This window comes from Sarcophilus harrisii, chromosome 1 (assembly GCF_902635505.1).
Source record: "Sarcophilus harrisii chromosome 1, mSarHar1.11, whole genome shotgun sequence".
NCBI lineage: Eukaryota > Metazoa > Chordata > Mammalia > Dasyuromorphia > Dasyuridae > Sarcophilus > Sarcophilus harrisii.
The window spans coordinates 404,539,576-404,683,754 of record NC_045426.1 but is presented as its reverse complement, the minus strand read 5'-3'; the positions used below and the strand labels follow the sequence as shown (position 1 = coordinate 404,683,754).

Here is a 144,179-nt window from a genome sequence, read left to right as displayed (position 1 = left end):
GACTTGTTCTAGGAAAAATTGTGAAGTAAAATTTACCTATTATTTCTCCTTACATTGCTTCTTTCTGTCCTGTGAAATGCCTTCTGTTTTCCCTTCCTTTCATGGCCCAAAAACATGCTTTAATGAATTGTTACAAGCTTATATATTAATTAACACTAAGTATATAACTCATACATTAAGGTTATAAAATTATAGAATAGTGTTTACTTGTTAGCCATGTTAGGGATAAGAGGAGGATAAAGGAATGAATACTCTTCAGGGCAGTTGGGACAACAGTAATGGTTGACAAGAGGATGACAGAACTTCTTGATGTATATTTTTCCTCTGTCAAAGAGAAGAATCTTTGGTGTAGAAAGGATAAAATAAGGACTTTGGAGAGAATTGAAAAGCAAATAAGGAACTAGAAACTGCCTTTTATAAGTTCAAGTTGCCTGGCCCAGAGGCACTATATCCCACATTATTAGGAGGGGGAAAAGAAACAGACAAACAAAAAAAATTTTTTGAGAGTCTTTAGGACAGGTGAACCATTTAGGTAAGCTGCAGTCAGTGCTCTTTGAAAGAGAAATGTGGCAACATAGAGAAGGTCAATTGTTCAAAAAAGTTAAAAGAATAAAAGTTAGCAAGCTATAAGCCAATGAACTTGATTTCTATTCCTGGCAAAATGCTAGGTCATACTATTAAAGAGATGATTAGTGAATATCCAGAAAAGAATCACAAGGAGCCAACAAGACTTCATCAAAAACAGGTGATGTCTGACTAGCCACATCAATCCTTCCCACTTCCCCATTTTTTATAGTTACAAGATTAGTTTCTTTTCTCTTTTATAGTTACAAGATCAGGAATTTTATGTATATGTTTCTAAATTTCAACAAACCACTTAATGTCTCTCATTCTGTACTTGAGGACAATATGAAAAGACCTGAGTTGCCCTTTAAAAAATCAGGAAAAGTTTCCCCAATGCGACGCTTTTCCCATTCACTAAGAATCTTTCAAGATCATAGAAACTGGTTCAGCAATCACATTTGTTAAGGTCTTTCATTAAAGACAGGAAGTTGAACTGTTGGGACAAGGAAAGCAGCAGCTCCTGCCAATAATTCTTTTTGAGGGCCCTCCCTTCTCTCCCACCATCATGCTGATTGCCTTTAGCAGATTAAAGCACAAAGAAACAGGGGTTCTTGGCTGGCCCTAAGTGTTGGTCCCTTGTTTTGTTGCTTGTAAAACCGGGCTTTCCTGGAGGAGGAAAGATCCAGATGTTATGTTTTTTGTTTGTTTGTTTAGGTTGTTTATTTGGGTTGTTTTTTTTTTTTTTTTTTCAGTAAAGTAGCTTTGTAAATCAATTAATCTGAAAAACAGCAGCAGTGATAATACATTTTTGTAGCACATTAAGTTTAGCAGATCACTTTACATCTATAATTTCATTTGATCTCAAAACTGTGAAGGAAGAGCTATCTTTTCTAGCAGTTTTCTTTGTCTTTTTCAATTTGTATTCTTCATGTTATGATGTCATAGAAAACTTGTATATATACTGTGCTAAAAAATCTCATGGTTTTAGGAAGAGAATACCAAAAGATTAGGCAGTGATGAATATGTGTCACAGACAGTGTTTTCCTTGATGTCATTTTTTAAGACATTCTTATTTTTTTGAATCTGCATTTCAAAGGTCAAGTGATCATGATCAATTAGGTATCATGGGAGCTTAACATTCAAAATGAAATAGTTCATGTAGGCAATGTTTCTTGAACTAACTGAGGATAGTTCAACATTCTTTGTTATCTACTTACCTATCTTAGACTTTGATTTCCTACTTAACATTTTCAGCCAATCATTTTTAGTCTTAAAATCATTCTCCTCAGTAAAGAAAGAGGGAAATAAAAGTAAGCAATTCAGCTTTTTCTCTATATTTCAAGATTATTTTCTCCTTCATTCTAGCAAGAGCACTATATCTTCTCTGATCTTATTGTTTCCCTTCTATGCAATGGAAAGGAGTGGTAGCAATGTCTAAAAAGAGAAGCCATTTTATTGCCTTTAATACTTAAGATTTATCTCATTCTGAACTTTAGGTGACCTAGCTGATTTGATTTGATTCTTAAGGGACATTTCTACTCTTACATTCATTTTTCAGTTACTTGTACTTTATTCCAACTCTTTTATATTTTCTTTTAAGATAAAACATGTTGCTCAGTGAACTTACATAGTTGTGTCATTAGAAATCTTTTTGTCCTCATTGAAATTTATATAAATGGTATTTCCTGAGCTTTATTCTCTAGGCCCTCCTTTCCTTTTTAGAGCAACTTTTTTTTTTTCAGAAAGAAAAGAAATCTTTATATCAAAATTATATTATGTCTGTATCCCAGATTTGTGACTTTAATTGGAAAATTATCATCCCAAAGTATGGTCTGATGGTGTTTAGCACACACCTACCATGATCTTGCTTCTCTTATTCCTTCCTTTGATCCTTACCCAAATTTCTCCACCATGCTTTCCTCCTCACATTCATGGATTTCCATGGGGCTTAATATCTTATTGATTTATAATAATAATGCTTTCCCTTCCTTTCTGATGTATAAAAAAGGTACACTTTCCCACTGAAATATTTCAGTCATGAGTTGCATTCCAGCAAATCTCAATGGTGTCATTGAGGTTGAAGTCAACACCTTAAGTTAAACTTTGTTTATTATCTACATTCTATGCACTGGTGTATATATATCTGAAGCTCTGAATTATGTTTCTGTTCTACTTGCATTGTTGTCTCCTGTGAATTATAAAGTACTTCCACTCTTCTTTCTGTATCAAATCTGGTCCTCTCAAAAATATCTGGTTTAGCAGCTATATCTTTGGGTCTCAGTCCTCTTATTTCTAAAACAAAAGGGTTGGCCTTGATCAGTGGTTCCCAATAATTTTGTTATTCTTGCTCAACAATGACCACAAAATATTCTGTGAATACCTAAGGTAACTTAATATATTACTCATAATATTCTTTTAGAATGTATTCACTAAGTGCTTACAAGTATAACTTTTGCTCAAGAAATCCAAATTAAAATGTATATAATTATAAAATGTTATTCTATGTAGAGCTATAAAAATACAAATATAAAATTATTGTACTCAGATTATAAAATAACTATCAATATATTATGTATGACATTCTGTAAGCATAAAAAGAGTAATCCAGCAAAATTTAAATATTACTACTATCTACAAGATATCATATTTATTTTGTATTGTAAATTTTGTTTAGTATGAATAATGTTAATTGTTTTAACTAGGGAGATGTTTATTAGAGTAATAAATAACTTAATTTCAATATTAAAGTCTTTTAATTTGGAAAGGTTTGAAATATTTGGCTCAATACCAGATTGTCTTAAATCTAGTTCTATATCAAGTTTATTTCTGTACTGATTTAAAATGAATATAAAGTGAAAATACACTTGCTCAAATATATTATAGAAAATGGCAGAATTTAGCCATTTCTCTTTCTGCAAAATGAAAAATCTTTTTTTTAAAAAAATTAGCCACCTAAGCAATTGATGAAAATGAATAGGTAATTATGCTTAAAGTTCACTTGTATATATTGTTATATTTGTATATCTGTGCATATATATATACATATATATATATATATATATATATATATATATACATAAGCTAACCTTAGTAAGAAAAAAAAATCTCTTCAAATGTGGCTTTCCTCTCTTCTTTTATTGCTACATTCTTGTAATTGTCACTGATGTTGCCATCTAGTTCATTTAAAAATGTACCAGATGGAAGAATAGTAACAGAAACTGAGAATAAGTTTGAATCAGAAAACAACCTTAATATTGCAATAAGAGATGATATAAAATTTGTTTCTACAGAACACTTGTAATGATGTATGATCATTTGAAAATGGCTTGTCCATATTCTAGAATCATGATTTTCAACCAGCCTTACATTTGCACAACAAAAATATTAACATTGATAACAGCTTGATCATATGATTACACTCTTGATTAGGGAAAATTGAGGAGTAACAGAAGGCCATGAGGAAGATACTCTGCTGTGCTGCAGAGAACACTAAAGAGAATATGTGTATGTATTGGAAATGCATTGAGAATTAGTTTGTGCTCACTGAAATGTTGAACTCTTGTGGTGATTTGAAGACAATATGATGACAGATTAAGAAACTGCAAGAATATTTTGTGCTTAGTCATAAGTGGTCAATGTTTAATGAAATCATTCACTGTGGATAATCCTTCACAAATATTAAAATCAAATGATTCTGCATAAATTCATTAGGGTTTTAAATAACTCCAGAAAAAAATAATTCCTCAAACATATAAATGCTTTATTGCTGTGAGGGAAGTTGTTTTTAATATTATTAGGCAATTATTTACTATTTAAAATTTTTTTAGCATGATTTCTTTAGGCCATTATTGGAAACCACTAAATGGGCATCACTTACCTGAATTATCTCCAAGTTCTTTTCCAAGTCTAGAACATATTATCCTGAAATTTGTGGACTTTTCTCCATTTTCCTTCACTATTTAGAATTTTGCTTCAACTAGCATTTACCCATTTTGGCCTTGATTCTAGATTATCTTTTAAAGATTTTTGGGAAAATTTGATAAATCAACATCAGCTAGAGTTTTAGTTAGCAGAACATTTTTTAAAGATGTCCAGGCTTCTCAAATCGTTAGAAATCAATCAATGAATTTATCAATAAATACTAAACACTACTTCCCAGGTACTGTGCCAAATGCTGGTGATATAGGAGGAAAAGATATTCCCTGCCCTCAAAAAGCTTACAAGCTCATTACATAGAAAAATAAAAATCATTTTGCTATGTTTTCTCTATATAGAAACAAATAAGGAAAGTTTGAATGGTAGAAATAGTATTTAAGCCAAGTTTTAGAAAAAATGGATAAAATTTCATCAGACTGAGACATATAGAAGGACATTCCATGTAGAGAGCACCGTGTGATCAAAGTTAGCTACCTAGGAAGGAGAATTCAGGACAAGTTTGAGGTCTGGTGAATTGCTGTGGAAGTAGATGGATAGTACAGTAAATTTAGTGCTGGGCCTGAAATAAGTAGGACCTGAGTTCAATTTTCTCCCCTTAGACATTTATTACCTGTCTGACCCTGGGCAATTCTCTTATCTCCACCTGCCTCACCTATAAAACTAAGGAAAATTAGTTTCTTCAATTATAAAATAAAAAAAAATAATCCCCATATTACAGAGTTATTGTGAGAATCAAATGAGATATTTGCTTAGCATTTAGTACAGTGACTGGGCACAGAATAATTGCTATATGTATATACTTTTCCTTTTCTCCACTTCTCTCCCATACTCTTGACTCCCAATATGGCTTATATGTAGAAGAATTATAAGAGATTAGGCTGGAAATGTAGAGTGGTACAAAATTGAAAGCTTTTGAGTCCTATGCTCAAGAGATTAAGCATCATTCTGCAGAACATAGAGAGCCATTGATAGATCTTGAGCAAGATAGCAACATTATTAGAACTTTGATTTAGAGAATTCACTTAGGCCATGAATGGTAGGAATATTCAACAAGCAATAAGATTTTTAAAAATCATCTCTTAAGTTTTTAAACTCTTTGAAGGAAGGGATTATGTTGTATTCATCTTTATATCTTCCATGGGCCTTGAATATAATTGTCCTAGATATAGGAGACCAGGAAATCTGTTAGAAAGCTATTGCCATAACCTAGATAAAATGTAATGAACACTTGAACTAGGAAAGGAGCAGCATAAATTGAAAAAGAAAAAGATTTAAGAAATATAAAATCATCAGCTTTTGACAATTGATTAAATATGGGATACAAAGGAGAGAGCCTGATAACTTCCCCACATGATATGGCAATTAATTAGGCAGATTTCATCTCAATAAGCCTAACTTCTTGGAAATAACATGGTAGTCACCCAAACATAGATAGCAAACTGATTCTTCTAAAATTAACTCTATATGATTGAAAAGCATAATTATAATTATATTTTCCACAGTAGAACCACAAATTGAAAGACTGCCTAGCTCATGTAGAAAAAAGGATGATGCACTCTATTTCAGTCTGCAGCTTTTGATGTGAATCTGGACATAATTAACATTTAGGGTAATTGTATATAAAAGAAAAGCATCATGGATTTGTAGCAAAGTACCTGCAGAATTCATAGTTCTGTATAATGATCCCATCCTGCTTGAAAGCACTGTCAGCACTGCTCTCTGGATTTTCTCAATCTCAGCCTCTATCTCCTTTGAAATGAACTTCCCCAAAATGGACATAGCATTCCAGATGATGCTGAAATTATTGTTCGGGAAAATATAGTTTTCATCTGGTACGTTCTATTTGGTATATTGTTTAAAATACTAATAAGATTCCTATTTATTATTGAGATTACTGATGCACACCCCACAGCTGTTGACATTGTTCTATACATAATAACTTTTACAGCAAGTACTCTTCTTTGAAAGACTTCAGAATTCTGTGCTTCCCCATATTATATTGGAAAATAACAGCAGTTTGAGTAGATCTGAAATATCTTACATAGATTAAACTATAACCTTAATGGAGTTCTAATATCCTAAACTTCTCAGAATCTGTCCAAAATTTCTTAAACTCCTCATTAATGTTAACAATAACCAAAAATGTTTGTTTACAATTAATCATACATTTAACAACTTTAAAAAAGAGTCTGCTATAGATTTAAGGCACATCACCATTTACTTGGTTTTATGCTTGAATGTCAGCTGTTCAGCTTAATAGCATTAATTTGCTGATGAGCTTGAGGAGGTTTTACTTTTACTTGGAATTCCCCATTTTGGAACAATAACAATAGCTCTTGATACTTCTTGATATTCCCTAGATACTCCCTTTCTCTGGTGCCACTGATTTCATCTGGTTTTCCTTCTGTCTGCTCTTTTTCAGTTTTATTTTCTGGATGATCTTATGTTCTTTACTGTGCATATTTTCCCCAAATCCTTTTCTTTCTTCTCTCTACTTTGTCTTATTGATCTCACAATAACCAACTAAACTGCCATCTCTGCTAAGATGACAGCTGAATATAGCCACACTCTCCTCCTAGAGCGAGGACTTCACCTAATTTGTTGGGAATAGAATGTAGGATTGCATATGCAAATAGGAAGTATCACTCTGGTTTGATGTTAGGGGGTGTGTTTAGTGGGTTTGCTGGTGAGAAGTTGTCTGGGTGTCCGAGTAAGTCTGGTGAGAATAGGGCTAGAAGGAGTACGAGGAGTAGTAGTATTACCAAACCAAACTAAAGTACTAAAAGCCACCATATTACCCACCCAGTTCTCAGGGTACTCCTCAGTAGCCATAGCGGCAGTATAACCAAACACTACTAATATTCCTCCCAAATAGATCAAAAATACAATTAACCCCAAAAATGTACTATTGAAACTCACAAAAATAGCACAGCCCAAATCCCCACTAACCACAAGACTTAAACCCCCATATACAAGAGAAGGCTTAGAAGCAAAAGCAACAAACCCAAAAATTAATAACAAAGACAATATAAAAACAAGCATCATTTCCATATTAGTTTTAGTATGGACTCTAACCATAGCCTATGGCATGAAAAACCATTGTTGTAATTCAACTACAAAAACTAATGACCAATCTACGTAAAACCCACCCCCTTTTAAAAATTATTAACCACTCCTTCATCAACCTCCCTGCACCATCTAACATCTCTGCCTGATGGAACTGGGTCTCTATTAGGAGTATGCCTAATCATCCAAATCCTTACAGGCCTTTTCCTAGCAATACACTACACTTCAGACACCCTCACTGCTTTCTCCTCCATAGCCCACATCTGCCGTGATGTTAACCACGGCTGACTTCTCTGTAACCTTCACGCTAACGGGGCTTCAATATTTTTCACATGTCTCCTTCTACATGTAGGCCAAGGAATCTACTACGGTTCCTACCTTTACAAAGAAACATGAAACATTGGCGTAATCATACTTCTCACTGTCATAGCAACAGCATTTGTAGGCTGCGTACTTCCCTGAGGTCAAAATCTCCAACTCTACATTGTTAATTGTCTACTGGGACAGATAACTCCACCTTGATATTCTGTAGCGGCTCAAACTCAACAAGTTTAAGACTGAACACATGTGGTCTTCCCTCCTAATTTTTCTCTCCTCCAAATTTTCCTATATCTTTTGAAGATATGGCTATTTTCCCTGTGATTTAAGTTCATACCTTTGAAATCATCTTTAACTTTTCCTCTCCATCAATAGCCAATCATATTCAATTAATTTCAAGTCTTATCAATCTTACCTCGATAGCATATTTTATATTATCTCCTTCACTTTACTCACAATACCACTACTTTAGTTCAAGTCCATACCTTCTCATTGGTTTTCAAGACTCCATATTATCACCTCATCTTTTATAAAGCTATGAAAAGAATTTATTCTGTAAGTCTGATGAGGTCAGTCTCTTGCTCAGATATATTCAGTAGTTCCCCATTTCCTCTAGGAAAAAAAAATCCAATTCCTTAGATTGTAATTTAAAGGCTATGCACAATTTCTTCCTAATCTACCTTTTCAGCTTATCACATAATTATTACTCTATATTTCAAGAAAACTTGATATACCCTGAACTTCACATGTTATCTTCTATCTTTTTTTATTGATATAAACTATTTCCTTTGAGTTTGTATTCAATCAGAGGAACCAATAGATATCGACATAAATTCTAAATATAAATACAAGCTAGTATTTGCTAGTATTTTGGGGGATGGAGGCTGAGAGATTGAGGTGGAAAGATACTAGGAGAATCCAAAAAGCTTCATATGAAAGATAATTTTTGAATTAACCAGATGAAAATTTGGGATTCTAAGAGTCAGAGATAAGTAGGGAGTTCATCCAAGGCATGGGTGAGAGAACTTGTGTAGAGAAGGAAGGAAGAAAAGGAAGATGAAAACTTGTATGTTAAAAACATCAAAAATAAATGGTCAAAAGATATAAATAGATAATTTTCAGACAAGGAAATTAAAGCTATTTCTAGTCATATGAATAAAAATGTTCTAAATCACTATTGATCAAAGAAATGTAAATTAAGACAGCTCTGAGGTACCACATCACTCTTTTCAGATTGGCTAAGATGACAAGAAAAGATGATAACTGTTGGAGGGGATGTGGGAAAACTGGGACACTAATACATTGTTGGTGCAATTGTAAAGAACAATTTGAAACTATGCCCAAAGTGCAATTGAACTGTACATACCCTTTGATACAGCAGTGTCCCTATTGAATCTGTATCCCACAGAGATTATAAAAAGGAAAACAGACTCACACGTGCACAAATGTTTATGGTAGCAAGGAACTGGTAATTGAGTGCATTCCCATCAATTAGAGAATGGCTGAATAAGTTATGGTATATGAATGTAATGGAATATTATTATTCTATAAGAAATGACAGGCAGATTGATTTCAGAAAAATGTGGAAAGACTTACATGAACTCATGCTAAGTGAAGTGAGTAGAACCAAGAAAGCATTGTACACAGCAACAACAAAATTATGTGATGATCAATTGTGATTGACTTGATTCTTTTCAATAATATGATATTTCGAGGCAATTCCAATAGACTTGTGATGGAAAGAATTATCTGCATTCACAGAGAGAACTATGGAGACTGAAGGTGAATGAAAGCATAGTATTTTCACCTTTTTTGCTGGTGGTGGTGGTTATTAGCTTTTTAAAAATTCTTTCTTATAGTTTTTCCCCATTTGATCTGATTTTTCTTATGCAACATGTTGAATATAGAAATATGTTTAGAAGAATTGAACACATTTAGTCTATTTGAATTGCTTGCTATTTAGAGGAGAGGGAAGGAGAAAGGGAAGAAAAAAATTTGAATACAATGTTTTGCAAAGGTGAATATTGAAAACTGTCTTTGTATGTATTTGGAAAAATAAAAAGCTATTACACACATATACATCTATATCTATATCTCAGCTATTTCAACTAAGCATAGGGTTTGCTTTGTTTATCTTTAAAACATTGTTCTATTCCCCACAAATTTATATTGGAAATGTGCAAAAACCTGGGAGGGTTTTGACTAAGTTCAAACAAGATGAATGGGCTGTTGTACCCATTAAATTAAACAATGATTCATAATATCTAAATTTTTGTGAATAAATATTATATTAAAAATCTTGTTCTAAATTGTACATCAAATATTTATATGTAATTTAGACTAATGCCAGATGAGATTTATACTTTGCTATTTTAATAAAGATTCAAATACCAAACAGAAAGAAGAAACAAAACAAAGAGGGAAGGAAGAAATGAAGGAGTAGGGAGAAATGTAGGGTATGAGGAAATGAGTGAGGAATGGATGAGTGAATAAAAAAGAAGGAAAACAGTTTGAAATCATTTTGTAAAAATAAGAATGAAAGAAAGTAGGTTATAGAGATAATTCCAAGAATCAGAAATGTGATCAAACTCTCTTGAAAATATTAGCAATTAATAGTCTCTAAACGAATAATTACTGATCAAAGTGGTTAAAATAGTCCAGGACCAAGAAGTATAGCCCAGATTCTGCAATACAACCTCTCCACAAAGATCTAGAAAAGGCATTAGATTGGGATCCTGATTGTGAAAACTGGAGAGAAAAAAATTATGAGTCATTTTCCCATTCCAGATAGACATAGGAAGTGAAGAGGTATTTGAAAGGTGGGAACAAGGTCTGTCTAGGGGTGGACTGTGTAAAATATTCAAATATCAAATAAATGAAAGAGTAAGACTATGCATCAGGAAAGGAAAAGAACTTAACCTTCTGTATAATCTAAAGCAAGGGTCCTCAAACTACGGCCCATGGGCTAGATGCCGCCTGCTGAGGATGTTTATGCGGCCTGCTGGGTTATGGCATAATCAGACCGGAAGTGACGTTTGACCTAAACTCATGTTAGCAATGCACACTTCTGGCACTGGGCTGAGGCAGTGGAGACAGAGTGTGAGGTGATACCGAGGTGAGGTGAGTTCCAGGCTGGGATGTGTGTGTGGGAAAGGGAGAGAGATGCAGAAGACAGAGAACTGATGGCCCATGGCTTTGTACAGTAATGGCAGCCACCACAACAGACAGACGCAGGGGATGTACAATGCATGCTGTGCATGTCATGGCCACTGCAGGGAGAATTCAGTGAAGGTTGGAAACGGAAACATGAAGAGCGGGAGAGAGAATGTGGGAAACAGAGGCATCACAGCACATAGGTAGCGCTGTGTGTGTGTGTGTGTGTGTGTGTACATATATATATTGGTATTTTACTAATAGCAATTTGGAATCCCTAGGAAATAATGATGTCAAGAAAAAGAAAAATTGACTTGGAGTGTAGGATATTCAAAGAACAGTGGACTTAGGATTACTTTTTCATGCAGTACAAGGAAAGAGCTGTATGTCTGATATGCCAAAATATGGTGTCTGTGTTCAAAGAATATAATTTGCGTGGACACTATGAAACTCAACAAAATGATAAATATGATTGTTTGGTTGGAAAAGTAAGAAAAGATAAAATATTAAAACTGAAAAATACATTGACAACTCAGCAAAATAGTTTTGTGAAGCAGAAGCAGCTAAATATTTCATCACTGTGAGCAAGTTTTCAAGTTACCAAGCTAATAGCACACACTGGCAGACCATTCGTGGAGGGAGAATTTGTTAAAGAATGACTTCTTTCTGTTGCCAAAGATATGTGTCCAGAGAAGGCCGATTTATTTAGTACAGTGAGTCTTTCAGGACCTACAATTACATGGAGGATTGAAGAAATGGGAGACAATCTGCATCTGCATTTGCAAAACTCCATAAAAAAAATTTCATATTTTTCCTTGGCACTCAAGGAAAGCAATGATGTTTATGATTCTGCACAACTTCTAATTTTTATTTGTGGGACGAATGATTATTTTGAAGTCATAGAAGAGCTTGCTGCACTGCAAAGCATCAAAGGAACAACTATAGGAGAAGCCATCTATGAAAAGGTTTGCCAAACTATGAATGGTTTGGAGCTGGACTGGGCTAAACTAGCCAGTGTGACAACTGATGGTGTTCCTAGCATGGTGGGGTCTAAGAAAGGAGTAATTGCTCACATTAACCAAGAGATGAACAAACATAACCATTCTCATCCAATAGCCATAAACTGCCTCAGCCACCAACAAGCGCTGTGTAGTAAATCACTGAAGTGGGACTCTATTATGAAAATTGTGGTATCTTGTGTTAACTTCATTAGAGATAAGGCACTAAATCACAATTTCAGGAATTTCTGTCTGAGCTAAATGTTGAGTATGAAGATGTTCTATATTACATAGAAGTCCATTGGCTGAGTTGAAGGAGAGTTTTGAAACGTTTCTATGACTTACTTCCATAGATTACAACTTTTCTGCTTTCAAAAACCAAAGAAGTACCAGAGCTCAATGATGCAGAATGGAAATGGCACCTTATCTTTCTGACAAATGTAACAGAGCTACTCAACAATTTCAATATGCAACTTCAAGGAAAGGGGAAGCTCATCTGTGATGTGCAATCACATGTCAAAGCATTTGAAGTAAAATTAGGCCTCCTCATCAAACAAGTAAAGGAGGAAAACTTCTGCCATCTCCCCACAACTCAAAATCTGTTAGTGGAAAAACCACTGATTGCATTCCCAAACAAAACATGTGTGGATTCACTGGAAAAATTACAAAAGGAGTTCCAATTTAGATTTAAAGAGCTTCATCTCCATGAACAGAACATACAGATTTTCTGTAACCCATTTTCTATTGACATTGAAAATATGGATACAATTTACCAAATGGAACTGGCTGAACTGTGGAATTGTGCCTTTCTGAAAGACACATTCAAGTCAAGCAGCCTTCATAATTTCTATGCATCTCTACCCTCTGAGATATATCCTCATCTCAGGAGCCATGCACTGAAAATGGCAACCATCTTTGGCAGCACTTATGTCTGTGAACAGACTTTTTCTAGAATGAAAAATTTGAAATCTCCAGATCAAGACTAATGGATGCACACTTGCATCACTTGTTACGACTAGCAGTGACAAATATGGAACCAGACATTGATCATGTCATTAGCCAAAAGCAGGCCCATAGTTCCTATTGAAATACTGGTAAGTTTGTTTATTTAACTTTACTTCATTTTAAATATTGTATTTGTTCCCGTTTTGTTTCTTCACTTCAAAATAAGATATATGCAGCGTGCATAGGAATTTGTTCATAGTTTTTGTTTTTACTATAGTCTGGCCCTCCAAAAGTCTGAAGAGCAGTGAACTGGCCCCCTATTTAAAAAGTTTGAGGACCCCTGATCTAAAGCATATGTTGATGGGCAGCTCTGTTATTCACTACCTAGTTCTAAATTCACAGATTCAGTAAAGACAGAATAAAGGACCTCTCTAAGGCTGAGCAAGAACCTAGTTCAAATGCAAGCAGGAATTATGTGGCTCTGCTTGAAACAGGAGAGGGTCTCAATTCCATATGTAATCCCCATCTGCGTAGAATAACCAGGACAGAAATTCTGAACCAAAGTGTATATTCTGAATCTACAGAGCTTTCCAACTAGCTGAAAGTTGCTAAATTCTGCAACAGTCAATTAAACATCTAATGATGGACAAGTCCACAAACAAGTCTGTGTTTAAACTCAAATCTGAGTTTAGCTCAGACCTAAATTCAGGTCAGGAATTTGTAAAGGTCAGATCAAGAGTGCAGTGATCATATTTTGCCATATTTCAGACAGTCACCTTTGGAGTACTTAAAACTTATAGCTTAGTTATAGCCTGAGCTGTTTTTGAGATCTTTGAAAAATATAATGCTCAATAACGCTAAGAAAGGAGCAGAGAGAAGAGGGAAAAACAAAAACAAAGCAAAGCAAAACAAAACAAAACAAACAAACAAACAAACAAAAAACTACTCAGGCATTTCTCCTATAAATGAACAGAGCTCGACCAAAACAAAAGTATAATGTCAGGAAGGAAGAAACAAAAAGATGGAATTCTTCCTATCATAAAGAGCTATTGTGGAGAAAAAGATGCCCTGGATACATGTCCAGAAGAAGAAAATGACTCCCAAATATTTTACACGCCAAGTCTCAGAGAAAAACACAACTTAAAAATAAATTTCAATCAGACTTCTGAAATCAATTAAGCAAGAGTTTTAAAAATTAGTCTAAATATAAATTAAGAGCACTAATAGAAAAAAATGGGAAAATGAGAGCTATGGAAGAAATATATGAAAGAAGAACTAAATTTTGGAACTAGAAGAACAAAATCTTACTGAGAAAAGAAATTGTAAAAATTAGATTTGACCAAACAGAAGCTTAATTACTACATGAAATATAAAAAAAAAAGAGAGAAAAGACAAGACAAAAGGACCTTTTCTTCCATTGGCTGAGGAGTTCTAATTTACTCAGAGCCTCAAAACAAAGAACACTAGTCAATAATACACTTTTTACTATATTAGGTACTTAAATCCTAATGAAAAAGTGTGTGTAGGAGAACAGAAGGGAAATGTTTATTTGTCTAAGATAATTGAACACCTGCAGCTTTTAGCTATATCTCAACTAGTTACTTCAAAGTCTTGAGTCACAATTAAGGTATAGGTCCAGGACACATACTTAGGAGAGGTCTTCACTCAGTTTATCCAATTCAAATTAGTTTCAGAATATTCTTAGAAGACTTCTATGAAATAATGCAGAGTAAAAGATATTGAAAAAATAAAACAAACTATTTTGAAAGACTTAAACTCTGACCAACACAATACACAATCACTATTCTAGAGAACTAATGATTAAACATACTAGTCACCTCCAGATGGATACAGATAGATGGACATGATGTCAGTATGGGAATTTGTTTTGTTTGACTATCCATGTTTATAACAAAGGGTTTGTTTTTCTTGTTTTGTTAGTAAACATGGGGAAAGGCAGAAGGGAGAAAATGTGGCCCTGAAAATAAAATTTTAAAAATGAACACTTACATGGTAAACATCAGCCTTTACATCATTAAATGGTGGTAGCAAAACATAAAGCACAACTCACATATATTCCAATAAAATATATTGAAGGATATGAGTTATTGCAGAGATGAACTATAATTCCCAGTTCTCAAAGAGCTTACATGTTTATGAGGGAGACAGTTTTGCATACATAAGAGAAAGAGAGGAAGGAAGGAAGGAAGGAAGGAAGGAAGGAAGGAAGGAAGGAAGGAAGGAAGGAAGGAAGGAAGGAATAATGTAAAGGAAGAAAGAAAAGGAAAAAGAGTTGAAGAAAGGAATAGAGTGTGGTGTTCTTTTTCTTTAAAATCTAATGGTTCTCTCAGGGAGCAGGTTTCTTGGGAGAGGTTTTCTGGAGGCAGCCTTAGTTTCAATTAAAAGTAATAATCACCCAAATGCAGCCAGGTGCTAAAAGTACAAATCTTTAATTGTGTCCTTCAATATAGCCCGGTTAGTTTTCTTAGAGGCCTATCTTTCTGCTTGGTTCTAAGAGCTCTTGCAGCTTTGTCCTTTGCTTCTGCCTCTGCTTTCTTTCTTCAGCCTCCAGCCAGCACCAAGGTGGAAGATGGAATGCATCTCTTGTCTCCTTGCCTGGGGCTGGAAAGCTTTTTGGAGAGCCTTTCAGATCAGTCTTGGTCTCAGTGGGGGAAGTGCAGGAGGCCAGCCACCACGGTGAAAGTTGGAATGAATCTGACTCCACTTCTGAGAGTGGGCTTCTCACTGAACTAACTGGCTCACTGAAGCTCTATTTATGCTCCTTCTCCGAGAGTGGGATTGTGGGATCCGAGAGTGGGATTATGGGTTTCCTCCCAGAGTGCTCTCTGGCCCTAAGAGCTTCTTGCTTATATGAGCTCTCTAAAGGTGTGAACACAAGCATTGTTTCTATCAGTTCTACTTAGTACCTTGTTTCAAGTTCTGGCCCATAACAACTCCTCTTAGGATCAGATCAATCATACTGAACCATGCTAAATTAGATAATTATTGTCTCTATGAACTCTAATGACAACACTTTGTAACGATTCCAACAATATAGGGAGGGAAAGAAGGGGGGTTGGGAGGGGTGGAATGACAAACAACCAAAACATCCTTCCCTCTGTATCTTTAATTTTCTTCCCTTAGAGTTTCATTTAGAAACTGGTTGAGGAAGGAAAATGTGAATGTCTGCCACCAACATCTATGATAATTCTGCTTCTATTACATGAAATAAGAGGAGGAAGATCCATGGCATCCCTCTTTTCCTCTCCTCATGCCTTTTCTCCTTTCCTTCAAGAGATTCTCAAAAACTTCAGCTGTTAAGGAGAAGGAGGATGAAAAACTTTACTCTTCCACTCTGATAGCTCCTTAACTTCTTTTCCAAAGTTAGGAAGAAATAAAGTGAGTACAGGGCAGTAACTTAGGTCCTTTTGCAGGGAGCTTGAGTAAGCTTTCTCTAAGAAAAGTTACATAATTACAAACATACATATTCAGTAGATATAAAATGAACCACAGATAGTTTGAGAAAGGAAAAAAATGGCAGGATCAGGGGAAGAGGGACAATAGGAATGTAGATGAGAGGATGTGTGGAAGAGATTCTGTGACTATAGAAATAAAATTGGCAATTCAGTCACATCAATGCCATAATGAGTTGTTAAAGTAGAATATACACATTTCAATATGATATATGATATAATGAGAAAGTGTTAGAGTAGGTGTAAAAATAAAGTGTTAAAGAAGTTTAGAAAAGAGAGACCTTCCCAGAGGACTAAAAAGCTTCACGGAAGAAGTAACATTTGATTAGGGATTTGAAGAATGTCAAAGATTTCAACACCCAGGTTTGAATTTGGGAAGAATAGAGTGGAAAAGTCATTCTAAATAGAGGTAAGAGTAAAAGGAAGTGTTGCTTTTGCCAGGAACAAGTTTGTAAAAAGGGAAGTAATGGAAATGAAATGAGGAAAATGAGATTTAGTTAGACAATGGAGGGTCTCAAAGGCAAAGTGTATGGACTTTATTCAGAGACAAGGGAAATTTACTGAGGATTTTAGAGCAAGAGAATGATGTGATTAGGTTGTGATTTAGGAAGATTAATCTGGCAGTGAAATAGATTGGTTTGGAGGAAGGAGGATCTGGTAGAAGGATTTTGTGTGAAGGTTATTTTGATCTTATAACATAAAAGAATCAATGAATGGGATCTTAGAAATCATTCAGTTTAATTATCTCATTTTGCAAATGAGGAAACTAAGACCCAGAAAGATGGATGTCTTGTGCAATATCACACAAGTAGTGAATGAATGCTGATTCATTTCATCTTTTCCCTTTCCTTTCATAATTTTATATCAAACTGTATCTTTTGGAGATACCTGGACTCTTAGATCCGTTTTAGTTAACTGTCCTTTCTTTGTCCTCTTTACCGCTGATCCTTTTCTACTCCCAGAAATACATTTAGCTTCACCACGAGTAGATTTTAGTTTGAGCTAGTGCAATAATGCTGTGTGGGAGAAAAGTAGGAACTCTAGGAAAGCATGAGATGCAAGGAGAGAAAAAATCCCAGCTCACACTGATTTCCAAATAAAGCCCTCACATTTATTCGTTACATAGACACATAGTGAGCAAGTAATCTGGGCAACAGACCAAGAAGAAAATGTTATAAAAATAGACAAGCCTAAAAACAGTCAAACAAATAGCCATCAATGCAGTAAGAGTCATTTCAGTGGAAACCCTTGTCTTTTAATGCTTTTCCCATCCATACCACTGAGCCTCTGAATTTATAACTTCCTATAAAAATCCAACTAAAGTAATGTAAATGAAGAGAGTTTCCTGACTACTATAAACTCATCCTGCTTCTACAGGAATGTAGAAAAAGTACCTACTGTTTCCAACTCAAGATTCAAACAGTCTAGTATTCTGTCTCTGCTTGTAACAAGGGACCTGTTCCAGAGAGACAATGTCTTCTTAAATAACATATAAGGCATCAGCTATTCACAAATCTAACCCTATATTGGAACCTGTTGTATCTTTATTGTGTGCCACTTCTTGGGGCTAATAAGTTTCTTAAGTTTAATGCCCAGTGTAAAAAGGAATATAGGAAACCATCCAGATTTTTATATGAAATATTTAGTTTCAAATAGTTTCTGTGCACCATGACTTGAGTTTGGCTGCCTATAGTTCCCTCTTAGGAAGTGCTGCAACTCCATTTATATTTCTCAAAGGCTGTTCCAGTTACCACTGCCCACAGGTATTTTTGAGTTTGGGGCATAGGCTTAGTAAAATATATCAGCTTCTAATTCAGATCTTCTCCCTGAGTCAGCATGATGCCTCACAGAAAGAGAATTCAATTTGCAGTCATGGGGTTTGACTTCACATCCTAGATTCTTTCATTACTAAGTATGAGATCTTAGCTGAGGCACTAAGTTAGATTGAGCCTCAGTTTCCCCATATGCAAAATGATAGATTTGAACTTGATTATCTCTTAGGGATAGTTGTAGATTCTTACTTAATTAGAAGATTAAAAAAAAAAAGAGTTTTGGAGACATGTAGTCAGCTATCTGAAGCATTTTATATTGCTAATAAATACTCCATAGGTTAAGTATTTGGCAGTATTACTCACCAGGTAGAACTTCTGCACCTAAACTTCTCTGATTCACCATGAGAACTAAGCTTTTGCCGTATTCAACACAGGAAGGAGCTCTGGCAAAGTCCCAACTCTAGTGAGCTTAGTTTCTCTAGAAACCAAGTTATGGTTTCTAGAAACATGGAGATGTCTTTCCTACAGTTCTTCCTTTTAAACAGAATGTCTATGTTTATGTGGCATGGTCAGTTCAGATCTATCTGGTCAGGATAATTCTTAAGAACCATTCTACTATTGTGCCACAATTCCCTTTTATTGTCCTGACTCAGTTTCCCTAATTATCCTGACTCAGTTTCCCTAATTGTCCTGATTCAGTTTCCTTAAATTGCCCTGCCTTGGTTTCCCTGAATTTTTATGCCTCAATTCCTAATTGTTCTGTTCAATTCTGCAATACCACTTCTCCCTCCTAATCATCATAATCCAGATAATGAGAAAGACCTTCTATCTTAGACTTTCCTTACTTATCAGAATGCCCAGTGCTTCCCTCCATTCTCTCATTGTTCTTGATCCCAACTTATTGGAATGTCCAGTGCCTCCCCCCACCCTATCAGAACCCGATCCTTTCTGTTCTCAGTGCTCTGACTCCTCTCCTGCCTTGGTCTACCCCCTGGTAACTTAAAGCCATGTGCATATATGTGTCATCGAGAACTCACAGTGGCTACTGAATTCTTGGAGAAGATAAGTCTCATTCAGCCCTAGGACCAAATCATGGAACCATTTGGTCCCAGCACAATCTCTCCCTTTCAAATAAAATATTAAAAACTCGCTAATCTCTATCTTGCCTCAGTTTTTCTGGCATTACACTACTACAAAAATCTGGCTTTTCTCCCTGGATCTACAATACCTCTATGCATTCTTATCATGTGAACATGACAAAATAAGCTTCAAATACATTCAAGAATGCATGTTACATAATGTGTATATATATATAAGTATGGAATCCACAAAATGAAGAATAATATATCTAATTAAGAAGTTATTATGCTGGTTACATGCCTATAACTTCTCACAAATTTAACCAGTCTACTGAGACAGCTATAATTCAGGAATTCTAGAAGACATTCTAAAATGCTTTAGGCAGCTTCTTAAATGGAAGATCTTTTAGTCCCTGTGCTGTCTTCCTTTTCTGAGTTGGTAGGAGGAAGGATGAATTATTCTATCAATTTTCATGGTGTTCACAATCAAGTTTGTGGGTTGTTTTTTGTTTTTTTACTATATTAATGGTCATTCATCATACAATGAATTCAATTATTAAAGTGTTGATTTAAATCATGGCTAATGTTACTAGGTTTACTATGTTATGTATCAGTGATATCAAAGAACCAAGCAATGCTATGCTTCTAGGAGATAGGAAAAAATAATTTCCTTTATGAGTTCCTTAACTTTCCAAACATGTACGATACTATGCTCTTATGAGTAATAAACACTGTTGTTTTCCAGAGGTCCTCTTTTTTACCCTTGAGTTTAGGTCTGGATTTTCAGTCTGGTAGTCAAGTAACTTTTTGCCTTTTCAGGACTTGCACCAAAGTGCTCTAAACAAAGTAGTTTTGTCTCTTGATGGGATCCTCAACTTGGTTACCAGAAGGATAAGCAACTAGTAGTGATAGCAAATTGTTAAAGCAATATGTCACTGCTGTGATGCCAAATGCATCCCAGTTCCAGAGAGAGGGAAGGATGCCCTTGGATGGCCATCTGGAGGCAGCTGGAGATTCTTCTAGGGACAAGCAAAGCAGCAAATATCTGTGGCTGTGTCATGTTTCATTTATTCTTTTGAGTAAGTTCAGGGCCTGTCAGCATTTTTTTTTTATAATAGGCCTTTCTCCTCGGTGGTTTTAAAATCCAGATCAGACTATTCTTTCAGAGCTGATGCTTGGCAGATCTGAGATCTCCTCCCAAGAACAAATTTGAATGCCCTGGATTTTCTCTGTTTTTGGCCACAACCATAATTTATTTAAATACAGGCTTTTGTATTTTGTATATTTCAATTGTCCCAATCTGTGGGATTCTAGTCCTTGTGTGTTCTTGCTCTGTTTTCAGTTTTTGCATGAATGTGTGTTTTGCAATTGGATTTATCATTCCTTAAAAATTGGACTCTGCCTCTGCTGGGAATCAGTACATTATACTTTTCACTAAATACTTTAAGTTTATAAACAAAAAAAGGGTGGGGTACAATAAGGACTTTGGGGACATATAATATTTGTTTATGATTATATTTTTTAGTCCCAAGGATAGGGACTGGGTCTTAGATTTCACTAGGATAGGGAACTCCCAATTTTGAGGAAAGTCCTTCTACCTTCAATTTACTATTGTTGAGAATTGCCTGGAGCAATGGGTGGATTGCCCAGGATTACAACAGAAAATATATCAGATGAACAATATGAATCTAGGATTTCTTGGTTGCAAGGCTAGCTGGTCTTTGGAGAGATGTCTAAGTTTTACACTGGTCTCTATCACATTTTAAAAAAGATTTACTCAAAATAGTTTTCCCTCTTGTTACTGGGATCAGTTTCATTAAAGATGACTGAAACAAAGATATTTAGGTGCTCTCTTAAAATATGATTATGTTTCATAGACTTTTTGAGAAGAAATGACTTCACAAACCATCTAGTGTTTTATACTCCAAGAATGAATTCCTCTGATATCAGCAATATATAATATTCATTTTCTACTTGAAGATTTTTAGTGACAGAAAGTGAAATGCCATAAGAGGCGCCTATGTTTAGATACTCTAAATGCTCAGAAGTATTTCTTATAATGAACTGAAATATGCATTTTTGTGAGTTCCCAATTTTGGGCCAAACAGATCAAGTCTAAGCCTTCTTTCATATTGGTGTCCTTTAAATATTGAAAAAGAGTGATCATATCTCTCAATCTTCCTCTAGTCTTCCTTTCTTCAGAGTAAACCCAAATACTTTGGGTACCATGATTGCTTCACTCTGGATAAAGTCTAGCTGGGTGATGGTCCTTCTAAATGGGGAAAATAATAAATGCAAATAATAAATCAGATGTGATCTTGACCAAGTCAGGGACTTTCTGGGGCTGGGAAGGGGAAAGAAAAATGATACTATTGGGATTGAGGTAGGGATTCCTAGTTCAACAGATGAGACTCAAGATGCAAGGTACATGTGAAGAATTCTTTGCCAAAAGAGTTGTGGGCAAAGAAGAGGTTATGGACAAATGAAGAAATAAAAGACACCAAGAGGAGTAAATATGAAATTAATTCAGGAGAGGAATAGAAACCATCTTATAATTGTAATGCAGAGAAACTGAGGCAGGATAGAGATTAGAGAACAATTTAATATTTTATTTTAAAAGGAGAGATTTACTGGGACCAAATGGATCCATGATTTGGTCCTGGGGCTGAATGAGAAGAATCCAGCAGGGAATGTCGGATACAAGATTCTTTTATAGGGTAACAAGAATGATGACATAATGAGGGAGGCACCTAATATGGGAATGACCTAATGGAGGGAGGCACCTAGGATGAGTATGACATAATTAATGGAGGCAGGCATGTAGGATGAAAGAGGTACCTGAGAGGCTCCTGATATTCTAGTGATGTTTAAGATATGAGACCTTTATTCCATCAAACATTAAGAGGGAATGATTATAACCTGAGGCAGAGAAACTGAATAGGACAATTAGGGAAACTGGGTCATGACATTAAAAGGGAATTGTGGCACAATATAGTTGGTTAAGGAAAGGGGTTTTATAATTAACAGTGGAAAAGACAAGTTCCCAATAAAACTCATAGTTAATTTGGAGAAAGGGAATCCAGAAGAGTTTAGCAGACTAACACCCAAAGAGATTAGCAAAGGAACCACCATTGACTGTTGGAATAATTCAAAGGGATTTAGCATCCTAAAAGAGCTATAACAAGGAGGAAGACACCATGAGGCATAGGAGAAGGGGTGAAAAGAAAGACACTATGAGTAGGAAAACCCCTTCATGAGCTAAAAATGTATTTTAGCAAAAATATGGTATACCATAGGCAGATATTAAGGGGAAATTTAACTTCCAGGGTTTGACATCATAATTTGGCTTTCTGATTGAATAAAATAAGATGAGATTTTCAAAACCTTCCACTGAGGGTTAGTATTATAAATGGAAACTTCACTTGAATAAAAAGTCTACTTAAGAACAAAAGGTTTAATTAAGGCTGAGTTGATCTAATATGTGCCCTTCCCTGCTTGTCTCAGGGAGTAATATAATCTTATCAGTGCTTCAAACCTTCTCTAGTAATGACCCTCTAGTTACCTAGGACTTCATCAATACAGCTCTCCTTTTTTTTTTTTTAAATGAAGAAATATCTGTGTATTATAGGGGGAGGTTTAGGACAATAAATAGCTTTGAGGCTAGTATTATAACCTGATGTCTTGGAAGTTACAAGTACAGTATTGTGCTAGGAGGAGTCAGGATATTTGGATTTTAGGTTTCTATTTTTTGTTGTTTTTCAGTCACATCTGAGTCTTCATGATCCCCTTTGGAGTTTTTTTGACAAAGATCCTAGAGTAGTTTATCATTTCCTTCTTCAGGTAATTTGAAAGATGAGAAAACTGAGGCAAACAGCTTAAAGGATTTATAGAGAGTAACACCATTAGTAGAAAGATGATTCTTTTGGGTTCCAGGTCCAGAATTCTATCCACTTGGTTATCTAGTTGATGTAGTATGATTTTGTGGTCCCCTAACTTTGAAGGGCTTCTGTTCTAACAATAAACCAATAGTCCTGAATCTTCTAGCTTTGGAAGCTGTCTCAAGAAACCCCCACCTCCAATGTCTGACCACTCTTTAGTCAAATAGCTTCTGGCCTCAGGAAACTCCCACAAATCAAATTCCTGGGACAATAGTGAATAATACCACTCCTCAATTCATTGCTGACCGCTAATCTTGTCAGTAATAATCTGGTCAGTGAGAACCACTACTCCCTAGCCTTTTCCTTGAGCCAGAGAATTAGCATATCTATGGTAGAAGCTGGATAAAAGTCACTTCTTGCTTTTGTTTCTCTGGTGAAATTCCCTTAGAATTCCAGCCGGTTTTTTGTAATGGCATTATATATTGCAATAAAAGTTTGTCCCTTGACTAGGAGATGGGTTCAAGCCTGGAACTTCTTTTGAGACACCTCACAACACTGGTCTGGAACCCCAAACTTTTTTGGGACCACAGGTTTGTATTTTACTGAATACAAAGTAATAAGGGTTCATAAAAACAATTGGCATTTGAAACTTGTCTTTAGAAAAGAGGCAATGAACTGAAAATGAACTTGCCCTTGAGGATGGAATAATGATAATAATAATAGTGATAAAATACCATTTGTGTAGCACTTCTTCTGTGTCAAGCACTGTGCTGAGCATTTTACAATTATAATAAATTATTTACCATTTATTTATATTCACAGTTATCTAATTTGAATGAAAATAGAAGCTGTTAATTGGGGTAGGGCCCCAGGGCCAAATACCTTGCTTAAGCACTTAGTAGCTGTTCTTAGTAGCTCACAATCTTTTGGTACCTCCAACTCTTTTGGTTTTATGTCTAAGTTTTTCTCCTTGATGTATTTTTAGTATTACTTCTGGAAAAAATGTTGGCTAGAATTGTAATGCCAGAGAAACTGAGGCAAAATAGAGATTAGAGAGATATTAATATTTTATTTGAAAGGGAGAAATTTACTGGGACCAAATAGATCCATGGTTTGGTCCCAGGGCTGAATGAGACTATTGTCTCCAAGAATCCAGCAACAAATATCATATATAAAGATTCTTTTATAGAGTATCAAGAACAATGATGTAATGGAGGCACTTGATATTTTAATTATGCCTAAGATATAAGATCTTTATCTTATCAAACATTCTGATGATTAAGAAGGAAGGGTGGTATAGGATTTAGCATTACAATTAGGAACTGAGGCAGAACAATTTAGGGAAACTGGGTCAGGAGAATTAGGGAAACTGAATCAGGACAATAAAAGGGAACTGTGGCACAACATTCCACACTTTCTCGCTTCTGAATATGCAAATCATTGAATTACCTTCCTCTAGATACCTGGAAGGTTTTAGCACTATAATTTTGACCAACCCTATGTAAAGTAAATAAATACCAAAATAAATACCAAATAAAAACCATAATAAAGCTAGAAAAATGCAAGGACAAGTCTCCCCTTGATAATCCCAGAGTTAATCAACAGTACAAAGGCTCCCTGTTGCAATCATGTCAGGTCCTCTGCAGTTCCAGGGTATCTCAGCCACAGTATCCAGTTTGAGATAGACAGTTCACTGTGAGTTAGGTGGTCTGCAGTCATTTGTGCATTTGGCTCAGCCTCTGCTTATAGAGCAGAAGGGTTCAAAGGCTCAAGGCCTATTCAGAGGGGCAACCCTAACCCTAACCACCTCAAGGTGCAAGGTGGAGACCCGAAGGTGTCTAATCTTTACTCCCATTCTCAGTTTCTAATATCTCACTGGGGAGCCTCCAAAATGTAAGGCTAGAGAACCTGAAGCAAGGTAGAGATTAGAGAGTTTTAATATTTTATTTGAAAGGAGGAATTTATTGGGACCAAATGGATCCATGGTTTGTTCCCAGGGCTAAATGAGACTATCATCTCCAAGAATTCAGCAGAAAAAGAATCTTTGAATACAAAGATTCTTTTATAGGGAATCAAGAACGATGACATAATGGGGGGAGGGCACCTGGGATGGGGAATAACATAATGGGAGGAGGAACCTGATATTCTAATTATGTCTAAGATATAAGATCTTTATCCTATCATGCATTCTGATAATTAAGAGGGAAGGGTGGTGGTGTAGGATTTAGGGTTCCAATTAGGAACTGAGGCAGAACAATTTAGGGAAACTGGGTCAGGAGAATTAGGGAAACTGAATCAGGACAATAAAAGGAAACTGTGGCACAATAGAATGATCATCAGAAAAAGATTGTCAGCCGTAAGTATCACAAATCTGGGGAGACTGAAATATCCTAAGAAGATAACATTCCTGTTGATTGGGCTTCTCAGTTGGGCATTTGGTCAACTTCACATCCCTCAGCAGGGAAACATTGGGGAATGTCTCCTTTTTGGGGCCAATAATTGATTTCCTCACTTTGGGTAGTATCTCCGGATTCTTTTTGCTAATTCTCTAAAGCATGAGAAGATCTGTCTTCCAGAGAAAGATTTAGACCCTTCTCTGAAAGATTCTAATACTTGTAGATAACTGCAACAATTATACTATCAATAACTTATATTTAAATAACACCTTATGATTTTTCAAAGCTCTTTTAGGATGGTAATCCTGTGAAGGAGGAAGAATTTTACATATTTTACATATTTTACAATTTTACATATAATGGGAAAAGGCCTTTTGATGTGGTGGCAGAAATGCCAGCTTTGGATACTCCTTTTCCTTTTCCTTTTAATGACTTTAGTTCCTTTAAGTCATTTATTTGAGCCTTAAGTTGACATTCATATCTTTTTATTAGGTTTATTTATAAATTGGGTAACAGGATAATGGGAATTCTAAAGGCGAATGGAAAGAAGTTATAAGAGTTTACCATCAGTCTCAAAATAGTGCAGCAAGAACTATTGACTATGGGTCTTCATTCTGATTCAGGACACTATGAATGGAATTTAGTCACCCTAATTCAGTAATAAAGGACCAGGCAAGAATGCTTAAGTCTGGAGTTTTGATAAGAATGATAGTGAGACTATTGGCTTGACAATAGAGCTAGAAAGCTATGATTGACTGACTAGTTTCAAGGCATGTTGGTAGTCTACTAAAAAAAGCTATGATACTTTTTGAAAGAAGTGGCAGCTGAATGAGCAGTAGAAAATAGATGGAAGCAGTGGCAATGAAGTAAAGACTGAATGAGGGAACCCCTCAGGTTCCAAAAGAGAAGAAACTGGGGCAGTTCCTAGTTTGGGGGTTCTTAATCTTTTTGTGTGTCATGGACCCTTTTTGTCATCTAAGTTAGCCTATGGACTTCTTCTTTGAAGAATTTTTTTAAATGAATAAAATAAATGGGTTCACAAATAGAACCAATTACATTGTTATTCCCCTCCTTTGTGCTCATTTCTGCTCCTTTTTAACCTCTTGACACTTCTACTTCTGTAGTAGATCCTTCTTTTGTTCTAGAGTTTTTATTTGTCTCTTGGATATTTTCTTATATCCTTTAGAAAAATAGTTACTCCTCCCCCAACAAGTATTTGAGAGTAGAAATGCATTCCTCCCATATTTTTACATTTTCTTCTGTCAGGCATACCAGTTTGTACTCAGCACACACACACGAAACTGGATTCCCCATGTGAAAAACATAACGATGTTAAAATCTCTAAAAACTTCCTTACAATTTCCAATCTAATATGATTTTGAGAGTCCACATTGTAGGCATCTCATATTCAACAGCAAGAATCTTTTTTTCTGAGTTCTTACTTATTTGCACTCCTCTGAAATGATTGCCTTCTTCTTTGTTTATTGTTAATTGCTTACTTATATTAAGACCCTAACTAAAATGTAAGCTCATCGGGGTTAGGGACTATGTATTGCTGTCTATTGCAGATCCTAGCACAAATCTTTGCACAAAATGGGCATTCCAGGCAGTAGGTCAATCTCAGTTCTTTCTTGAAGGGGGAGGAATGGGATGGGAAGACTGGAATGATTGAGGAAGGCATAAGTATAAATACTGAGCACCAGAAGAATTTTACTGACCCCTGTGTATAATTTTCTATTTAACTCATGATTGCTGCATGCAAAAATGGCAGAGGTCTGGTGCATTTATAGGGGAGAAGGCTCCCTTTGTCATCCTGAGTATACAACAGTGTGAACTCCAGTTCTTGGGTACTACTCAAATCGATCTGAAATCTTGGCAAGCCTGCCCAGCTCTTAGATAGATGACATATGTGGCATGGCCTGCCCTGGATCAGAATAATGAGACTTGGAAAGTTATGTCACATATATTCTCATTACATGCTTTACTTAGCACATTGCATGACATGAAGTAGGCACTTTACAAATTTTTATTGATTGATTAATACAAAATTCCCTATGAGTTTGAGATGCTCCTCTATTCTTTAAAATTAAGCAAATCATTATAATGACATCATAATGACATATAAATATTTGTTGAATTTGTAATCAATGTGAGGGACATTCACTATGGAAAATTAAAAGTATTTAAATTATGCAATGCCCTCATCCTTTGGCTATGACATTTAAAATACATGAAGAAAAAATAAATTTACATTTAGCTTTTCTCTCCTAATAATAACTTGTTTGTATAGAGTGCTATAAAGTTTTCAAAATGCTTTTCTCATAGCAAATCTATATTCTAAGTTTATTTGAAAGATCTATAGGAATAGTTTAAAAGGGAGAATTGATTGGATTCTCCAATCTCATTATTTTCTCTGTTAGCATCAATTGTCCTTTCAGTGATTAATTTTATGCTTCCAGGAAAGAAAGAAAAAGGCCACACACAGAACTTGTTCTAATAAGATTTGAAGAATAGTCTTTGTAGTCTGCTAAGGTCTCAGAAGAACTAAAGTAAGGGTCACAATAATGTGGTTTCTCAGTTTTGGGTTTTGAATTGAGTCTTTTATCAGTTATCAGAAGCCTGTGATCTTTTATTAGCTCATTGGGAGGTAAGTGGCATTTTCCTTAGGACTCATAGGTGTTTTACTACTAAGAGAAGTCACCAGATTCCTTTTAAAGTGTTTTTTTTTTTTTTAAAAGGATCATCTCTGATGTTTTTCAGTGATATTTCTGTATTCTAGTTTCTACAGATTCTAAGTGTAATGCTGGAGAAACTGAGGCAAGACAGAGATTAGAGAGTTTTTAATATTTTATTTGGATTTCTGAGAGGGAGAGTTTTCTGGGACCAAATAGACTCAAAGAATCCAGCAGCCAGTGTGAGGTTCCGATGAAATATATATGGCTCTAAGCTTGAGTAGATAGTCAAAGGCCGAGGGTGGGGAGGGGAAAAGAGAAGGATGGAGTCCAAACTTTGCTGAGTGGGAATTTCCAAGAAGGGGAACATTGATCCGGTTCTGACAGGCTGGGGTAAGGACCATAAATACTTATTAATTGGAAGTAAAGGAGGTGTCCAGCTAGACAGAAAGTCTAGAGAAATAGAGGTAGAGGATATCAATTAGTTATCTGAGATAGGACATCTGGAGTCTTATCTTTTGGAATATCAGATCTCCACAGACCTAATTATTTCAATCCAAATGGTCATGAAAGTGGGGGTTGCAAACAAGGGGATTGAGGCAGAACAATTCAAGGAACTGAGGCAGAACAATTCAGGGAAACTGAGACAGGACAATAAGGAAAACTAAGGCTGGACAATCAGGGAAACTGAGGCACAACATAAGGTAGTGATGTAATGCCAGAGAAACTAAAACAAGACAGAGATTAGATATTTAATATTTTAATAGTGGAAAATTTGGACTAGCAGCCAAACAGGACCCATGTCCGGCCCCCAGCTGGCTGAATTGGACTCTTGTCTCAAAGCATCCAGCACTCAGCAAGTAATTCCAGAGACTTTTATAGGGCTCCAGCTATCAGGGAAACAAAGGCAAGGGTGGGACAGAGCACTGGGTGAGTGGAAATTCCAGGAAGGATCATAACTTTTTTTTTTTTATAATAGCTTTTTATTTACAAGATATATACATGGGTAATTTTTCAGCATTGACAATTGCAAGACATTTTGTTCCAACTTTTCTCCTCCTTCCCCCATCCTTTCCCCCAGACGGCAAGTTAATATATTGAAGTATAAGTTAATAAATACAATATATGTATACATGTCCAAACAGTTATTTTGCTGTACAAAAAGAATTGGACTTTGAAATAGTGTACAATTAGCCTGTGAAGGAAATCAAAAGTGCAGACAGACAAAAATAGAGGGATTGGGAATTCTATGTAGTGGTTCATAGTCATCTCCCAGAGTTCTTTCACTGGATGTAGCTGGTTCAGTTCATTACTGCTCAATTGGAACTGATTTGGTTCATCTCAGGACCATAACTTTTTAATTCTGACAGGTTGGGGGTCAAGAAGATGGTTGAGTAGGAGACAGGAGTTCAAGGTAGAGATAATCAGGCATTTGAGGTAAACCAATGTGAGAGTGACCAGAGCTTCGAGGCCCCAATTCTCTCAGTCAATGGGACAATGAAGGGGGGTGGGGTGGTCATCAGGGAAACTGAGGCAGAACAATTCAGGGAAACTGAGATATTACAATTCAGGGAGACTGAGGGAGGGAAACTGAGGTATTACAGTGACTGACTAAATCAATTGATCATCCTTCTTATTTCTTTAGGATATAGAAATCTCTTATTTGTGGGAATCAGAATACAAAACAAAACCAAAAACCAAATACAATTAAATTTTAAAAGCCCACTCCATTTGGATGAGAAGAGTATTATCTATGAAATTGTAATTTTGGAGACAAGGAGGTCATTGTAGAAATTTAGGAATATAAAATAAAATAGTATAAAATAATATGTTATATAGGTAGGCAGGAAAACAAACTTTTAGTTGCAGTTGAATTCCTAAAAGATCATATTATGGAAGTTTCTTCCTCTCTAAACAGAGCAGAGATTTTTAACTGGGAGACTGAGAAATTGCATTTGTGTGTGTGTGAATGTGTTGAAGTGAGGGTAGATTTGTGTCCTAAATTTGTAATCTTGTGTATTTTATTTTACCTAAAAATATTCTGAGAAAAGGGCCATAGGCTTCACCAGACTGCCAAAAGAGATCTAGAGCACCAAAAAGATTAAAGAATTATGCAATAGATTCTTTAAAGAATATGCTACTTTTCCTATCAGGTGACCTAGCAATAAACTCTGTCCTTAATAAACATAGGGCAGCATTTGAAGTTTATCTAAATCCTAACAAATGCATTTTCATATACATATGAAAAGGATATTGCAACTATAAATTAGGTATGATGTAAAAGCACTAGGACAGGTATTATCTTGCTGGCCATGATATACACCCCAGAGTTAAGAATTGTAAATATTTGAATTTCTATTTTACTAATGCTAATACTGAGACTTAGAGACTCAAAATAATTTGCCTAAAATAAAATCTAGTAAGAGCTTGCATTTGATTCAAAGCTCTCTGAGATTAAATTTGGAATAAGGAGGTATGGTTTCAAAACCTGGTTCTGCCATTTATATGATCTTGGACAAATCATTTAGCTACTTTGTGCCTCAGTTTTCTTATCAGTAAAATGAGGGGATTAGACTGTATAGTTTCTGAAATCCCTTCCAAAATCAGATCCATGCTTCCACAGTTCTGTGAACTTCAGACCTAGAACTCTTTCCATTTTCACATCAGTTTTCTATGATATTATTATTAATGCTTAAAATAATTTTTATATCACCTACATTTTCTCTGTATCCTTTCCTCTTTCTCCCCTCTTCCAGACATCTCTATGACAAATATTATTTTTAAAAAGAGGAAGAAGAGAAAAAAAAAAGAATTAATACCTGAAAAAACCCTAACATCTATATCTATATGTATGACTATAAAGATAATATATCTATATTTTAAGGTGATATTATGACTGAAAATACACATACACACAAACATACATACACAAAGAGACAGAGTTCTAGAAATTTATGGTATTTATCATTGTGATGGAGGAGATCCCACCTAAAGTTCAAATTGAAGAGAAAATTGGGTTGATTCTCAACAATATACTTATTGGTGGATGTGTCCAAGAGTTTCACAAGATGGGCTGATATGGATCAGATGTTATCTGTATTACTCAGTAGAAACTTCTAAATCTATGAAATCGTAAACATTTTTCAAGGTTCAAGTATAAACAATTTTATATACATTTTCTTATTTGGTTTTCAAAATAACTATCTTGTAGAAACTATTTTGGGGCCCAATTTTATAGATAAGGAAACCAAAAATAAGAGGTGTGTTAGTTGATGTAACTACTGAATTGGTGGAGATGGCCACAAACCTTCTGATTCAATATTTTTTTTCTCCACTTATTCATGTACTGTTTGGGATTAATTGGAATGAAAATTATAATGTACAATGTATACAAAGTCAGTTTTTACTAAATTCAACACTTGAATAAATATGTATCTGCTTTCTGAAGAAAGCCTTTGTAACGAAAAGGGTTGTAACCACAAGGTTGACCAATGCATTGTATAATTGGAGGAGAATTTGACTACATGGATACAGAAACAGAAGTGGGAGAGAGAAAGAAATAGGGACAGAAGCAGAGGCAGAGACAGAGAGAGAGAGACAGAAAGACAAAGAGAGAGAGAAATAGGTGATAAAGCACCTGACTTAAGTGTCTGAAAGATCTGCTTTTAGGAGTTCTCACATAGTGTGAAAGACCAAATATATTGTATTATTTTTTGCCTCTATGCCTCTTGGATCCTACTCAGAAAACATGAAAACTACATAAATAACATCACCCAGCATGTTCTCATGAATTCCTCTTGTGAAAAAAACATTCACAAAATTCAAGAAACAGATAGTTTTTATAATTCAAAGAAAAAAAATAGAACTCATTTGGAAGTCCTTAAAATATTGATATTGGCCAATAAGAAAATGTTCCTCAAATTCGTATAATTTGAGTCACTTATAGACATGTATTAGGAAGGGCTCACAGCAGTCAAAGTTTCTATAAAGAATTATAGTTTGTCAATTTTATTGCACCAACTGTAGCTCTCTGGATTTCTTGGATTGCAGTCATTTATGCTGATCATCATTTCTTTTATCTCTCCTCAGCTTTTTGGAGATGGAGTCACTGTCCCCCTTTCATTAGGCTTTGGTTGTCTGGAGTGTCCAAGTTCTTTATTAGTATAGGAAGGATGGTTTTTAGAAATTTTTGTTGGGACAAGAGATATAGCATCTCTCTGCTGCAGTTCAAATGCAGTGGCTAGCCAAGGAAGGTTCATGGCTTTTAGTCAGTTTATTTTTATGTTTAACCTGGGTTGATAATAAGAATATTAAGCTTGAATTTCTTTTTCTCCAGGCCCCTAGAGTATATGTTTCCTATTTATGTAAATGTTTTTCATCAATCTAGAAACTTGATGTTTACTCTCATACTTCTTCATTATCCTTAATTTCTTATAAGTCTTTTTAGGACCAAATGGTTAAGAATATCAAAATCATATTAGGCTGTTTCCATGATATTATGATTAGGGAAATGGGTAAGGAAATTCAAGCACAGGTATTACCTTATATCAGGAAAAAAAGCAATTTTAATCCCCTCATCCATTTATCTATCCATCAACTCTTCTATATTATTATTCATAATGTATGTTTATTTATTAATCATTACATAATACATATATAACATGTTAATGTATATAAAATGTAAAATTTATTATATTATATGATTTCTTTATATATATGTAATTTATACATATTTATATCAAGAATAGCAATGCCATTAAAAAACACCAGAACTGATGTTATATCTCTATGCATTGATCCCTTTGAATAGACCAGTTTGTTCCCCTTTCTCTCAATTATCTTGTTTTCTGGTATTATAATTTCCATATACTTCCAAATCTCTCAATAATTTACTTTATTTTTTTTCATTCTAGCATCTTGACTTTTTTCATTATTCATTTTATTTCACCAGTTCTTGAATTCATGACAGTTCTCATGCTTTGAACCTCCTCACCCTTCCCACATTGACTCCAAGAAGGCCCTGGAAAAAAAGGGGGAACAAAATTTCTGCACATTATTCTAAGGGAATGTAGTACATTAAGACCACTGTAGAGTGGTTTCTTCAACAAAGTGCAAGCGCATTCTGAGATGAAAATTGTTTTGTTTCTTTGTCACTATTAGAATATTTAAAAATGCTAATGAATTCACTCAAAATTGTCTTGAGTATTTTTTTTTTCTGCCAAAACTTCTGGGAGGATGAGGCAAGAAGAGAAATTAGTTCTTATTCTACTATATTCCAGTAGTATAATGAAAGAAACTAAGAAGCAAATAATAGAAGTGATGAAATGCCAAAATGTTCCATTTTGTGAAAACAAGCCCTTGCTTTGTTATTCTTTTTGAAGTTATGTAAAAATTTACCTGTCTAAACTGAAGGGGAATGCTTGGTGATGGCTAGCTGAAGATTGGCCACATTCACAGGAGCTTCTAAAAAGCAAAACTTAGGTATCCTGAAGACAGTCTCAATAACAGTACTCACAATTTCTGCTCCTTTATTTTATGGATATCATATGGATGCTAGGACTCCTTAAATTGGAGAGACATGGGGCTAGTTTTACTATGCTGTTTTTACTAAGCCAAAATTCATAGCAAAACTTGCTTCACTACACAGAACAAATTGAAGTCAAGCAACAACAAAGCTTATAGTGAAGGAGTGATTTTTTCCCATACATCAGAAATATCTTGAAAATGAATTTCTTATAAGTAAATCACTCATAACTAATTCTATACTTCAATTTTTTATCTTTGCTAGAGTTTGAAAGGATCAATCAATCCAGAAAAGTTTATTGCAAATGCGTTTTGTAATCAAGGAGTTGGAAGAAGATAAAAAATAAAAGGTGGGACCTGCCCCTCAAGAAGATATTGACTCCAAATATAGTGTCATATCTTATGATTCTTCTGAATTATGAGAAACCTTTTTTTTTTCCCTACCAGAAAGCTGCTAGGGCTTAGTTTCCTATGGTTTGTGATAGTTCAATGATTATACCACTTTCCCTGCCCCTTAATATGAGATTTTTAATATAATTGTGCTGCTAGGAGAGAGCATCAACTTTGTCTTTCTCCCTTATTATACATCCTTAAATCATTCCAAAATTCAGCTTTCAGATATTATTTCATTATTAACTATATCAAGAAAAAATTCACAGAATTAGTGACTATTTATAGGGCCAGGAATATTTAAACTTTCTGGATCCCAGTCTTCTTATTGATAAAACATAAATGGCTTCTGAGATCCCTTCCAATTTCATTTCTATTAAAACATGCATTTTCCAATTGACTCTGATTCTACTTAGCATCTAAGTAGCATCTAATAAAATCATAAGCCAAGCTTTTGAGGCCTTCTGCAAATTGACTCCTACCTATCTTTCTAATTGTTTACTTTTTCTCTCCCTCATGCCACTCTTTGTTCCAGTTAACCTGACCCACTATTGGGAAGGGGTAATGAAAAGAATACTGGGTAAATATTGGCTATAGATAGCAATACAACCTTATTTAAAAAAAAAACAAAAAAACTTGACCTACTGTTTCCTGTATGTTATATCTTCTAGTTCTAATCTTTAAAAATGTTCCATTTTTACATTATAAATATTTGCAGATTGTTCTCATGAGGGATCCCATCTAGCAAAGTAAAGCAATCAAGTAAAGGTAATAATACAGCAAGCTTATCAGAAAATGCATGGAAGTATACTTAATATTTATAGCCCTTTCCCATCTATTTTAAATTATTTTTAAAAAATAAAAAGCTACTAAATTTTTTCCCATCTCCCAACCAATTGCAAACTATAGAAAAGAAAAAATGAATTATTCATAAGAAATTTGTAGTCATTGGCTATATAACATACATAAGTATGATGTACACATACACATATATGTATATATAGGTACACATATATGTATTATATAATGTAAATGTGTATGTATGAGATCATATTTGTAAAGTACTTTATAAATCTTTAAGTACTATAAATCTAAGTATAATGTGGTTTCTGTGGCTCATTTTGTACTCCAAATTTATCACCTCTTTGTCAGGATAGTATGCATCATTGATCTATGGTATCAAGGATAGTTATTATATTATATTATATTATATTAATCAGATTTCTTCTAGCTTTCAAAGTTCTTTCTCTTTGTTATGCTCAATAAATTGTTTTTCCATTTCTTTTTTTTTCACTTAGTAGTATTTTATTTCTTACAATTACATGTAAAGTTTCTTTTCAATATTCACTATTGTAAGATTTCAGGTTCCAAATATTTTTTTTCTCTGTCTCTCTTACTTCTCCCCTACCCAATCCAGCAAGCAATATAATACAGATTATAGATATAATTATTTTCATATTAGTAATATTGTGAAAAAATAAAGGGAAAAACCACAAGAAAGAAAAAAAAAACAAAATAAAAAGAAGAAAATACTTTGTTTCTCATTCAGTTTAAAAAATTTTTTCTCTGAATGTGGGTGGCATTTTCCATTCCAAGCCTAGTGAATTATCTTAGATCACTGTATTGCTGAGAAGATCTAAGTCTGTCAAAGCTGATCATCACACAATCTTACTGTTACTGTGTATAATATTCTCCTGATATTCTTCTTATTCTTACTTCATTCAGCATCAGTTCATGTTAAGTCTTTCTAGGCTTTTCTAGGCTATAATCAGCATCTTTATCATTTTTTAAAAAATAACAAAAAATTTTCCATTATATTCATATACCATTAGTTATTCAGCCATTCTCTAATTTCCAGCCAATACATTCAGATTTCTATTCCTTGTTATCACAAAAAGAGTCACTACAAACATTTTTGCACATGTGGATACTTTGCTCTCTTTTATGATCTTTTTGGGATATAGATCCAGAAGTGACTGCTGGATCAAAGGGGATACATAATTTTATAGTTCTTTGGGAATAATTCCAAATGGCTCTCCAGAATGGTTGGATCATTTCACAACGCTATCAATAATGTATTAGTATCCTAATTTTCCTGCAAACCCTCTGACATTTGTGGTTATCTTTTCTTGTTTATCAGCCAATTTGAGAGGCATCAAGTGGTATTTCTCTAATCAGTAGAGTAATTTTTCATATGATCAGACATGGCTTTAATTTTTTTTATCTTAAAATCTTTTGACCATGATTCAGTTCTCTGTATATTTTTGAAATGAGGCCTTTATCAGAAATATTGATTATAAAAATTGTTTTCTAGTTTTCTGCTTTTCTTCTAATTTTGGCTATGTTGTTCTGCTTGTGCAAAACCTTTTTCATTTAATGTAATCAAAATTATCAATTTTTCATTTTGTAGTTTTTGTTTGATCATAAATTAGTCCTTTCTCCAAAGCTCTAACAAATAAACTATCCCCTGCTCTTCTAATTTGCTTAGAGTATTAGCTTTTACATTTTAATAATTTCAAACTAATCTTGGTATAGGGTATGAGATGTTGATCTATGCCTAGTTTCTGCTATACTACTTTCCAGTTTTTCCAAAAAAAATTGTCAAATAGTGAGTTCTTATCCTAGAAGCTGGAGCCTATGGGTATATCAAACAATAGGTTACTATACTCGTTGTTATTATGTTTTGCATAAGCAGCCTATTTGACTGATTCTATTTCTTGGGCAATCCCAGATGTTTTTAATGATTGCTGCTTTATAATACAATTTGAGTCTGGTACAACTAGGCTATCTTTCTTTGCATTTTTTTTTCATTAATTCCCTTGATATTCTTGACCTTTTGTTCTTCTAGATTAGTTTTGTTATTATTTTTTGTAGCTCTATAAATTAATTTTTTGGTACTTTGATTAGCATGGCACTGAATAATAGACAAATTAGATAGAATTGTCGTTTTTATTAAATTAGTTCAGCCTCGCCATGACCAGTTGATTTTTTGCAATTATTTAGATTTGACTTTATTTGTGCAAAAAGTGTTATGCAATCATGTTCATTTAGTTCCAGTCTTTGTTTGGGGAGGTAGACTCCCAAATATTTTATGTTATATACAATAGTTTTAAATGGAATTTCTCTTTGTATCTCTTGCTGCTAAACTTTGTGGATTTATTTTGTATCCTGAAACTTTGCTAAAGTTGTTGTTTCTAGGAAATTTTTAGTTGAAATTCTGGGATTTTCTAAGAATACCATCATAGCATCTGCAAAGAGTGATGATTTTGTTTCCCCATTGCCTACTCTAATTCCTTTAATTTCTTTTTCTTCTCATTGCTAAATCTAGCATTTCTAGTACAACACTGAATAATAATAGTGATAGTGGATAAACTTGTTTCATCCCTGATCTTATTGGGAATGCTTCTAATTTATCTCCATTACATGATGCTTGTTGATGATTTTAGATAGATGCTACTAATCATTTTGAAGAAAACTTCATTTATTCCTATGATCTCTGGTGTTGTTAATAGGAATGGGTGTTGGATTTTGTTAAAATTTTTTTTCTGCATCTATTGAGATAATTGCATGATTTCTATTAGTTTATGCTAGTAGTTTTCCTTATATTGAATCATCCCTGCATTTCTGGTATAAATCCTACTTGGTCATGGTGTATTATCCTGGGGATAAATTGCTGTGATCTCTTTGATAATATTTTATTTAAAATTTTCATTCATTTCATTTCATTCATTTAAAATATTCATTAGGGAAATTGGTCTATAATATTTTTTCTCTGTTTTGAGCCCCCTGCCTGGTTTAGGTATCAACACCATATCTGTGTCATAAAAGGAATTTGGTAGGACTCCTTTTTTCCCTATTTTTCCAAATAATATGCATAGTATTGGAATTAATTCTTCTTTAAATGTCTGGTAGAATTCACTTGTAAATCCATGTAGCCATGGAGACTTTTTCTTAAGGATTGATTAAAAGGTTGTTAATTTCTTTTTTTTTTAATGGGACTATTTAAGTAATTTATTTCTTCCTCTTTTAATCTAGACAATTTATATTATTGTAAGTATTCATCCATTTCACTTAGATTTTCAGATTTATTGGCATGCAGTTGGACAAAATATCTCCTAACTATTGCTCTCATTTCCTCTTCATTGGTGGAAAGTTGACCCTTTTCATTTTTGATACTAGCAATTTGATTTTCTTTTTTTTTTTTCCTAATCAAATTAACTAAGGGTTTATCTATTTCATTGGTTCTGTGTAGGATGTGTGCTAGATCCCCTTCCCCAAATTAACTAATCAGAGACATCTTTAGGTACAAAGAGAAAACATTTATTTAGTCCCTGTAGGGAGAGGCCCAGCACACCTGGAAAGCATCTCAGATCAAATTTTTTGTTCAGCTCTGGTCTTTTAATAAAAAATAATTGAAGATCCATTGAAAATTCAGCTTTCCCCCTAGATAATTCTTAGTTTTTCTGGATAGTTGATTCGCTATAGTCCAAGCCCCTTTGCCCTCTGGACTCTCATATTTCAGGCCCTTTGATTCTTTAAAGTGGAAGCTGCTAGGTCCTGGGTAATCCTGATTGTGGCACCTTGATATTTGAATTGTTTCTTTCTGGTTGCTTGTAATATTTTCTCCTTGATTTGATAATTCTGAAATTTAGCTACAATATTTCTTGGAGATTTCATTTTGGAGTCTTTTTCAGGAAATGATCAATGGATTCTTTCAATAGTTATTTTACCCTCTGGTTCTAGGACATCAAGGGAGTTTACTTCATGATTTATTGAAAAATATTGTCTAGACTCTTTTTTTCATTGGTGTTTTTAGGTAGTCCAGTAATTCTTAGGTTGTCTCTCCTGAATCTGTTTTCCAGGTCAGTTTTTTCTGATGAGGTATTTTGCATTTTCTTCTAATGTTTCATTTTTGGGGGGTTTTGTTTGACTGATTCTTGATGTCTCATTGGGTCATTCATTTCCATTAGCTATATTCTAATTTTTAGTGAATTATTTTCTTCAGACTTTTTACCTCCTTTTTAATTTGGTCAATTAAACTTAAGTGAATTATTTTGTTTATTGGATTTTTTTCCCCATTTTTTAGGGAGTTGTTCTCTTTTTTTCATTTCACCAATTTTTTTTTTCAAGGAGTTGTTTTCTTTTTCCATTTTATCAAATGTATTTTTAAGGAGTTGTTTTCTTCATATGATTTCTGTTGTTTTTTTTTTTTTTTTTTTTCCAAACTCTCATTTCCTTTCCCAATTTTCCTTCTAACTTTCTTTTAAGGTCCTTTTTTGAATTCTTTCAAGAGATCCTTTTGAGTTGGAGACCAATTCATATCACCCTTTGAGGCCTTAACCTGGAGCATTTTACCTTTTTTTGCCTTAAGCATTTGAGGTCTATTCTTCCCTGTCTCTATAACAGTGATCTATGGTTAGATCTCTTTTTGCATTTTTGTTCATTTTTAAAGATTGAAGTCTGTCCCTAAGGTAAAGGGGAGATTGTTCCAAGCTTCCTTCAAGCAGGCCGGGTTTTATGCTGCTCTGTGCTAGAAGCCAGTGCTGCTTTTTTCCATTCTGTGCTGGGTGGGTGTGGCCAAGTTTCATGTTATTCTGGGATTCAAGTGCTCCCTGTTTGCCTTCTGTCGTTGAGTTTGATGTCTCATAGCTAATCTGCTGATCCATTGGCTTCTGGACCAGGAAAGAATAACCAGTGTTATATTTTGGCTAAGAGCCACCCACTAGATTCCCCCAGGATTCGAGTATACTTCCCTGTGATGTGTCTGCTCTGGGCCATATTCCCCCCTGCCAGATTGAGACAGATCTTTCCTGAAGTTCTTCCAAAATATCTTCTGCTGTAAATTTGTTGCACTCCAAATATTTGTGGGTTCTGTCACTCCAAAACCCATTCAGAGGCTTGATCTGGTGTTGTTTCTGAGTGAAGCCAGGAAGAACTCAGATACAAACCTAACTACTCTCCACCATTTTGGCTCTGTCTTGTGATTGACTTTTAAACTTGGTTTTTCTCTATAGTTACTTTGTATTTGTTTATTCCCACAGATTAAAAAAAAATAGCTTCCTTAGAAAAACAGTCTCCTAGAGGGAGGGTCTGTAGTTTTAATCCTATATCTTTAGATTCTAGTAAATGTATTGTACATAACAGGCACTTAATACTTGTTGAATTTAATTTTTAAAAATGCTTTCAAATGGTTTTTTAAAAATCTTAATTTTTTTAAAGAATTCTGAATGCTTCAAATAATAAATATATTATTTGAAGTAGCAGACAATTCCTTCATATCTTTATAATGGCAAGATAATAGCAATCTTTGCAACAATATAGAGGGAAACCTTGATATAATCCTACAATGCACTATAATGCATTGAGCTCAGTGTCCTTTTTATGGGACAGCGGTATAGGAGAATTTGCTTTATAGAGAAAGAAGTGTTCTTTCTTTCTTTCTTTTTAGAAAAAAGTACTCCTGTAATTAAGACCCTGTTAAAAATGTCTCTGACATATCCAACTTACATGGATTTCTACTGTTTAAAAATAATATTAAACTTAGGGTCAATGGATCATACCATAGACCATCTGGATAAGAAGGAGTAGCTGCAGATGAGAAGTTCAGGACACTGACCATAAACCTAGAAGAGGGGCACAATATGATATGATAGCGATGGAGCATGATAATTTTGCAGACATTTGCTAAAGTCCTTTCTCTGCCTAAGACAGAGTGGTTATACTTTTTTAAAACTTGCCTGAATGATAATTTCATCCTTCAAAAAGGAAGGAAAGTAATGGAGGGAAATTCCTTTCTGAATCTGGATTTAATTCTCAAAAACAAGAAGGAACTAGCTGCTGGGGTGAAAATCATGAGAACCATGTGGGGAAAAGTGACCACTCCATCTTAGACTTTATGAAAGATGAGAAAAAAAAAAAACCAGAATATGCCATGCATTCTGTTTTGAAACAACAAGTTTTAATGTATTCACAAATAAATATAAGTACAATATGGACTAAGATTCTATAGGAAACATCCACCCAGAATGGGATGGCAAAGATTTAAGAATAAAAATCTGAAAACAAAAAGAAAAATAATTCTGATAAGGAAGAGAGTAATGTGAATGTTCTGAGAAATTGTCAATTAAATTTGGGTTTAAAAAATACATGTTTAGTAGGTAGAACCAGGGGCAGATGATGAATGTGAACACAAAATCTGGTAAGATTGTCAAGAATGTTCAAAGTCAGAAAAAGCTGAGATGGCAAGAAAAAATATGACTACAAAAAAGAATGAACTATGTTAGAGAGAGGGTGAGGCAATAGAGAGCTGACTTCAGCAAGAAAAATCTGCATTGAAATTCCACCTCTGACATCTACTAGCTTTGTGGCCATTAGCAAGTCCTTTAACATCTCAGTATTCTAGACAAGTGGTATCCAAAATGGATTGTGGGGCAGGAAATAACTTAATCTGCAATAACCCCAGAGGGATGGGAAATGTGGGACCAGTTGTGGGCTTATTTCCAACACAACCACACCAATTCCTTCAACACTTTCCCATCTATTCAGTGATTTTAGTGTGGTGGGGTCTAATTCAACCTGACTCAGGCACCCATAATAGCTTCACAGGTTTATTATACACACTACTTCTTCCCTCTTCTAAGCTTCCCCATACTCTGATTTCCATATCACCACAGCATCAAGCTCTGAGCCCCTTGGGAATATCTGACAAATTTCTTTTACCTCACCTATATTTATGTGTGTGTGTATATGTACACACACACACACAAACACACATATATATATATATGTATGTATGTATGTGTATATATACAAATACATATAAAACACATATGATTCTCATTATTAAATTGGAAATAATAGATCAGCCTGAGCAGGCATGGATGGCTTACATTTACATTATCTTTTTTAAAAGTCTATCACATTTATATACTTTCATATTTCCTTAGAGGGAGGATACCAACTCTCCTGCTTGTCTTAATATTCATGCTCAATCTCCTTCCTAAGATCTTCCATCTTCCTTCTGCACATTAACTGTGAATATTCTTCAAGATTTTGTCATAATTCTATTTCTCTTAAACTTCCATCTTTTGGTCATATTACATACTTCTATGAGTTCAAGTGTCATTACTATGCAAATGATTTACAAATTTATAATACAGCCCTTATATGATCCCTACAATCCTGCATTACCCACTGCTTACATTACCCATTTCCTTCTGGATGCCCTATAGAAATCTAAACCCTAATATGTATAAAACATACATGATTATATATTTCTTAGAACTCATTTTTCTTCTAAAAGTTTCATATTTTTGTTGAAGACAACAGCATTTTTCCAATTATTTAGTTGGTACATAGCCATCATCTTTATCTCTTTACAGAATCATATATCTAGAAATGAAAGGGACCTTAGAGACCAATTAGTTTTATCATTTCCTTTTACAGTTTAGGAAATTGAAGCCCCCAAAGCTTAAAGGACTTGTTCAAGTTTAGAGAAAAGTGATAGAAACATAATTTGAACTCAAATTTTTGTTGAAGACAACAGCATTTTTCAGACTTCAAATCTGATGTCCTTTTCCACAATATCACTGCCTTCCTTTCCTCTACTTTAATCCAGGTCAAACCAGTTGCCAAATCTTTTATATCCTGCCTCCACAATGTCTTGTATGTATCTCCTCTATTTCAACCTGGGCACCATTCTAGTTGAGGACCTTACCTTCTCTCACATTCATTAATACAATAATTTTTTAATGTAATTCCCTGCTGCTATTTTTCTCTCTTCTCCAGACTATTTCCCTTGTAGCTATCAAATGTATATTCTTAAAATACAGTTCTGAGAATCTCATTCAAAAGTGATATATAACATACATATTATTATAATGTAACATATAATTATGTTACATGCAATGATAATACATGCATATTACAATATATTATGTGCATATTTTATTATGTGTATGATATGTTACATATACTATATATACTTACATTGCTACATATTATACATATAATGTTATATATGTATGTATATATTATATATACTTAATTTATTATTATATATAATATATTCTTATAATATGATATTACATATTAGATTATATTAAAATATAAAGATATTGTTATATCTTTAACCCCAAAGAAGGGGTTAAAGAAAAAGATGAAATTTAAGAAAAGCTGGCTTTTTTAAATGGAGAGATAAGGACAGGGGAAAGATAAAAGGAATGCATTTTTCTCCAATTATCTCATCTGTAAAATGCAGTATTTGGACAAAGGTCTGTTTCAGTTTTAGAGCTATCATACTATATAAGTGAAACTACATTTAGAGAAGAACATGCATTTGGGGAAATAATTAGGTTACCCTGCTTGAAGCATAGCAAAAGATGAGTATAATTGGATGGCAAAGACAATCTGGTGGATAGTATAAAGCTGTGGAGCCACTTTAAGCGTCTAAGCCTTGGAAATATCTACTAATATGTATTTTTGCTTGAGGGAAATCATTCTTTTTTTTTTTTTTTTAATGGACTAGCCATAGTGGATAGAAGGAAGAATCTAGAAAGAAGAGAAATAATAAGACTCATGTTACTCCAAGTGTAAGGTAACTATTCTCTGACTATTGAAATAGAGAAGATAAGGTATAGTAGAAATAACACAGTGAAAAGGCAATAGATTTGATGATGAATTTCATATAAGGGCCAAAAATTTTCTTGTTTTCAAATTGAACTACTAGGGGAGACTCCAAAAGAGGCAGAAACCCCAACATGGACTTTGTTGTACACCAATGACCACATAACAATACTGAAACAACAATACTAACCCCAATAGTACTTTGAGGAAAGAGAATACAGCAAAACAGAGTATTGCTCCTTTCCTGTGTTTCCTTGTGTTCGGTAAGAAGACACCCAAGTGACTATAGAATGAAAAAAATTGTGGATAGGATACATAGTATATTGAATAGTTTTGATGCTTTGAAGGCTCTTTCTGTGATTGATGCAGAGTGGATATTATCATCATTGAGGTAGAACATTACAAAATAATTACAAAGTTTTTATTTCTCTATCTTGAAGGTGATCCCTAGAAATAATCTCATCCAGTAATATCAAACACAAATAGGAATAAGACCATGAATCCATAATAAAGTTCCCTTTGATTAACATTTTGACTTGGTTTTAAAATGAAATGTTATATATGTTTTATTTTATTAAATATTTCCCAGTTCCATTTTATCTGGTTCAGGATAGACTTAGGAGTATTATAGGCAATATTTTGACAATTCCAACCTGGCCCAGGTCTCTCATTTGGCAGATGAAGAAACTGGAGCCTTAGGGAGAAATGATGTGATCAATGTCACATAGCTACTTAGTAGAAAAACAAAGATGAAACTTTAAGTTTGCTGATGCTTTCCCAGCCCTATATTATTTTTTCACCAATACAAACCATTATGTAAGAGCTGAAGGATATTTCACTGTTTAATATTAAACAAACAAATATAGAGTTTCTGAATCAGCAGAACAACATCTGAATTATTCATAAAAATAAATATATATTTTAAAAAATTTCTCAACAATGAAGACTGATACAGAGCCATATACAACTCTATGTGTTTCTATAATATTCTCTTAAAGAGACTGGCAAATTCCAAACGTCCAGTTCCATTTTCACAGCACATGGGGCTTATTAGAGGCAATGCATTTCCCCTGGCATACAGACAAACCATATTTAAATACAAACATGGAATGTTTTCCATAATGTATTCAGAGTGGGGTTGGCCCATTGGTTTAGAATGACATCAGTCATTCCTAGACCAAGAAAAAGGACGTTAAGAATCACTGCATGCCAGAAGGAGAAAAAAAGAGTAGGCTTTGTGAAATCTGAGGAACTCATCCACTGTGGCTACAGCTGGAGTCGAATCTAAGCATTTCGGCATGAACATGGTTTTAATAGACACAGACAAAGACCTAGGAAATGTGTCCTTCATTTGAATAAAGGATTATAGGATCTTGGGATCATTGAATTTGGGCTGGAAGGGAACCCTTCCTTTTACAGATGAGAAATCAGAAGTCCAGAGAGGCTGCTTAGAGTATCATATCTATTAAATATCTGAGACAAAATTTGAACCATAGCCTTCTGGACTACATCTAGTGCTTTATCCATTATGCCACACTAATCTGTATCATTTAATTTTTATCATTTAGTCCAATATTATGATTTTATACTATTCAAGATACAATTACCAGGTTTCCTTATGCAGAAGCAAACAGTTAAAACTAATATGATGTTTACTATTTTCAGATACATGATTCTTACCACATTAAAATATCTTTTGTTCAAAAGAGATTTTTTTTTAAAATATGGTACTGTGAATTTTTTGGTAGGGGAAAGGCAGGTGATTTCATCAGTGTGAGATGTCCTCTTTCTTGATGCAGATTATTTACTTGTCTTACAATTTATAGACTGCTCTCCATGTCAAATGGTATATCCAGGGATATGTAGCTGATATACATGAGAACAGCACTTGAACCCAATTCTTCTAAATTCTAAGGCCATTCTTTTATCCACTAGTCCATGCTATCTCTCTGCCTGAGGCAATTGTTATACATGGTTTCCTTGGCTTTCACATATGTGCTGGAAACCATAATTGTTCTTGGGCCAACAACTTTCCCATGACTGTACTTTTGCTGTGTATTATTTATGACTTATACTTCTATTTTCTAGCTGAGTTTTATTTACTAGAAAGACACAATCTTACCAGTCGGATGTTTTTCAATCTTTTAGGAAGAAAAACTTGAATTCTATGACCAAAATATTTATCAGGCTATCATACATAATAACACTAGCTGTTATACATAATAACAATAGCACTAAGAAAAATCAGTCAATGAAACAAATAGATTCCTTCTAACTGTCTGATACTAAGAGATGGTATTTCATAGATTCAGGGAGGGGAAAAAAAGGAGAAATTGATGGAAAGGATGGATGGAGGCAGAACTAGGTTAATTTTTTTTTTACCTAGTAAATTTTCCTAATATTGTCCTTTCAGTGGAAATTGAAAGATTACTATTTTTTTCTTGTTATGAACAAATAGCATGGAAGTAGAACAAATTAATCAAACCCTATAAAATGATCTCTATTCATGCTCTGAAAGCTCATGTGCTCACACTCTTTTTCTTAATGTTTAGAAACAAAACAATGTCAGTCCTTGTAAAATGATGCTTTAGTTTGTACACACTGAAGGTAGGAATGTATTGCTTTTCCTTGTAACTATTATAATTTAGTGAAAAATAGAATCTAACATTCATTCACCACCACCACTCCCCATAGTAAATTAAAAGGCACAGAGAGATAAATCATGCTGGTGTTTTTGTTTTGTTTCAAAAAGATTTATGGACTGGTGAAATTCAGTTCAGTCTAGTGATACCACCCACAGTAGCTTTTCTTGTCTTGTAATCTTAGATGTTTGAGAAATGTCATGACTAATAATTAGAAATAGTGAAGAAATACACAGAGTGCAGATTACTCATGTTGATAAAAATGAATTGAAATGTCTATATAAATCCATGCACAAAAATTATATACTGAGGACAATGCTAAGCAATCTTTTTTTGGGGGGGAACTTTTGATTTAATCGGTATGGAGTTCTTGAATACTCCTGATGAAGAACTATTCTACACATGTAATCATGTATATTGCATACAAGATAGTCTCAGAGAATTGACTGGGACACTGAAAGCTAAAATGTCTTTCCAGGGTCACACAGCCAATAAATATGAGAAATAAGGCCCCAAATCTGGTATTTTTGACTCTTAAATGAGTTTCCTTCTTCTAAACAGCATCTTTCAAATTATAATTCTCTCTTTTTTTTAAATAATTTTTTTTTCCTAAGGCAACTGGGTTAAGTGACTTGCCAGGGTCACACAGCTAAGAAGTATTAAGTGTCTGATGCCAGATTTGAATTCAGATCCTCCTGGCTCAAGGACTGGTGCTCTATCCACTGCACCACCTAACTTCCTCTATAATTCTCTTTTAAAACTTCAGTTGGATTGTAACTTCCATCAAGTGTGGTTTAAACACTGCATTTCAATTTGTGCCATCACTAGGGCATTAGCATTTTGATAAGAAGAGCTCTAATCAATTAGGACACATGGAATCTGGGTCATTTCTTGGCCTTTACTGTAACATTTTTTGTTATTAGTAAATCATTTTTTTATAACATAAAAGATTTCTTTGCTACTTCAAAAGCTTGATTTTTATTTAATTAATTTATTTTTAACACACATTGCTTTATGAATCATGTTGGGAGAGAAAAATCAAAAAGGAAAAACAACAGGAGAGGAAAAAAAAAACAGAAAAAAAGAATAAACATAGTTTGTAATGATTTACATTCAGTCTCCATAATTCATTTTCTGGATGGCATTTTCTATTCAAATTCTATTGGGATTGCTTTGGATCACTGAACTACTGAACCACTAAGAATCAAGTCTTTCATAGTTGATCATCCCACATTCTTGCTGGTTTTGTCTACAATATATTTCTGGTTCTGCTTGTTCACTCAGCATCAGTTCATGTAAACCTTTCCAGATCTTTCTAAAATTATCTTGTTCATTATTTTTATAGAACAATAATATTCTATTATTTTCATATACTACATTTTGTTCAGCCATTCCCCAAATGATGGACATCTACTCATTTTCCATTTCTTTACTACCACTAAAAGAGCAGCTACAAACATTTTCACATATGTGGATCCTTTTCCCCTCCTTTATGATTTCTTGGGATGCAGATCCAATATTGACATTACTGGGTCAAAGGGTATGCACAGCTTTATAGCCTTTGGGCATAGTTCCAAATTGTTTTCCACAATGGTTGGATCATTTCACAACTCCACCAACAATGCATTAGTATCCCAGTTTTCCCACATCCCTTCCAACATTGTTATCTTTTCCTCAACTTAGCCAATCTGAGAGGTACCTCAGAATTGTTTTTCATTTCTCTGATCAATAGTGATTTAAAGCAATTTTTTTTCATATGATTGTAGATGGCTTTTATTTTATCATCTGCAAATTGTCTGTTCATATCCTTTGACCATTTCTTAATTGGGGAATGACTTATGTTCTTATAAATTTGACATAGTTCTTTATATAATTTAGGAAAGAGACCTTTGTTTTGTCTTAATCCATGAAATTATTATAGGTGAGCACACATAACTCTGGGGTATGCTTCTACTTGCAGTGCCTATCCCAGACATATTTATCTAAATGTTGCTATAAATGCACATGACCAAATTCTAAAATTTCATTATAAAATTAGTTTTAATCCCAATTAGCTAGCATTCTCAATAATTCTGAGTACTGAGTCTGTTGTGTATTAGAAATGTGCCTCAGATACAAAAGTGTGCTGGTAAATGTTTAACAAATGGGCTGAGCTCACACATGTAAAAATGCTTATGGCAGCAGCCCTTTTTGTAGTGGCAAGGAACTGGAAAATAAGTGGATGCCCATTAGTTGGAGAATGGCTGAATAAGTTATGTTATAAGGATGTTACAGAATATTGTTATTCTGTAAGAAACAATCAGAAGGATGATTTTAGAAATGCCTGGAGAGACTTACATGAACTGATGCCATGAAGTGGGTAGAACCAAGAGGACAATGAATACAGCAATTACAAGATTATGTGATGATCAACTGTGAAGAACTTGACTCTTTTCATCAATGAGGTGATTCAGGCCAATTTTAATAGATTTGTGATGGAGAGAGCCATTTACAAACAGATGAATTGGATCATAGCATAGTATTTTCACTTTTGTTGTTGTTTGCTTGCTGGTTGTTTTTTTTCTCATTTTTTCCATTTTGATCTAATTTTTCTTGTGTAGCATGATAAATATAGAAATATACTTAGAAGAATTGCACATGTTTTCCTATTTTGGATCATTTGCTGCCTAGGGGAGGGGAGAAATAAGGAAGAAGGGAAAAAATTTGGAACACAAGGTTTTGTAAAGGTGAATGTTGAAAACTATCTTTGCATGTATTTTGAAAAAATAAAAAAAAAGATATTAGTATAAAAAACACAACAGGGCTTTGAGTAAAAAAAAAACATAAACTAACATACTTTTAAGTTTAATCTATCTCTGATTTTATTATGTTTTCCATAATTCTTAAGTTTCAGACAATCAACTAAACAACAGATCAAGACCTAATTGCAACATTTACTGATTCACAAAGTATAAATGCTCACGTTGAAAACAATTGGCACTTTTAGTTAGAGACAGTTCCAGTAAAAATCCTCCATGTATATCCTGTGCTTATCAGGAGTCTGAAGCAGAAGTTCCTGACCTTAGTTGTATGTAGCTTATCAAGTAGGAAAAGCTTGGTAAGGGGATATGGGGGATGTTTGTTAAATATCCATTGAAGATAAGAATTGTTTTTAATAGATGCTTGTTGATTATGTGTACATATGCAGTTAATATTAAAATTTGTTTTTTATATCAAGTAGACTTTAATGGGAAACTAAGAGTTACAAAGACTGAAAAAAAAAAAGAGAACTCCTAATCTAGAGCCTGTCACTTCTAAGTATCTGTTACAAATTTAGGTTTGTTTCTTACTTGTAAAACTTAACATGCAAAAAAAAAAAATATGAACAATTAATTGTACTTCAATGTTCTTTCAGGCAGTTTTAGAATCAGTGAGTGAATCAGTCTGCAAATATTTATTAGGTGCTTAATATATGCCTTTCACTGTACTAAAGGCAGGATATATAAAAAGAATCTAAAATAGCCACCATGCTCATGGAATAAATGTATATTCTAATGAGGGTAACAATATGTAAATACCTGGTTATATACAATATATATCCAGAATAAATGGAGTAGTCCCAGAAAGAGGCTAGAGTGACTGAAAAAGACTTTCTTCAAAAGGTGTGGTTTGATCTCAAATCTGAAGGATACCAAGAAAAAGACAAGTAAAAAACAAACAAAACACATAGCGAAATATGTCTATAGCCAAAATAATATAAACACTGGAAGAATTAAGTTTGGCAAAGAGTTAATTTTTGCTGACTCAGTAAGTTTTTCATTATAGGTAATGCCAAAGATACTTTAAGATGTCTGACTGAGCCTATAAGGCCCTGGGTATCTGTCTCAGACTTTTAAACATCCACTAGGCAGGTTGAATAGAGTACCAAGCCTAAAGTCAGAAGACTCATCTTCCTAAGTTTACCTGGAGTGACCCTGGACAAGTCACATAACCCTGTTTACCTTAGTTCCTCATCAGTAAAATGAGCTGGAGAAGAAAACCGTAATTCATTTCTAATATCTTTGCCAAGAAAACCCTAAATGGGGTTGCAAAGAGTCAGAAATGACTGAAATGATGGACAGCAAATATCTACTAGAAATGTGTATGTATGTTTGTCTTTTATTATATGTGTGTATAATTACATATAACTATATATGTATAACTACATAGTTAAATTGATCTGATAATATATAACTATATTAAAAATTATATATTATATATAGCTATATGTAACTGCATATATAATTGTTATAATTATATATTCAATTATATGTAACTATAGTCATATGTAATTTTATATACCAGTTTTATATATATATAGCTATATATATACCTATATCTATATTGCACACATACATAATATATGTGTGTATGTATATATGTATGTATCCATATATATACATACATACACATGTATCTTCCCATGAACTTGGAAGTTTTGTCCCCATTGAGGGAATGTTGAATTCTTCTAAATATATTAATATATAAATTGTTTTAGAATTACAGAAATTTCAAAAAGGAAAAGTGTACTATGACCTGGGATCATTCCCCACTTCACAAAGGCTTAATAAATGTATCCAAAAGATGGAGATGAATATGCCACAGTGACCTGGAAATTGACCTGATTTAAGCTTTACTGAAAAATGTATTTTTTAAATAATGAAATCTAAACTTGGGGAGCAGCTAGATGGTGCAGTGGATAGAGCACCAGCCCTGATAACTTAAGTTCAAATCTGGTCTCAGACATTAACATTGCCTAGCTGTGTGACCCTGGACAACTCACTTAACACCAATTGCCTCAGCAAAAAATAATAATAATAATAATAATAATGAAATCTTAACTTGGAAAAATGGACTCTTTATACATGGCATATTTAATATTCAACGTGCTATGATTTCATGATGAAGAATTAGGAATATGTGTCAAAATCTTGTGAACTCAGTGCTAAGTCATGTAAAAGCAAATAATGGCAGCAGATATATTGCATTTTAAAGTTTTTTAATGTGAAAACATTTTTTAAAGTTTATTGTATATCAATATATTTAATTATTTTATTTTGTCCCAGCTAATATTCACATGACTATAGGATCAAAAGATCATAGATTAAAAGGATGTCAGGGATTTAGTCCCCTAATTTTGCAGAAGATGAAATGTGTGGCCTACAATGGTTGACTAACTTGCTCAGAGTCACACAGCTTTAGGGCTTAATATTCAAATTGTTTGATTCCTAATCCTCTGTTCTCTCAGCTCCAATTTGCCTCATGCTCTGTCTCTTTCCTTTGTTGTCCTCCTTTTCTTATTTTTCAACATGATATCTCTTTTATATAGTATTCCTTAAGTCCCCTGCTTCAAAGTCTGTAACATTGCAGGAATTTAAGAAATGTTTGTTGACTGACTGACTGATTGATTTTTGTCAAAGATGAGAGCAAAGTAATCTAGTAAAAGTCAGAATTCCTAATGCATGACTTAATGTGACTATTTCCCAAATACTGTATTTATATTTTGCTACTTGTAAAAAATGCATAGTTTTATACACAGGAAGAATTCTAGAGGTAGAATTTTATTTTATTTTATTTTATTATTTTTAATAGCTTTTTATTGGCAGAACTCATGCCAAGGTAATTTTTTACAACATTATCCCTTGCACTCACTTCTGTTCCGATTTTTCCCCTCCCTCCTTCCACCCTCTCCCCCAGATGGCAAGCAGTCCTATACATGTTAAATAGGTTAGAGTAGATCTTGGATACAATATATGTGTGCAGAACCGAACAGTTTAGAGGTAGAATTTTAAACAGCATAGTAAGTCAGTGAAAGATATTTTTGGATATTTCTACGGCGCTTCACTCACACTATATAGGAGGCCAATATTGACTATTTGGACTCCAAGAAATGTGAAAAAAAGAATTAAGAGCCCAGCTGTGGTCCATTGAAGGTCACAAACTACTTTTCAAATGTTTGGGGTTCAATAAAATCCCAGATGTGTTTGCCTTGAGCAATTTTATTTCATTTTTAAGCCCATGAGTATTTTAAAGGAAATTTGATCCATATGTTTTTGATTCATTTACACTTCAATCATTAAAAAATGCTTTTTTCATAGTTAACCGATATCCAAAAAGGCTTTTATGAGCTTTTAAAGTCCTTTCTCCTTTAAAAAAACCGCAAAGAAAAAAGAAAAGAAAAAGCTAAAGGAAAGATAAAATCTAATATCAAAAATAGTCTGCCAAGAATAAATAAACTCAACACATCCAATAAGTCAATTCTTGTTGTTTTAAAGCTCCAAAGTGCCATCTCTGTTTTGCATCCAAAAAAATATTCAAAACAAATCTCTATCCCAAATTAGCTACATATAGGAAAATGACAAGTAACACAAAATGCAAAAAAGATAGCCAATATTTATCTATAGAATATGTTCACAAACAACTACACCAGGTATTAAAGTAAAGTCCATTGCTTGTTCCTCTGATTTGACTGGCAACTTGTAAAAATCAAGAAGCATTCATACACTACAGTAAAGGTTTCAAAAATGAGACTAGCATGTGAAGTGTACATTTCATCAAGAATAAACATACACTTCCTTCCCCTGATGTTATCACAAAAATCTTCTCTTGTGCCCTGCCCTGCCATTAATTCCCTCAAGCAAATCAGAATTACATGGGAGTTTAGTGATGGTAGTGTTGTTCAGTTATTCAGTTTTGTCAAATCCTTCATGACACCATTGACCATAATGTCCATGGAATTATCTTGGCAAAGTTACTGGAGTTATTTGCCAAAAATTTCTTCCTCCAGTGCATTAGGGCAAACAAGATGAAGTTACTTGCCCAGGTCATATAGAGTCTGAGATAGGATTTAAATTTAGGTCTTCCTGACCTGAGGCCAGAGCTCCTTCCACTGAGCCATCTAGCTACCCAAGTTTAATGAATGACTTAACTACACATTTTATATTATATATTTTGTTTTGGGTTTTGAAAAACAGATTTATGAACTTAGCCTTTATGATACATTAAATAATCTTTTTTCTCATCAGATCTTATTTTATATGTATATATTATTTATATTTTATGTTATATTTATATATATCAAACATAATATTTAAAATTTCAGGATTTATTTTTTTTCAAATAATGATTCCAACAAATTCATTTTTATTAAAAAAAAAAAATAAATGCACAGTGGGAGAATCCTAAGTCTTCCCCAAAACTCACAAGTCAGAGTCAGAGGACTCAAAAATATGAATCGCAGCTACAGCATGGCCTGGGTGTGTGGCTATAAGTATATCATTATCCTTCCTCATTTAGTTTTAACTTCTTCATCTATAAATGGGAATATGACCTGCTCTGTACAGAATGAAAGAGCAAATTATATAAAAGATATGAAAATAATTTGAAAAGTATCAAGGGAAAAACAAATACAAGACAGCATTATTACTTATAATATTAATAACTTATAAAGATTACATGAGAAAAAAGAATTTTCCAAAATACTCTTGGCCAGGCTTGAAACATTTCATCTTAATGCAATTAGCATTTGTCATTCAACATAATAAAGTTCAAGATATCTGTATTCTGCACACTGTTTCTTTCATCAACAATTTCCAGTTTGTGAAATTCAGATGAATTTTTCAGATATTTTCCCAAACTGTGTTTCCTCTCTTCCTCCATGGTCTTTTCTAATCCAAGAATCTATGTTTAGATTTGAAAACTCCAGAGAAGTCACCAAATGATGCCTGTGAAATGCCTGTATCCAAAGGACCCTGAAAATGACCGTTTTCTCAAAAATATTGATCAACCTGCCCCTTCTCTAGGATGTAAAAGTAATATTATCTGATTTCCTGAGCAAAATTCTTATTTGTCCTGAGCAAATGGCTATTTCTATTATATCACTGAAGTATGAAAGTAACCATGGCCATTATTTGGTCACCCAGAAAAGTTTCATTGCTCATAAAATGCAGCAGGTTTCCTTGGTATTCTATAGCCTGAGCATTCATATGATATTTTCTCCTCTTTGATTTTTTTCCACATGCCAATTTTCCTGTCCAATCTCCCTTATTGAGACATAGCCAAACATCATCCAACACTCCCTCCCCCAGCATATACAGATGGGCCTTTAATAAATGCTTTTAATGATCCACTAGATAATGCTACGCTGGCTGAGAGCCTCTGAACTGGCTGGCTGCAATTTTCCTGTCTCTGACACAGTCTAAAGATGCTTCACTTGCTTCTCTGACTCTCCAAACTTCTGCAAAGGTTTCATATCTCTATTCTCCAGGGGTTAGAGGAAGCCTTCCAAACTGGATATATGTAGGCAGAAGTGATATCCCTCCTCTACTGGTTTGTAGAAGCCCCTAAGCATGAAATGCACTGACGTTCTCAGTTTATAAGCATCCCCAGTTGTCTTCTATTTCCTTTTGTTTCTTCCCCCACCCCCACCTATGTATTCTCCCTTCCTTTATCTCCTTTATATTATCATCTTTCTGCAGTTCGGATTTCATTTATGATCCAGTTGGATATGTTCTTTAACTTCTCAAGGGAGACACTCATTTTGGACTACTTTGGTTTCTCCGTCATGTTAGTGTCTCCCACATCTGCTCCATTTCTTTTTTGTTTTGTCTTCCCCTGTTAGAGTGTAATCTCCTTGAGGGAAGAGAAGCTAAATAGAGCTTTCATAAAGATGTGTATTTGGTAGCTTAAAATTTTAAAAATCAGAAATCTTTCTAACTATAGTAGTGTGCCTTGGGCTAGAAGCCCAAGGCTTTTTTTTTTTTTAATGTCCTGGTTCTTCCACTTACCTGTGGGACTGTGACTCTGCTATCCAGTTATTACAATTTTAATAGTATTTTTGCCTTTTCCAATTATGCAAAGAAAAATTTTAACATAAATTAAAAAAATGAATTCCAAATTTTCTCCCTCCCTCACTTCTTAACTCCCTCCCCCCTATTCCTGAAAAAAGCTGTCATAGTTGACCTTTGCACAATGTGTTTGTTACTGTATACAATGATCTCCTGCTTCTGCTCACTTCACTCTGTATCAGTTCATATAAACCTTTCCAGATTTCTGTGAATTTCACTTGCTTATCATTTTTTATAGGACAATAGCATTCCATTACATTCAGATACCTCAACTTACTCAGATATTTCCTAATTGATGAGCATCCCTTCAATTTCCTATTCTTTGCTGTCATGAAACGAGCTGCAATAAATATTTTTGCACATTTCTTTTTTGTATGATAAAATTGTTGAGATTCCTTTTCCATATGTAAAATGGGAATAATAATACTTGATTTACCTACTTCAAAGGTTGTTGGGGAAGAAAATTAGAAAAATATAATATTATTATCTGCCTCATAGAGTTGTTATAAAGATCAGTTGAACTAATGTATATATGAGATTTTTTAAACTAAACCACTGTAGCATGATCAGCTATTATAATTAAAGAGAGTAAGCTCCATAAAGTCAGAAACAGCACATAGTAATTTTTTAAAATCATGGTTAATGAATGGAGTTTGCTCTATATAATTTGAATCCTTCATCTTAAGTTGAGGAGACTGAGATCTATTTTTTTTTTATTTAATACCTTTTATTTACAAGTTATATGTATGGGTAACTTTACAACATTAACAATTGCCAAACCTCTTGTTCCAATTTTTTACCTCTTACCCCCCACCCCCTCCCCCAGATGGCAGGATGACCAGTAGATGTTAAATATATTAAAATATAAATTAGATACACAATAAGTATACATGACCAAAACGTTATTTTGATGTACAAAAAGAATCAGACTCTGAAATATTGTACAATTAGCTTGTGAAGGAAATCAGAAATGCAGGTGGGCATAAATATAGGGATTGGGAATTCAATGTAATGGTTTTTAGTCATCTCCCAGAGTTCTTTCTCTGGGTGTAGCTGGTTCAGTTCATTACTGCTCCATTGGAAATGATTTGGTTGATCTCATTGCTGAGGATGGCCAGGTCCATCAGAACTGGTCATCATAAAGTATTGTTGTTGAAGTATATAATGATCTCCTGGTCCTGCTCATTTCACTCAGCATCAGTTCGTGTAAGTCTCTCCAGGTCTTTCTGAAATCATCCTGTTGGGAAGACTGAGATCTATATAAATAAATGGACTTATCCAAGGTGACAAAGCCTCCTAAGTGGCAGAAGTGGGACTGTTACATGGGTCTCCAAACTTTCAGTCAAGTTCTTTTTCCAGTATATGCTGGAGAAGAACTCTTTTATGTAATTTGACAATAATGTCAAATTCAAATAAAATGGACCATTAAGACCTACATAAGGATTCTGACAAGGAGAACATTGATTTGGAAAACCACATATTATCTACATTCTATTGTATTTTTATTTATTTAGCCAACCAGTTCAAATTATGCTTGAATCTGGTTTTGGCTGTCTTCAGAATGTTGGTCCATGGGCTACATGTTTGAAACTTCTGGTTTTCAGGATTTTGGGGGGGATTTGGGATTTGACTAAATAGTCTAGTTTAACAATTCTGGCTTTTAAGTAAAGTTGCTGAGGAATTTAAAATAGAAAAATTGATCTGGTCTTTTTTCTATATGGAATTAATGGGCATATAAAAGTAGCCTCATTTAGATATTTAAGTTATTGCTCATTTTCTTTCTTTTGCATTTAAGATTTATTTGCATGCAAACTTGAAGATGAGAAACCTTATCAAGAAAAGCAACTTCTTTACATGTTGGAAATCCTTGTCATTCCCTTACTTAAGAGATAGGTGTCAATCAAAGGAATTACAGTCCCCCTTCATTAGTAATCCTGGAGGCATTGTCTAAATTTTAAGCAATCTGTTTTGTATAAATTTCCATCATCCCTGCTGCTGACTCAGGAGTTCTTTCTCCATTTACACTGATTTCTGCCTGCCTGCTGATCCTTTGCTGACATGTGGCCTAAATTAAATCTTCCTTTGAATATATGATTGAAATCACCTTTTCTGTCCAGCAGCTTGTCAAGGTTCAGCCACCAAAGAGAACCACCTGCTGGAAGCATAAAGAGATTACATGAGATAAAGAGATTTTTTGAAAACACCCAGTTCTATCCTGAACCAACCTTCCATTCTCTTTCAGTGCTGGGGATGAGTCCACTTAGTGACCCCTTGAGGTAAAGGATGTGGGTAGTTATTCATTTTTTTTTCCTTAGCCATATTTGAGAGGGACAACCTGTATTCATTTTGTAATCTATTCATGAGAAGGAAGGACCAGAGGAGAATATTACCAGCACACTTAAGTGAAGATGAATTATTGAAAGCTTGATTGAAAAATTCCAATAGAGTTGTGATGGAAAATGCCATCCACATTCAGAGAGAGAACTATGGAGATTGAATCTTTAAAAATGAATGGGTCAAAGAATAAATCATAGGAAAAAATCAATATTTTCAACAAAGATAAAGACAACAATGAGATATCACATCAAAATTTCAGTCCCAGCAGGAATTTGGGGAAATGAATAAATAAATAAAAATGATAGAAACCATTTGTTAATTTGACTTAAAAAAGAAAGAAGAAAACTAAAGTACCAAAAATGAAAAAGTTACTTGCACCATCAATAAAAAGACATTAAAGCAATTATTACTATTTTACTCCATTATATATCAATAAAACCAAAATCAAAACAAAAATTAATCAGTATTTATAAAAATATAAACTGCTCAGCTGGACACAAGAAATAGAACAAATTACTCTATCTTGGAATAAGAAATGAACAAGTCATAAATGAGCTCTCAAGGGGGGAAAAAACAGGACCAGATTGATTTACAAATAAATTCTATTAAATTTAAAGAATAATTAATCCCAATGCTTTGTAAGCTGTTTTATTTTTTAAATACATAAAGGACTTCTAACAAATCTCTTCTTTGACCAACATGGTTTTGATTCCTAAACTAGAAAGATCAAAAACAAAAAAAGCAAATTAGAGACCAATTTCCCTAATAAATCTTCATACAAAATTTTAAGTAATAAGTTAGCAAGAAGAGTACAATGTATCATAGATCCTACAATATAGTCAAGTGGAATTTATACCAGGAATACAAGATGGGTTCAATATTAAGAAAACTATGCATAATTAACCAAAGAAATAGAAACCATACAATCATATTAGTAGATGCAGAAAAAGCTTTTGACAAAATACAGTACCTTTTCCTTTTTTTAATTGAAAGCATAGGGTGATTTTTCTTAAAATGATAGATTGCATCTACCTAAAATAAAAAGCAAGCATTATCTGTCACAGGAAAAACTAGAAGCTTTCCCAATAAGACTATGGATGTCAATAACCACAATTTTTATTTAATATTTACCAGAAATGCTACCAATAACAATAAGACAAGGAAAAGAAATTGAAAGAATAAGAATAAACAATGAAGAAACAAAACTATCACTCTTTGGATATGATAATATATTTTGAGAATGCAAGAGAATTAACTAAAAAAAACTAATCAAAATAATTAATTTTACAAAGTTGTAGGATAAAAAATAAATCCATACAAATCATTAGTATTTTTATGTGCTACCAACAAAATCCAACAGGTAGAGTTGAAAAGAGAAATTCCAGTAAAAATAACTGCAAATAGTATAAAATATTTGGCAATCTACTTGCCAACACACACAAACACAAACATACAGACAAACACACAAAAATCATCTCAACACAATTTCATACAAAGACAGATCTAAAGAATTGGGAAAATATCAATTGCTTATGGCTTAAGCCAAGCCAATATAATAATATATAATAAAAATAACAGTGCCCCACTAAATTAATTTACTTATTAATGTCATACTGGAAAAAACTGCAAAATATTTGTTTAACAAAGAAAGAAAGAATAACAACAAAATTCATCTGGAAGAATAAATAGTCAAGAATATAAAGGAATAAATGAGTAATGGGGAAAGTAAAGGAAGTTATTCTAGCAGTACTAACTCCCAAATTATGGTTAAATAAATAAATAAATAATCATCAAAACATTCTAGTAATGGATAAGAGAGTGGTTGACTAGTAAAAACAGTTTAGGTACAAAATATAAAGAATCAAATAACCACAATAACTTAGTGGTTTGATATGCTCAAAGATTCCAAATGTTGGGGCAAGAACTCATTATTTTACAAAAGCTGCTGGGAAAATTGGAAAGCAGGCTGGCAAAAACTAGGCATGAAACTATTTCATAGTGTATACCAAATTAAGATCAAAATGGGCACATGATTTAGACTTACAAAGTGACATTATAAGTAAATTAATGGAGTATGAAAAAAAATTATCTGTCAAATCCATGGATAAGGGAATATTTTATAATCTAAGAAGAGAGAGGCTATTGGGATTGGGAGATTACATAGGTAATTGGATTATATGCAATTAACATTTGACCCAAATAAAATCAATGTAGACGAAATTAAAAGGAAAACAAGAAATTTTATATATATATATATAAAATGGGTTCTCAAACTTTTTAAATAGGGGGCCAGTTCACTGTCTCTCAGACTGTTGGAGGGCCAGACTATAGTAAAAACAAAAACTTTGTTTTGTGGGCCTTTAAATAAAGAAACTTCATAGCTCTGGGTGAGGGGATAATTGTCCTCAGCTGCCTCATCTGGCCCACAGGCCGCAGTCCCCTGAAGTATGTATGTATATAATAGCATTTTTCTCTAATAGAAGTGTCATTTCTCAACTATATGGAGAATTCACAAATTTTACAAAAACAAGATCCATTTCCTAATTGATAAATGATCAAAGGGTATGAACAGTTTTCAGAAGAAGAACTCAAAACTATTAATAGTCACATGAGAAACTTCTTTAGAGAAGATGAAGAAAAGACAGCAAAGTAAAGCAGGGACTCATCCAAGTTCTCCTCTAACATCCCCTACTCCAAATACCTTTAAATAATGATTTTAAACAAATTTTAGAACATCAGAACCCATAAGAAAATGAAATGGAGCAATTTTCCAGCTGACGACAACTCTGTCAAGCATTCAAGAAAATCATAAGAAAGGCAATCAAAAAAGGGAAATCATAAGGGATTTACTAAGATTAATCTGTTTTTATTCCTATATGGGAAGATGATACTTGAAACTCATAAGAAATTTCTTATTCTTAGGGTAGTTAGGAGGAGTTAGACAGAGGGCACAGGTTTAAATTGAATATAAAGGAATAGTATCTAAAAAAAATTAAGGGGTGAGAAAGGAAGAGACTTGGAGAAAGGGAAAGAGACAGAATGGCATAAATTATCTCTGATAAAAAGAGACAAGAAAAAGCTTTTACAGTGGAGGGAAAGAGGAAGGAAGGAAGGAGAGTGAGTGAACCTTATTCTCATCATAACTGGCTGAAAGAGGAAATAGCATGCACACTCAGTTGGGTATAGAAATCTATTTTACCTTATCAAATAGTAAGAGGGAAGGGTATAAAGAATTGATATAGAAAAGGTAGATGAAGAATGGAGTGGTAAGAAACAAAACACTTTTGAGGAGGGACAAGATGAAAGGAAAAACATCAGAATATACAAGAATATACAGTTAGCAGTAGTAATTGTGAAAAGAATTTTGAAGAACATTTCTCTGATGAAGGCCTCATTTCTCAAATGCATAGGGAACTAAGCCAAATTTATAAAAAATAAAACCCATTCACCAATTGATAAAAGATGAAAAGATAGAAATTATTCCCAGAGGTCTATAAAATCATTCATATTCTTTAATCTAACAGTATCACTACAAGGTATATATCCCAAAATATATCTTTTAAAAAATAAAACAAAAATATTTATATCAGTTCTTTTCTCAGCACAAAGAGCTGGAAACTGAGGGGATGACCATCAATTGGGGGATGGCTGGATAAATTATAGTATATGATCGTGATGGAGTAACAGTTGTTCTTTAAGAAATGATAATACTCTCAGAAAAACCTGAAAAGTCTTTCATGAGCTCATACAAAATGAAATACACTATGTTCATAGTGACAGCAATGTTTTGGAATAATCAGGTGTAAATTATTTATATTATTATGTTATTATTATGTTAAATGACTTATATTAATATGTTATTCTCAGCAATACAATGATCCAAACTAGTCTGGAAGACTTTTGGTGGAAAATTCTATCCATACCCAGAAAAAGGACTGATTGTGTTTGAATAGATATTGAAGAATACTATTTTTTTTACTTTAATTTTTAGGGTTTTTTTTTGGGGGGGTGAGGAGAGGGGATGCAATAATTCCTTTGAGATGACCATTGACATAATTAAGTAAACTTGCTATGTTTTCTTTTGCAACATAACTTTTATGGAAATGTTTTGCATAACTTCACATGTGCCTTTTCTGTAGAGTGAGGTAAGAAAGGAGGAATTTTAAAAATAAATGTAAAAATTGTTTTACATGCAACTAGAGAAAATAAAATATTATAAATTTAAAAAATTAAATAGCTAATAATCAGAGGAACAATTCTGAGATACCACTTCACACATAAGATAGAAAAGGAAAATGACAAATATTTAAGGGGCTGTGAGAAAATAGGAACTATTGTACTATTGATATGGAGTTCTGAAATGGTTTGACTCTTCTGGAGAACAATTTGGAACTAGCCCAATGGGCAGTAATACTGGGCATTTCACTCAGCAAAGCAGCTACTAGGTCAGTAACCCAGAGTTTAAAGAAAAGGGAAAATTATACATACATATGTGTGTGTGTGTGTGTGTGTGTGTGTATTTATAGCAGATTTTTCTATTGGCAGAAAACTGGAATTTGAGGGGATGCACGTCAATTAAAGAATGCTTGCACATGCTGTGTTATATGATTATGAAGCGATACCATCATACTGTAAGAAATGACAAAGAGGATTGTTTCAAAATGATCTAGGAAAACTTTCATGAACTCATGCTAAGTAAATGAGCAGAACCAGGAGAACATTGCACACATTAACAGCAATATTGTAACAACAATTTCTAAAAATTCATGATGAAAAAGACTATCCATATCCAGAGACAAAACTAATGATGAAGCATACTTTTTTACTTTATTTTCTTCCTTTTTGTTTTGGCAACATGGAAATGTTTTATGTAACTTCACATATGTAATGGGTTTCATACTGTTTGCTTTCTCAGTGGGTGGGGGAGGGCAAGAACTTGGAACTGAAAACAAAGATTATGAATGATTTTTAAAAATTAAACTATTTTTATATGCTAAAGAGTTTGTAACTATCTTTCATCTATAGTTGTTACCCTGAATGCTCATTGATATGAATTTATTTTATTCCATTATGGGATAAAATATATAGCAGGTTTACTGACTTATGTCAATAGTTACTACTAAGAAATTGTTGCTCTTCTCCTTATTACCCTGCAGTAATAGAAGGTATGGGTTGAGAAATCACCATTTGTAGGTCATTGCACATATTTGAAATCATAAAAAATTAAAGGCTATGACTCATAAATGCAGGTTTAAATAGTTGCAAAATAAAAATGTACAAAAATGTATGCCATATTCCTGTGCTCCAGATTCTATTGCCTTGGGGCACTGGGCTTCTGATTTGTGAGTCATTTCTACTTTGAACCAGACACCCACCTTGCTCTTTTTCTGGCACTCTTCCACCATGTGAAGTCATATGTAATGAATGCTTAGCCCCATTCCTGCTTTCTACCTCTAGCTCTAGGAAAAATAATCAAATCAATATTATGAAAAAATAATCAATCAAATGTGCTGTCTTTCTCTATTAGAATGTAATCTCCTCAAGGGCAGAGAATGTCCTTTCCTATTTAGATCTCTAGCACTTTGTGCAGTATTTGAGACATACTTCATAAAATTAAAAAATATTATTCAAAATACATAAAATTAAAGATGTCAAATTTAAATACATTTTCAAAAGCTGCTTTTATAAGTTTGCAGAAGTGACCCTCTAAAATTTTTAACATAAATACTGCAAAATTCTATGTAAATCAGAAATTTCATGGATTGACTAACAACAATTTCCCCTATTCCTTGAGAACTTAACCAAAACTCTTTTGGAACCAAAACTTTATCTGAGACTAAATTAACTGTCTGGAAAAGAATATTTACTAATTAAAACTTGAGAGTGTTTTTAACGGCATCTTTTTATAAAATGCCAAATATTCATAAGATATAAGTAAATGAAAATAATATCTTTCAAAATAGAGCCATGATAAGAAATCAAAATTATCTGAAAAGAGGAACAGATCATATCATCCTTATTCTCTTGCATGGTATTCAACTTGAACCAAGTTCTGAGTGAGTCTAGAAAATAAAATCTTAATTCTTCTATTGAATTACAAGTAGTATTTATTTTATCTTCCAATAAAATAGTCCATAGAACATTGAATGTAAAATAACTGCAGAAGAAAGGTTTGATTCAAATATTTCTATTTGAACTACATTGAATAGTAAGCAAATAATAAAGGTGGTTGCAACAATAATGATGGCATTGATGATATCTACAGAACTGTTACCCATACTTGTTCTGACATAATGTTGATCCATAATATATACAAATTTAAGAACAGTATTTTTGAGAAATGTTACCAAGCATACCTACTCATAATCTCCAAGCTATCTTGAATTTTTAAAAAATCATCAGATAGAGATCAAGCTGAAGAAATACTAAATCATGTGATAAAATGATGGAAATATATATCATCTGGACTATTATGAGTGCTATCTAAATTGTGCCAAATAGGTTTTCAGTGAGCTGAGACAGATCCCAACATTTTTTACTTTATTTTCATAAAAGACATTATTTTATTTACTAATGCAATAGTCTACAGATAATTAAATGTTGAAAAAAAAGAGAGATAAATTATCCTGACACCACTTCTATATGAACTGCCTAAAAATATGAGAATGAGATTAATAATCAAAGTGGCTACAATGTTAATACTACATGGTTTTTTAACCTTGTGTTTTATGATTCAAAAACAAAATCCAGTTCAAAGAATCCTTCTGTTTCTGGGAGAGAATTAAGTGATTTCTAAAGTGTCTTCAAATAAAAAAAAATCATTTTTATGAAGTAGGAAGGCATGCCTGAAGGATACCATTATATCTGTCTCAGAAAAAAAAAGTCAATAGTTAAGTAACTTTGCTTAGAAAAATTCAGGAACAATGTTAGGCATTAAATTAAGAATTCTGCATTGCTACAACTCATAGAAAATTAAAATGATGGATCTCAGATTGTGTCTACATAGAACTAAAATAGAAATATTGTTCACTTTTATGGATGGACTAAGCAGCCTTTGACAATACAGCTAAGAGTCATGTAGTCTAAAGGTTATCTGTGTGTGTCACAAGAAGCTAAATCCTATGAGTAAAAGAAAAAACGAGATCATCTTGAATCTAGGTATCATTGAAATGTGATAGTTTGGTTTTGTTTTAAATTTTTCCCTGAGGGTATATAGGTTCATAAAAGAAAGGATTCCAAAAGTTCAGCACTTTCTTTTTTTTAATTGATGAGCAAATTATAGCTTAGAAAGGGACATGATTTGACTAAAGTCATACAAGTAATAGCCGAGTCAGGATTTGAACTTTATCACCATGATTCTAAATCATTTATTTCTCTTTTCTTTTCTCTTCTTTTCTCCTTTTTTCTTCTCTTTTCTTTCTTATTTTTATTCTCTTTTCTCCCTTTTCCTCTTTTTTCTCTCCTCTTTACTTTTCTTTTCTTTTCTTCTTCTCTCCTCTTCTCTTTTCTTTCCTTTTTTGTTGGACTTATTTAGAGCAAAGAAGACACAGTTGCATAGTGAATATGAGGCTGTGAGTAAAACAAAACAAAAATTTTTCATCACAATATTTTTGCTGCCCTTTTTGTAGTGGCTAGAAACTGGAAACTGAATGGATGTCCATCAGTTGGAGAATGGCTGAATAAATTGTGGTATATGAATATTATGGAATATTACTGTTCTGTAAGAAATGACCAACAGGATGATTTCAGAAAGGCCTGGAGAGACTTACATGAACTGATGCTGAGTGAAATGAGCAGGACCAGGAGATCATTATATACTTCAACAACAATACTATATGATGGCCAGTTCTGATGGACTTGGCCATCCTCAGCAACGAGATCAACCAAATCATTTCCAATGGAGCAGTAATGAACTGAACCAGCTATGCCCAGAGAAAGAACTCTGGGAGATGACTAAAAACCATTACATTGAATTCCCAATCCCTATATTTATGCCCACATGCATTTTTGATTCCCTTCACAAGCTAATTGTACAATATTTCAGAGTCTGATTCTTTTTGTACAGCAAAATAACGTTTTGGTCATGTATACTTATTGTGTATCTAATTTATATTTTAATGTACTTAACATCTACTGGTCATCCTGCCATCTGGGGGAGGGGTTGGGAGGTAAGAGGTGAAAAATTGGAACAAGAGGTTTGGCAATTGTTAATGCTGTAAAGTTACCCATGCATATATCCTGTAAATAAAAGGCTATTAAATAAAAACAAACAAACAAACAAAAACAATATTTTTGCTGCCTAGGAGTCTAAGTCTAATTGCTCATCCTCTCTAGGCTAATGACTTCAATTTTCTTGAATTTAAAAAGTGCTTCTAGACTTTTTAATTTTAAACTTAAAGCCTAGGCTTGTGCTGTCAGAAATTTCTAGCAAGGGTACCATCCATCTCTGGACAGATGAACTGAATCACAAGTGATATAAATACCCTAGGGATTCAGATTCTAGACTTCAAAATTCCTTCTCACTACTCTTATTTCTAGAAATCTGAGGAGAGATCAAGGAAATTCTGAAATCTTTATTCTATATAGTAAATTTTTATTTTATATAGTAAAAAAATTATTTTTTATTAAAAATAGAAATTGTTATTCTATATAGTAAACATTTATATTTATATTATTCATAGGTCAATGAAGACATTAATTCATAATACTACTAGAAATTTATAATGATCTGTCCAAAATTTTACTTTCCTTAATCATCTCTTCTCATCTTATTTATAAGAACTACAGAAATATTTCTTAAATTTCATTTGAAATTACATTTGATACCCTTGCTTTAGGTTTTTTAATCCTCTATAGCAATGTTTTACAAACATTTTTCTCAGATGATGTTGTATAACCTCATATTCTCTTACTTATCTTTGACCCATTTTCAATACTTTGTCCAAGCTGGTTGTTCATCCTTTGTTTTCAAAGAATACTATGACATCACAGTATAAGGTTTTTACTTGTGAGTGGATTGAATTTAAGTGAAGCAGACTTGAATAAAGTTGTCAATCATTGAATCCCAGTAGCTTTACAAAAGTCAATACAATTACAATGATCTTGGATGCAGTAGATGTCTTTGATGTCTTTGATATCTGACCATATTCCTCAGCACCTGCTTCAGCCATCTTCATTACTACCAGAATACATTGTTCTCATCTATCTATTCTGATGTGGGTAATTATTCATATGTATGGAGTAAATAGCTCCCAACTCACTGATAGGTTTGAGTATTACCCTCAATCTGGTTTAGCTTGTATAATAAGATATGGCTGATGCACATGCTATACCTTCTTGCATATACAGATGAGAATTGATTAAAAGATAAATACAAAAGTTGGATGAGCAGCCCTGAAAAGAATTCTGTAAGCTCTCACATCAGAGGTGCTAGTCCTCCCTAAACATCCTATGCACCCTTTTGTCTCAACTATCCTAAATATAAAAACTTTATACTTTGGACTATAAACTAAGTCAGAGATTGCTTCCAAAGATGGCAAAAAAATATGAAGACTAATTATGTGGTGTACATATGGCAGTTGTGCCAAGAGAGTTTCTTGATGCTACCACCAAGAACTGCTATTAGCAATAAGGAGCACATAGTTATTATTGTAACAATTGTTTTCTCCAAGGATTTTAGTGGCTTGTAGAAGTTTGTCTACTTTCCTTTTTCTAGGATGAAAGTCAGCCTTCTTTCAAAATTTCTTTCAAAATCTTCAAAAAGATTTTTTGAAGAGGGGCTTGAACTAAGGATAAGATTCATGTTTGCTTTGAGACTATGGCCTTTTAGTTCACATATACAATCTAGGGAACTGCATATGGCTAAGTAAAGGAGGACAGATACAAATAAATAGGTTAAATTCTGTTCCCCTAAACATAACCAACATCATACTAGAAATATCATTACACTGCACAGCTGAAAACATGTTAATCCTGTATCTGAAAGTTCCAGAATTTAAGCATCTTTTGAAAGAAGTTATAAGTTCTAAAGGGCAAAATCCTGTAATTTTTGTGGATGCTTTGATATTGCAAAAGATTTTCTGGTTCTATGTTTTACGTGCTTCCATTAAGATCACACTGATAATTTAGAACTGTTCATCTGCAGAAATAGCCCTAGTCCTAGAAATAGCTCCTATTCCTAATTACACTTTAAAGTGTTAAGGAAGGGGGTGGAGCCAAGATGGTGGAGAAGACACATGCCATCATTCTAAGCTTCCTTTCTACTCTCATTACTAATTACCAAATTCAGCCTCAGAAATAATATTTGACTGGCGAAATCCATGAATATTGGGAATACAACAGATTACCAGCCAAAGATAATCTGGAAGATCGCCAGAAAAGATTTGTCCTGAGCAGTGGGAGCAGGCCAGTGCAGCAGGGAAGCAGAACCAGATGCTAGCACACTGAGCAGACCAGGGCAAGGGCAGTCTCCACAGTGGAAGAATTTGCAGGGAAGACTCTACCACATGTTGGATGCTCTGCTTTAGTTGCAAAGCAGTAGTCAATAGAGAAGTTACACAAGCCAAAGTTAGAGTGTACTCCAAAAAACTCCAGACTCTAACAGGATCCAGCTATACCCACCCAGCACAGCTGTGCAGCCCCATTCTGAAGCACAGGGCTTTTGCCCAGGGCAGTCACACTTCTGATCAGCAGGGGCACTTTTGCCTGGGGCAGTCACACTTCTGATTACTGGGGATGGGGGTGGGGAGGTGGGGGCCTGCCCAGGGCAGCCACAAATCTGCAAAGCAGAAGGGCTCTGCCCGGGGCAATAGAACTTCTGCAGTGCTGCTGTGCTTCCCAGGGAAGAAACACTTCCAGTGCAAGGCTCTTCCCAGGGCAGCCACTCATCCACACAGCAGGGTTCTTCCCAGGGCAGTAGTACTTCCACAATGCAGCCACTCTTTCCAGGGCAGTGACACTTCCAGTATGGGCTCTTCCCAGAGAATTTCTGCCTCTTGGCAGCTCTTAGAGGCCTGTTTGCAGGACAGCTACTGTCCATATATCTATCCCTGCTCTGCAGAGGAAGCTGGTAACCTCCTTGCCCTGAAGGCAGACCCTAAGGCTTTTTAAAAATGAGTAAAAAACCCAAACATATGCTAACCATCAATAACTTCTATACAGGAAAAGAGCAGGTTTTCAACCCTGAGGAGACTAACAGCAGACAGTCTCCAGACAAAATGACAAAGTGGGATGTAACCTGGACTCCATCACACAAGGCTCTTTTAGAAGAAATTATAAAACATCTTACAAGAGAGCTAGAAGAAAAACGGGGAAAGGAAAGAGAACCTCTGTGAGAGAATATGGAACAGGGATATAATTCACTTAAAGAAAAATTTGATAAAAATGGAAACAACTTTGAGAAATGCAAACTGGAAAAGGTAAAGAACTCCCAGGGAGTGCAGGGAAACAGAATTTGTGAATTGGAAAAGATAAAGAACTCCCAGGAAAGTAGGATTTGTGAATTGGAAAAAGAAAATAACTCACTAAAAAAATTAGTGAAATGGAAAAAAATTCCATAGAGCAAAGCAATTCATTTAAAAACACAATTGGACATTGGACATATACAAAAAGAAGTAAAAAAAGCTAATGAAGAAAATAACTCATTAAAAATCAGAACTGAACAAATAGAAAGGAATGATTCATTGAGACATCAAGAATCAGTCAAGCAAAACCCAAAGAATGAAAAAATAGAAAAAATGTTAAATATCTACTTGGAAAAACAACAGACCTGGAAAACAGAACTAGGAGAGATAATCTGAGGATTATTGGACTTCCCGAAAATTATGATGGAAAAAAGACATTCGACACTATTTTACAGGAAATCATCAAAGAGAACTGCCCAGAGGTAATAGAATCAAAAGGTAAAATAGGAATTAAAAGAATTCATCAAACACAGCCATATATGTAATAGTGGTATAGCATCTAACTTCCTAAAGGAGAAATTAAGAGAGTTGCAAAACTATAATAGACAGCAACACTATAATAGTGGGAGATCTCAACCTTGCATTCTCAGAATTAGATAAATCAAACCACAAAACAAATAAGAAAGAAGGAAAGAGGTAAATAGAATATTAGAAAAGTTAGATATCATAGATCTTTGGAGAAAACTGAATGGAAACAGAAAGGAGTATACTTTCTTCTCAGCAGTTCATGGAACCTATACAAAAACTGACCATATATTAGGACATAAAGACCTCAAAATTAAATGCAGAAATAGTAAATGAATTCTTTTCAGATCATGATGCAATAAAAACCACATTCAACAAAAAGCTAGGGGTAAACAGACCAAAAAGTAATTGGAAACTAAATAATCATATCCTAAAGAATGAATGGACAAAATAGCAAATCATAGACACAAGAATTTCACCCAAGAGAAAGACAGCAATAGGACAACATACCAAAATATGAGGGATGCAGCCAAAGTGGTAATAAGCGGACATTTTGTATTTCTAGAGGTTTATTTGAATAAAATAAAGAGAAGATTAATGAATTGGGTTTGCAACTTAAAAAGCTAGAAAAAGACCAAATTAAAACCCTCCAATTAAATACTAAACTTGAAATTCTAAATTAAAAGAAGAAATTGATAAAATTGAAAGTTAAAATACTATTGAATTAATAAATAAAACTAAGACTTGGTTTTATGAAAAAACCAACAAAATACATAATCCTTTGGTAAATCTGATTAGAAAAAGGAAAGAGAAAAATCAAATTGTTAGTCTTAAAAATGAAAAGGGAGAACTTTCCACCAATGAAGAAGAAATTAAAGCAATAATTGGGAGTTACTTTGTCCAAATTTATGACAATGAATTTGATAACCTAAGTGAAATGGATGACTACCTTCAAAAATATAAGCTTCCCAGAATAACAGAGGAGGAAGTAAATTGCTTAAACAGTCCCATTTTAGAAAAAGAAATAGAACAAACTATTAATCAACTCCCTAAGAAAAAAAAACCCAGGACCAGAGAGATTTACATATGAATTCTACCAAACATTTAAGGAACAATTAACTCCAATGTTATATAAAATATTTGAAAAAAACAGGGAATGAAGGACTCCTACCAAATTCCTTTTATGACACAGACATGGTATTGATACCTAAACTAGGTAGATTGAAAACAGAGAAAGAAAATTATAGACCAATCTCCCTAATGAATATTGATGCTAAAATCTTAAATAAAATATTAGCAAAAAGAATACAGAATATCATGCCCATGATAATACATCATGACCTGGTATAAATCCCAGGAATGCAGGGCTAATTCAATATTAGGAAAACTATTAGCATAATGGACTATATCAAAAACCAAATTAACAAACACCATAGGATCATCTCAATACATTCAGAAAAAGCATTTGATAAAATCCAACATCCATTCTATTAAAAAAAAACAAAACCACTTGAGAGTATAGGAATAAATGGACTTTTTCCTTAAAATAATCAGTAGCAACTACTTAAAACCATTAGTCAGCATCATATGTAATGGGGATAAACTGGGACCATTCCCATTAAGATCAGGAGTGAAATAAGGTTGCCCACTATCACCATTACCATTCAATATTGTATTAGAAATGCTAGCTTTGGCAATAAGAGTCGAGAAAGAGATCAACAGAATTAGAGTAGGTAATGAGGAAACCAAATTATCACTCTTTGCAGATGATATGATGGTATACTTAGAGAACCCCAGAAATTCTACTAAAAAGCTATTAGAAATAATCCACATCTTTAGCAAAATTGCAGGATAAAAATAAACCCACATAAGTCATCAGCATTCTTATATATCATTAACAAAATCCAACAGAGTTACAAAGAAAAATTCCATTTAAAGTAACTATCGATAGTATAAAATATTTGGGAATCTTATCTGCCAAGGGAAAGTCAGGAACTATATGAGCAAAACTACAAAACACTTTTCACACAAATAAAGTCAGATCTAACCACCTGGAAAAATATTAGGTGCTCCTGGATAGGTCAGGCAAATAAAATAAAGATGACAATACTACCTAAACTAATCTATTTATTTAGTGCTATACCAATCAGACTCCCAAAAAACTATTTCAATGACCTAGAAAAAATAACAAAATTCATATGGAAGAACAAAAGGTCAAGACTTTCAAGGGAACTAATGAAAAACAATCAAATGAAGGTGGCCTAGCTGTACCAGATCTAAAACTATATTATAAAGCAGTGGTCACCAAAACCATTTGATATCGGCTAAGAAATAGACTAGTTGATCAGTGGAATAGGTTAGGTTCAAAGGACAAAATAGTCAATAACTTTAATAAGTCAGTGTTTGCCAAACCCAAAGACCTCAGCCCTTGGGATAAAAATTCACTGTTTGATAAAAACTGCTGGGAAAGTTGGAAATTAGTATGGCAGAAACTAGGCACTGACCCACATGTAACACTGTACACCAAGATAAGATCAAATGGGTTCATGATCTAGGCATAAAGAATGAGAACTTAAATAAATTAGAAGAAAATAGCATAGTTTATCTCTCAGACCTGTGGAGGAGGAAGGAATTTGTGACCAAAGAAGAACTAGAGATCATTATTGATCACAAAATAGACAATTTTGATTATATCAAATTGAAAAGCTTTTGTACAAACAAAACTAATGCAGACAAGATTAGAAGGGAAACAATAAACTGGGAAAACATTTTTATAGTCAAAGTTTCTGACAAAGGCCTCATTTCCAAAATATATAGAGAACTGACTCTAATTTATAAGAAATCAAGTCATTCTCCAATTGATAAATGGCCAAAGGATATGAACAATTTTCAGATGAAGGAATTGAAACTATTTCTAATCATATAAAAAGGTGCTCTAAGTCACTATTGATCAGGGAAATGCAAAGTAAGACAACTCTGAAATACCACTACACACCTCTCAGATTGGTTAGGATAACAGGGAATGATAATGCGGAATGTTGGAGGGGATGTGGGAAAATCAGGACACTGATACAGTGTTGGTGTAATTGGGAATCTATCAGCCAAGGGAAAAATCAGGAACTATATGAGCAAAACTACAAAACACTTTCCACACAAATAAAGTCAGATCTAACCAATTGGAAAAATACTAAATGCTCTTGGATAGGACGATCAAATATAATAAAGATGACAATATTACCTAAACTAATCTATTTATTTAGCACTATACCAATCAGACTCCCAAAAAACTATTTTAATGACCTAGTAAAAATAACAACAAAGTACATATGTGTTCTGTTAATTTAAGAATAGGTTCAGAACGCTCCTTTGAATAACCTTTTTTAACTCAATTAAAATGAAAATAAAAATGTAAAGTTTAATTATACAATACATGGAATAGATTGCCTACAATAACAACCAATGCAGTAAATAATACATAAAAGACAAAGAATAAGGAAAGCTATGATTAAGATAGGAGAGAGAGAGTTAATATACATCACCAATCTAGGAGCACAGCTGGGGGCCCCGTTGCAGCTCAATCGGGAAAAGTGTTAGTTAGCCCAGGTGGAATAGTCTTCCCATGGGTGAAGCCCAATGAGGATTAAAACAGGACTGAATTTATAGGACTTTAAAAACACAGAGCTAACTTGCTTAACTATAAAAAGTTAAGTATAGGAGAAGGAAATGCCAGATGGGCTTCCAAGATATGAATTGATAAATGTGGATGTCAGGGAGGGGGCCAACCCTCACTGGCATCTATTGTATCCCAAGGAGTGGCTAGTTCCTGGGATTGCAGAGGTGAAGCTAAACACATGTGGCATATTCCTGGTCTCATAGGGTTAAAGAAAGGCTAAGTTCCCATGAGAGTCACGTTCTTGAAATGATTTGAAATGAACTTACTAATAAGAAGGCATTTCTTATTCAATATGGAAAAACAAAAGGTCAAGAATTTCAAGGGAACTAATGAAAAAAAAATCAAATGAAGGTGGCCTAGCTGTACCAGATCTAAAATTATATTATAAAGCAGCGGTTACCAAAACCATTTGGTATTGGCTAAGGAATAGACTAGTTGATCAGTGGAATAGGTTAGGTTCAAAGGACAAAACAGCCAATAACTTTAATACTCTGGTGTTTGACAAACCCAAATACCCCAGCTTTTGGGATAAGAACTCACTGTTTGACAAAAACTGCTGGGAAAATTGGAAACTAGTATGGCAGAAACTAGGCACTGACCCACACTTAACACCATACACCAACATAAGGTCAAAATGGGTTCATGACCTAGGCATAAGAAGTGAGATTATAATTAATTAGAAGAACATAGGATAGTTTATCTCTCAAACCTGTAGAAGACGAAGGAATTTATGATCAAAGAAAAACTAGAGATCATTATTGATCACAAAGTAGAAAATTTTGATTATATCAAATTAAAAACTTTTTGTACAAAGAAAACTAATGCAGACAAGATTAGTAGGGAAGCAATAAACTAGGAAAACATTTTTACAGTCAGAGGTTCTGAAAAAAACCTCATTTCCAAAATATATAAAGAATTGACTCTAATTTATAAGAAATCAAGTCATTCTCCAATTGACAAATGGTCAAAGGATATGAACAGACAATTCTCAGATGAAGAAATTGAAACTATTTCTAGCCATATGAAAAGATGCTCCCAGTCATTATTAATCAGAGAAATGCAAATTAAGACAACTCTGAGATACCACTACACACCTATCAGATTGGCTAGAATAACAGGGAAAGATAATGGGGAATGCTGGAGGGGATGTGGGAAACTGGGTCACTGGTGCATTGTTGGTGGAATTTTGAATACATTCAGCCATTCTGAAGAGTGATTTGAAACTATTCTCAAAAAGTTATCAAACTGTGCATACCCTTTGATCCAGCAGTGTTACTACTGGGCTTATATCCCAAAGAAATCTTAAAGAAGGGAAAGGGACCTGTATGTGCAAAAATGTTTGTGGCAGCCCTCTGTGTAGTAGCTAAAAACACTGAGTGGATGCCCATCAATTGGAGAATGGCTGAATAAATTGTGATATATGAATGTTATGGAATATTATTGTTTTGTAACTAATGACCAACAGGATGATTTCAGAAAGGCCTGGAAAGACTTATATGAACTGATGCTGAGTGAAAAGAGCAGGACTAGGAGATCATTATATACTTCAACAACAAGATTATATGATAATCAATTCTGATGGATGTGGTCCTCTTCAACAATGAGATGAACCAAGTCGGTTCCAATAGAGCAGTAATGATCTGAACCAGCTACACCGAGTGAAAGAACTCTGGGAAATGAGTATGAACCGCTTCACAGAATTCCCAATCCCTCTATTTTTGTCCACCTGCATTTTTGATTTCCTTCACAGGTTAATTGTACATTATTTCAAAGTCTGTTCTTCTTGTGCAACAAAATAGCTGTATAGATATGTATACATATGTTATATTTAACATATACTTTAACATATTTAACATGTATTGGTCTACCTTCCATCTGGGGGAGAGGGTGGGAGGAAGGAGGGGAAAAATTGGAACAAAAGATTTTGCAATTGTCAATGCTGAAAAATTACCCATGTATATATCTTGTAAATAAAAAGCTATAATAATAAAAATTAAAAAAAAATAAAGAGCATACAAAAAAGTGTTAAGGAATGTCTTTTCCTTTTCCCTTTGTTTCTTTTTTTCCTTTCTTCCTTTCTTTCTCTTCTCTCCTTTTTGTTTTCCTATCTTATTCAGGCTGATAGTTCAATGACCCCTTGAAGACCTAATCCTACTGCTCATTGATACAGAAGCTTTGACTAATCTATTTTGGATCTTGATTAGTCCTGTTCTCAGAAACACATATATTCCTAGAGGCTCTTCTCCACCTAAATATATACACTCCTCCAGGTTCACCACACTACTGGTGAACATGGTGCAGATATTGATTTGCTTTAGTCTCACTGAAGCTCAGAATTTCAGAGCTCAAGCAATCTACCAATCTCTGCTTCTCCCAAATAGCAAGGTTTATGATTTATGCCACTATGTGATTTCTTTTGCTTTTCCAAATCTCTATTTTTAAAGCCACAAAAGTTTTTTTTTAAATACTGAAATTAAATTTATTAGTATGCTATTACACAATTTTATATTTTTTTCTTATTTCTATTCAAATTCCCACATGTTTGAATGCAATATCTAATTATAATTCATGAAAAGAGTTGACTATTACATCTTCACAAAGGCTTAATTTTAAAATATAAGGACAGGAAAGTAAGAACAAGAATCATTAATTATTATCATATTCATCAAGGCATTTGTCATAATCTTAGAAGATTTACAGCTAAAATTCCAAATCGAAATGAATTGCCCCATAGATAAAATTTTTCATTTGCTTCAATTTGTTGATATTATTATGTTAGCATCAAAACCTGGAATATTAGATAACTATCTTAATGAAATACAAAATTGCTCAAAGGAATTAAAGCCATGAAATATACCAGAAAGTCCAAGTTAATAAAGAATAGCTATGATTTAGATTATAAACATCCTTTTGATGAATGTGTTAGAGAAATGGCTAATTCATTTATATATCTAGAGCATATAAAATTGAAGGACAAAGACTGGATGGGAAAAATGAGACAGACTGGACTGCCTTTGGAAAAGTGAATATGTTTTAATGATTCTGGGCTTCTTCCTGAAACAAAGATTCGTCTCTTTAATGTGCATATTCTTTTACAGATGCTATGTGTCTGTGAGTCATGAAATACTATGCTCTCAAAAGAGTTAAAGTATATCCTTCAAAGGGTAATTAATGGAGAAGTATATTGTATACATGATTAAAACATAATATGTTTAATGAGGAATTTCTCAAAAAGTGACAAAAAAGAATTGTAAAATTTTGTGGGTCTCTGATCTCGTTACAATAAATATTTCCTTCACCTTGACATCTCATTTTGTCTATGTCCTCCCATAAATATTTCAAAGATGATTTGTCATTAAGATCTTTTGACACTGTATGGATACCAAAGGAGCAGGTGGTGTCTTTATTGGTGAATAGACCAATGGAGACATATGCTTCTCCATTGCCTTATGAAAGACTTGTAACATAGTGTAACATGTTGCTGTGTTTAAGTTATTATTGAAGAAATTTATAGTCAGAAAATTAAGGGGTCAGTCATATATTAAAGCAATGAATAGCAGATGGACAGCATAAGTGAAGCCCTGGCACCCATGAAATGTAAAAATATCTTTAAGAGAAGATGCCTGGAAGAACATTTGCAAGAAAATCACAGGATGAAAAACTGTCAGTTGCAATGTACTAATGAAGAAATAAAAATATTGTGAAGATCACTGATAGATGAATTAATGGATTTACCTATTTATTTTTATAAATAAAGACTCCATTGATCTATAAAGTTATAACATTCAGATGAATATGTATTAATAATGAAATTAATATATGATGTGTGTATAAGGTCTATGATTTCTTAGGTACAGAAGTCTTTCCTTTATAGCTTAGTGGATAGACTGCATGAGCTAGTATAATCAAAACAGCTTATCACCTTTTGGACCTGTCACTGGTGACAAGCCTTTCCAGATTCAGCTAGTCTGGTCCTTGGGCTATTATTGATGTCTGGCTCATCATCAGGCATTCTTGTAAATCTTTTCCATCTTAGTATAAACTGCCAGATCTTCTGCTCTATTGGAAACAGCTCTCAAGAAGCCAAGATCCCTTATATGCCAGCTAAGACATTAGAGAACTACTCTGACAGAGCAAACATGTCAATCCAATGGAAGTAATCATAGCCTAAACAGAAATAAATTCACTTACTGTAAATCTCTGGGGATTACAACAGAGAAATGGTGATCAAATATTCTAGAATATGTTTTGCCCATATGTGTAAAATACCTTCTAGTTCAATGTAGTTTCACACCAGCCTTCGTCCAGAAGGAATGTGGAAAATATGAACAAATTAAAACATCCTTTTTAACTCTCTCAGCACAAAAAGGTAGAATTTTTACATTTGAAAGAGATTTTATAAATCATCTCATCCAGACTCTTATTTTTCAAATAAAAAAAAAACATTTTATGGAGGATATGTGACTTGACTAGAATGCTCAAAGTTATTTAGGGATAGAGAAAAGACTAACACTCAACCTCCCTAAATCCTACTGTAGTGCTTTTTATATGGCATTTATTAGTTTTAGTCATTGTTGTTAAGTTATTTCAGTTGTGACTGATGATTCATGACCTATTAGGGGTTTTCTTGGCAACGATAATGTAGTGGTTTTGTTTTTACTGATAAGGAATCTGTAGCAAACAGGGTTTAATGACTTGTCCAAAGTTTGACAGTTCGTTTCTGAAACAAGATTTGAACTCAGGTCTTCCTTTCTTCAGGTCTAGTACTATAACCACTACCACATTTCAATTATTACTTGCATTTTATAGAGTAATTGAGAGGCTGGTAGTAAGGCTGAAAAGGCATCATTGATTTAGTTTGCAAAACTTTTATTCTTACCTTACCTTTTTTTTTTTTTGCTCTTTCTTCTCTTTTCTTCTCTCCTTCCTTCCTTCCTTCCTTCCTTCCTTCCTTCCTTCCTTCCTTCCTTCCTTCCTTCCTTCCCTTCCTTCCTTCCTTCCTTCCTTCCTTCCTTCCTTCCTTCCTTCCTTCCTCCTTTCCTTCCTTTATTTGTTCCTTTCTTTCTTCCTTCCTATTAGGACATATGATTCCATTCATTTTGGAGAATCCAAGTGTGGATAATGCAGGTCAGCATGTCTTTTATAAATAAAGACAAAGATTTGCCTGGAAGCATGGAAATGCCAAGTCATAAAAATAACATTGATCAGAAAAAAGCTTTGTACCTTATTTACTCCAAATCTTCACATTTTACTGCCTATTCAGTGTATTACTACCATTGGCTATTTAGCTTGCTATTTGCAAATATGTAATTTTCTACTGGACAACATTGTAAGAGTCTGTATGAGTGATAAACACTTAATATAATTACAACACTTATTTAGGATGTGGGGTAACTACCAAAAAAAATGCTTTAAATGAAGAACATTCAAATCCATTTGAAGAGATGTATTTTACACTGAAACCAACCTCAAGAGGGCATTTGTTGTGAAAAGTCTCATACAAGAAAAATTGGTGAACAAATACAACTAGAATTTTATAAAAAACACAGAAAATCCACTCAAGTAGATACTTCATGAGTGTTTAAAGATATTCTGTTTGTGACAGTAAAGGTAGTCTGACACAGTATAGTTCCAATATGGTGCCTTCTAATATTCAAACAATAGGAAGATCAAATTTGGAGAATCTTGAGTGATGAATATTTATATCCATTAAAGTGTCTCTTAAATAATGAAACTTAAATATTACTGACCTTCTGTCAACTTTCTTTTAAGTGATTTTGGAGAAAAAGAGAAGTCTTACAGGATAATAATTGGATAAAAATCCCATTATTCAGGAGAGTAAAGCAAGAGAATTTAGTTTTCAAACTATAGGTAAGTGAGCATGACTGTTTTCTGAGGGAGGGAGCTAGAAAATATTATTAAAGAAATGTTAATGCATATCTAGAAAAGAAATTAGTGATCACAAGATATAAGCATGATGTCATAGAGAATGGATCATGACCAACTAATCACATTTTAAAAAGGTATTATTAATTTGATAGATAAGAGATATTCCAGAATATGGTTACATTTCGTCAAAGCATTTGGTAGTTTCTATTTTTGTTGGGGAAAAAAAGATCAGGAGATAAAGGCATAATGTAATGAATTCAGAACTGGTTAAATATCCAAAGAATAGTCACTGTTCACATACCTGAAATTCTAGTTTAGGCCCATATCACTTCCTGAGGGGGTTATTGTGATAATTTGCTATGTAATCTTCCTATTTTAAGCTTCTCCTCATTTCAATTCATCTTTCACACAGCTATCAAAATTATTTTCTTAAAATACACATCTGACCATGTTACCACCCCCTCAGCCATTCAAAATTTAGGGACTCCCAATGACCTTCAGCTATTTTCACTTGGCATTTAAATATCTTCACTCTTCTCTAATGAGAATCTTATCATAAATAATTTATTTCTATTCATTCTTCAAGTCATTCACACTGACCTATTTGTGATCTTGAACACACAATGATCTATCCTTGGTTTCCATGTCTTTGCACTGAAAGTGTACTATGCCTGAAAACATGTCCTCCCTCAACTTGTCTCTCAGAATTCTTGATATTGTTCGAGTTTCAGTTCAAATGCCACCTTCTAAATGAATATTTTTTTATCATTCCTTTAGAATTTAGAAGATTCTCCCTTCCCAAACTATCTTATAGTTCCCCGTGTCTCTGCTCTCTCTCTTTCTCTTTTTCTCTCTTCCCTCCTGTCCCCCTCATTCGCCTTTCCCCTTCCATCCTCTCTTCTCCCCTTTTACATATTTTAAGATCCATCCAAACAGGATGATTGTCCTTTAATCATTTCAGTCATGTTTGACTATTAGTGACTCTACTTGGGATTTTCTTGACAGAGATACTGTTGTGGTTCACCATTGCCTTCTTTAGCTCATTTTACAGATGAAGAAACTAAAGCAAATGGTGAGTTGTACAGAGCTACATAGCTAATAAATTACTGAGGCTGGATTTGAATTCAGATCTTTTTGACAACAAGTTTGGCATTCTATCCACTGTACTACCTAGTTGCCCAAACTAGAATTTAGTGTCCTCATAAATGACACACTGTACCTTCTCATCTGTACTATTGCACTGGGTGATCCTCATGAATGTAGTACATTCCCTCCTTACCTCTGCCTTTTAGAATCCTTCATTTCCTTTAAGACTTGGTTGAACAGGAAATCATTGTACATGGCAACAAGATTATACAATGATTAATTCTGATGGACGTGGCTCTTTTCAACAATGAGATAATTAAAGCCAGTTCCAATAATTTTGTGATGAAGAGAGCCATCTACACCCAGAGAGAGAAATGTAGGAACTGAGTATGGATCATAACCTAGCATTTTCACTCTTTTTTTGTTTGCTCACATTTTCTTACTCATTTGTTTTCCTTTTTTGATCTGATTTTCTTGTGCAGCAAGATAACTGTATAAATATATATACATATATTGGATTTAACATATATTTTAACATGTTTAACATATATTGCATTACTTGCTATCTAGGGAAAGGGGTAGAGGAAAGAGTTTTGCAAGAGTCAATGTTGAAAAATTATCTAGCCATATGTTTTGAAAATAAAAAGCTTTGATTAAAAAAAAAAGAAGAAGACTTGATTCAAGCACACTGTCTATGAAAACTTTTCTGATCCCAGGAGACTTCTCCCACATACTCCAAAAAGTTACTTGGTATCTACACTAATTATAGTGTGTGTGTGTGTGTGTGTGTGTGTGTGAAAGAGAGAGAGAGAGAGAGAGAGAGAGAGAGAGAGAGAGAGAGAGAAACTCCGTAAGGGCAGAGCTCTTTCATTTTTTGTTTTGCTATACAAATCACTTAGCATAATTGCTGGAACATAGTGGGTATATCAGAATTGATTGAGTATTATGTTTAATTTTGGATACCACATTTATGGAGAATATTGACAAATAGGGACATTCAGATAATTTTGACTAGGATTGAAGGGAATTGGAAGTCCTGATATATAGAGTCTGAAAAGAATTGTGGATAATAAACTAAAAAGGAAACATGGAGGGAATAAGACATCATAACTATTTACAAATATTTTAATTACTTTCAAGGAGAAGAATCAACTCATGTCAACAAGTGTTTTTAAGCATTTATGTACAAGGCATTCATGAGCAATACAAATATAAGCAAAAAGAAAGTGTTTTCAAGAAGTTCCCATTCTAATGAAGGAAGGCAACACAAAATAGTAGCTAAAAATGGGAGTGAGGAGCCCATAGGAAATGAAATAGGGTTAGGGTGGAGAAATAGAAACAGAGCCATGAAAGAAATAAAGTAAAAATGGGTAGCTGGGGTACTTCCTCAAAATGTCAATTACTAACAGAGGAAGGTGCAGCAGGAGGAGAAAAATCTTTCAGGGTAGAAAAACCATAAGAATGAATGAATCTTCTAGAGTGAGAAAGCTGCTCAGACATACTGGGGAAGTATAGAACGTCAGGGGTAGAACTGGCATAAAAGAAATATTAAACTTTCTGCTTGGTCCCAGAGGGCATAAGTAGACATTTTAGAATTATAGAATTCAGCTCTACATAAGGAAAAACTTCCTAACAAATTAAGCTATCCAAAAATTGAATATTCTGGCCCCCCTCATTGGAAGTCTTCCAAGAAAAGTTGGTTCACCATATCAAGGATGTCATAAGGAAGATTATGGTATAGTATTGCTGTGAGTGAGAGAAAAAAGCAGAGGCAGAGGCAGAGAAAGGGAGATAGAAATCATATATACTTTGGGCTGGAAAGCCTCTCTGGTACCTTTTTACTCTGAAATTGTTGGTCTCCTCAATGAAAAACCTATACATAAATGTTATAAATTATAAAATGACCTAAAAATGCAAGGTGTTGCATTGTAAGTGAATCAGGTATCTTGTTAACTTTTGGCAACTTTCTATGGTCAGCTATTCAGGATCAAATTTTCTGACAAATGTAACACAAATAGTGTTCATGTTTGTTAAACAAAGATCCATATGCTTTCTTTTAAACCTTATGTGAGGAATGCTGTGGTTTTATTATTAGAAGTTTATTATGGAAGTTTAACAGCTTAATGTGCCTTTAGATCAAGAGATAAGGTTAATTCTTTTTATTGCAAGCATGAGATACAAGAGTTCTTGTCCATCAAGGCATTTCCAGAAAAAAAGTTTTGGATTTTCTCCAATACCTGTTTAAGTATGTGGTTGAGATCCCAGAATTTAGTATCATATAGCAGGGAAAAGACAACTTTGGGTGGTTTAAAAAATTTGTAGGGCAAGGACTAGTAACCAGCAGCAACATCCACAAAGTGACCCCAGTAATTATTGTTCCTGTGGAAAATGGATTATAAGTAGCACTGTATCCTGATGGGGCCTGATGGGGCCTGCCAGGATTAGTTAGCAGCAAAATGTTTTCCTCCCCTGTTTCCTCCCCCAAGAATCTACATTAAAAAGTGTTTTGGTTTGGACTATTTAGATTTGTTCACCTCAGTGTTGGAGAAGACTTGCCAGATACAATCACTTCAGCTTTGGAATAATTGATGTTGACCTTCTCCCTCTTACAACTAGCCAATAAGTCTAATTGGTCCCTGTCAGTGAATGAAACCATATCCTCAGTTCCAAGGAAGACCCTTGTTGATTTATTTGGTAAAGAAAACTTAACAGCCGTTTCTGATAATTGTACAGGTTAAGAAATCAAAGAATCAGGCCTCAGCCATTCTGACACCATTTTGGCCTAAGATGAATTCAGTATGGTCCTTGCCAGGTGAGCCTCTAGAGCAGATATTATGCAACTTAGTTCTCCTTTGTATTTTTGTGGAGGTAAATCTTTCATAAAAGGATGTGAACTCCATTAGTTTAGGGGTGAATTAAATAATATGTATTTGTGCTTCTATCTTTTAATTTTTAAAATGACATTTGGGCTTCAAATCAAACCAGTTTTCTATTTTCTCAGCCAAAAACAGTCTCTCTACAAACAACCTTCTAGTATCTATGGGGCTATTTATTTAATTTATTGTATCCATTTCTATGGTATAGATAAGTAACAAAGAATTGAATAAATACTCAATTATGCTGTTTTATTAGAGGAATTATGCAGAATTCCATTAAATGGTATAGTTATCGCCATTTAATAATTTAAGTTAGTGGTAAGAAACTTCCCAGATGTCTTCTGCCATGGACATAAGCTGTTTTATATGTAATGATGGCTCATGAGAAAGTTCCCTTAATTTGTTTGTCAAATGAAGATCCACCTGCTCTTTTTACCTCTTTTTACCTCCCCTCACCCTCGAGAAAACAAAGAAATAAAACTCCCAAACTTCTGTTACAAGAAGAAGAAATTCTCACTTTGATCTTGTCCAAAAAAAAAGCTTTAAACATTAGTCCTCTGGAATTATTGTTGGTTATTGCTTTGGTAAATGTTTTTAAGTCCTTAAAACATGATTGTCTATACAGTGTTGCTCTTCTGGTTCTTCTCAGTTCACTCCAGTTAGTTTATAGAAATCTTATCAGGTCTCTCTTGAAACCTCCATTACATTCATTATTTCATTTATCACAATAGTATTCCATCATATTAATATACCACAAATTGTTCATCCATTCTCAAATTCATGAGTATTATCTCAGGTTCCAGTCTTTACTATTTCAATCAAGGTGGCTATAAATATCTTGGTTTATATGGGTCTTTTTTTATTGCTTTGGTAGTAAAGACCTAGGAGTAGTATCTTCAGATAAAAAGGATAGGTAGAATTTATTACATTTTTGGAGGTAATTTCAAATTGCTTTCCAAAATACTGGATCAATTCATTGCTCCTCCAACAAGATGTGGATGTGTCTTCTCATCTACAGATGTTTGGAATTTGTTGTTTTCCTTGTTTCAAGGAACACTGAAAATTAAAGTGAAACTCAGAGAGGTTTTATTCACATTTCTAGAACATTTTATGATTTAAACATATGGTTGAATTTTCTAAGTTCTCTGTTTCTTGTTTGGTTAATCTCAACATTTTATATTCTAGTAAATGTTCATCCACTTCATTTAGATGGTTAAATTACTGCTATATAATTAGGTAAAATAGTTCCTAAATATTATGTATTTCTTCTTCATTGACGATGAATTTACATTTAAAATTTTTATACTTGCAACTTGGTTTTCTTTTTTTAAATCATCTTATGAATTCCAAAAGTTTCTTTGAATGTGTGTGTGTGTGTGTGTTTATATTCTATTTACTTCTCTGTGTATAGATAGGCTGCTTCCCCCAATATAATTTAAACCACATGAGGTCAGGGTCAGTTAATTTCTCTCTTTTTATTCAAAATATACAGCATAATTCCTTAAACTAAGTGAAGGTTTAATAAATATGTGCTGAATTTAATATTAATTAATATGATATTAATGTAATATTAATTAAATTTGCCCTAGGAGACAGAACTAGTAGAAAGGGGGGTAGTGAAAGGAAGATGTAAGCTTGATAGAACAAATACTATCTGAACTATTAAAACTATATCTAGGCAGAATGAATTCTGTCCAGAGGTAGTGTGCTTCCTTTAGTTTGTCTTTATGCAGAAGAAAAGCTTTATTTATAAAGCTATGTTTGAAAGGCGTTTTCTGACAAAGTATTTTGGACTAAAAGATCTTTGAGACCACTTTTTATTTTTAAATCCTGTGATTTTATGAGCATTTTGGTTAAGAACACCAACAAGAAGATACTATATGAAATCATGATCTTTCTGAAGTATTGTACTAAGGTATAATGTTTGAGTATCTACAATTCTACTCAAATGCCATCTGCATTATAACTACTCTAGCATTAATTCAGTAGATTGAAACTAAGCTTTAAGTCAGGAAGACATGGGTTCAAGTCCTGAACTTGACATATATTGATTTTTTATTCTTGAGTAAGTCATTTAACCTCTTAATGTGCAAACAAATCTCAAAGAATATAAATTATAGAGAAGTTGCCTTTGGGTGGAATTTCCATGCAAGGAATGCCCCAAGCAGATAAAATCAAAGGATTAGACAATACTCCCTCTCAAAAAAAGAAAAATAAAAGGAAAATAAAATTTGCCATGGCACAAAAAGGAACTCCTCATTTAAAGAAGTTATTTGCTTTTATTATGATAATGTCTTCTCCGGTTCCATTAAGCATATGTTAGAAGGAACCTGCTTACTTGAATGTTGAAATGTTTTGTTTTAAATGCAAGTGTGATTATATTGATTTGACATTTTCACAGCAGCAAAATGTTTAGAATATATACAAATGAAAAACATTTTTAGTGAATTCACATAAGCCATATCACTAATAATATTTTTTTCAACATTCAAAATGTCTGGAAAGTATCAATTCCACCATATTTTGCCAACTACAATAATAAATAAAGCTTGTTCCTTTGCCCCAATAGTATGCTAACTAAACACTGAAATCATTGTTTGTTTATACTACCTGAGGTTTACTCTCTCATAGCTTTCTTTTCTCTCTCTTAAATGGCTTAACTTGGATGATAAGACCCTCTTGGCCACTCATTTATTTCCTCTTTTCTCTCCAACTTTTTGACCCTCTGAAGACAAATTCTTAAAAAAAAAATAGAAATAATACAATAATAGCATGGGTAGGATCCCCTTCCTTAGATAAGAATGCTAGATATAATGAAGAATCACTTCACTGTGTAAACTGACCAAAAAAAAAAAAGCTCTCTCCATATTCAGGCAATTTTAAGTTCAAGATGTAATTAGGTATTTTTCCCAGAGGGAAGAAAAAATAAACGGATGGAAATCACTAGAGTAGGCCAAGGGTCAATGGAATAGCCCAAGAAGAAAGGGGGAGGAGAGAAATTGAACCATGAATTAGTGCTATGGGCACTCTTTGAATTTGATGTCTTGGAACCGCTTTCTGGACACTCTACCCAATTTATGTCACCTCCCAAGGTGATAAACCTTCATATATGTTATTCTTTCTTGATGTTTATAATAAAACAATCCAAATAAACTGGGTAAGTCACAAGATAGTATTAGGGAGAAAGTGACAGTTTAGTAAAGTTAATTTAAAATTACTTATGGTATAAAAAAGCGTCAGACTTAATAGCTCTGTGACCATGGGCACCAAAATTTTTTCCTCTAACTCTTCTCTCTCTCAATTGGTAAATAGGTAAAACACTTTCAATATCCATTTCAGAGAATTGTTGTTAGCAGATGACTTAAAAAACCTTCAAACATGTTATAGTTATTCCAGAAGCAATATAGTGGAGCAATTTCGAAGTAAACTTTAAAATTTAAATTAAAATGAGTACTTCTCAGTATTCTACATATTTTGATAGAAAGTCCTTATGAAAGTGGATACTGGTATATAAACATATGCTCTTATAAATATTCTGTGTAAAAATAATGAGAACAACTGGATTCTCCAGATAGGAAAATGTTAACAGACTAGGAGGGAGTACTTGTTTCTAAGGTAAATAAAGAGTAGACTGGAAATTGAGTAGTCCTAGATCTAGTCCCAGAACAAGTTGTTTGGCTTTAAGCTCAATTTTCTTTAAATAATGCTAATGTAGGAATGCTATTCTGAGAGTTCTATAAGAATTAAATCTTTGGAAATAAGTCACATTTGTTAATTGAAAATAATTAGATCAGTAAGTAGAAAAAGCACAGATTTGGGAATCAAGAGAACAGAGTATTTTCATCAGCATGCCAAATACTACCTTTATGACCATCAACAATTCAATGAATTGCTCTGGGCTACCATTTCTTCATCTATAAAATAAAAGGTTTGGATTAGGTGATTTCTGAGGTCCTTTCTATTGCTCCAAATGACTAAATATTTGGCACCTGTATTATGTTTGAAACATTAAAGACAGCTTTATCTCCTTAGTAAGTCTAATGAGCTCTGTGCTGTTTTGTTTTCATGGAGGAATTCATGTAATGAATCTAAGCATTTAGATGTAGGTGTAATGGCATTTAGGTGTAATAAAATCTAGCTTTTCACTTGATGAAAAGCCTGACTTCCCTTTACTACATTACTAAATTGATGTATTAAGCAAGCTGATTTATCTGTGTTCAATTCCTCATATGTAAAAGGGGAACAATAGTAATGGTACACCATAAATCATGTTGCTATTGTAATAAAAATGTTTTGCAAATTGGGATACTGGATAAAACAGCTATTATCACATTGAAGTTAGATTTTAAGACAACTTCAAACTACATTGTTATTCAAACTCTACCAGCACTTAGAAATACATGGCTTTCTGGGAGCTTGATTGGTTTGTTTATTGTATAAAATAACAATTCTAATTAAGACAAAAAGAAGTACTAGTAAAATAAAGTCTGCCTTGCCAAAATTGGACATCACTACATTTACCCTTATAAGGGAAAACAACATCTGGAATTTTAGTTTTAAAAAAGAGAAGTAAATTAAGAAATAATAGATTGAGAAGATATAAATCCTTAATTAACTCTATTGTGAGTTTCATGTAACCCAAACTGTCCTACTCTTTCTAGGCAAATTTTCAGCAGGAAAACAATTGAGTAAAATTGTTCTAGAAGACCCAGAGGTCACCAAGGTGATAAGTACAGGCCAACACACTGAATATTGAAACAGCACTCAAATCTGCTCCACATTTGTTATAGTTTTAAACTAGAGCAAGGAAGTCTGTTTTTTACTTATAGCTTCATCCCTCACTTGCTACATGACAAATCACTTCAGTTTTCTGGGCTTTTGTTTCCTTTCTTGTAAGAAGAGAAAGTTGGGTTAAAAAGAGTTCTAGCTCTAATGTTGTATGAATATAGTCTATATCATATTGAATTATTAGTTTTGCTTTTTAGAGCAGTCTTTTTTTGTGGCATATATTGGTATAAAAACAGCTTGAATTAGAGTTAAGGTTGTAGCCTTTAGACATGGATCTTGGCTGTTTTTTACCAAGCATTTCATTTTAACCAAGAATTAACCAATAAAGTTAAAATAGTCATGATCAGAATACAGAGTAATGAAGAAAAGAAGCCCATTTGGATTAAATCATTGGTATTTCTAAGTCTTTGTCAACAAATTAAAGGTCAATTTGTAATATATGGGTGAAGATGCGGAATTTTCCAAATAGAAGAGAACAAATTAAGTGAGCAGAAGTCATCTGCTGAGAAAGAACAATTGTAGGAAGAGTTAAATATGGACAGAGAACAAGTTTTTGTATCACAGCTAAGAAAATGGTGATAGGGAGATATTTTGAAAGAATAGAAACTTTGCGGTTTTGCAGTGAGATCCAGTTGAAGGACATATAAATTTCTAGTGGATACAACATAAAACCCAGTTTTAGAAATTTTTCTAGGGACACTCAGTTTGGAACTTTTTAAAAAGAAAAGAAAACAAATGATGAAGATGACTAAGATTTGAGAATTAGGAGGTATTTTATTGAAGATACATAAGGAGGGAAAAGGGATTTAAGAATTTTACAAATGGACTATTAGGTCAAGCATGTGAAGGGAAGGAAACAAGAACAGAGCATGAATGAAAGACAATACCAAGGATGAGGACAAGGGTCGTTGTAGAGAGGATAACTTTTAGTCAAGTGCTTTAGTCCCAGAAGAATAAGACAGAAAACCTGATTGCTATTGTCAAAAATTATAGAAATAAAAGAAATAGTCTACCATAGATGAATGGAAATGTTTCAAGATTATTTCTAATGACAAAAAATTTCTCATATGGAAGAAAATTAATTATTTCAGTACATCTATGCAAATGGATAGTGAATTCATTACCAAATTAAGACTTTTAAAAGACATGAGAATGGAAACAGAGGCAAGTAATTAAGAAAAAATACAAAAACCTAAGATTGTCTTGAATTTTTTTTAAAGTCTAAAGTTTTAAAGCTTTTTATCTGTCTACTGTACCAGGGAAAGTCTTCGCATGCTTGGGGTAGACCACCCCCAATTCACCATCAAGCTTGAGACCCCACAAGCCGGTTTAGCCTGTCAGCTGAAATGGTTTACCAGGGTACATACAGCCACTGTGCAGGCCATGGCTTCTTGGAGCCGCAGGTGAGTGGGGCAGATCAGTTGGACACCACGGTAGAAGGCAGCTTGACAATGGCTCAGCAGCAGTTCCAGGGTGGAGCCGAGATGGCAGAGAAAGGCAGGAAGTTGCTTGAGCCCTCCAAGTTTTCTTTAAAAAAAAAACCCACATGAATTCAAACCTCCAAACACAGTCGGAGGGAATGAAACCTCCTCCAGCTTGAGGTAGATGGGAAAAACTTCAAGAAAGTCAGTCTCACTGAGGTGGAAATCTCAAAGAGGGATAAGAATTGGTCTGAAGGCCAAAGAGGCTTCTTGGAAGTGCTCATAAAAGACTTCAAAAGGCAAATAAAAGAGGTAGAAGAACAAAAAAAGGAGAGAAAATGAGTCAACAGTCTGGAAATAGAAAGAAAAAATATCTGAAGAAAACACCACCTTCAAAAGTAGAATAAGCCAAATGGAAAAAGAGATACAAAAGATAACTGAAGAAAATTGCACATTAAAAATTAGATCAGGGAAAGGAAGTGAATGATTTTGTGAGATAGCAAGAATCAGTCAAATAAACTAAAAGGAATGAAAAAATGGAAGAAAATGTGAAATAGCTCATTGGAAAAACAGTTGATCTGAAAAATAGATCCAGAAAAGATAATTTAAAAATTATTGGCTTACCTAAAAAATTCTATGACCTAAACAGTTTCTACAAGAGGTCATTAAGGAAAACTGCCCCATTATTCCAGAAACAGAGAAAAAATGCTCATTGAAAGAATCCATTAATCACCGTTGAAAAAAGGTCCCACAAGGAAAACCCCAAGAACATTGTTGAAAAACTCAAAATTGTAATCTCAAGGAAAAAATACTGCAAGGTGCCAGACAAAAACAATTCAAATATCAAGCAGCAACAACCATGATTACCCAGGATCTTGCAGCTTCTACAATAAAGAATCAGGGAGCATGCAATACCATATTACAGTAGACAAAGCACCTCAGGTTACAACCAAGAATTAACTACCCAGCAAGATTCAGCATCATCTTTCAGGGAAAGAGATGGAGCTTCAATGTAGTAAGTGACTTTCGATCATTTCTTTTGAAAAAACCAGAATTAAATGGAAAATTTAAACTACAAGCACAGGACACAAGAGAAACATAAAAAGGTAAACAGGGTAACATATACATATATATTTAGAAGTTAAACTGTTTACATCCCTAGATGGGAAAACAATATCTGTAACATTTGAAAGCTGTATCTGTTATTGGGACAGATGGGGGGGGGGGAGAGAGACATCATATGGACTGAGGTTGTGATTGCGAATGGTCCTTGATGTGGTGATATTAAAGAAAAAGACATTAAGGGCTGGGAAAAGGTCTGAACTGGAAAAAGATGAATGGGGAGGCATAATGGGACAATAAGTTCACACCAAGAGTCTCAAAAGATTTATTACAAACAAGAGGAAAAGGGAGGGGGAAAAGCAGTGTCTGAAGCTTGATCTCATCAGTTTTTGCTCTAAGAGGGAATAACTTAATCATTCAATTTGGTACAAAAATTCATTTAATATTATAAAGTAGGAGGAGAAAGAGTAAAAGAAAATAAGGACAGGATAGAAGTGGGACAGAACACTAGGGGGAAAGGTAAGAGAAGGGAAGAAGGATTGGTAGAAGATAAGGTAGTGGGGGGAGTGGGCTAAAAAAGCACTACTAAGAAAAGAGGAAGGGGTGATAGGAGATAAGTGAGTGGCTGGGTAAAAAAAAAAACATACACACACATACACTACTAAGGACAAGGGGCAAAGAGAAAACAAAAGTATATATAGGGGAGAAAATAGGATGGAGGGAAATACACAGTTGATAATCTTAACTGTTAATGTGAATGGAATGAACTCTCCCATAAAATGGAAGCAAATAGCAAAATGGATTACAAAAACAGAATCCTACAATATATTGTTTCTTCATTTGACACAGAGAGACAAATACAGAGTAAAAGTAAAAGTCTGGAATAGAATTTATTATGCTTCAGCTGATAAAAAAAAGCAGGGGTGGCAATTGTGATTTTAGATAAAGCAAAAGTAAAACTAGTTCTTATTAAAAGAGATGGGTACCATAAATAATGAAGTAGTAACAATACTAAGTGTATATGCACCAAGTGGTAGAGCAGTAAAATTCTTAGAGAAGATTTGAAGCCAGGAAGAAATAGACAACAAAACTATTCTATTGGGGGACCTCAACCTTCCCCTTTCAGAATGAGACAAATCTAAATATGAAATAAACAAGAAAGAAACTAAGGAGAATAATAGGATCCCAGAAAACCTAGATATGATAGACTTCTGGAGAAAATTGAATAAGGACAGAAAAGAATAATGGTATCTAAATGTATATGTTTAAAATTCGCATCAGCAATAGAGTAGCTCAAAAGAAAAATTGACAGAATTAAAGTAAAAATAGTAATCATGTTATACAAATGAGATACAGAAAAAAGAATGGACACAGGCTCATAATTCTGAATTAGAAATGGGTTCAATAGGCAATACTATATATATAACATAAATGGTACAGCACTCTCCAAAATCTCATAAAGAAATAAGGTGAGAAATATGGACAGTTGGAAAACAAAGGGTGAGGAAAGAAGACAAGGGAGACATCCTTGGATAGGGGGAGGGTAAGTAATAACAAGAGAAGTTATGGAGCAAAATTTAATTAAAGAGTCAAAAAGGATAGGAAAGATATGTGTATGTAAGGGTGTGTGTGCATATATGAATATATCTACATATGTATACATAAACATATATTTTTTAAACTGTAGCTTGCTTGGAAGTGGTATTGAGGATGAAAGGGGGGAAAAGAATAACATAAATAAGGTGTGCAGCAGAGAACCAAAGAACAATATACAAGGAAGTAAAGAAAAAAATGGACATTTGTGAATGTAATTTCTTCTAGTAACATATATATATATATATATATATATATACATATATATATATACACACACACATATACATACACACACATACACACACATATGTTCTTTCTTGATCTGGTAATCTTGATCTGGTTGTTATATATTTTTAATCCTTCTGAGCATATGGGTGTTCTCATTTGTTTTGATTTATTTTGTTTTGTATTCCTTTTCTTTTTTTTTCTTACTGTTTTTTCAAATGAAATTATAAAAAAGGAGAAATTATTTAAAAAAAAGAAAAAATTTAATTACACAAACTGATGTTGAGTGAAGTGAGCAGAACAAGGAGAACATTGTATACAGTAACAGTAAGATTATATGATGATCAATTGTGATGGACTTGACTCTTCTCCATAATGCAATGATTCAAGACAATTCAAATAGGCTTGGGATGGAAAATACCATCCTCATCCAAAGAGAGAACAATAGACACTGAATGTGGATCAAAGCATAACATTTTTACTTTTTTGTTTGTTGTTTGTTTGTATGCTTTTTCATTGTATTTTTCCCCTTTTAGTTTGATTTTTCTTGAACAACAAATATGGAAATACATTTAAAAGAATAGTATTTGTTTAATTTATATCAGTTTGCTTGCTGTCATGAGGAAGGAGGGGTAAGGGAAGGAGAGAAAAGAATTTGGAACACAACGTCTTACAAAAATGAATAGTGAAAATAATTTCTTTCTTGATATGTCTTGCATATTACTATAAGTAGTATAACCAGACATTCTCTCACTCAGTTTCTATATTCTGCTTACCAATGTGCCTGACAACTACCTTGACTATAAGAAGTACTCAATAAGTATCTTTTTTTTCCTGAAATTTCAAACCTGGTAAAATAGTAATCCAGGAATGAATATGAAAAATGACATCATTGGTTTTATTTGCAAGTCTTAGACTTTTATCATCAATGTTCTCTGGAAGCCATGGGAAGTCATTAACAATGATTAATGATGTTCAGTTAAATAGCATGATGTTACATGGCATATATTGGTACATTATGATAGGCTAAGTGTTCCAAATTGAGCAGACAGAAATCACTACCTTGTAGTTAATTACTTCTCAGAAGAAAAGATTTTTGTTTTAGTTGTTTTTCAGTTGTTTTCTACTCTTTGCGATTCCATTTAGGGTTTTCTTGGCAGATAACTATCCATTGCACTCATTAGTTAACCATTCTGGAAGAAGATATAGAGCTATGGAAAAGGACTGGTAAGTCCATATTTATTTTATGATCTCATCATTTATTGTCTAATAAATTTATGTTATTAATAACACATTTATTATTATTTTATTCATTGTTATTAATAATAACAACAATATTAATAATGAATGTGTTATTAATAAAAACACCTATGTCATGGGTATAGTGAAGTTCAGATGATAGAGCACAAATCTATATGTATATGCACATGTGTGTTTACATATACAATGATTTGAAAACATTAAAACACTAGTTGTAATCTGACTTTTAACAATTAAATACTTATTAATTACTTGAGTGGTAGTATGGCAGAGTGAAGAAAAGGCTAGCCTCAGAATCAGGAAGATCAAAGTTTAAGTCCTGCCTCAGAATCATAAGGATTTTGTGATTTGGGGCAAGTCACTACCTTTCAGACCCCCAGAAAAATCTTTGAGGCTTTAAATTATTGCAGAGAAATAAGCAATGTGCACTGGCAGAGGAAATTTTCATTGGTGATACTTTATCCCAATGAAATCATATTGCAGTTCAAAAGTTAAATTAACTAATTATTTACAGACAAGAAAAGCCAATCCTTGGTCTCTAGGAATTTACATTGTATTAAATGGATCTTAGTTTTGGTAAATAATTTTTCTGTTGCTTTCCTATTATTTGCAGCTCTTCTCTCCCCCTTTCCTCCTTCCACCTTCCAGCTGCTTAGATTGGAAAATTTTCCCTAATCTAGTTTCCTTAATTAGGTTAGCTCCTGTAAAGAGAATAATGGTTTCTTGCTGAAGCAACATGTAATGAAAAGAAAAACCCAAACAAACAAACCTTGGTATAAGTGGGGTAAGCTAGATAAAAAAGTAGGCAAGGTATTATCCCTCTGTTGGAATAACAAGAACTTTTTATTCCTCTACCTGAAAACAATCTCCCTAAGAAGAGGAAGACCTTACTCAACAGTGGGGAAAAAGCCACAGCACCAAATGTCTTGAAACCCATTATTTGACTGCATATAGTCTAGGAAAATTCTTGGTATGTATTAGAATTTAATTGTGTCATATACATATTACCTTTGTTTCCTGTTTATTTAAAAATCTTTTCTTTTTTTGGCCACAGGACAATTTGACAGGAAAAATAAGGTCTTAATTGGTTGGTTATTAAGGAGTCAATTTTTTTTCCTCCTGAGCTTTTACTTTAACAGCCTTCAAGTTTGCAGAGATAGAACAGATGAGAGAAAAAGAGAAAATGAGAGAAGGAAAAATTGAAAAATAAAGTAAGTAAGCAGAACCAGGAGAACAATGTAGCCGTAACATTGTAAGGACAATCAACTGTGAAACCACTTCGATCAATAAAATGATCCACAATATCAAAGGAGTCATGATTTAGGGGAGAAATGTTATCTACCTCCAAAGAAAAACCAATGAACTCAGAGTGCAAATTGAAACTTTTTTTCACTTTTAAAATTTTTCTTGCTTTTCTTTTTCTGTAATATGTATAATTTGGAAATGTTTGGCATAATATTATGTTAAGACAATATTATCTATGTTCCCTGGTATTTTTATTTATTTTATTAAATATTTCCCAATTACATTAAAAAAATCTTCATTAAAAAAAAGAAATTCCCCTTTAGATTGTAAAATATTTGTTAGAAGAAGTCATGCAGAAGGGCTGCATTTAAAGGCTTTTAACTAGAACACCTGGATATAAAATTAATTTCCTTCAACTTGCTCAATTGTTAGCTATGAATAGGTTCCTCACATTGATATAGTTCTCTAAAATATGTCTTATTTTCTTTTATTATCACCCTACTGGTCAATGTTAACAAGTAAATTGCTTTAAAACTATTTAAAACTATTTTTTTGCTTGCACTGTATTTTAAAATTTGCAAAAAACAAATGAAAAATGAAATAACTCTTGGCACCTTTATTATAAATAGAATGTTCTGAACAGTTTATGATACTGCATAATTTAACAGAGAAGTTATAGAAAGCCAAGAGAGAGCCAATAAAGAGTAAACAACTTCATTATTAAGGTTGGTGAACATTTTTTAATGATGTGAAGGAAAGGCTTATATGACAGAAAGGTCTCAGGTGTAAGATAGATCTCAGGTATTTTTTTCTGAAACTAGATGGGAAGTCCATAGTTAAATGATAATATTTGAGTTTATTGGGAGAAGCACTTGTTTGATTTTTTTTTTAATTTTGCTCTTTGTTGTTTCTGAGTTCAAATAGATAAATTATTTGTCTTTTAGATACCATTCAAAGTTAATATTAATAATATTATAAATATATCATTAATAATATAACATATAATACTTAAAATATAAATATCAAACAAACATTATTAGTAAGCAATAATAGTAATTTACTAAAAAGTTACATTTTCATACACATAAAAGATTTCCTCAGTCTGCTTTATCCTTCTTTGCCCCCTCTAATACACACACACACACACACACACACACACACACACATGTTGATGAGCAAGCTTCTGAGTAAGAGATTAGAGAAATGAGGTAAGACCATGCTAAGAATGCAAGCATAAGAGGAAAATAGAATAAAGTCTGTTGGCAGATGAATATGAATCTCAGATCTGAATTGAATCTCAAAACCATTCCTGGGAAAATTTACATTTAGACCCAAAACAGTCTGAATTGATGCATGTGGCAGCACCTGACTAGTGTAGTGCTTACTTGATTCTACTTGGGATTCATCCTTTTTGCATCTGCAGTATGAATAAAAAATTATGTATAGTTAACCTATACTTCTGAGATCGAATTGAAATTGAAAATTGAATTCAAATTTGAATTTAAATAGAAAAAAGCAATGAAGGGAAGATGGCAAGTGGGTGGTTGAGCTAAGATTCTAATCTAGTAAATTGATATACACATACTCAGACTATCACAATGCACAGAAAGGGATGAGTCAATTTCTTGACAGCTATGGAAAGCTTGGAACTAACTCAAGAAGACTTCTGGCATTGATTGGGAAAACAATATAAGGAAGGTGGGGCTTAAGGGTAGGACTGCCAGCACCTGGTTGCTATTACCAAACTACAATCAGGCAGGTGACCATCAGTTTCCCTTTCACTTAAAAAGAATAAATATAGTTGGAATATATTATACTTCTTTCTGCTTCTTGCTGTTCTTCATGCTTAGCAAGGGTTTTCCACTTGCCTGTTTTTGTTTCAGGCTTAAAGGAGATGAAAAGAAACATCAGGAAAATAATGGGTTTATAAACTTAATGACTGGTATTTAAAGGAAACTTCTATGCTCAGACCTTTGTCCTCATTAAAGAGGTAAAATTCAGGAAGATAAATATATTTCTGTTTTTGTTTAGTCAGATACTATTCTTTGTGGACCCATTTCAAAGATATTGAAGTGGTTCCTTCTTCAGCTCACTTTACTGATGAGGAACTGACGCAATCAGAATTAAATGACTTGCCCAGGGTCACACATACATTAAGTGTCTGAGGTTTGGTTTGAATTTAGGAAAATGAGTCTTCCTGACTTCAGGTGTGGAGCTTTATCTATTGTGCCATCCAGATGTCTAAAAGAAAGTTTAAAAAGTATTTATTAGTACACTGGTGTATCACACATTGGTGGATGAGCTGTTGGGCTAACCTAAGAATTCAAACCAAGTACTACTTTTTATAGATAGAAGGAAATGTCTTCCATATAAGGGCAAAAGGATTTTTACTAGGGCAACTAGGTGATGAGGTAGATAGAGGATTGAGTCTGGAATTAGGAAAAATCATCTTTCAGAGTTCAAATCCAGTAAATTAATATATGCATGCTCAAAATGTCACAATACTCTCAGCAACTTACTAGCTGTCTGAGCCTAGGCAAGTCATTTAACTTTGCCCCATTTTCTCATTTGTAAAATGAGCTGGAGAAGGACATGGCAATCACTCTACTGTCTTTGCCAAAGGAAAAAAAAATACATAACCCAATGCTGGTCACAAAGAGTAAGAAACAATTAAACAACAATAGATCAAATAGCACTGGGAGATTGGACCATCCTCTTCTTCAGGACAACCCATGCTGTGTATAGACAAAGTCATGCAAGGTTAAAACATAGGTTATTTACAAAATGACTATATTAGTGATTTATTTCATAAAATCACCAACATTCTGTACTTGGAGATATTTATTGGCCTAGCCCATTTCCATAAAGACAGTAATTAAGTTTTTTAAAGTAATAATCTTTATTTTTAAAAAGGACTTAGTAGATTATATTTGTATAAAGTAGTCTCTTAAACAACAAAGTTATAAAATATTTATTATCCCCATTTCACAAACGAAGATATTGAGGGTCAGAGAAATTAAATAGACAGCCAGGGAATAGGATAGAGTATTGGGCCTGGAATCAAGAAGACCTGAGTTCAGATCTGGCTTTAAATCCTGTATGATCCTAGGCAAGTCACTTAATACTTTTTATCTTAGGCACTTCATCTGTAAAATGCACCAAAGAAGAAAACAGGAAACTCTCCAGTATTTTTGCCAAGAAAACCCCAAACAGGGTCACAAAGGCCTTGGATATGACAGAAACTGAACAACCACCACAACCACAGGAGAATAAACAATTTGTCAGGTTTTCATAGTTCATTTAACATAGTTAAATAGTGCTAAGTACAAATCTTTCATCCAAGAGAAACTAATTGCCAGTGTCATGTGATTGTACAGCTTTTACACGTGGGGAAACTAGTATTTATCCATAAAGATTCATCCATGTACTTGAGGCCACATATCAAGTTGAGTGGAAGAATTAACAACTCAAAATGACGTGATCTTTGATATTCAAGTTCACTAGACCATATGTGCTAGGAAGGAACACTATTTTTCCCTTTCCATTTGAAGAAGTTTTGGGCAGAGGTAAATGTATTATTTAATTATCACAGAAAAGAAAATTGTCAATTGGGAAATCTATTTCAGCCCTTTTCTCTCATTTAAAGATGGGTTTATAACATCTAGTGTTTCACGTTATGATAGCAAAAGATTAGATCTCAAGTGAAATTTAATTTGTTTTTGTTTTCAAGAAGACAAATTATCTCTCATTTTTTTTTGTTTCAATGAACAGAAGTCCTAATCAGCATATCACAGCTCACTTTTAAACTGCAATAAGTTTGCTTTGGTAATACAAAATTGTTAAATCTTTATGACAAAATGATATATTATGAAGATTAAAAAAAATTTTTTGCTTTCTTTAGTTGTTGAATAAGGTCATAATTTAAGGAGAAAATTCTATTTACCTTGGCATACTTTTAAATATCTACTGTTTATGTGTACAAGCTATGGAAATTTGGATAAACTACCTCATATTCATGTTGTTAGCAAGAGTAGTTTGGGAAGATGGGAAGAGCATGATCATGCTTTGGCTGAAAAGAAAAGAACAGAATGTGTTATTGCCTTGAGTAGTAGGTACTCCATAAATATTTGCTTATAGCTTGATATCAGAAAAGGGAGGAAGTAGAAAGCAGCTATATCTCAAGAAATACATTTCTAGTGTTGATTTCATGTTCTTATGAAAGATAGTAATATAAAAATGTCCACTGCCTCTAGGAAAAGAGTACTAGCAATAGAATTCAGATAACCTCATTACTGAGGCTAATTTAAAACTCTTAATTGAATCTTATTTCCCACACTAAAATCAAAATAGCTCCATGATTTACACATAAAGGGTGATGCTATGAGCAATAGAGGTAGTCTTCCTCTCCAATCTGTGGAGAAGGAAGGAAATTATGGCAAAAGAAGAACTAAATTACATTATGAAATGCAAAATGGATAATTTCAATTATATTAAATTAAAAAGTTGTTGTACAAACAAAAACAATGCAGCTAAGATTAGAAGTGAAGCATAAAAATGGGGGAAAACTTTCCATCTAAGGGTCCTGATAAAGTCCTTATTCAAACTTATAAGAATATAAGCTATTCTCCCAATGATAAATGGTCAAAGGTTATAAAGACTCAGATGAAGAAAGTTTTCAGATGAAGAAATTAAAGTCATTTCTAGTCATATGAAAAAATACTCTAAATAACTTTTGATCAGAGAAATGCAAATAAAGACAACTCTGAGGTACCCTACATACTTTTTAGATTGGCTAAGACAACAGAAAAAGATCATGATAAATGTTGAAGGGCATGTCGGAAAATCAGGACACTAATACATTGTGGTGGAGTTGTAAGGTAATCCAACCATTCTGGAGAACAATTTGGAATTATGTCTAAAGAGTCATAAAACTCTGCATACCCTTTGATTTAGCAGTATGGCTATTAGGTCTGTATCCTAAAGAGATCATTAAAAAGGGAAAAGGATTCACATGTGCAAAAATATTGTTCAGTTAGTTCAGTTAGTCAGTTAGTACAACATTATCCCTTGCACTCACTTCTGTTCCGATTCTGTCCCTCCTTCCACCCCCTCCCCCACATGGCAAGCAGTCCTATACATGTTAAATAGGTTACAATATATCTTAGATACAATATACGTGTGCAGAACTGAACAGTTCTCTTGTTGCTCAGGGAGAATTGGATTCAGAAGGTAAAAATAACCCGGGAAGAAAAACAAAAATGCAAACAGTTTACATTCATTTCCCAGTGTTCTTTCTTTGGGTGTAGCTGCTTCTGTTCATCCTTGATCAATTGAGACTGAGTTAGATCTCTTTTTCGAAGAAATAAGAAATCCACTTCCATCAGAATACATCCTTATACAGTATCATTGTTGAGGTATATAATGATCTCCTGGTTCTGCTCATTTCACTCAGCATCAGTTCATGTAGGACTTGGCTCTTTTCAACAATAAGATGATTTGTAGTAATTCCAATAGACTTGTGATGGAGGAAGCCATCTATATCCAGAGACAGGAATATGGGGACTGAATATGGATCACTACATAGTATTTTCACTTTTTTTCTTGTTTGTTTGGTTTTTTTAAAAATATCATCCCCCTCCCTTTTGATCTGATTTTTCTTGTGCATTATGATAAATATGGAAGTATGTTTAGAAGAATCGCACATATTTAATCTATACTGGATTGCTTGCTGAAAGACCTCCTGCAGAATGTAGAAGGTGAGTGTGTTAAGGAACTAAGAGTTATCGCAAGCAGGTTGTGCTCTGAGCTTTGCATAATAACAATCCTTTGCTCTAGATGATCTCAGCCACAGCAATATCTGAGAATTGTTCCACTTCAGCATCAGGTAGTCTCTGAGCTTTGACAAAATGTATAGTATGCATGTTCTGATCATGACATCCAGGCATAAATCAAAAGTATTTCATTGTTGTTATTTTCTCTTATTGTAGAGGGCTGAAGTTCTGAAAAGGTGTGCTTGAATCAGACAGCAGAGCACTTAGGGCTAATTATCTATTTGATGTGAGAAAATGGCTCTATATACATATATTTTGATGATATGATAATGTGATGGCTCTCCTCATGATTGGCACTTGCTGAATATTTGGTGGTGAGGTAATAGTAGACAAGGTTGGAGGGCTGGGGGAAAGAGGTCAAGGTCACTTGGCTGCAGGATGAGGAGGAGAGAGGCTGGATACTGGCCTCCAGAATCCAGGATACATCTTTGGCAAGCCATGTGACAACTTGCAAGCCTCCTTCACTTCTCCCCCTGAAGACCAAGGATTTTGATTATCCTGATTCTGACTGATCCTGAGACCCTCCAGGGAGCTAGCTTGGACATTATATCTCATTGTCAGGGTCACAGATCACTGTACCCTCACAGATATAAGTACTGAGATCTTCCTACACTGCCTTTGGGTTCTGCTATGAGGAACAGGGGTCTGATGTATGTGTTCTTGCTTGCAAGTTGTTTTCCTCACTTTCAAATGAAACTTTTGTTTGGGTCCTGATTTTCCTATCTCTGACTTGCTTTGTTTGACTCCAGCTATCCATAGGTTAGATGCTGGTTCTAATCAGTTGACATTAATTGGTGTCAGAAGTGGGATTGGGCTCAGAACTTGGCCAATGGGACTATTTGGTTCTAGTGGGAGTTGATTACTTGCCACCCAAGATTTCTGCAGAATCCATTCCCCCTTGTCTAATGAATCCTTTGTTCTTGTTCCAGCTCCAATCTTTTTGACTCATGTTTTGGTTAAACTTGCCTTTCTATTAGAGGAAAACCCCAGGGCCCCTCCTATATACTCAGTTCAGCCCAGATCACTCTATAAGGATATCATTTGCAAACATCTATTGATTTTCCCTGCTAGACACATCTGTAAATTTTTGCTTATGTGCCTCTGATAGTTTATTTTTGATTATGTACCTCTGTTGGTTCTGTGTGCCTAAATAGGCACAGATTTGTTAATTGGTTCTTCCACATGCAATTCATGCCTCTGCTTCTTTTATTTCCCTCTTCTCCCCTGCACGTATTAGGACTATATGCATCAGGTTAACTGGTCTAGAACTGTGATTGCACACTTTGGTAGAATTGTGTTGTGAGATAGATTCTGTTTCAATTTTGTCATTTTGTCTGTATCTGTGGCTTTGTAGAATGTAAAATACCTGTGTCATATTTTTGCTGTGAGATAGATTCTGTTACCCTGAGAGATTTAAAATGCAGCCAACTAGAAACCTTTCTGAGGGTTGTAGCCAGAGTATTTATAACACTAGGAAAGATTCTCTATAGCAAAAGTCCCAGTAAGTAGGACTAACCCTAGTCCTTTAGGCTTCCATTGTCAATATGGCTGGCAGTCACTGTAGTGAAGATATAATCAGTAAGAGCTTAAAAACAATAAAAAGAAATTTTCCCCAGCAACTTCTTTGCAACTGAACCAACTTGACTCTCCCTATGTCCCTTCAGCATCATTAGGAAATTGAAAGTATGGTCCCTTTAACAAACAAGAGTCATATCTAGGATCTTTTTTTATTGTAAAAAACAAAACAACAATAACAACCACCAAAAATGTGGTCATTAGAAGACAATATGAAGAATGAAAGCTAATTTAGATGCTAAAAAAAAGAAAGCACCCTAGAAAGTATTCAGGGACCTTTCCCACCACCCTGACATGGGGAGGATTGTCAGGAGAGGTTGCACAAAGATCGGGATTTAAACTACCCCACTCCCTTCTCTTGGAATCATGAATATATTTCAGTTGTGGAGACTGACCATCCTCTTTCCTTTTTTTCTGGAGGGATTAGTGCCTTTCATTTCTTCACCTGGTTCCTGAGCTCCCTGGTCATTTATTAGGAAATTATATACTCCATAAATTACAAACAATTATTTCTTTTGAACTAACGGGAACCCTTTGCTTGTTACTCTGCCCCTCTGAAAATGTCCACATTCATTTAGGTCTTTTTTCCTCACCCCCTTTTTGAACAATGGCTTAAACCAGAAATCCCTTATAACTCCCACAAGTCAAAGACTTACTCTCTTTCTGTTAACTCCTCTCATTCCAGATCTGGAAAAATATGTGGAAAAACTTGAATTATATTCTACCTCTCAGTCTTCCCACCAAGCCATGCAGTAGTTTAAAGTCCCAAGGCTGATCTAGTGCAAGAGAGGATAGTTGGGCACAGCTCTTATAAGATCCTCCTGAATATATTTCCCCATTCCCCAATCCTTTCTGAAAAAGTATTGATTAATATTTAGTCTTTCTATTTAACTACATTATTGGCTGTCACATATCATGCCTGGAATCAAATACAGCTAAGGAATTTTCCCTCCACTGTTATGATATATGACCTAGTTATAACTATGTATATGTTATAACTATCCCTTTCCTTTTATAGCAAATATTTATAATCAAAAAGTTTTCCTAACTACAATCCTAAATCCATACAATTTTAATCTACATTTGTAGTCAAATTATAATACAGGACTCATATCATTCCAAGAGGGAAATGACTAGATAAAATAATAAAACAAAGATATAATATCAAAGTTTTAGAATTAAGTTGTAAGTAAATCTTGAGAAAAGCAATAGGATTAAACTGGTTTCTCTAAAAAAATATATAGAGAGAATTGCAGTGTAAAGCCAAGATCACAGAGTAAAACCAAGAAACTGCTTGAGCTTTCCCAGTTTTCTTCAGAAACTACATGAAACCAAGCCTATGAATAGAGTCTGAAATGACAGAACCGAAAAAAAGATGGAATCAAACAATTTTCCAGCTCAAGATAAGTCAGAAGGAGTTAAAGTCTCATGGGTGTGCACAGCCCAGTTCAGAAAGTGATGGGGAAAGGTAGTGAGAGGGTCTTTATCACAGTGGATCAGAAACTGAGATCCTTGGTACTGGCTCAGTAAAAGAGTAGCAGAGCAGACCAGTAGAGAAGCCTCCAGTCTTAAGAGTAGAAGGCAAATTGCCAGCCCAGAAAACCAGGCAACAATAGGAGGGAGTAGGTCTGACTACCCTTCTCTGTGAGCAAGACATAAAACATAAGAGCCCCTGCCCTCAAGACTCAAAGCTACAAAAGGAGTTTAGGATATGTCCTAAGGACATATGCCTCCAGGAGCAAAACTCACTTTAAAAGTCATGAAATAGGGAAAAGAAAAAAATGAGCAAAAAACAGAAAAGGACCTTGACCATAGAAAGTACTATGGTGCAAGGAAGACTGAAAACTAGAACTGAACAAATGGTAACTAATAACTCTATGAGACATCAAGAATCATCTGAACAAACCAAAAGATATGAAAAACTAGAAAAATATAAAATATCTCATTGGAAAAACAGAAGACCTAGAAAACATATCCAGGAGAGACAAAAATAAATCCAAGTGCAAAAAAGGGTCTAAACAGCATTCTTCAGGAGATTATTAAGGAAAACTGCCCTGATATATTAAAACCAAAGGGCAAAATAGTCATTGAAAGAATCCTTCAAACACCTCCTGAGATTGATCCCACAAGAAAAACTCCAAGAAATACTGTTGCAAAACTCTAGAACAGTCTCAAAACTGAACGAAACTTCCATATTCAAAAAGAAGCCTTCTTTGTTCTAAAGACATGCAAATACACACACACACACACACACACACACACACATAATTATTTATACCTTTTTGACTTGCAAAAAAGAGGACTTTGTTTAATTGCTTTTTTAGTGCATATTTGTTGAGTTTTCTATGACAAAATAAGATTATGAAGTTGTTTTGTTTTGTTTTGTTATTTTGGCCTTTTTCAATAGTTGGATAAGACAGTCACAGGCTACAAAAAAATCCTATTTTCTTAACTTAAGTTTAAATGTCTAGTTTTCATGTGTTGAAGCTGCAGAAATTTGGAGAAAACACCCTGTTTTTACATTATTTTGCAATAGCAATTTGGAAAATATGGGAAGAGAATGATCTTAATTTGACTGAGAAGAGAGCAACAAAATGTATTTTTGCCTTTAGTATATATAATAGCATAAATATTTATTGATAATTTGAGATCAGAAAAGGAAAGAGAGAGTTCCTATGAATATTTCTGGTTCTGATTCATATTATCAGACTCTGATATGCACTTAAATATATCTCAATATCATTTCTCCTTCCCTTTACCATAAAACTACCTCATACATCAAAGTATAAAGAAAAAGAAAAGAAAAATAAGCACATGTGATCTGTCATTTAAAAAAAAATGTGCATTTACAAACCAATGCACTAACCCCATACATACCTCTGCAAAGGGTTAGTGGGAGGTATATTTTCACAGATTTTATTTAGGATAGAACTTCTTTGTAATTTCAAAACACTCATTTTTTGTGATTCCCCCCCCCTTTAATATGATATAATCATTATGTATATTATTTTGTGTAACTTTGAGTTTTTCTGTATTTATTCTCTGCAGGATTCAACTTTACTGACTTTCTCCTTGATATTCTGTTTGTTTTTTTTTTTTTTTTTTTTTTTGCTTTTATGGCTCATCAATCTCTTGATTTACTATCTATCTGATCAATAATGCTCAGTTTTGTTTTTATTGTTATTGTAGTAGTAGGATCCTTATTCATTTCATATCTGATCACTAACTATTGGTGTTCCTCAAGCCTCTGTTCTATTTCCTCTATTAGCTATCTCATTGGCTTTCACAAGCTCAGTTTGTGTCTCTAAAAAAAAGAATGATCACTAGGTTTATCTCCCAATGCACATCCTGGATCACCAACTGCTATTTAGACATTTTATGCTGAATATTCATTGGACATTTTAAACTTCCCCAAATTTCTGAGCCAAACCCTTTGGTCTTGTGAACTTTACCATTGCTGTCAAAAGTACCACCATCCTACTAATTATTCAGGTATAATAATCTCCTTTCACTTACCCCCATAAAAATCAACAAATTGTTAAATGTAATCTCTTTGACTACATCTTTTATATGGTTCCTTCTTTGCACTCAAATTGTCATCTCTATTACTTGTTCTAATTTTGCCATTCCTCATACTTAGAATACCTTTTCTTCCAACTTCTGATTATTAGTTGCCTTCCTTCAAGATTTAGATCAAGTAAGTTCTTAACTTTTTATTATATTTATTTGTTGTATCATGTACTTCTTTAAATGCAAAAAAGAAAATCAATTTTTTAAAAATATAGTCTGGAGATAGACCGTGATCCAAAAGCAGGTATAGTAACTACAGCAGAGATGAGCATAAACTACTCTTCATGATATCTGCAATAATTGTGATGTAACTATTCCATTTAAGGGTAGTATTTATAACCCCAAACTGGTCTACATGATGGGACCATTTTATATATCTCCTGTAAATAGCTTGCTGGAAAATTTAGTGGTCCAAAGGTGACACCTTTTCTGATATTTCTTAATGGGTCTCTCCTTAGTGACAATCATAGGACATTATCAGACTTTTCATAACTGACTGTGCTGTTTTGTCCTCATTCATAAAAACCTCACTTCAGTCAGACACTTCTAATTACAGTAGTCACAGTTAATCTCATAGCGATGTTGGTTTTTATTTCCCCTTTTATTTTATATCTTATAAAAGTTACTGGCCTGAAACAGAGAGATTATTCCATTTATAAAGACGCTTCTTGCTTTTGCTGCCTTACAGCAACCTTATATTCCTTATAGTTCTTCTAATTTACTTCTTCCTTATTAATTCCTTGGACTTCCCATGGTTCTTCTAGCTTTCTTTTTTTGTTGTTGTCTTCCTAAGTCCTTTGTGGCTACTTCATCTCTCTCTTGATCCTTTTTTTTTTTCTTTATGTTTGCCCTAATTCTTCTCTTGCTCCCTTGATCTGACTTTTAACTTAAACCTATTCTCCTGGAAACACAAACCTGGTTCCCAGTTCATGACTACATGTTGAAAATTGGCTTATGAGTCATCTCCTCTGCTTCAAGCCTTGTCTTAGCTATCCTGATGTAGAATATTTTTCTTCTACCTCATGATCTTTTGTGATACATCATTATGATACTTTAGATACTCCATCTACTACATTTCTCCAGAGCTGATAATCATTTTTACTTATCTGAAATGTCAAATTAGAAAGGCCACAGGCAAGTGCTTTCAAGAGATTGAAAGCTGGAGAATGTTGTAATAGAAACTCTTTAGAATCCTTACTTATCAAAATAACTAATGATAAGAAAACTGAGCCTAGAGTTAGATGCCAGTGCCTCCCACACAGTAGGTACTTAATGAATACTTATTGATCTCTTATTGGTTGAAAATCACAGCACCCTAAAATATCTCTTGTACTTTTCCTTAAATAATATTAAAAGTTTTGTTTCATAATTGGTATATTTTTAATTCTACCCAACTGGTGTACTTCAAGTCCTTTCTATAGGAAAATGAAGATATTGAAAATCATAGTACTGACCCTTTGTCTTCCTTGATGTAAAATGATATTCCATTCATTTCCATTAAGGGAATTAATTACAGAGAATTATAGAGAGTTAATAATAGAAAACAAAACTTATCTTAATTATTACAAACTTTAATTATATGTTATATATTCATGAAGAAAGCTATTTTACTATTTTCAATTGTATATTACAATTGGGTTAATCATTAGTCTGGTAAAAAGTCCTTGATAACTTGTTTTATTGTATAGATAAGAATGATTCATAATTAATAAAAAATTGTTCAAACATTTAAAAATGCTTGAACTTTTGAAAAATATTTTGTAAGTACTTTGAAGAATCCCTTGAAATTATGTTAACATATGTACTTATCAAATCTTTTCTTCATAAAATGTGCTATATTAAACTTAATTCTACCCCCTGCCCAAATTGATACAAATTGCAAATTAGTTGGCTTCAGATTTTGTTTAATGAGGTTCTATACAAAAGTTCTAGGCCTATGACAGGGAGCTTATTTCAGTTATGAAGGTTCTTCTTACTATTACTCCCTCACAATGGTATTATGATGCACTTACATCAAGTGGCTAACTGTACTCTGGAGATTGAAACTCAGAGATTATGATAGCAAATTACATATTTCTAGCAGGCCCTACTAATTTAGAAATGCTTCAAGTACAGGAACAAGGAGAGTTTGAGACTATTCAGACTATTCTCTATTTATAACTTCATAGAAGTTCATCACTTAGGCTAATAGGTGATGGTCATGGGGATGAATGAATAACTCAAAGATCATGTAATCAAAAATAAAATGGACAACAGAGGTCTGTCTTTAAAGGGGAAAAATACAAGGTCAGGAAGAATTCTTACTACATCTATATCTCTGTTGTGATTTTACTTCCTCTGATCCCCTAATACTCCAAAAGATTTTTTTTCTGGTCCTAAGGGAGCCAAATAGAGATAGATAACATGTCTGGAAAAGGTCAATGTGAAGAGGCAACATGAAGACATAAATGGCCCTGAAGCATAGGTGGTCAAAAGTTTCTCTTCTATACATATACCTTAGCCATATGTGGTCCTTATGTGTTTCTGTTCTTCCTTATGTTATCATTTTTCCATGTTTTTCTTATATGTGTCTATTCTTTTCATTCATGATGTGAAAATTTGTGGGAGATTATGACTCAGGGTTAGAGGAAAAATGTTTTATAGATACTTTTCTTATTATATTAAAGTGCTTTTGCTTTGAAGGAGATTTGTCTTCTGGCCACCTATTAAAGAAAAACACATATGATATTAATAAAAACTACTTTGCATAACTTTAGGACAGCAAGAGTGAAAAGCAATTAATATTTACAAAAACATAAAATAATCAGATTAATAAAAGAAGAAACTGAACAACCCAGTATCACAGATAAAGAAAAAAATTGAACAAGACATAAATAAACTCCCAAAGGAGAAAAAACAAATCCTAATCCCAGATGGTTAAGCTAATTCTATCAAACATTCAAAGAACAATTAATTTTCAAACAAAAAATAGGAAACAAAGGGATTTTATAAAATTCTTCAATTATATAACTATAATCCAGATAAGGAAAATTGAAACAAAGAATGAATATAATAGATCAAATTTCCTAATGAACATTTATGTGAAGATTTTAAATACAATATTAGCAAAAAGAGCTTTAGTAACAAATCACAAATATGTAATATAGTGAGGTTGGATTAATGGTAAATATTTGGTTCGATATTTGGAAAAATTTGAACATACTTTATTTAGCACAAAACAACAAAATTATATGATAATATCATAGATGCAGAAAATATTTTTGATAAAACAAAATATCCATTTCTATTTCAATATAAACATGGGAAACATAGAGTAAGTAGTATCTAAAACCTGATTTCAATGGAGCTAAGCTAAAGGTTTTTAAGAATAAGGAGAAAGAAGGATGTCTATTGTCATTACTTGTATATGATATAGTGCTTAAAATGCTAGCTATTGGTATAATACAATAAAAAGAAGTTGAAGGAATAAAAATTGTGAAAGAAACAAAATTATTGCTTTTTGCAGATTATATGATGATGATATACTTCGAAAACTTTTGAGAGTCAACTAAAATTCAGTGAAAGAATTAATTTTATAGTCATGTAAGTTACTAGCATTTTGGTATTTTACCAATAAAACCATCAGGAAAAAATAGAAAAATGCAATTCAAAACATCAACAAAATATATAAAAATACTTAAGGCAACTTGCTAAGACACACACAAAGGAATTATATAAATGCAATAACAGAACATTTTTATAAATATAAATAATTGACGATATATTAATTTTAATTAATAAGCAGAGTTGATAATATAGAAATAACAAAACAACCTAAATGAATTTACCTTTGCAATATCATAGCAATCAAACTGCCAAAGTATTGCTTCATAAAGTAGAAAGGCAATAAAATTCATTTGGAGACACAAAAATCTGACAAAATCAAGATATAGGAAACCATATCATACTGTACCTAAAGAGTTATTAAACTGCCTATACCCTTTGACTCAGCAATATTGCTATTAAGCGTTTCTCCAAGATGAATAGGGAAAGAGGAAAAGAACCTATACATTCTAAATATTTTAAAATATTTATAGTAGCTCTGTTTGTTGTGGCAAAGAACTGGAAATTGAGAGGATGCAATAGTAATGGAATACTCTTGTTCTAAAAAAATTATGAACTTGATGATCTTAGAAAAAGATGGATAAAATAGACATGCATGAAATAACGAAGAGTGAAAAGAGCAGAACCAAGAGATGGTTGCACATAGTAAAAGCAATGTTGTTTTAAGAACAACTGACTGAGTGACTAAGTAATTTTAACTCTAATAAATACACAAATTAACTACAAAAGACATATGAAAGGACATATCTGCATCCAGAGAAAGAACTGATAAGTTAAAACATGTATAGAATGGTTTTACATATATTATGTTTGTTTCATATACATATGCTTTCCTTATTTATTTGACTTGAATAGAAGATTTGACTGTAATACAGAAGTATGCTCTAACTGGTTAGAGAGAACCAATTATTAAATTTTTATTGAGAAATATATATATATATATATATATATATATATATATATATATATACATACTTCAGAAATTAACAATGCTATATATAAATCAAGGTTGGATTTATTTTTGCTGATTGGTAAGACTTAACAAAGTGTTAATGAACAGAGATTTAGTGGTTAGAGAGGTGGGCCTGGAGTTAGGAAAATCTGAGTTCACATTCATCCTCAGCTATTTGCTAGCTATGTAACTCTAGGTACATCACTTTAATCTTTATTTGCCCCATTTTCCTCAATGTAAAATGAGAATAGCTGCTTACCTCACAGAGATGTTATGAAGATCAAATGAAATATTTGCAAAATGCTTACCATAATGCTTGTCATATAGGAAGTATGATATAAGTGCTTATTCCTTCTTCCTTCTCAATTTTGATTAAATTTAGAAATATGTATAGTGCATACATATCTATATTTACATATATGTATCATACACATATATATGCTTTTTTCCCTAGGTAACTCAATTATATTACTATATTGCACTTACCTGTATTGCTCTATAAACACTGCTTGAGCTCAGCAGGATTACAGGAAAAGCCTCAAGGACTACAGCCATCACCAGATATGAGACTTGGTAATTGGAGGTTAGTAATAAGAATAACAATAATAAATAACTACACTTTTAAATGTTTTATAAACATGATTTCATTTGAGCCTCCTAACACCAATGGCTACAATCCCAAACCCTACTATTTACTGCTCAACATATCTTGTGCAAGATTCTTCAGTATTCTGGATGTCAGGATGAGGAGGGACTAAATGAACTCTATAAAACTATCTCTCAATTCAAACTCATATGATCTTATGCTTAAAATACTGAATTTTATAATGTCTAATTCATTCACTCATAAAAGTATTAGTTTGCCTCTAAAAACTTTTTGACTGTCACTATAAAGATAGGTTTCTGTGTCCACTCTTATATTTTTAAATTAAAACTATAAAGTCTTGTAAATTGATAATTGAGATAACATATTAGAATATATTAGAGAATAGTGTCTTTTCTTTTAACACAAACTTTGTTAGGTCAGTGCTGAATATCCTTACAACCTCTCCCCTCCCCCAATCATATTTTTCATTTAGCAAAAAGACAGGATAAGATAAAGGGAAGTTGTACTCACACTTCACTATGAATCTTATTATCTTAGGCAAGTCATGTAGTCATTTTTCTCTGAGCCTCTTATTTTCCTATCTGAAGAGATTGTTTTATTTCATAAATTGAAAAAATTATAGTTAACACCTGCTCTGCCCACCTCATTGGATTATTGCAGAAGACTGCATGAGTCAATGCATGAGAAAGTATATTTAAGTATATAGTGTATAAAATGCTATGTTAATGTAAAGAATTATTAAATTGAAGTTGTAATGTACTTTTGAGTCCCATAAATATTCTTAGTTCCAAGTAATGCTGGGAAGCCATCTTGATTTCTAAGTACCTAGCATATGTAAAATATGAAAACAGTTTCTAAACACCCCCTCAATTTCCCTAGAAAAAGAAAACAAACAAACAAACAACAACAACAAAATCGTGAATACTCTTCCTTTACAAAATATTCACACCTTTGGGTCAAGTGTCATTAAGCAAGAAATATCCTAATTGGGAGCTTAAGGCTACAAAAGGAATTAAAGTATTTTGACTTTTGTCCTAGTTTTTAATTTAACTCCACATGTAGGTGCAAAATCTTCAGCTGTATTTGGTTAGCAGCCTCTGTTTTATTGTGGTTATTGGCAAAGGGTCATCATCAGAAGGTAGAGCTGAACATTGAGGTAGGCAAAGATAAATTATAGAGTTGTTGGACCTTTGGCAGATTTCTGAACAATTTCAAAGAATTTTATCTCTGGAGGACATTGTTACTTTTACATGTGGGGCCAGTTTCTTCAGCTTCTTAACATTGTCTCCAACTATAGAAAATGACTTTTCTTTCAATAAAGCAAGCTAGAAGATAGCATTTTAAGAAAGCTTTGAATAAGATATGCAAAATGCAAAGATGGACTTACATTTAAAAAGAAAAGGTTAATCACAGAATCTGAATTTTTACTCCTGAAAAGAATGTTAAAAACTACTGAATTCAGAGGTGTTAATCTGGCTTCCAAAACTTCTTTTAAAAATAAAATATTTTGAAGGTGGCTTAGCTGTACTAGATCTAAAATTATATTATAGAGCAGCAGTTACCAAAACCATTTGGTATTGGCTAAGGAATAGATTAGTGGATCAGTGGAATAGGTTAGGTTCAAGGGATAAAACAGTCAACAAATATAGCAACCTAGTCTTTGACAAACCCAAAGACCCCAGCTTTTGGGATAAGAACTTACTATTTGATAAAAATTGCTGGGAAAATTGGAAACTAATATGGCAGAAACTAGGCATTGATCCACACTTAACACCGTACACCAAGATAAGGTCAAAATGGGTTCATGACCTAGGCATAAAGAATGAAATTATTAATAAATTAGAGGAACACAGGATAGTTTACCTCTCAGACCTGTGGAAGGGGAAGGACTTTATGACCAAAGCAGAACTAGAGATCATTACTGATCACAAAATAGAAAATTTCGATTATACCAAACTGAAAAGTTTTTGTACAAACAAAACTAATGCAGACAAGATTAGAAGGGAAGCAATAAAATGGGAAAATATTTTTACAGCCAAAGGTTCTGATAAAGGCCTCATTTCCAAAATATATAAAGAATTAACTCTAATTTATAAAAAATCAAGCCATTCTCCAATTGAAAAATGGTCAAAGGATATGAACAGACAATTCTCAGATGAAGAAATTGAAACTATTTCTAGTTATATGAAAAGATGCTCCAAGTCATTATTAATCAGAGAAATGCAAATGAAGACAACTCTAAGATACCACTACACACCTGTCAGATTGGCTAAGATGACAGGAAAAAATAATGATGATTGTTGGAGGGGATTTGGGAAAACTGGGACATTGATGCATTGTTGGTGGAGTTGTGAACGAATCCAACCATTTTGGAGAGTAGTTTGGAACTATGCTCAAAAAGTTATCAAGCTGTGCATACCCTTTGATCCAGCAGTGTTACTACTGGGCTTATATCCCAAAGAGATTATAAAGAAGGGAAAGGGGCCTGTATGTGCATGAATGTTTGTGGCAGCCCTTTTTGTAGTGGCTAGAAACTGGAAACTGAATGGATGTCCATCAGTTGGAGAATGGCTGAATAAATTGTGGTATATGAATATTATGGAATATTACTGTTCTGTAAGAAATGACCAACAGGATGATTTCAGAAAGGCCTGGAGAGACTTATATGAACTGATGCTGAGTGAAATGAGCAGGACCAGGAGATCATTATATACTTCAACAACAATACTATATGATGACCAGTTCTGATGGACCTGGCCATCTTCAGCAATGAGATCAACCAAATCATTTCCAATGGAGCAGTAATGAACTGAACCAGCTATGCCCAGAGAAAGAACTCTGGGAGATGACTAAAAACCATTACATTGAATTCCCAATCCCTATATTTATGCCCACATGCATTTTTGATTACCTTCACAAGCTAATTGTACAATATTTCAGAGTCTGATTCTTTTTGTACAGCAAAATAACGTTTTGGTCATGTATACTTATTGTGTATCCAATTTATATTTTAATGTATTTAACATCTACTGGTCATCCTGCCATCTGGGGGAGGGGGTGGGAGGTAAGAGGTGAAAAATTGGAACAAGAGGTTTGGCAATTGTTAATGCTGTAAAGTTACCCATCCATATAACCTGTGAATAAAAGGCTATTAAATAAAAAAATTAAATAAATAAATAAAATAAAATAAAATATTTTAAATTGTATTTTAATTGCAATCTTAATTATATATTTATGCATTAAAAATCATTATTCTGAGAAAGATGTCCATCACACCCATATACATATACAGAGTTAAAAATACATATAGTCCAATCTTATTTTATAAATGGGGAAAATGACTTTAAGTGGCTTGCATAAAGTCATAGGATCATAGATCTAGAGAACTTGAAGTCACCTCAAATATCTAGTCCCTCCTTTTTCAAATAGAGCAATTGAGACCTAAAGAAAATAAATTATATGCCCAAAGCCATCCTGGGGAGAGACTGACAAATCTGAGATTCTAAGTTCTGCTCTCTTGTCTTCAAGTTCAATTTTTATTTAGCTCCACATTGCTCCATTTTTTTTTTAAGTTAAGTGTAATGGGCCATAACTCTGACCTTGAAACAAGGATTCTTACAAGGTGTTAGGTCAGTTGAATTGATGAAACATTGGTTATCTAGTTTAGCATGGTGATTAATAGTTCTCTAGTTCAGTACATGTACTTAGTACTTAATATAGTTCTACATGATTCACACCTATGACAATGTAATTATAAGAGAGCATATAAGCTGTGACAAACTCAGCCAGATTCATTCATTCCATCTCACACCACCATGGTGGTAGACCTGTCCTACTTCATTTCTCCACTGAAACCAAGACTCTGGAAGGCCTCCAAGAAAGCTAGCCTGGGCCCCAGGCAAGGAAACTAGGCTGTGAAGGAGATAATAAAGAACTTGGACTTTAATACCTGGCTATTCTTGTGGTGATTAATCTGCTGAAACAAAGGCTGCTCCAAGACCTCCAGAAAACCAACACAACACTACAGTTAAGTTTCAAAATGGTTTCTTGAGGCCACACAATTGGGCCAAAGGCTCTATTTGTTCTACTATCAACATTAAGATGACGTTCAATTTTATCAGATATTTCAAAATATTTTATTGCGTGGTAAAATTTGGACAAAACTTTCAGGAAACTAACTTTTTTCATTTTTGTTGTCTAATAAGAAAACCACAAATCACTATTTAATGTAGCCATGTGAAAATTTCACTTTGTTTATAGTACACAATATTTATTGTTTCATTTATTTCATTGTACACAAAGAGTAAATTTCTTTCGTGTAAATCATGAATATACCACCAATTATGGATTGTCTTCTGGTAACTTCAAAGCTTTAAAGTTACAATAAAAAAGAAATCTTGAATGGAGTTCAAGATGAAGCAGTCAAACATTTGTGTTTGTGGCTTTGGGATTGTGTCTGTATACCACCAAGCCTCAGATGAAAAGTTTTTAGTCATCAGTCAACTATCAGGTTTTTTCTAGATGCCAGATGTTTGCCATTATATAATCAAAACCTCATACTATTGGTTGAAATTTTCACTTTTTTTTTCTTGACAGACATTGAAATATGTTCACATATTAAAAATATCGGAAATAAAACCACAATTCTCGGGATATTGATCTATGGCTCCATGTTGCTTCCATTTTTGGATAGAATTCCTTATAGAAAATGTAAAGTCCTATGAATCAGGTTATAGATATTAAATTAATATCATTAAATATAGATATACATTAAATGTAGAGAAAAACTTGTTGAACAGGCATTTTTAGATCAATCATGACAATATAACTCATACTTCATTAATTGTTTTTTCAATTATAGAAAAACAGATCCTAAAAGAAAAATTGAGGAGAACTTCAATAATGAAGGAACATCAAATAAACATGGTTATTGCACAGAAGGCTTCAAAGAAATACTTCACGCTGCCTCAGAACTCAACAATTATGCAATCTGGGTCTAGCCACTTCATACATGACTATACTTCATACATGACTATATTTGTCCTGTGCTTTGTCCACTATTTTGAAGTATCTGGAAGTATTTTTAATTTATTTAATCACAGAATTTAGACTTGAAAATGACTTAAATGGCTGTCTAGTCCAACTTACAGTCAAAAGGAATCTCTACTCTAACATACCTCACAAGTGATCATCTAATCTCTGTTTAAAGAGCTCCAAAAAGAGAGAATTCTGCACTCTGAAAGAAAGTTCATTCCATTATTGTACAGTTAGAACTTCTAATCTCTGTTTAAAGAGCTCCAAAAAGAGAGAATTCTGCACTCTGAAAGAAAGTTCATTCCATTATTGTACAGTTAGAACTTTGAGGAAATTTGGTTTATTGTTGTTTGTTTCTTTCTCTAGACATCAAGCATAAATTTACCACTTTGCAACTTGTATCCACATCTATGCTCCTGTCCTCTTCAGATAAACAGAACATATATAATTTTTCTTTTATATAATATTTATTCATATACTTAAACACAACTCTCTTGTTCTTTTGAGTTTTGTTGTCAAGCTAAACATTTCTGGTACCTTTGACAGATCCTCTTATATATATATAAGTATAGGTTTATGGCCTTGTGAAGGCCAGTTTATCAATGCCCTTCCTAAATGTAACATATAATATGAAACACAATACTTCTAGTGATTTACTTTTAAAGATTGTTACTGTTTAGAAAGAAGGAAGGAAGGAAGGAAGGAAGGAAGGAAGGAAGGAAGGAAGGAAGGAAGGAAGGAAGGAAGGAAGGAAGGAAGGAAAGAAGGAAAAAATTAGAGAAACAAAAGAGAGAGGGAGGGAGGGAAGGAGGGAAGGGAAGGAGATTCATTCAATAGCTAATATACTGGGGGAAAATATCTCTGTATTTATCTAGATGGCTCCTAAACAGAAAGTCTATTGGAAAATATGTAAAAACATGAAGGATTTAAAAGGTTTATAAATTATTAATTTCCTTCAGTGTCTAGAAACATCCTGCCTTGAAAAATTTCTTGCTCTGAAATATTCCCATGTAACATTAGTTCCCCTTCTCCCACTTATGTGTTCCTCATGAAGATTTCACTTTGGGGAAAGACTGAGGCTGGCCTACCTTCATTTTCCTCCCCATTCTTCACTTTCTGGATTTGAAAACCAGCCCCTTCTCCTTCTGGACTAGAAATTAATTCTAGAATTTTTCTTAGTTCTTGAGACCATTTCTTTCTATTTCTCAATTTCTAAGACTTCCCCCTCCATTTCTCAATTTCTAGAACAACTCACCTCCTTCCTCTATTTCTGCATATAAATTCTATTTTATATGATATTTGAGGAGAGACTTTCTTTTTGCTTATATTGTATTTGGAGTTCTCAGCACAATGTCTAGCACATAGAGAGTACTTGATAAATATTTCTGTCTGTTTCTTCCTTTCTTCCCTTCTTTTTTTCTTTTTTCTTCTCCTTTGTTTTTCACTTCTTCATCTCATTCCTTTCCTTATATGCAAATCGCTATGCACATACATGTATGTAGGCATGTTATGTATGCAATACATATATATGTACATATTCATACATTTAAAATATATGTAGATTTTACAAATTGATATTTATTTCAAAGATATAGAAAGAACAAATATAAAAACATGTTCCCTAATATCTTGGGGCATTCTTTCTCCCATGTCCTCTAGGTCTTTGGGAAAATAACTTCAAAACTTAGTTCAATTGCTACATAGCAATCCATGGTTCTACCAAGTTCACCAATGACATCAAAAAAGGTGACTCACTTGAGTTGGATCTAAATGAGGCAAAACTACAAGTCTTACTCTCTGCTCCAGAATCATCAAAGTCCAGGGGCAAGACAAAGGTCAAGACAACTGGAGATGACCTAGGAAGCAGTAAGTAACCTTGACCTTAATAAATTAAAATGAAATTCAATGACTTAGGGACAAGTAAGCATTGAGAAAAAAGATGGCCCAATTCATTATCACAGAGATATCAATCAGGGAGGGCAAGATTCTCAGAGTTTCATCTATTGTATCTTTTAGCAAAATGTAGAGTTCCTGATTTTCTCTTATAAACTAGGTCTAATTTTGATTTTACTTTTTGCTGCCTTTCTCAACTCTAGGACTTAATTTCCTCATTTTTAAAAAAAGCTAGGTTAGATGACGAATAAGGAGCCTTCTAATCCCACATTGTGTGATTATTGTCATATTTTCTTACTGTATCTTAGTTTCCATAAGTTTTATTGAATTTTTTTCCACCAAAGATCTTTTTCTAGTAGAATGTCATATCCTTAAGGACAAAGACTGTTTAGTTTCTGTATCCCCAATAATTAATACTTAGTAGGTGCTTAATAAATGTTTACAAATCCCCCTACTCCCATATATTTGGCAATATAATACAGAGGTCTAGATGTCTTAAGTTGATTATACAATGTCTGAGCCAACCCTTGTATTTAAGGCTTAGAATTATTAGAATTAGAATTCCCAACTTAAGAGTTGGGAAGAACCTTGCATATCATTTAGATTTCTTAATAATTCCTAGTTTCCTTCAAGGATCAACTGAAGTGTTACTTTATACATCTGTGATTCTTAAAGCACAATCTCTAAGAGTTCTTGAGATTCTTTCAGAGACTCCTTGAGGTCAAATTATTCATAATAATACTATATTTTTTGCCTATTAAAATACTTTTTCTTTTTCATATGTGTGCGAAGTAGAGGTTTCTTAATATAATTTAACCAAAAACATTGCAATGTTATGAATGTAGATATGAAAATCTTATCTTCAATTTAATCAGATTATTTTTGTCCCAAAATATTTAAAATGATGCCATTCTTTTCATTCTTTTTTGTTTTGTAAAATAGATTTTTCATAAAAAATGTTGTTTTAATATATACTTTATTATTGTAGTTTTATTTTTATTTTAAATGAATTAAAATTTAAATTTATTTTAATTTCTAATATATTAAATATTAAAGATATAATCCACATAAATAAAACTCTTTGGAGTTCTCAATGATTTTTAATAAAAGGGGATACATACATATGTATTTATATATGTGTAAGTATGTATGTGTATGTCTGTATATATATACAGAGGTATCTTGGTACTCATTGTTAATTAGTTCCAGAAGTCATGGCAGATGGTGAAAATGACAAATCCTGAATGAATTTTTCCCATAAGGAAGTTCATAGTCTAACAATCCATCCTACCCAATTCTCCAAAGAAATAGACTGGGCTTCCAGCCAAGCCTAGCCTAGGTGGGTTCCTCCCTTCTTGACCCAACTCACTTTCTGAGAGGAACCATGACCTTTATACTCTTCCCACATGCCATGCTTTCCAAGCTATCAGTATGTGAGTGGGGAGCTAGTTATGAAGGCTCTGTGCCTCGCACTGCCCAGGGTTAAAGGCTGCCAGGAGTCCTGGCTCCCCCACTGCCATTGCCACTGCCACTGCCACTTCTCCTACCTGGACTCCTACTGATTCTGCTACCCCTTCTGCTGCTTCTGCTATGGAGCATGGTGGCAACTCCATGCGCTTCCAGTACTAGTGTTTTGGGAACCAGGAGACTATAAGCTACAGGCACTGCCCTGATATATATATGCAGGGCCACTGTCTGTTTTTATTGTTTGTGGCACACCCATAATGTCAAATGCTTGTGTGAGGAATTTAGTGACCACTCAGGCTGTCTCTTTTGCTGCTGGTATTGCAAAAGTGAATCCTGAAAAGGATACCACAACGTGGATAAAAGACAGATGACCAAAAGATTTATAATGGATCACATCCATTTGCCAGATTTCATTGGGCCTCAAACCATGAGGGTTCTTCCCCGGAGGCAGTGTAGGAATGTGGAAAAGAAGGCAAGCTGTACAGGCTTTTACTATGCTCCTAGCTTCCTCTTTTTTTATTCCAAATTGTAAACGTAAAGCTCGAGTAGCCTGATGATATTTAGAATGAGATGCCTGGGCTTCTTGGAATAAAGGAATATTGACCAACATAGTTAGAAGGCTATCTGCCTTTGAATTACCATCAAAAATGGGACCTGGAAGTCCACTTTGAGAGTGGACATGCAAGATATAAATCTTACCTGGATGCTTTCTCACTTGTTCTTGAAGTTTCTTAAAGAGCTGATATATGTTAGAGGCTGCAAATTTTATTTGAGCTGTGGCAATTCTTTGTACCACACCTACTGAATAGGCTGAATCAGATATTATATTTATGTCTCCTGGATAATAAGTAAGAGCTAGAATGATCGCATACAATTCATTCTGCTGAGTGGACTGAAAAGGAGGTCTGACTACTCTTTTTATAGTTAAATCATGAGAGTATACAGCACAAATATTATGTTTGGATGCATCTGTGAAGATAGTTGGTCCTTTAAGAGGAACTTTAGAAACTTTTTCTTCAAGAATCCATTGCCAATTATGTAATAGTCTGGTTATCTTTAATGGAGACCCATGTGTAAAATTTGGAGCCATGGCTAATAAAATTTGCCACTCTGGGATGGTCTCATAGCACACATTAATTTGTGTATTGGTATAAAAGGTGTATATCTTGTCAGGTCTTGTCCCAGATAATTGTACTACTTGTTTAATGGTCTTTAATAAAATTCTAGCCACAAGCACTGGGTAAGGAGTAAGACTTTGTTCTGGTTGTGCCAGGAGGTTCATCCACTCTATCACACTGTCTCCTTGATGAAGGACTGCTGTGGGTGCCTCTTGTGTGGCAAAAACTGATATTTCCAAGGGTTTTTTGAGTGAGTCAGCCACATTGGATAAAGCCAGTTCAACTTTTCTCAAAGCCTCTTGAGCTTCTTTTGTAAGCTGGTGTGGTGAATTTAAAGCATTGTCTCCCCTTAAAATATCATATAACGGTTGCAATTGATAGATAGTCAGGCCTAACACTGGCTGCATCCGTTGGATATCTCCTATCAATTTCTGAAAATCATTCAATGTGTTTAGCTTCTCTGTTCTTAAGGACAGTTTTTGTACTATAAGCACCTTAGGGTATACTTCATATCCTAAATATTGAAAAGGAACATGTCTTTGAATTTTTTCTGGTGCTATGTATAATTTGTAATTCCTTAGTGTTTCTATTGTCTTTTGTAGACATGCTTCTAACATTTGTTCCTCAGGTGCACATCCCAATATATCATCCATATAATGTAATAGCATAACTTTTGGAAATGCTTTTCTTACTGGAGCAAGAGCAGCAGCAACATACATTTGACACATAGTGGGGCTGTTTTTCATTCCTTGTGGCAAAACTGTCCATTCATATCTTTTATAAGGCTCATCTAAGTTAACACTGGGCACTGAAAAGGCAAATCTTTTCATATCCTCCTTATCCAGAATGATAGAATAGAAACAATCCTTAATATCTATGACCCAAAGAGGCCATTCTCTAGGCAATTGAGTAGGAGATGGAAGTCCAGGCTGAAGAGTTCCCATAGTTTCCATCTATTCATTCACCTGTCTTAAATCTGTTAACATCCTCCATTTTCCAGATTTCTTTTTTTTACAACAAACACTGGGGAATTCCAAGGACTTAGAGAAGGTTGTGTCCTCTGTTGTACTATATCTAATAAAGCCTGAATTTTATCGCTACCTAAGGGCCACTGTTCTATCCACCATGGTATATCAGTTTTCCATTGGATAGGAACAGGTGAAAGTGTTGGCAGGCCTTCAACAGCAGCCCTGCTTAAAAAACCGAAGTACTCACTTTTAACCCTAATTGCTGTAAAACATCTCTTCCCCACAGATTGATGGGGATTTTTTCAACTATAAAAGGAGTAAAAACTCCTGTTTTGTCTTCAAAAGTCCATCTCATAGGGGCAGCACTAACTTCAGCTGCTATTGATCCTCCTACGCCAGACACGTAGGTGTCTAATTTAATCTTTGGCCAGTGACTGGGCCAATTGGCACCTCTAATGACTGTATGATCTGTACCTGTGTCTACCAATCCTTCCAATGGAAGGCCATTTATATAGATCGTGAGCACAGGTCGGTCAGTTGTTACAGCTGCTGTCCAGTATATTCCTGGATTTTGTGGTCTGGAGTCAGAATCTGGGTGACTATCACCAGTTGCTTATTAGGATTCTGTATGAGTAAATCTGATGCTATTACTTCTCCTGGGTGATAAGCCACACATTGTCTCTCTGTATTAGTGACTGGGATAGCTACACATTCCCCAGTTTCCTACATCAGTGTGTGGATGGACACTGTTTTGTACATACAAAAAAGAGGTGAAATGGTCAAGTCTAGTGTGTCTGGAGGCAAGGGATCCAATAGGCTGGAGAGGAACAGATTTCACCTCTCCAGGGGGTATCTCAGTTGTCCCAGCTGCATACAACTCTATTCTCCCTAATTGTAATCCTTTTCTCCCATCAGGTTGCTTCCTGGCTGATTGATTGTGTAATCCCTTTCTCCCATCATATGGCTTCCTAGCTGATTGGTCATTTCTGGGTATTGGACTTCTAGGCACTCTCTGGGTACACCATTGGCTGCCATCATCCCCAAGTGTTTTTTGCCTGGGGCCTGGGGCTGGGCCCCTCATCCCGTTTCCCTGAACCTGTCTACATTCTGAGGCCCAATGGAAACCTCTGTTGCATTTTGGACATGGGGTATTGGGTCTTGTTCTCCCACCCTGTTTTCTCATTCTGTCTCTATACCAACATTGAGTTTTCAGATGCCCTACTTTACCACACTGAAAGCATTGACGAGTCTCTCTGGAAGTCCCTTGCCAGAAGGGACCCTGTCTTCCTATGATGGGATCTTGGGAAGTCTGCATCATATGCTGGCTATAAAAGGCATTTGTGCCCACTGTGGCACAGTGTCTTATGATCTCCTCTAAAGGAGCATCCTTGCGCAGTCCTAGTATAATTTTTTTGCAAAACTCATTAACATTTTCCTTAGCAAGTTGCCTTATCAAAATGTCTGCTACTGCATTTTCCCCATTAGTTCTTGTGATAGCAGTCTGCAAATGTCCCACAAAGTTAGCAAAGGGTTCATTTGGCCTTTGTGTTATTTTTGTGAAAATTGTGTTATTTTTGTGAAAGCCTCACCCTTGTCATCTTTATTGTGGAGAGAAGCCCACGCTTTGATAGCATTAGCAACAATTTGCTCATATGCTGCTATGGAATAATTAATCTGTACTGTGACGTCTGCATAGGAACCTACACCTGTTAGTAGGTCACAGGTTATTGCAGCATGAACTGCACTTTGACTATTTTGTTGGGCTTGTATCCTACAGAGCTTACTATATTCAGAAAGCCACAAGTAGTTTTGTCCAGGTTCTAGGCATACCCTTGCTATAGATTTCCAGTCATTAGGGGTCAAGGTTTCAAAAGCCAAATTCTGTAATAACATCTTAACATAAACTGATGTAGCCCCATAAAGAGTGCAAGCCTTTTTCAGGGTTTTGAGGATTTCTATATCAAAAGACCTTGACCTGAAGAATTAAACTATTGTATTACAGGAAAAATGTGGTGTTGGATTTCTGTTATATCTCTCCCTTCCATTTTGGCTTTAATTAGTCCCTTTTGCAATCTAGTCATAGGAGTGGCTGGAAGCTGGGGGGAGGTGCTGGTGCTGTCAATGCCCCTCCCCCCACTACCCCTCTTCCCTCCATCCTGGAGGGTGGAGTTGATGGAGGAGAGTCAATTTCCTGCTCCTTAGGTGGGGCTGAAGCTGCCTCACATTCACCACACCCTTGAGCCTCACTTAAGTCTCCATGCCCTGTGGGAATATGGTCATTAATCTCTTAATTTTCTTCCTCCTTTATCTCAGGCTTCCCCATTTGGCTATTTCTAGAGCTTTTTTTTCTTTCTTCTTAGAAATCATATGGTTTTTTAAGGCCAACTGTATTATACTGTATAAATAGAATGCCTCGAGGGAAATTGAATGAGGATCGTTTTTGTTGTTATATGCGGAAAGCTGTTGCCCAATTAATGTCCAATTATCTCGTGAGATTTGCTCTTCCTCTAAGAACCAAAGGGAGGTGCGTTTTAATGTACCCAGAAGTCTAGCTCCCTATAACTCCCAAGTTATAAGTAGCTTCTTCTATCAGTTTAAGCATGCTTTCTATAGCGCCACTCCTGGGTGGGGGTGGGGAGGTTTGGGGCAGGGATGGCAAATCTTTAGCTAGCATCTGTCCCATTTCAGCCAAAAAAGGTTACTGTTTGACAGTTAAAGCTTCAACATAGTCTTTGAGAAAATAAGTTCCCTCTTTTTCTATTACAATACTCACCCAAGTTCCTGGTCACTGGAGACTTCTTTAGTGAAAGTAGGGTCCTTGGTTCCCATGCTTGGGTGCCAAATGTGATGACCATGTGTTTTAAAATCAGCCGGAATCAGGAATTCAGGTTAAGGGAAAATCTTCAATCTTTATTCTCAGTAGAGGTGAAGAAGGATCAGAAGTGAAGGGGGATCAGAGGTAAAGGGGTTTCACGATCTCAATGTGTGCAGCTGAGTCAAGAAGTCAGCCAGACCAGAAGCCAGTCAGCCTTCTCTCCCTGCTCCTCTCTCCACCCCTCTGCCTCCACCCACCAAAATCATCCTTTCCTATACAACACATCAGGACTTGCACAATGAGTGGGCGGGGGTCAGTCTTTCTCCAAGCATATATATTAATAGAGTATGGTCTAATTACTATTGAGCTTCACATGCTTGGGACCTCAGTGCATCAACTCGAGCTTCAGCCTATTACATTTAACCAGAAATAAAACAATAGAAGTACAGACAAAATAAAAAAAAATCTGAGTACCATTTCATACCTATCAGATTGTCTAACATGACAGAGAAGGAAAATGAAAAATATTGAAGGAGGTGAAGGAAAGTAGAGACACTAATACGTTGTTGCTAGACTTGTGAACTGATTGAAACATTTTGGAGAATAATTTGAAACAATGACCAAAAAGCTATCCTTTGCATACCCTTTGACCCAAAAAAATTATTAATAAGTCTATAGGAGTCAAAAATAAAATTGAAGAATGCATATGTATAAAAATATTTCTATTAGCTCTTATTGTGTCAGGAAAGAATTGGAAACTAAGGGAATGCCTATCAATTGGGGAAGAGTGGAACAAGTTATGGTTCATGATTATAATGGAAATCATATTGTGGTCTATCCAAAAAAAAAAAATGAAGAAGATAGTTTCATTAAAAAATAGGAAGGCTTATATGAACTGATGCAAAATAAAATGATCAGTATTAGGAGAATGTTTTACACAGTAACAAGAATATTGTAATTATCAACTGTGAAAGACTTAGATAGTCTGAATGTTACAATAAACTGTGACAATTCCAAAGGAATCATGATTTAAAATGCTACTTACCTCCAGAAAGTAAACTGAAGGACCTCAAATGAAATTAGAAGCAATTTCTTTATTTATTGTCCTTGGTTTTTTTTCACCTTTGATGCAGAATGATCATGATTTGATCATTTGATCATTTGATTCTTACCTTCTCAGTGGATGGGAAATAACAGAAAGAGGGAGAGGATTTGGAAATGAAAATAAAAATTTAAAAATTTATGTGCTCTATAAATGTTATTTATTATTTTCACTTATTTTCACATCTTCCTACATGAAACAGGCTCTAATAATCCCTCCGGTATCAATCCAGACTCAGATAAAATCCCATTTCACCCTTACTACACTATTAAAGACGCCTTAGGCTTCATATTTCTTCTCTTCGTACTACTACTCTTAGCTCTTTTTTCACCAGACTTACTAGGTGATCCAGAAAACTTTTCACCTGCCAACCCATTAAATACACCTCCACACATCAAACCAGAATGATATTTTCTATTTGCATATGCCATTCTACGTTCTATTCCTAATAAACTAGGAGGCGTTCTTGCTTTACTAGCATCTATCCTAATTCTCCTAATCAACCCACTACTACACACAGCCAACCAACGAAGCATAACATTTTGCCCAGTCTCCCAGACCCTATTCTGAATTCTCACTGCTAACCTAGTAATACTCACCCGAATTGGTGGTCAGCCAGTAGAACAACCGTTCGTTATCATTGGCCAATTAGCCTCTATGCTCTACTTCTTACTAATTCTTGTCCTTATACCTCTTGCGGGGTTATTTGAAAACTATATACTAAAACCTAAATGAAGAGTCCAAGTAATTTAACTAAAATACTGGCCTTGTAAGTCAGCTATGTAGGTAAACCCCTTCCTAGGACCAATCAGGAAGAAGGCATTACGCCCCACCATCAATGCCCAAAGCCGATATTCTACTTAAACTACTTCCTGCACTAAAAATATTTTTATTTTTTTATTGCAAAATTTAATTTGTATACTATCTCAGTATTAAATTTTTTTTTGTAAAATTTTCATAAATTTTTAATTTAAGCCAAAAATATATATCTATATATTAGTACATATATTAATGTATTATGATATATTTATGTATATAGAGCATACATTTATATTCCTCTATCATATAATTAATATACATAATAATCATATATTACTAAATACATTAATATAATGTATTGCTAACAATTAATTAATACATTCATATCTTTTACTAATATAAATCATAATAGTACATAATACATAATATGTATATATTACATAAGACATATAATGTTGGCGTACATAGACATTAACTCCATGGATCGAGATCAACAAAGCTAATTCCTCTAGCAGATCATCACCATTATGGATACCTTTATCCTCCACTCATGAGAGATCAGCAACCCGCCATCTGAAGATACAACATCCTTCAGAGCAAGCCCATAACTTGTAGATGAACCTTCTTTCCTACGACTGGCTATTGGTTGCTACTTCAGGCCCATTTGTTCCTATTTCAGCTCAACCATGCTTTTCGTAGAGGCATTTGTGATGGTAACAATGCAGTTTTGTGTTTGCACTAATACTTAACTAATTCTACTTTATGAGTCTAAAGAAATAATGATTTAAAAAACACAAATATTTATGTTACATTTTCTCAGGGGTCTTGGTTTTCTACTTTTAAAGAAATTCACAAGTAAGTCACTGTGCTCAGTAAGTTGTTTATTAGGAGGCTTCAATATTCACACAATGACAAAGATTATAGACATAAAAACACTTTCTTAGGACATGGACTAAGCCTCCAACAATGTTTGGAAAGTCAAACTATCATTTATTACTTTGTTTAGGCTATTTCTTTTAATATGTCTCCATGGCACTCATACTATTCTTTCCATTCCAAAGGAGACATCCTCCATTTATGGCACCAAGATAAAGCATTTTAATTGTTTATTTTTTTTCTAGATACCATTTGGCAGATTTTCCAGAAGGAAACTAACTCCCTACAGTTCACAAATGAACCAATTCTTTACCTAAATGAGTTTTTTATTGATGTCTCTGGAGTTTGGGATCCCTTGGCCATATAGTAATTATTATCATCTTGCCACATCTGTGATAGCAAATCAGTTTGGTGATCTTGATGATTCCCTCATGTCTAATTAAGTAACATCAGAAAAGAGGATGGGGATGGGGACAGTATGCTGTCCTTTAAAAATAGAAGTAGCTTTGAGTAATCATTCTTTCATCATTCATGCTGCAAATTGGCCATTCTTTCTTTAGGTCCAAAAGGCATATGATAATTGTTCTACACTAATGATTAGCTATCAATTAAAATATCCCCTCATTTCAAACAGGTCAAGATTGAAGCACTGTAACATACAAAAGTACGTGTGTGTGTGTGTGTGTGTGTGTGTGTGTTTTCCAAGAAGGATGAGACACAGGAAAAAAACAATTAAGCTTCAGAGTTCTGAGAGGCATATAGTATTAGACCTGTCAGTACAAAAAGGAACTATGATTTCAGTGGTATGAAAATCTTCCATCTATTAAAAATTTTAAGGTTTTTTTTTTTTTTTTTTTAAGAATGGAAGCTATAAAATTTGGGGAGTTATTTTCAGTTCAGAGAATAGCCTGACAGAGGTCACAAGTATTAAGGATCAGAGGTAGATTTTGATTTTGGATTTTCCTAATTCCAAATCTAGCATATTCTGTCCTGTGTATGCAATTGCCACTCAGAATAATCAGTGTAATCAGTAGAAACCTAAAAGAGTACTTGAAAAAAGTGGCCATGACCTGAGAGCCACAATTCATATAGTAATCTGACTTTCTAAAGATCATGTTGCAGGGTGGGCTGGATATGGTAACAATTACCAAAAGTGGTCTTAAAAGATTGCATAATTGAGAAAAAACAAAAAACATGGTAGCACTTTGGATTTTTTATCTATTTAGTACAAATTGTTTGATAAATATTGACAGATACTAATATAATACTTTTTACCTAAAGATAAAAGAAACCCTTAACATTTCTAATGTTTTTTAAATACTTTGGGGATGTCAAGTCACAAAAAGAGGAAGAGATTTGAAATTTGGTATATTGGAATTAAAAGTAATAAATCAAACACAATTTGGAAACAGGTGACTTGAAAGCTTGTAAACTATGTTTTTCTATGGATCTCAGTTTCCAGATCTGTTAAATGAAAAGGATTTAAGTAAGACTGAATTTATAGCTCTAATTGCTATAAGAAAGGGTATCAACATATTAATCTCAGCCCAATCAACCAATCAATTAGCATTTACCACTTTCCAATTGATAAATAATCAAAATATATAAGCAGTTTTTAGGTGAGGTATTCAAAACTACCTACAGTAATCAAAGGACTATATAATCATGCAAACCTTTTGACCAGCTAGGTCTATATTCCAAAAGAGATGAACAACAAATAGGAAAATGACATATATGGACACAATATATATTTTTGTCCTTTATTTAATTCATTATTTTGATACACATTGCTTTATGAATCATGTTGGAAGAGAAAAATTAGAGCAAAAGGGAAAAACCATGGCAGAGAAAAAAATAACCAGAAAAATAGAAAGGAACATAGAAAGTGTTGATTTTCATTCAATCTCCATAGTTTTTTTTCTGTATGCAGATGGAACTTTCTATGCAAAATTTATTGGGATTGCTTTGGATCACTGAACCATTATGAAGAATCAAGTCTTTCACAGTTGATCATATATTCTTCTTGTTACTGTGTACAATGTATTCCTGATTCTGCTTGTTTCACTCAGCATCAGTTCATGTAAATATTTTCAGGACTTTCTAAAATCAGCTTGTCCATCATTTTTATAGAACAATAGTATTCTATTACTTTCATATACCACAAATTGTTCAGCCTTTTCCCAATTTATGGGCCATCTACTTATTTTCCAATTCTTTGCTATCACAAAAAATAACTGCTACTTTTTTTTAATTGGGTCCTTTTCCCTCCTTTACGATCTCTTTGGGATACAGACCCAGTAATGGCACTGCTGCATGAAAAAGTATGCACACTTTTGTAGCGTTTTAGACATAATTCCAAATTGCTCTCCAATATAATTTGATCAGTTCAAAACTCCACTAACAATGCATTAATGCCCCAGTTTTCCCACATCCCCTCCAACCTTTATCATTATCTTTTCCTGTCATCTTAGCCAACCTGAGAGGTGTAAAGTGATATCTCAGAGTTATTTTAATTTTTGTTTCTCTAATCACTAGTGATTTAGAGCATTTTTTCATATCATTATAGATGGCTTTAATTTCATCATCTGAAAATGTCTATTCATATCCTTTGACCATTTATCAATTGCAGAATGACTTATATTCTTGTAAATTTGACACCACTCTATTTATTTGAGAACTGATAACTTTATGAGAAATACTGGCTTTGTGGTTCTCTTTTAATCTTTGTGTTGGTTTTGTTTGTGCAAACCCTTTTTAATTCAATCCAATTAAAATTGTCCATTTTGAATTTCATAATGTTCTCTTGTTCTTCTTTGGTCATAAATTCATTTCTTCTCCACAGTTCTGACACATACACTATCCCTTGCTCTACTATTTTGCTTACATCATTACCCTTTATATCTAAATCATGAACCCATTTTGACCTTATTTTGGTATCAAGTGTGTAATGGAAGTCTATGCTGAGTCTCTGATATATTATTTTCCAGTTTTCCAAGCAATTTTTGTGAAATAATTCTTATCTCAGAAGCTGAAGTTTTGGGGCTTGGCGGGGTTATCAAATACTAGATTATTGTAGTCATTGATTATTATGCCATATGTATCTAACAGTCCACTAATCCACCACTCTATTTCTTAGCCAGATGATTGCTGCTTTATGATAGAGTTTTAAATCTTATACTGCTAGGCCACCATTCTTAGGATTTAAAAAAAAAAAAAATAATTCCCTTGATATTCTTGACTTTTTGTTCTTGCAGATAAATTTTGATTTTTTTCCCTAGCTCTATAAAATTTTTTTGAAAGTTTGATTGTATGTTAATGAACAAGTATATCAACTTAGATAGAATTGTAATTTTTATTATATAAAAATATATATCTTATATATTCTCTAATTTCTTAGATCTGATTTTATTTGTGTGAAAAGAGTTTTTTTAATTCTGTTCATATAGTTCTTGGGTTTGTCTTAGCAGGTAGACATCCAATTTTTTTATTTTGTCTACAATTATTTTAAATGAAATTCCTCTTTATATTTGTTACTGCCAGGATTTTTTCGTAACATAGAAATGCTGATAATTATCATATCATCTATAAAGAATAATAGTTTTGTTTCTTCATTGCTTATTCCAATTCATATATTTTTTTCTTTTCTTTTTACTAAAGCCAACATTTTTAGTACAATGTTGAATGATAGAGATGATAATAGGCAGCCTTGTTTCAGCTATGTCTGCTGGGTAGCTAATTCTTGGTTTTAATCCCAGGTCCTTTTCCTTTAGCAATATGGTATTCCAGGTCATCTGATCCTTTATTATAGAAGCTGCCAGATCCTGAGTAATCTTGATTATTGCTCCTTGATATTTGAATTGTTTTTGTCTGGTAACTTGCAGTATTTTTTTCCTTGGATTGAGAATGTTCCTTGGGATTTTCCTTGTGGGATCTCTTGGAAATGCCCAAAATGGGTTCATCTCTTTCAATAAATATTTCCCCTTCTATTTCTAGAATATCAGGACAGTTTTCTTTGATAATCTTTTGAAGAATGCTATCCAGGCTCTTCTTTAGGTCATGGCCTTCAGGTAGACCAATAATTTTTAAATTGTCTCTTCTGGATCCTGTTTTTCTAATGAAGTATTTCACATTTTCTTCCATTTTTTCATTTCTTTTAGTTTATTTGAATTTTCATGTCTTCTAGAGTCATTAGCTTCTATTTTTTTTAGAAAAATGGGTGATTTTCTTCAGTTAGTTTTTGTATCTCTTTTTGTTCAGTGGATTTTTTTTGCATTTGGCAGATTTTATTTTTGAGGAATTATCTTCCTTTTCTAAGCTGTTGACTCTCTTTTGCATACCTCTCATTTCTTTTCCTCATTTTTTCTTCTATCTCTCTTATTTTCTTTTTAAAGCCATTTATGAGCACTTCCAACAAGCCTTTCTGACACAAATATGATACAGTCCTTATCCTTAACAAGTTTTCATTCAATCAGATCAGGGTAGATAATATGTGTGTGCCTGTCTATCCATCTGTCTGTCTGTATTCTTTATACATTATAATATATAATTTATACATATATTTTATAATGATACATAAATATCATCAATGTATAACATCAATAATAATATACAAATATATTATGAAATAATAAATAGTATATATTAATGTTATTATTAATCATTAATAATATCCTTTAATTATTAATTGCATTTTGTTATTAATTTATTAATAACATATTTAAATTTAATTTAAAATAATTTATTAATAATTAAATGTAATTATTACTATAAATAGTACATAAATAATATATGATGAAAATATCACTATAATATATACCATATATATTCATATATATATGAAATTTTTAAAAATATGTATTTCGAGAGGTTGAGAAGGGAGGAATAAGAAATGAGAGAGATTAGAAAAAGCTTCATGTAGAAAGTGATGGTATTTGAAAAAACAATTAGATTCTAAGAGTTCAGAATGAGGAAGTAGTATGTTCCACATATGGAAGATAGCTTTTTCAAAGGCATAAGGAGATGGGATGAAATATTATGAGTGAGGAACCACAAGAAGGTTGTTCTCCTATTTACTAGGTACACATCCTGAAAAAATCACTTAATCTCTCCGAGTCCTATTTTCTTCATCTACAAAATAGGAATAAAACTTGTAGGATCTATCACTTGTGAAGAATCAATCACAAATAGCTTTGTCATCATAAAGAAAGTAAAAAATAAAATCTGAGATTATAAGGTTTCTTGCCAAAGGCCAATTTTCAAAAACCATTTATTAAGTATTAAAGTATTGAATAAAAAAAACAAGGTGTATGATATACATAAACACATAGTATTTTGTCTCTAGGTACTTGCAGTCCAAAGCACATCATATGACATATTTCTTATCTCCTTTATCATCATATTACCTCTTGTAAAGGATAATATAGCCAGATTGCATTACTTTTCATATGAATGAAATTGCTTCAGGAGAATAAGATATAGAATGTGAGATCAAAGGGAACATCAGGATATTTTCTTAATGACCTTTTTTTTTGTTCCAGAGAAAATAAAAGTGAGAATTTAATCTGGAAATGAGGAGCAAAAAGAGAGGGAAAAAGGAAAAGGGGAAGAGGAAAAAGAGGAGGAGACTATCCCTTCACTCTCCAACTTTCTCTATCATATTTATTAACAAACTCACCTTCGTTCTGAATGGCAGTATGGCATTTGGGTAGAACGATGGTTTTAGAGTTGTAAAAAACAGAACTAAAATTTCTGACACATTGTGTCTTGGTAGACTGCTTACCCCTTTAGTGCCCTCAAATTTCTTAAAACTAATTGCAGATAAGGTGTTGAACCACATATGAAGAGAAAGTTCCTCATTGGGTACAAACTACAATAAAAATAACAAAAAAACAAACAAACAACCTATAATAGTTTTTTTTAACCTTCTGGAACTATCAGAAATCTTATTTTCTTCAGGTGATTCGATATCACTTTTCAATTTATTTAAGGCGGGGCTTCTCTACTGCTCCTTTAGGACATACATATTTTTCATTATTTCCCACTTCCCGTTTCCAGACTATCCTTTTACTAATATTATTCAGATTGTGATTTGCTCAAGACAACACAGCAAGTGCCTTAATTACTGGTGGTTTTAATATTCTCACTACAGGCATTATTAACTTCCTAATTTCCCATAACCTCCATCACTATACTGTCACAGTTGAGGTAACACTTTAGAATTCACAAACCCCTCTAAATACTTTCCTTTAGGAAGCTATAATCTTTCTTACTAATAATTTCCAGTCTTTCTTGTTCTTCCACTGCCACACTTTATTTACACCTGTTCTTTATTCTCTGTATAACTAGTAGCAAGTCTCTCAGTCTCTCCCCATTTTTCTCATTCAATCAAAAGTCAATACTTTGTACAGTTAGACTACTTTAAGGTTTATAAGGATGGAGAGTTGTTACATCATTAGATTCTTACAACAACTTAAGTTGTTAGGTACTGCAATATTACAATTCTCATTTTCCAGATAAGAAAACTAATGTTGAAAAGTTAAGTGACTTACTCAAGATTATATAATTAGAAAATTATCAAAAGTGAGATTTGAATCCATGTTTTCTTGATATGGCATGATGTTCTTTCCACCATACAACCTGACCACCTCATCTTTGATATGGCTTATCTTTTCTTTTATAGTCCCTACTCTTTGCTTAATAATTTCAATGGTTACCATGTTTTAATCTTGAATCTCTTACTTCTTTTTAAGCTGTCACCTTTCTAACATCTAATTTTGAGTCACTACCAGGATTTGCCATTAAAAAAAAAAAAAAAAACTTTTGCTCCCAAGCCAGTGTTACTAGAGAAAGTGATAACATTTTGTGTACTAGTACTACTATAAATTCATGTATCTAATCTTGAATGATCCTTCACAAGTGCAAAGCAATCCTTACATACATACCTGATGGTTATCTTTCTTCTGATTTCACTTTCCTATCATCTCCTGCAGACAACATTTCCTACTTTATTGAGTTTTCTATTATGAGCTGTGTCATCTCCCATTAACCAGAGATTAAAATGTAGAATCACCACTTATCCTTGCCTCTGTTACTCTACACATCAATGATATCCTTTCTCCCTGCCAAAATTTTATTATGTCTTAATGTAGTTTCCTGTTTTATTCTCTAGGACCTTTTCAACAATCCACCTTCAGTTTTTCTACCATGATACTTTCCTTTTCATATATAAACATGTTCATCCTAGAAAAATAATAAAACCAAAAAAAAAAAACCACCCCACCAAATAATTCTCTTAATTTTTCTATTCTCTATTAAGAATAGAAATGTTCTCCACTTCTCTATTTTGCCACAAATTTCTAAAATGAATCATTTAGACTTGCTGCCTCTTTTTAAAAACCATGGAAATGATATGGAGGGACCACAGTGTGAAGAACCAAGTAAGATTTTGAGGTTACAAATATAGGTCACCAGGAAAATGGCTCTGAAATGAAGAGAAACAAGAGACAGACACAGACAGACACAGACAGACACTTACACACATACACACACACACACACACAAAGATAGAGATAGAAAGACAGAGAGACAGAGAATGTCTATTCTCTAATCCTTCATATTCACCACTTCCCCAGCCCTAAGCCATCTGACTTCCATCACAACTTTACTAAAATAGATCTCTCTAGAGTCACCTGTTAGACATAACTGCTAGATTCAACATTCTTTTCTCAAGTCCCATCCTCATTAACCTTTCACATTTTGTCTTTTCCAGACTAAACACTTCAGTTTACTCAACTAACTTTCCTACAATATAATAACCTTGAGATCTACTGCCATTCTATTTTCTCTTCCTTGTATTCTGCTTATCAATCTTTCTTTCAAAAATCTGTTGCTTCGAACTGAACACAATATGACCAAGTAATAATATAATGGAACTATCATTTATCTTGTTTTTTATACTGTGCATGTACTAATATAGTAGAGATTATTATTATTTTTTCTTGGTCATCATCTTGTATCATATTGAACTTAAGATACATGTTTGATGTTTGATACATACTGTGGAACTTGACAATTATCCCTAATAAAATCACTGTTAAATTCCATCTCCTAGTATTTACTTCAATTTTTTTTAGTTTGTTGATCTCTTTGGAATTTCACTGTCAATCCTATATGATACATTTGTTATCTCTCTTAGTTTTATGACATTTATAATGTTGAGAATTATAGTGTTTGGGCCAAGATCCAACTCTTGAATTAAAAAAAAAACTAAATAGAAGTTAGCAAGGATATATCTCTGAGAAATTCTATTGGAGACTTTTCTCACAGTTAAAAACCATCCTATTAATGACTATGCTTTGGATTTTATCATTCAACTAATTCCAAGTTCACTTAACTCTATTATCATCTTGCTCAAAACTCTCTTTACCTATTTCTCCCTCTACTTCCATGATAGTCCCATCCCATCTCATACTCTATATTACTTGAATTGTTTTCAGGTAAAAATCTCAGTTTTAAATTTAGTGTTACTTAGGATTATCTACAAAAATAGAATCAAATTTCTCAAATGTCTTGTTAAAATGTAGATTAATTATGTCTATAGCCTCCTGATTTAACAATTTAATAAAGCTTTTTATTTAAAAAGTGAAAGAAAGTAATTCTAGTATGATATGTCTTGATGAAAGTATGCTAATTTTTGTAATCACTGCTTCCTTTTCTAGATACTCACTGACTACTTCTTTAATAATAAACTCTACAATTTTACCTAGAATTCCAGCCCAGTTTTCTGATCTATATTTTGTAAATTATGTTTTCTCTCTTCTTAGATAAAAGAATTCTCTCCACCTCCAGAAAAAGAAATGACGAATTCTAAGTGCAAATCACGGCATACTTTTTTTCACTTTCTTTATTTTTCTTGTTTTTTTGTGTGTATGCTTTTTCTTTAGAAATATCGATAATATGGAAAGGTTTGGCATGACTTCACACATATAATCAATAATATGTTGCTTGCCTTCTCAAGGAATAGGGGAAGAGGTGGAGAAAATTTGATATTCAAAAATTCAAAAGAGGAATATTAAAATTTTTAATGTTTAAAATGGTTTAATGTTTAATATTTAAACATTGAAACTTTATTTATATAAAAAGAAAGTAAAACTACATTATTTTGACTTATTCAATCCAGAAGCAATTCTTTTATATTTTGTGGTCTTTTACTGACCACATTCATTGCCAGTGGGTGGAATTATTCTCATTTTTGTGGATGTGGAGATCAGAGAAATTAAATGACTTAACTCTGATCATACTACTAATTAAGGTCAAAAATGGGGTTTAAATTCCTATCTATAGGCCTAGCCCTCTCTTCATGAACATCATGTCTTTACTACAGGATTTTTATATCAATATTATTTGAGCCCGGTGGTAAATATTTTGCTCCTTTGTCTAAAAACATTCTGTGGATAAGAGTTCAATGTGGTTCCATTTCATGTTAACCAATATCATTATAGTTAAATCATCTACAAGTATATAAATCCATCTATTTATTAGCATAATGATCTGTTTCCAAATATTAGAAGCAGCTATTCTGAAATGAAACTTAGCAAAGATCTCAGCTGCTACAAATGGATTTCAGATCTTCACACCCAGTGAACATTTTAGGATAGATTGTTTCCTTCTTGCACTCATGTTCACATTCCTCCCTCTACTTGTAGAGAAGTTAGGTGGTGCAATAGGTAGAGAAATTGTCCTGGAATCAGGAGGATCTGAGATCAAACCCGGCCTCAGATATTTACTAGGTTGTATGATATAAACCAACAGTATCAACCTCACAGAGTTGTTGTGAGGAACAAGTGAGATAGTATTTATAAGGCATTTATTATAATGCTTAGAATATAATTGATATGTGTCAAAATGATGCCTTTAATTACCAGTAAGGCAGCTGCTTTGGTCTGTATGTGTATGGTATGTATATACATATATATATATATGCATATACATACATATACATGTAAGTGTGTATGGTGAGACTTCCAGGAACTCTTCCCAATCATCTTCAAACTGCAGTGGTTTGCAAGCTTTTACCCTGGTTTCATGGATTTCTGACTAGTAAACATTCACCATATTTTGCCTGATCCCAGAGCCACTACAATATTTCCTGATCATCAACATGCTATACTTTTCTTCTTCTTGCTCCCTCTTTACTACTCTACTATCCTTTCCTACTCTATATCTGAAAAGAATATTCTAATCAATAGTACAATTCTTAGAAAGGATGTATCAGTCAGTCAATTGCTCTTTGAATCCACTCACTATTCTTGGGAGTTTTCATTCAAAATATTCTTCCCTAACCACTATTCCCCTACAAATATTATCTTCCCCTTTTAGAATGTAATCTTCTTGAAGTCAATAATTCTCTAAGAGTTTAATAAACTATCATTCATGAATTCACATATTTATTCAATAGTAATGATTGACTTCTCTGAGACTCTTAAAGCTTAGCTCAGGTGATGATTAATAGATGGTATTGAGAGAAATTATTATTTCTCTCGTATTAATAATTAGTTATTGAATGAGAATCAAGGTTTTACCCTTCCACTTCTTCATTCAGAAATGTGCTCATTGTATTTACTTAGACAGGCCTGAGAAAATGTTGATTCTCCCTTTTGTCAGACAGATGATATAGAAATAATTCTCTTTGACCAAGATTTGGCTATCATGTACTTCCAAGACTCTTGTTGTAACAGAACCTGGGCTCTTATTGTAATATTCATTGTCTCATTAATTTTTAACTAATCAGAGTTGATTATCACCTTCAGAAATACTCTTCCAATGGTATAAACTGTGAGCTCACCACCAAAAGGGGTGTTTGATCTGAGGGGATGGCCAAATGTCCATTCTTTTATTAATAAACATGCTAGTTTTATTTATTTATTTGAAATATACAGCCCCCAGAGCTCCAAATGGTTTGATTGAAAGAACTGATGGAGGATAAGGGGAGTAGAAACAGATATGGAAGTGACAGATGAACCCCAGAGCCTGGGGACTCTAGGATGCTGAGTTGAAGGGCTCAGAGCTGTCCTTGATGTCAGTGCTCTCTGTGGTCTCACTAACATCACTAAGGTCTTTGTTGTCATTTCCCTCAGCTATGGGGCTTAGGCCCTTCTCCTCATGACAGCTGTTCCCCACATAGTTGACTTTGGGGTCCATCTTGTTCTCCAGGGAATCTAGAACCAGATGTTTGCCTTTCTCTTTCACTTCCAGTTGCTTCCTCAGTTCTTGCTTCATAGCATAGGTGTCCTCCCCGTCAGCATATATTTGGGCTCCACCTCACTAATCTGAAAATTGTGTGCTGGAATACAGATGCAGAGCTGCCCAGATACTTTTTCTGATATGCAGGGAGACATGTTTTGCATTCAACTTTTCAATCGTGTCTCTCAGGGCTTGGTTCATGAATTTTTGGCTCTACCTAGCTGACAGACAACCAAGGATGTAATATACCCATGGGGGACATCTTCCTCCATCTTAGCCAGGACGTAGCTCAGGATCTTTCTTTCATCATCTTCAGATGATAAGAGAGCTGAGACCATGATATACTATGGTTGAAATAGTTTTTCATCTGAAATTTCTGGAAGGCAGAGCGGGTTACAGCACTGCATATTCATCAGGTCTTGTGAGCTTTGTGGATGTTGCAAGCAGATTTAGCTATGCAAAGCAGTGCCCTCCCAGATGCCATTACTGCCACCATTTTATGAATATGATTAATTAGCCAGAAATTACATCTCTCAAGAGCACAGTATTTTTTCTTTTTTTTTATTAAAGCTTTTTATTTACAAAGCATATGCATGGGTAATTTTTCCAACATTGACCCTTGTATAACCTTTTGTTCCAAATTTTCTTCTCCTTCCCCCCATCCCCTCCCCTAGCTGGTAGGTAATCCAATACATGTTAAATATGTTGAAATACATGTTAGATCCAGTATATGTATATATATTTATACAGCAATCTTTTGCACAAGAAAAATCAGATCAAGAAGGAACAAAAAGAAAAACTGAGAAAGAAAACAAAATGCAAGCAAATAACAAGAGAGAGAGTGAGAATGCTATGTTGTGTTCCACACTTTTTTCCCCTGGTTCTCTCTCTGGGTGTAAATGGCTTTCTTCATCATTACACAAGTGGAACTGGTTTAAATCATCTCAATATTGAAGAGAGCCACGTCCATCAGAATTGATCGTGTATAGTCTTCTTTTTGCTGAACATCACAGCATTTTCAAGATGGCTACCCAAGATGGCTCTGTATTTACAGTATCACATTTCTCGTTACAAAATTAACTGTTTCGAAGATGACTCAAGCCAACCTTTGTAAAATTAGCACCATTATCTAACATCTGAATTAATCTTTTTTAAGATAGCATATCAGTTTATGAGTGTTAGAATGGGTTATAGTATAACATGCAAGTTTGTAGTTATTAGTTTTTAATTCTGTTCTACCCATCAATGAATTTCAAAAGATCACACAGTAAACATTCCTCTGAGAAAGCTTTAGGAAAATGAGGATAAAATGCTGTTTAGATATAAAATACTCAAATCTTTTTCATCTTTTTCAGCTGATCTGATTAGGTTGTGAAAATGATTATAAGCACTTGCCAAAAAATAGCAGGTTTTCCTCATAGGTCTAGTGGGGGTAGAACAGGAAGAAAAAGAAAAACTGCATGCAGCTGTGTGGAAGGCTGGGAAAGGTTGTACAACTCTGACAGCAGCTGTTTGCATGCCAAATAGTTCCAGCAATTTCTAATTAGATCCAGTACAGGAGGATTTTTATGGCCTGCATCACATGACTTCTGTCTGTAACTGCTATCCTCCCTCTGTGGCCTGGTAGATTTTCCTCCCTCATCTTCTAGCTCCATCAAATTCATTTCCCAATTTATTTCCTCAACTAAAGGGTCTTTTGGTGCACATTTAGGGATAGCAATCTCTCCACCATGGTCAGGAAGTCCCCACTTATAAGCATACCAAAGGAGAGTTTAAACTGGTTGGTTTCAAGGTGGTACTTTCTAACCCTTTCCTTCTCTCTTTCCTGAGCTTTTGGAAAAGTGGCTCTGTCCTTCACACTTCCATGTGAGGGCTATCACTGCCTACACACACACATACACACACACACACACACACACACACACCCTATTCTGCAAAGACTTTTTTGTCACTTCAATTTTTCCTTCTTCCCAATAAAGACAAATTTCAAAGCCCAATGTTCCTATGATCTTAAAACTTTGGAAACATTGCAAAATTGTTTCACCACAAAATAGAGACCTTTTTTTGTACCAAAAGAATAATAGTCATATATCCTAGGAGTGCCCAGATATGCCAGATTCATTTATGTATTGTTCTTTTCTTGATGATCCTTAAATAAGCAAAAAATTAACCCTTCCTTCCTTTCTTCCCTCTTTTGATCCCTCCTTCTCTCCTTCCCTCCCTTTCCTTACTTCCTTCTTTCTTTCCTTCCTTCCTTCCTTTCTTCCTTCTTTCTTTCCTTATTTTCCTTTCCATCCTTTCTTCTTCTCTCTCTCAGTCTCTCTCTCTGTCTCTCAGTCTCTCTGTCTCTGTCTCTATCTTTGTCTGTTTCTGTCTGTCTCTGTCTTTCTCTTTTCTCTCTATCTGTCTCTCTCTCACTGTCCCTTCCTTCATTTTTCTATTTGTTCACACACAAAAATCCAGCATGCACTTCTTCTTTGTCTGAGGATTTGACTCAGTCTCCCATCTTTATTTTATCAGGTAGCATTTCTTTTCTTTTCTTTTTTTTTATTATAGCTTTTTATTTACAAGTTATATGCATGGGTAATTTTACAGCATTGACAATTACCAAACCTTTTGTTCCAATTTTTCCCCTTCTCCCCCCCCCCTCCTCCAGATGGCAAGTTAACCAATACATGTTAAATATGTTAAAGTATAAATTAAATACAATATAGTATACATGTCCTAACAGTTATTTTGTTGTACAAAAAGAATCCAGACTTTGAAATAGTATACAATTAGCTTGTGAAGGAAATAAAAAATTCATGCAGACAAAAATATAGGGATTGGGAATTCTATGTAATGGTTTATAATCATCTCCCAGAGTTCTTTTGTTGGGTGCAGCTGATTCAATTAATTACTGCTGTATTGGAACTGATTTGGTTCATCTCATTGCTGGAGATGGCCACATCCATCAGAATTGATCATCATATAGTATTGTTGTTGAAGTATTCAATGATCTCCTGGTCAGGTAGAATTTCTTTGGAATGGGACCAGTTTTTGTCAAAACTTATTAATTAGATACTTGCTTATTAAAATAATTGGTGATCTTGAAGTGAAAAATTATCATGTTTCCAAAAAGTGGTTGACTAAACAATTGGTTTCTAAAGTATTTTACTCACTCTAGGTAATTATAGACTGCTGCTGCTGCTGCTGCTGTTGCTGATAGTGATGATTACGATATTGGAGATGATGATCAACATTTATTTCTTTTATTTATTATTAAAGCTTTTTATTTACAAAGAATATGCATGGGCAATTTTCCAACAGTGACTCTTGCATAACCTTTTTTTCCAAATTTTCTCCTCCTTCCCCCTATTCCCTCCCCTACCTGGCAGGCAGAATAACTAACATTTATATAATTAAATAAAATATAGCAATTTTTATATATTTATAGCAATGCAAAAATCACCTAGGGAAGACAAGTTTATAAGCATTTATTCAATATCTTCCATGGATCTAATGTTTTGCTAAGTACTTTGAAGAAAAACAGAGATGCTGAAAACAAGCTCCATTTCTCATTGGAGTTTACAGTTTAATTTAAGAAAATAGATGAAGGATATGCACATAAAACAACCCCAAGAGAGCACAAGGTTTAAGAATTTGAAGTTGGGAAGAAATTTAAGATGTAATCCAACAATTTTTCAAATTAAGAAACAGATTGAGAGAGGTTAAGTTCGTTTGTTGTTTTGAAGGTCACACAACTATTAAGAACCAAAAGCAGGATTTGAACCCAGAATTTTTTGACTTCAGATTTATATCTCTGTCTACCATATCATGATACTTCTAAAATACCACAAAAATAAATACTTTGGTGCATGGTACAGATTATAAAATTGTAGGTTTTCCAGGGCAGGGGTGGGGTGGGATGGGGTGGAGGAAGAAGTTCAAATTGAGACAACAGGGTAATATGGCAGTCATTTATTCATTGGTTCATTCAACAGGCATTTATTAAGTGCTTAACATTTTGTCTAATATAAGGACTAAATACAAAACACAAGTTTTGATATGTAAATACTTATCTCCTGACACTACTTTTAAAATTTCTACTTTGATATGCTACTTTATATTTTGAATATGAGTTCTGGTATGGATAGTTATCTAAGTATCAGCCTTGCTAAATGCATCCTCAGAAATTCAATGAATTATGCTGGCTATAGCAATTTATGAAAAATGATGAATTATTTTGAAGTATTGAAATGTCTGCTGGTATAACAGATGCTACCAATTCCTTTCATAGCCTTGTATTGTGGTTATCTCCATGATTTTCACATTTTTGGTGAAGTACTAATAATAAACTGGGAATATTCTTGAGAGACATGACATGCTGGATAAATAGCTAGTTTTGGAGTGAAGAATACTTAATTTCTTTTTTTTATTATAGCTTTTTATTTACAAGATGTATGCATGAGTAATTTTTCAGCATTGACAATTGCAAAACCTTTTGTTCCAATTTTTCCCCTCCTTCCCCCCACCCGCTCCCCCAGATGGCAAGTAGACCAATACATGTTAAGTATATTAAAGTATATGTTAAATACAATATATGTATAGAAATCATACAGTTATTTTGCTGCACAAGAAGAATCAGATTTTGAAATAATGTAAAATTAATCTGTGAAGGAAATAAAAAATGCAGGCAGACAAAAATAGAGGGATTGGAAGTGCTATGTAATGGTTCACACTCATTTCCCAGCGTTCTTTCACTGGGTGTATCTGGTTCTATTCATTATTGAACAAATGGAACTGATTTGGTTCATCTCATTGTTGAAGAGAGCCACGTCCATCAGAATTGATCATCATATAGTATTGTTGTTGAAGTATATAATGATCTCCTGGTCCTGCTCATTTCCCTTAGCATTAGTTCATGTAAGTCTCTCCAGGCCTTTCTGAAGTCATCCTGCTGGTCATTTATTACAGAGTAATTATATTCCATAACATTCATATGCCACAATTTATTCAGCCATTCTCCAATTGGGAGAATTGATGATTGGGCATTCATTCAGTTTCCAGTTTCTGGCCACTACAAAGAGGGCTGCCACAAACATTTGCACATACAGGTCCATTTCCCTTCTTTAAGATCTCTTTGGGATATAAGCCCAGTAGTAACACTGCTGGATCAAAGGGTATACACAGTTTGATAACTTTTTAAGCATACTTCCAAATTGCTCTCCAGAATGGCTGGATGTATTCACAATTCTACCAACATCAGTGTCCTAGTTTTCCCACATCTCCTCCAACATTCAGCCTTATCATTTCCTGTCATCCTAGCCAATCTAACAGGTGTGCAGTGGTATCTCAGAGCTGTCTTAATTTGCATTTCTCTGATTAATAATGACTTGGAACATCTTTACATATGGTTAGAAATCGTTTCAATTTCTTCATCTGAAAATTATCAGTTCATATCCTTTGACCATTTATCAATTGGAGAATGGCTTGATTTCTTATAAATTAGAGTCAATTCGTTATATATTTTTGAAATGAGACCTTTATCAGAACCTTTGACTGTAAAAATGGTTTCCCAGTTTATTGTTTCCCTTCTAATCTTGTTTGCATTAGTTTTGTTTGTACAAAAGCTTTTCAATTTGATATAATTAAAATTTTTCTATTTTTGTAATCAATAATGATCTCTAGTTCTTCTTTGATCACAAATTCCTTCTTCCTCCACAGGTCTGAGAGTTAAACTATCCTATGTTCTTCTAATTTATTTATAATCTCATTCTTTATGCCTAGATCATGAACCCATTTTGACCTTATCTTGGTGTATGGTGTTAAGTGTGGGTCAATGCCTAGTTTCTGCCATAATAATTTCCAATTTTGCCAACAGCTTTTGTCAAACATGAATTCTTATCCTAAAAGTACAGCTAGGCCACCTTCATTTAATTTTCTTTCATTACTTCCCTTGAAATTCTTGACCTTTTATTTTTCCATATGAACTTTGTTGTTATTTTTTTCTAGGTCATTAAAATAGTTTTCTGGGAGTCTGATTGGTATAGCACTAAATAAATAGATTAGTTTAGGTAATATTGTCATCTTTATTATATTTGCTCACCC

General features: G+C 33.7%; 1 pseudogene; it reads right to left on the bottom strand.

The window, feature by feature from the left end:
* Positions 1–137,885: 137,885 nt before the first annotated feature.
* Positions 137,886–138,505, bottom strand: LOC100929455 (annotated as a pseudogene).
* Positions 138,506–144,179: the final 5,674 nt, after the last annotated feature.